Genomic DNA, 101707 nt, shown 5'->3' with positions numbered 1-101707 from the left:
TATGTCTGTTTTAATAATTCTGAGATTACAGACTTATAAAGGTAAAAAACTTTACATTTTATATAACTTCTCATTTCTATTGAAATTAACATTATTTCAACCAGACATAGATAGTCTCTTGGCTAGCTATTTCTTAAAATTTACATTAACAATATACGCTTAAGAATTTACTTCAAATACTAGCTGTCGCCTGCAACTCCGTCCGCACCTAATTAAAAAAAAGCTTAATTAGAAGCCTATTTGTTTGTCCAGACTGTGTTCTAAATCTATACTAAATTTCATCGAGGTCCATGAAGTCGTTCTGGTGATACCTTGTAACATCCATCTATCTAAATATTCGCATTTATTATATTAGTAAGATTGTTATATTTTTGGGATAGTCTAATGTTAAGTTATACAACGTCCATGGATATCTGCAACATCAGAGAAACTGCAGATGCGTTACCAAAAAACGGCATCAATTGTATGTGTGCAGCATGTGTGTCTAATCAAAAGAATTAATCCACATCTATAGTACCAGTGGCATTAAATATAATACCCAGAACATATTACTATCACTAGCATAAATTTAAATACGATACCTAAAAGTGTTCCCAACATTCAGAAAAGATAAGTTAGTAGTTTTAAAACAATAAATATAATGTTAAATGTCGCCGCTTATCGAACATCGAAATGAAAAAAAAAGTTACCTGTTTAATGTGCGCATTTACAATTGTTAGTGTTCACCAATATGACATTTACTTTTATTCATTTAAGATTTATACCGACACACTTATTACAATACCTCGTTAGCCTTAAGATACATACTTGTCGGACTATACCATAGTCGTCATAAGATCCTTGTCTATGAGGATCCTTGAGGATCTTATGGCAAGTTTTTGATATTGACAGGGGAGTCTATAAATTTTTAAGGTAATCAGTGAACAAAAATAACCTAGCTATTACAGAAATTTACCAATGTTAAATATAAAAACAATATGAACAACAACACTACTCTACATCTGTACCAAATTTCATCAAGATCCGTTTCCGTAACAGACCATAGATAAATAGGTAGCAACTCCTTGCTGTCAAGTTAATATTTTATATAAATATAATAGATTATATACATTTACTTTTATCTTGTATCGGTTTTGCAAAATTAATATTTGTGGTCCCCTAAAAGATGTCTGGTTTGATAAATATAAACAGTTATTGTTAAAAAAATATAGTAAATGATCGCAATGTTTAGTTTCTAAAGGCGATTATTCATAATTTTGTAATAAAGTTCTCTCAAGTTATTTATTCTATTTTTATATATAATAAAATATTTCTGTATTCAAACATGTTACATGAAACAACTACTTTTCTGACATCTATCTATATCTTTATATATATAAAAGAAAGTCGTGTTAGTTACACTATTTATAACTCAAGAACGGCTGAATCGATTTGACTGAAAATTGGTGGGCAGGTAGCTTAGAACCAGGAAACGGAAATAGGATAATTTTTACCCCGTTTTCTTTTTTTTTCCGCGCGGACGGAGTCGCGGGTATCAGCTAGTATAAGTTAAATTTAAAATTAACATCATCAATAATCTAGTAGTTTAAATATTTAACTTAAACTATAAAAAGGATTAGAGACTATTTCTTGCATATAAGATTCTACGTAACCTATTTTTATAAATAACAAAACTAGTATTTTGGTAGCACCTATCTATTTCATATTGTTATAACATTTTAATAGGCACATCGGAGCTTATCAATGGGCAGGGCATCGCGTGAGGACCGCGTCTGAGCCTCAATTTACTTATTTAGTCTGATTAGTTTCACGGAACCAAATCCGTCCGGTGGCTGTACTATAGAACATGGGTGCAGTGGAGTTGCTATTATCGTTTTATATTTTAAATGAAACAGTTGGCAATACAGTTTTTTAATCTTTTTTTCCAAACAAATGACAAACTTAATTATGATGGTGTGTACACATTTTAGAAGCAGATTTTATAATTTATAAGTAGGGATATATCCGAAAAGTACTCCAAGTACAACAATAAAAGTTGTGTACTTAGATAAAAGCTTTTGTATGGCAAAAATTTAAAAGTTCGTAAATCCAACACAGAACTCAATTAGTGTAATAATCGTCCCAAGGAGGTGTTAAAATTAATACTAGGTAAAAAAACATTCAACTTTTATAGGCTTAAAAAGAAAATACCGAGTTGCAAAAACAACTGTAACGTCTCTACACCTTTATTATAGAACTCTGTCCGTACAATATTTGGGTCTCTCATTACTGTGTCAATGGAAGATTAGGGATAAATCTAATTTTTCCACAATGAAAAAAAGAAACAAACCATTGAAATGATAAGTGTGTTTTTTACCGTCGCCCGCCTAGCCCGGGACACAATTACGATGCCGCGGGACTGAATGAAATTAGGCATTGTAAAAAATAACCAACCTGTCGATGTTGGAATACGAATTTCTTGTGTTCTTTAAACGATTACAATACCCCTAATAATAATATGCAGCCGCGTTTGATTGACAGCTCTCCGTAAAAGCAACGTTTGTGGCGCCGAAGCATTTAAAAAAATTCGGACAATCTCCCGATTTGAAATTCGAATCGATTCGAATTAGCCGACGATTATCGTTGAAAATTTGCTACGTAGCATATGTTCGAATTATAAAATTCGAATTTGTTGTCGATTATTTCATTTTAATAATTTTACCCGTTAACAAAAATATTTCTCGGACATCATAGTGGCCAACTATATCTTCAATGTAAATAAAAAAAAAGTTTTCATTCGATTAAGGTAAAGACAAATAAGATTATCACTTGTCTATCACTATTTGTATTTTATTTGTTTTTAACTGAACGTTTTAAGCAATGCGCTACTACAAAAGTGTGTATTGATTTTAAAAGCTCGTGGCTTGGTAAGCTTTATCCGCAATGAAATACCAAGAGAGAAATTCGAGTTCTCCCTAATAGATGGCGTTAAATAACATTTTAATAAAAGGTTACTTTCAACGAGTTTATTATAGACTAGCCGTCACCTGCGACAACGTTCACGAGAAATTAAAAAAATATTAAATAGTCTATGTGTTCTTTCAGACTATGTCTACGTTCCGGAGACCATCTAAACTTCCGCATTTATATTAGTAAGATTATTAATTCTGTCACAGAAAAGGTTATAAAACAAACAAAATTAAACACTTAAACACTGTGTTTTAAAACAAAGTTTCAATTTAAAAAATTTGTTATTTTAATTAACCTATTATTCAGACAAATAAAAGCTTATAAAAAGGATGCAATGTCTATAATTTTATCCATTTTATTGAAGTTAACAGATTATCGGTTTAAAATAATGAAAAATAAAATAGCAAATTTATATCCTTATCTATCTATATAAATAAAAGAAAGTTGTGTTAGTTACACTATTTATAACTCAAGAACGGCTGAATCGATTTGACTGAAAGTTAGTGGGGAGATAGCTTAGAACTAGGAGACGGACATAGGAACTTTTTTATCTTGTGTGCATTTTTTTTATTCCGCGCGGACGAAGTCGCGGGTAAAAGCTAGTTTTAAATATTTTACAGCGAAATACCTGTTATTGTTTATTCCGCATGTTTTTTCTTTTATAGATCTTCAACGATAAACTTGATGATTCATCCTAGTAATGGAAGTAAAAGCCGGTAAACAACAACAGGGTCGTATATTATAGAAGTATAACTGTACGTTGGTAATAACGAAGGAATATTTATAAATGTTTTGAGTCCAAATTAATTCCACGTGTCTTAATCCACACCTGCAACTAATAACTTAAATTCTTAAACGTAAAAGTCCTTGAATTGTTATTATCTTGAAATAAACAACAACACAACTCACCCCCTTTAATCCAGAGAGGTAGGCAGATTACGGACTTCCATTTGGCGCGCTTCTGACATACCTCTCTTCTTCCACATTCGAATTATTCCCTATTTTACTAATGATTATAAATGCGAAAATTTATATAGATGGATGGATGTTTCTTAGAAGGTATCTCCGTAACTGCTCAACGGATCTTGATGAAATTTGCCACAGATGTAGAACATAGTTTGGAAGAATACATAGCGGTGATTACTAACCTTTTCCATCCCAATAGTAAAAGGCGTGAAGAATATTGTAAATAAACTAAATAAAATTACAGTTCGCGCACAATTTTCATCTTTAAATTACCCATTTTATTACTTACTCTAAGTTATGATTCAATTAATTTAAAAACATAACGAAGTAAAGTATTTTTTTCAGTAAATGCGGCTTCATACGCTAACTAGAAATAATTTTTATGCCACATTATAACAATAAAGCAAAAAAATAATGCCGCTTTTATGGACACTTGTCCCTAAAAATTTTACTACGGACCTTCCGTCATAAGTCATAGGAGGTAGCGATTTTTTTATTTTTACATAATTCAGATCTGTTTTAAACTCGCGCTTGTATAATAAAAATTACACATCACATATACTTTAAGTTTCGTTTGTATTAAGTAGACCTATTTCTTGTGTTGTTTTATGTGTGTCTAAATTTCTTACCCCATATAGGTAAAAAGAGTTATGAAAAAGAATAAAGTAAAACTCTTTATACATTGGCATTCCCTCAGAGACGGAGACGGCTCATAAGAGGTTATCTTGAATATTAACGTCATACAAAGTACATAATTGTTTTGTATCTTACTCACAATTATAACTAACTATTTAGACATAAGCGAGACAGTCGCGTGCTACTTTTAACTTGTACCAACTCCACAATCAGAGTAGACATTTGTAAAATGCGTGAGTTTCGGCAATTCGTTTGTGATTTACCGCCGGGGATGTCTCTGCAGGTAGGAGGGGGCGGTCGTAAATCATAAAGCTTTATAGTTGCACTAGTTGTGTACCCTGTCTTCGCTTACCATCTGTATAACTGTGATCTGTATAAGTAAGTAAATAATAAAATTATGTTTTAATTCAAATCATCGTTTTGACAAAGATTCAAAACTTTATTATTATATTCAGGATTTATTATTGTTGACTTCAATAAACATACTGGTTTGAAATTTGTATTAATAGCGTTATTAAAAAATATATTTTATAAATTTTATAATGATATGTCATTAAAATTAATAAAATTATCAATCTACGTATAAAATATTTCTATGTCTCCGTTAATGAGTGACGGTGGTCACAGTCACTCTCTTGATGAACAAGTAAAGCATTTGATTGTTTTTTAAATTAGATATTCATGCAATCTTACTATTATTATAAATGCGAATATTTAGATTGATGTTTGTTTGAAGGTATCTCCAGAACGGCTGAACGGATCTCGATAATATTTGGCATACATGTAGAACATAGTCTGGAAGAACACATAGGCTACTTATTATGTTTTTTTTATTCCAGTCGCGGATGTAGTCGCGGGCGACAGCTAATATCTAAATAAATATTTATGTAATCACACTGTAAAGGTTAGTCCACATCACAGGAGACCGAAGAGCTGGCAGCTACCTCGGACAAAGAATTAGTCTAGCCATTCAAAGGGGGAACGCTGCCAGTATCTTCGGAACCTTGCCTAAAGGGACACCTTTTAATGACATATTTTAGTTTTTATGTATTATATTTAAATTAAATCCGTGATTTAATTTAAATGTAATACATAAAAACACTTTTAAACACTTTTAAAATCCATGAACAGAGTAAATTTTCCAGTAAATCTATTTTGGGAGAACTCTAATAGGTTTCTCTGGTACTTTATCTTGCATAATAAATTATGAAAACATGTTAAAAAAACTACCTAATTATTATTATTTATACCTAGTTAAAAAAAATAATGTGGTCCAAATATTGTTATAACTTTATTTATTGTTCTAAGGTTTCTCGAATAAATAATGTGTAATTAAAAGGTTTCTTTGTTGCTATAGAAAACAAACACGTAACTTGATGTCAATTAAAACAAAAAAGGTCATCAGATTAAGTTGAAATAATAATTGTCGACGCAAGTTTATTAATGTTGTAAAAACATTAAAAAATAACTATACGAACTAAATAACAAACTGTTCGAATTTCAGGCACATTTAATTCATATTTAACAAGGTTTTTTTGTTTATATTACATAAACAAAAAAAAAAAAAAACAATTAATGTAAAAAATTGAAAAAAATTGTATTTCTGTTATTTTTTTCAAAAGATTTTTGTGGATTTTTTATTTTTTTTACAAGTAAATCCTCATAACTATATTCTTTACACCTGTATAAAAAATATCGCTTTCTCTATCTCTTAAGGGAGAATGAAAGAGTTAGCGATATGTTCCTGTACGAGTGTTACGGCAGTGGGAACTCACTGTAAGGTTGAATCATCTATGCGTCTAGACAAGGAAAAGTGTGACAAAGATAGTGGAGTAATACCTGATAACGTAAGAAGAAATTTAATTACAAATACTGTTGTTATTTGCAATGTTTAATAAAATGTCAAATAGGGGAAGATCTGGAATATGTGATAAGATTGTTCTTAAAAGTGAAGGAAAACATGGTAATGCAATCTACAGATATCTGCGAGGAGATTCAAAGATACGTGTGAAAGCGACCAATCCATACTGGGCCAGCGATGCTGAGTGTGATCCAGTCTCCAATATAGACAAGAATCGTGTCCCTCGATAGAAAAGGTGCTGACCAGAGATAGAATTTAGTAGCTATGACTAGTATCACTTGACTACAAATCATCATCATCATCATCATCAACCTGCCCTTATCCCTATGGAGGGTCGGCACAGTATACATCTCTATCAGCCGTCATATCTGAATTTACCCCTTTCTTACGCATATCCTCTTTCACACAATCCATCCATACTTTCTTTGGTCTTTCTCTACCTTTATAGCCATCCACATTCAATCTCATTACTTTTTTGTTTATATGATTAACATCCCTCCGCATAACATGTCCAAACTTGACTACAAATCGAATCTGCAAAATTTTATAATTGCTTTTTTTACAATAGTAGAAAGAATAATTGAAATAATTTTGTGAGCTTATTTATTTAAGACTTCTACATATTTGCTCGAATTAAATTACAAAATCATTGAAATAAATTGTTTTGTTGTTGGATATTACACTTTCATGGTTTCTATAATGTATACGTAGTCTTAAAACCTAAGTACGCAAACCGCAACGCGCTTATAAAATTATAATTAACCAGTTCGCTAACCATAAACTTGTAAAGGGTCTTAAAAGGTACCCCTCTATCATGAACGTACACAAAGGCGTCGCTAAACTATGTAGGCCCTTTTCCCTTGTTACCGAAAAAAAATGAAAATATTTACAAAAGCGGGGGAAGTCGCCTGTCTATTTGGGTCGACGGTTGAGGGGAAAATGCGAAAACTCGCCCTCTAGCGGCAGCCATCTTGTGACGTCATTGCAATCGTAGAGGGACGGATTCGGACAAAGGAATTTTTATACAGACTTACTTGATTAGATGATTATTATAAAACTTTGATTACTCAAACTACGTTAAATTTGAAAATACTTCTCTTGTTACACGTTGTCGAGTTTAAAAAGCGTTATGGATGAACCAACGATTTGTTAATTGGATGATACGTAGGTTCATAAATAGATAAGGCACTTATAGTTTTTAAAACTGTTTCTTTTTTAAAGTTAACACTATTTCGCAGTAACAATTAATTTTTATCGAACCTAACAATGTTTCAGTTTCATAAAAAATATCTTATTACGATGATAATCATTCGGCGAGCACGGTGGTAAGTTATCATTAGCATATAATTCCATTAAAATATGTTTAATAATTGAAAGCGATGTTTTCTTGTCGACGTCAATGTTGCAACTGACATTTTAGAAGTTACTCTCGAAACAAAAGCGAAACGAACAAAAATAAAATTGTACGTATCGACAAAAAACGCAAAAGAAATCGCTTCGGAATTGTTTTGAAAAATAAAAATGAACGTCAGTCAATACGTCCCAGTGCGCTTTGAAGACGGCGGAGCGTTGCTATTGGGTGGTTAAGAATTGAGGGCGTGTCGTTCTCAAGCGCCGCCTATCTCCGTTAGGGGTCTTTGTGATCACGCCGCCAAACCACATCGGGCGCTCGCCGGCGGCGCCACGCGTGCTCTTTACCACCCTAACCTCGAAATTTAAACACGTGAATAAAAAATCCAGGAACCGATCGCGAATTTACCGGACAGGTGTTCTGCAAGCCAAGATACAATTGACGTCAGTGAACTAGCTAGTGCGAAATTGGGTGCAGATACTAAAACGAAATTTAATAACAGTGGTATTCCAGTTGTTTGTGGTGTAGGCTGCATGAAAGACGGTGTAATCGATAACGCTGTGACCTCTGTTGCTAGTAGAGCGTGAACTCAAGACTTAACTGAAACATTATAGCGCGATATATAAATCAAATGATATGTGCATATGACAATTTGTGAACATTGAAAAAATTAACGAAATCTTCCAATTGGAATTTCCCAATCAAATTTAAAACTAAGTAACGCTCAACGAATGCTTCCAAAATTGGTTAAAAGCGATTTTTTTATGAAACAATCTGACAGCAAAAAGGAATATTCATTGAATTAAATAAGGTATTTGGAAAGATCAGTTCAATAATTTGACATGTAATTTTTAGAATGAAATGATAAATATTTTAGGACAATTTGATTGAGAGGTAACTTTAGTTAACGGCTTATTTTAGCAGAAAATATCTTTGTCTAAAACAAAGGTCGTAGATTAACCGGCGGAAGTATTTACCGCTCATATAACAATTATTCAACAAACGTCAATATCGAGGTCACAACGAGCATAGTTTCTAAATGAATATTCAGTTCTCGTATTGAATTATGTTTTATTAATCTTTTGTTCTAATTTAACATTAATACGTTTTGTGCAATTTATTATTCTCTCGTCTTAAATTCTATGAAATCTGTAAAGTGACTTTCCTTATATTACAATGAAAGTTAAAGCCCGTATTAAATTAAATGCATAAACAAGAAACAAAGCAATTACAGAAAGTAAATCAGATGTAGGTAGTGATTTAAATGAGATAGATTCAGAAGTGAATAATAAAGTATAATATAAAGAACTAATTGAACTAGAAAGTGATAAAACATTGACTAAAGCGGCAGTTTAACATTTGTAGATAAATGTGTGTTGAATACAATCGATGCAGAAGTGTGTTGTTAAGTAGATGTTAAAGAACTGTATGTACCGATAAATCTCGCATGGGACCTATTATTCGTGACGGGTGTATCATCCGAGTGGTGAATAGCATATGGGTTATTCTTGAGTATCGTGCCGGGTGAAGCGCGGCCGTCGCCCCTGGCGCCGCGAGCCGTCAAGATAGCCACAGAGTCGAAGCTGGCAGTGTGCGGCGGCTGGGGGCAGGCTGGCTACGCACTCGAGGGCTGCGTGGACCCCGGTCTGCTCCGGCCTCCGCAGCCGCACTCAAACCAACTCGGCACCGTGTACGCGACCAAGAGGAGAAGGAGGAATGGAAAGAGGTATGTGCAATTAAACATTGATTGATGTGTAGGTACTACGTACTATATTACCTGCACCTTGTCATAGTAATTACGGGGAGGCTGAAAACCAGCTCGGCCTTTAGTGACAAGCTGAAGGCAGCATCAGCTGAGCCTCTTCCCATTAGCCAAGAACTACTTGTACTTTGTGTCATTTGTTTTTTTTTTTTTTTGGTTAATAATCTGTATTTTTTATCTAACATCAAAGAAATTAATGTTAATAAATATACCTAATCTATGATTTTTTTCCATAAGAAAATTTTTGGTGCTGATCATAACGTTAAGACTGGGATTTTTCTTTCTTTCTTTGTTTCAAATTATGCAATATTTAAAGAACTTAGGAGAAGTAAATCGGTTTGCGAGACCAAGATAAAATTGTCTTCTTCTTTATTTTGAATTTTATTAGTTGAATTATTTATTAATTTAGACATAAAATTTAAACTTCCAAGAATTCAATATACCAGATTCTAGTGTAACTGTTAATTGGACAATGTTGTTTGTGTTATCTAGTTCTTTATTCGTAGTCGCTAGAATACCGTTTCTTGCTGAAACAAGGTTCTGAATGCTGTATTAATTAAACTTACCAAACGATAGAATTTAACAACTGCTATAAGAAAACTTCAAGTCTTTGGTTTATAAAAACATGCTTGTAATCCTTAACTCATTGTATCTGCTTTGAAATTTATTCGACCGTGAATTTTACGCTTTCTCAATACAAAAAACATTGACTATGCATTAAAGTTTAAATATTTATATACAGTTTTAATCTTCATATGATTGGGTTTACGGCAATAACTTTATAACTTCGATGTAAATAACTTCATAACTTCGACGTAAATAATCGTATCCCACTATTTTGCACAATGTTTAATGTTTTTTGAATCGACTTAATGAGTACTTATAACTATTTAGTGAGTGTCTTTGTTAAATTAAAAAGAAAAAAGTTAAGATTTTGGTAGTCTATGGTATGTTGATTTTGTTTGCGACTTAAACAATCTTAAAATGTTATTATTTGTTCAGTTTAAGATACCAACATTCGCTTATAAATGTTTTTTAACCTTTTGAATTTGGAAGGACATTAACCTCGGGCAAGTAATTTCTCTGTTATTCAAGTTACTATAAGTTGATAAAAGTGTGCCAAAACCATAACAAAATTACCCATGAATTATATTTTATTACTTATCAAGGCACTTGACTTAAGATTTTAAATATATTTAACTGTGTGAAAAATTTAATAGTTAAACTGTTCACAAATAAAATCTACCAATTAAAGTACGAAAAAAAAAAATCAAGAATCGTAACAAATTGATTTACTATAAATACGAAATCATAAAAACATCCCGTATGATTGACATCGTTGTAATAGAAATATCAACCTTAAAATTATCAATTTTAGGTGTATTTCAGCTTGTTTCAATATCTGGTGTTTATTGAACGAAGATATTTAGATACTGAAAGAGTTTAATTTCATTGTTCAAGTGAAAATTGTAGTTCCATTATTCCTTACAAGAAATATTATTGGTAAAAGAAAACATCGTTATAAACAGCTTATTGGAAATTAATTAAATCTATTTCGCACCTTATATTCAAAACAAAACATCGGTCAAACTTACAAGTGTATACCGTAAGGTTTTATAAAATTTTTGTGTTAAAAAAACCGTATTTATTAATTAAAATTGTACTAGTTATATATCGATTGGGCCTCAAGTTATTGCATAGTTTATTTTCAATACCGAATCGAATCTGTTTTTAATATACGACAGTAAAGGAACACGCGCGTTGCCATACGATGTCATGTTCAGTATTTTATAGCTTAGTTGTAAAGAGCGTACAAAATGGCGCATTCAAAAATTAGTCGCGGCCTATTATATTGATTCGATTAGTAATTTATGGGGTGAGTAATGGGCGTTGTATCGATACAGTTGAATCGATTCTTGCCGTGAACGTACGACCGTGCGTCGATTATTGCTAATCGAGTGATAATCGAGTAACGGATCAAGACAACTTCACGGATGCGGATACGTCTCTATTCAGCGGAAATATTGCTGGCAATTTATTAATTTGAATAATGCTTCTTTAGAACGATTTAAAAAAAATATAAAATAAAGGATTTATACACATGCATTCATTAATATAACATTTAGAAATAAACACTTAAGGACACATTCAGAACACATTTTTTGGATTTTCTTAAAACAGACGGTTTAAACTTTTAACTTAGTGTCCGGTTCTTTAGGTTTTATCTAAGCCCTGTCGTACGCAAGGCTACGTAAGTCTTCGACACTAATATTGTATCCTTGCGTCGCGAGTATCGCGTTGAGCACGCTTGTAAAAACGTTTTGTAAAAACGTTGAATCGTTGACGCGAGTCGTCGATTCGGTTAATACAGGCATAGTAACTACATGTCAACTGTCTAGATTTGCTCCGCCATCTTGAAAATCGCAGCGACTTTTTCCACGACGTGTACTTACCAAACACATTGAAAGCTACTGGTTTTGTCGACGAAAAGACAAAATGTCAGCGTCACTCGCTGTTCACGATCCTTTTTGACATTGTACTGTGTAAGTCGTTTACGTTACCTTGCGTCATGGCGCCTTAAAGACAATAAGATCTAGATCATACGACTAATCTGTTCGAAATGTCAACAAAAATAGTTGAATGTATCTTATTGTTCTGATAAACTTCGACTATTTACGAGTAACTAATTACTGACTAACATACATTTGTGGCTTTTTACGTGGTGGCATTTTCAAACCTTTTTTACTATAAATTTAAAGAATAAAAAAACATTTTTGCATTAAAATAACATACGTTAATATTAATTTTTCTTTAAATTAATGTGACCTTGAACAACGAAACTTTTCTTATTTTATATACAGTATGTTAATGCATTATATGTTGGATTTATATTGGACTTAGATTTATTAATTATAATCAATTTTATATGTTAAAACATTTCAATTAAGAGCTTCTTTTTTATTTTAATACACCTTGTATCTGTGTAAATGTATATAAAAGGTTAATTTAAATTGTTTTTATGTGTTTTTCTGGAGATAACGCGTGTTTAAACGCCTACAGTAGCGCTTATGTTGATTTATTTTAACGAAGATATGATAGTGAAGGTGTTCTTAAGTGTTTTGAGAGAACAAGTTTCTTTACAGAGTTATTTGGAATTATCTTTTAAACATTCAAAATAGGTATCTCTATAAATGAGAACATAATTTTAAATGGTCAAAGGTTAAAGAATATTAGATTATTCCATCCAGAATTAGTTTCAGCATTTTAAATCTATATATATAAAAGAAAGTCGTGTTAGTTACACTATTTATAACTCAAGAACGGCTGAATCGATTTGACTGAAAATTGGTGGGCAGGTAGCTTAGAACCAGGAAACGGACATAGGATAATTTTTACCCCCTTTTCTATTATTTTATTCCGCGCGGACGGAGTCGCGGGAAAAAGCTAGTCTTATATATAAAATTCTCGAGTCACAATGTTAGTAACCATACTCCTCCGAAACGGCTTGGCCGATTTTTATGAACTTTTATGTGCATTTTCAATAGGTCTGAGAATCGGCTACTTTCTATTTTTCATACCCCTGTTAAGTTTTTTAACTGCACGCAGACGGAATCGCGGGCGCAGCTGGTATTTTATAAATACATCAATTGTCATAAATTAAAAATTACTAGTAGTAGTATTTTTTTAAGATATCTGTTGTTTCCTTCTTTGCGTGGAAAAAAGATCACACTTGGAACCCTGTGTATATATAAAAAATGTATTTTCGATTTTTTAACTTTTTGACATTGCCGAAATACTGGCAATATGATATCCACAGTTTTCGCTGAAAAAAAAAAACAGTGAAAAGAACATGTTTAGAGCAGTAATGCTTAGTACTGGATACTCGCGGGATAATAAGTCTAGTGATAATTTCTAAAACAATCCACTCAAACATTGGACAGCCGTTGACGTGTTCAAACGGCCATGCGACTGTGGACTGGGGTGTGTAATTTTTTCGCCCAGCTACCATAAGACACCTTAATTACCATCGGACCCCACCGGCATCACTCGGCAGATGGGAGATAAGCAACTGCTGTGGCATATGCTGTAACGTACATTTTAATTATTATTTTTTTAATTTTAGAATTACTGATTATACAAATAAAAAGAATATTTCACTGATAAATTCAACCGTTAAGTGGTCACTAAGGGGGACACTTAGTTAAGATTTTTGTATGAGAAATCTAAGGTCAAGATTTAAAGACTTTCCTATAAAAGACGAAAGTCACTTCATGAGTTATTATTTACATAATTTTAACATAGTTGCCGTAAACTTAAATTAAGTGACTGTTTAAGTGACCATTAAATCTATGAGTAAATGAAACTGAGAGTCTTTAAAAAATAAATAAAATAAAACTGATCTGAGAACTTTGTAGCGTTTAAGTCTTTTCTACTAGTACTCGTAGGAAAAGTTTATTAAAATCTGTTTTAATTTAACAAAAAAAGAAATACGTTAAGAATTATTATTATTTATTTATAATATAATTATAATGTTGAATGTCTCTGGATATATTAATATAGGAATCGCGAATTCAGACACGGTAGCTTATAAAGAAGGTTGCGATGTACGCACGCGTCGGCATTCCCACCTGCTTCGCAGATGGTCTGTACTGACTGATTGCAGTTTTACTTATAACTGTACGATTCTAAATATCCACTTATTCTTGTTATCTTTAACTTTAAAAACGTGAGTTTTTACCGCCAAAATGTATGTGCCAAAACACATTTCTCTATCTAAATTTTAAAAGAATATAAATATAAAAATTTCGATTGATTTATATATCTGTGGAACTCAGGGGAAGAAAACTAATTGAATGGCACTTCAAACATCAAAATCCGTTCCGAAAGAAGTTTGACATACACGCATACAGTCCAGTCAATCGGTTTAAAAATTAATGTAAGTTTTTCAAAATTTATGAGAGAGATGACAAGTTATTAATGTTATATTTTACAGCAGTAAAACATACTGTAAGTAATTGATAACCTATTAGATTTATAAACAGTGAGTTTATACTGGATCACAGTGTACAGCCCGTCAGTACATAATGATGGTTCAGCCGATCATTTGATAGCAATTCATGTAACTATCAGCTACTTCTCGCTAGGTAAATTACTCTTAACCCCGACGCTTATATTTAACTGGAGACTACCCATTGATTGGTGCTTGAGATTGGATAATATCAGCTATTGAACATTACTTTGTAGAACGTTTAAATCTTTTTTACCGAGAAAAATTAAATCCCGACTGACTCAAGTGGATTATGTTTGTTACACGTTTGTATGTAGGTTTGTATTAGAATTTATTGTGATTGTCTGTTAATTAAATGACTATATCGATTGTGACGAAAAAGGTATTGAATGGTTTGAAGTGATTCGGTTTGTATTCTTCCAGTGAGTGTCATAGAGGTACCATCAGGTTTTTGATACTTTTAATTAATAATATTACCAGTAAATAACGAGCAAACAAGTAAATAAAAAGCGTCGGTTGCTAAGGGGTTAAGTCAAGTCTTGCAATCTGCAGTTCCTGGGTTCAAATCATGTATCAATGTGTTTTTCGTTTTACATATGTACATTTATCCGACGTTCTTACGGTGAAGGAAAACATCGTGATGCAACCTTGATATATCTGAGAAGAAATTTAAAGATATATGTGAAGTCAACCAACTCGCACTGGGCCAACGTAGTTGATTATGGCCTAGTCACCCCTAACTTGGGGAGGCTCCGAGCCCCTCAGTGGGGACGTATAGTGAACTGATGATGAAGTAAATAACTCCTTTGCCACATTCGAGTATAAAAATACTCAAAACAGAATTATTACTTAATAATTTTATCACAAGCTTAATTCAAGACTTGTTTTTTATGCGGTAGACACCTTCTTGTATTTAAAAGGCTTCAAGTCGTTTCACGCCAAAGATTAAACTGCGGTATTTAATATACCGCTAATAATTAGACCTCATTAATGATCGTGGTTAGCAATTGTATGGGTGACCGGTTGAGCGGTATTCAGTTTGAAAGGACCCACCTTTAGCACCTCTGACATTCCAAAACAATTTATCACATAACTAGTTGTCGCCCGATACTCCGTCCGCATGGAATTAAAAAAAAAAAACTTAAATAGCCTATGTGTTCTTCCAGACTATGTTCTACAGCTATGCCGAATTTCATCAAGATCCATTGAGCCATACCCTAGATACCTTCAAACAAACAAACATCCATCCATCCATCTAATTATTCACATTTAAAATAATAATTAATAATATTACCATGTGGCGTATGAAATTGACTACCATTATTCCGATAGTCGTATGGTGAATGGACAGATAGCGAAGAGCTTCGACCAACATCTTAAGAAGAAGCTCTAAGAAGGTCTCGCTAAGCAGTTGGATTAAGGGCCTGATACAAAAGGCAGTTATTTTAGAAACCGCGCGTATAGTGAGAATGTTCCTGTCTCTGTAGCCCTCACCACTGGTTGCTTGAGTCATGGGATTCTGAGCCGGTGGCATACTTTTTTTTTATATAATATATTTTGTTAATTTTTTATAAAATTTATTATAAAGATAATAAGGTAATAAATGAATATGTTGATAATAATAATAATATTTCAAATACTAATTACATTTAGAATATTTGTAACCTTTTATACTTTGTCAGAACTGAAAAAAAAAAACCGAAAAAATTGACATTATTTTTTTCTACACAATCCAAATATTCTGGGCATTACTCATATTTAGAGATGTCTTTTACAATGTAAAGATTTTGATTTGTAACAGACACATAGAATCAGTCAGTCTAGAATGAGAGATTTTTAAACGAGATGTGGGAAAACAAGCGTCAAACCGATGTGTTCACAACTCCCACAGATATCCGCAACACTAGTGATACTAAAGATGTGTAAACGTATTAAGCAAAATCCGTATTTATTTCCTTATATTAAATATAAAAGTGGTTAATTATTTATCATCTTTCTACTAATTTTATGTGAAGCCGTTTGTTTTTAACGGATGTGATGCAATAAAAATAGTTTTCTGACAAACAGTTATAACGTCTTTTGTGTTGTTGTTCACATTTTCAACTACGTTTTATGCATTTCAATTAAGTATAACCTGAGGTGCTTCTGCCTTTTGTAATAATTGAGACAATCTATATTTTTACCTATCTATATGAATTCCACGTAACAGAGTTAATGCAAAATTATGTGCTTCGTTTGAATGGAAAAACACTAACGGAATGTTTTTTTTTTAAGTTTACTGAAAACTGAATAGATGTTACAATACTTTTTATTGTTATAATTATTCAATTCATAATTTAAATATTGTGGTATAAATATATTTGTTTTATCCTTATTGATATTATATAAGTAAAATAAATCGAACGCATTTAATTTAAAATGTTAAATTGATAATTATTTTAAAGTAAGTCTTCAGCTTTACGTCCTTTAAAAATTGCAAATAAAAAAAAGAAACCGACTTAAAAATAGTCACTTTAAAATGACATCATAATTCCTTTTCCTTAAGTATAAATGTTAATTTTAATCTGTTATTAGTTAAATATTCGATCATAAACATAGGTAAATCCAAAAATATAGACAGTTCTTGGCGTTACCTTTTATTGATATATTAAAACACCTGGGCATAATCGTTTAATGTATACCATCTTTTAAATGTAAACAAGTAATTGTCACAACGTATACAATGTAAGGTAAATGGTATACTGAGCTGAACTAAAAACCTAATGCAATTCACACGAGGGCAGAGCTATAGTTGGTGCAGTAGCTAGATAGCGTAGTAACTATTTGAACACACTTTGTACAGAAGGCAATATAAATCTTCGAAACCCGGCGACTTAAAACGCTAAGCGACTTACGTATTCTAATGATATAGAGGTTACAATATAACGCAATGTTGACATATCTATCTGTTATCGCCAAAGACAATCGCAAACTGTTTGTTAAGAACGTTGTTAGAAAATTCACTATAATTTTCGAGATGGTAGAGCAAATCTATACAGTTGATATTATGTCACTATGCCTATTCTCACAGAATAGACTAGTCGCGTTAACTATACAACGTTGTGTGCACAGAGCATGCGCAACGCGATTCTAGCGTTGCAATCATAAAATTTTAGTTTCAACAATTTACATTACCTTGTGTACGAAGAGCTTTACAGTTTAAACAATAGCAATACTGTACTATACACTGCCCTGCGTCATTGTTCTGTCCTCGTATGAAACTAGAGCTTGATTGACAAGGCATGCGACATCGCAGCTCTTTAGTTTTTATTATCTTACTAGCTTTTACCCGCGACTGCGTCCGCGCGGAATAAAAAAAAAATTGAAAAAAGGGGTAAAATTATCCTATGTCCGTTTCCTGGTTCTAAGCTACCTGCCCACCAATTTTCAGTCAAATCGATTCAGCCGTTCTTGTGTTATAAATAGTGTAACTAACACGACTTTCTTTTATATATATAGATTGTGACATTATACGAACATTTATAGGAGGTGGTTGTTATCAAAGAAGGTGTAGGCGTAATATTGCCTTTTAATATAGTAGTTTTTGATAATTAAGCGCGTGTAAGGAGAATTTCATGTCTAAATAGAGTTGTTTTAAAGAAGTAATTTATGAAAAAAAGTCTTATACTTTGTAACCACAAGTAAGATGTACTTTAAAATAAGGAGTGCATAGTTTTTAAATGTGAATCAAATAGTTTTTCTTTTGTTAGCGTAAAAACGTTAATACTAAGTCGTTAAATTTAGAAAATTAGGCAAATTAGTTATTTTAATTACTTTTATTTAAGGACTAGCCATTGCTCGCAACATTATCTACCTAAATAAAAAAATAAGCTAAGTTACTACAACATGCATCAGTTAGCTTCCATAAAAGTCCCGGTACAATTGGTCCAGCTGTTTCGGAGATTATCTGAAACAAACTCGGATTTGCGTACAGATAGACTGACGGACAACAATTTTAAAAATTGATTTTTCGTTATAACGAACTCGAATACATTATGTGCATGACATGTTATATATTAGATATTAGCTGTCGCCGCGCAGAATTAAAAAAAATAGGTAGCCTATGTGTTCTTCCAGATTGTGTTCCACATTCGTTGACCCATTACGGAGACACCTTCTAACATCTATTCATCTAAACTTTTGCATTTATAATATTAGTAAGATTGTAAACACTTTTATTATATGCATACATTAATTCGCGATTATATTTAAGTTACTCTGTCGGTTTTATTTTGAATTGTGCATCCCAAATAATCGATTTTGAAGAGTAACGTGTTCCATTTCTATTTTACAACCAGTTGTGTGAATTCAATTTGATGTTTAATTATAAACTGTAAAACATTCCAACTTAAGGATGCGTCCTAACCTCAAGTTCCTATCAAAGCAGGTGCAAATTTCTTCTTTAATTTACTAAAATAAGACAACTAATTAGCGCTCCAACTCATTACAAGTTTAATACTAATTAAATGGCACGAAACATAACTGTTGCTTTCTTGACAAATTAAACATGTGTACATGTGCACAATAATGCCCTTCGTACACAAAGCTAAGTAAATCTTCGATACCCGGCGATTTTAGTGGCTAAGCAACGTATTACAAAGTCATAGAAGCTCGCTCGCTGTTTATCAATAACGTTGTGAGAAAAGTCGCTGCGATTTACAAGATGGTGGATCAAATTAGTACCTTAATAGTTAACCTTATGTAAATTCGTTTTAGCCGACCGAATAGATGACTGTCGTCAACGATTTAAGGTTGTGTGTATGGAGCGCGCAATACGATACTACGAAAATTTAAGTTGTTTGTGTACGAAGGGCCTAAGCGTTTAATTCTACTGCAGCGATACTTGTTATAAATATTGTTGTCTCAGTTTTGTTAAAGTGAATAAAAGGGATGGCAACACATTAATACAAGCGTCAGTCAGTGAAGTACAATAATATTGCAAATTATATGTGAGTGAAGTAAATTTTTGAATTTATCAGCCTTTAAAATTAAAAAAAAAACAATGAGTTATACTTTGTAAGTGTAACCCGTCTGGTTGGATATTTATCTCTTAAAAAAGTCAAACAATATGACCACTAGATGTCATAATGGAAATTATAAATACCGGGAAAATTACTCTTTTGTGGAAAAAAAAATTTCCACATTCTAAAGATCTGGCAAATTTTCAGCAACAAAATATTGTTAGTTAACTTTTCTGTATAACTTTGTAGTGGAATGAACGGCGTATTTTTCTTCAAGGTATTTTTACCCATCCAGCTCTGGTATTTGAAGATTAATAGGATTAGCGAGGAAATAAATCACAAGAATCTATTTTATTTTTCTAAATGAAATGCGGCTAACGGAATTCAATAATAATTCATTTGGAATTATGTTGTGGTTTTCAAAAGATAGAGTTTTTAATAGATTTATTTAGAAAACCTGAAATACCGATTATAAAGCAAAAGGTCTTGTGAAAGTGTCTACTAGGAATAAAAAAAAAACTAAATGAATTGCCTATGTATTCTTCCAGAGCATAGCCTAAAAGAAACATCTAAGTCAAATTTAAACGAGATCCATGCATACGTTCTGGAGATATGTTCTATTAAACATCCATCCATCCATCCATACATCTAATTATTCCCATTTATACTGTTAGTAAGATAATGAAAACAATTGTGAATGTAATCTTAAGGATCGATTATAGGGTTCGGATGTATTTCTGAGCGGATTAAATGCTTACTCTAAAAAGAACTATGGCAATTTTCACCAAGTACGGCATTAATCCGTTCACGCTTCGTTGTACTTTGGCAGTTGTTGAGAATGGCAACGAAGGAGTATTCTTACGGTTGTTGACTCCGCAGTTGTTTAGTTTTTTTTTCAACAAATAAGGGCAACAAACATACAAAACTATATTATACTATTGTAACATGATTATTACATGCGATACAATGTTGGTATTTTTGAATAATGAAGAAAAGAACACAGGAAATGAAAGATGGGAAATTTCTTTTATTAGTTATCTTTGCTTAATGATTAACTTACATTTAATGTGAAGTAATAATTAACCATCTGTTTGGATTTCAATTAATGTACAATGTTGCACTTTATTCGTGTGAACTTTCTTAGTAAGATTCTGTAATTGAAAAAGAGCTAATGCTCGTAAACCAACGAAGCAGAGCTTTTAAATTTTTTTTGAGACACTTTACCCCTTCTCACTTTTTTCATCTTAAATTAATTACATATTACATAATTTAAAAAAGTCTATAACATGCCTACGTGCATCAGCTACCTTCCCGTCAAAGTCCCGTCAAAATCGGTCCAACGGTTCCGAAGATTAGCCATAACAAACGCGGCCTTGCGGACAGACAGACAGTAAACATTTAAAAAATTGATTTTTCGTTGTCAACGCAAACTTATCATGTATACGAAATATATTTTGGAGTTTATCAATGAAAACAAACAATCAAATCTTTCCTAATTAATATATTAGTATATATTTGCATTAGTATCGAAGTTCTTGGTAATATATTTTTCTAAGAAGACAGAAAAAAATAATAGAAAAGTTTTCATAATGCATTATAATGTTAAAAATGAAATAGACCGGTGAATACAACTCAGAGAGTTAATTGCACAGACAACCCCTCTCTATACCGTTATATAAGACGTTTATGGTAATCTTAGACTAAGCGGTACTTAGGGGGCCAGTTCTACCACTCGTCATTCTTTGTAAGTAATTATAGAAAGTTATATGCAAGGGATGAACGGCTTATGAATTAAATGAAAAAAAAACTGTTTATTGAACACAATAAAGGTTAACCGTGGGTTTCTGAGACCAAAATCTCCATTTAAAACATATCGTTATCTCTGTTTTGCATGTTTATGTTTTACAAGCTTTTACCCGTGACTCCGTCCGCGCGGAACAAAAAATAGAAAACGGGGTAAAAATTATCCTATGTCCGTTTCCTGGTTCTAAGCTACCTGCCCACCAATTTTCAGTCAAATCGATTCAGCCGTTGAGTTATAAATAGTGTAACTAACACGACTTTCTTTTATATATATAGATTTGGTGATTTCCTAGGCAATGCCTCTATCTTAACACATTCAATGCTGTAAAATAATTGTCACGTCATTAAAGTAAACTCGCGAGTCGGTGTCATTGTACGTGTTAAAGGGTTGATACTTATTATGTGTAAGTTATGCGTTTAAGTTTATCAAGTACGTTAAAGCATACACCTGTTTGATACATCTGCTGTTAATGCATTTTGAGTATTAAATATACAGTCAGGACTATCCGCGGTATTCCACTTAAAGTAAAATTGTCTTGTTCCTTGCAATAAGATAAACTCCACCCCTTTTACAAAATAACCAATTAGGTAGCAGTGAGTGTGCAACCGATAACATAATCATAAAAAGAAATTATACGTAAAGTAAAAAAAAGTCAAGGTGGAATACCGCCAGTTTCCCTGATAGTACTCACTTCACTATATTTATAAAGTTTACGTACGATATAGCATAAAACGTTTTGTTGATGAAATGTGTGATTGTTTCGACATGATAGTTTAATCCGGGTATTTTCCAATAAAATACTATTTGCCACATTCTTCTACGATCACTGGCAACCTTACTTACTTTTGCGTCATTAATTTCCTTTGTAATTCGATCAATTCAAGCGTAATAAAAACGAAAGACCGTAGTAGGGGCAAAAGAAAACACCAATTATTTGTCGTGTTGTAAAATTGCAATAAATTGTCGTGGATTCGTGGACATGTAACTGTTTCTAAAAAAAAAAATATAATTAACAATGTTGTATCGTAGAAAGTCTGATTCCGTTGTGAATCCGTGTTTATGCTAATGGGGTGAGCAGAGCATGTAAAGATTAATTTTCTTCGTATACACGTCATCAATTGACAGTTACACCATTTCTATAATTGTGGTTAGTGGCTGTGCGTTATAATTTTACTTATTTCGTGCGACGTATAATCGTATAAATCTTTATTCACGTGTCTTATTTGTCTAGCATGTTATGGTTGAACAAAATAAGACATTGTGGCCCGCAACAAGAATAATTAATACTCAAGTGTGATAGAATTTTAATATGTTTAAACTTATATTTATATTTGTGACCTACATTCTTAAGAAAAACATTACAATTTTAAGACTTAATTTAATTACGAGATGTCTGCGACTCCGTCCGCGCGGAATTAAAAAAAGTACTAAATAGCCTTTGTGTTCATCCATCCATCCATCCATCCATCCATCCATCCATCTAAACTTTCCCATTTATAATGTTAGTAAGGTAGATGTCACCCGCTACTCCGTCCGCATGGAATTAAAGAATGTTTAGTAGTCTATGTGTTCTCCAGACAATGTTCTAGAGCTGTGTCAAATTTCATAAAGATCCGTTGAGCCGTTCAGAGATACGTACTAACAAAAATCCATCTATGTTAACTTTCGCATTAATGATATGAGTAAGATTTGCAATAGATTATTTATTTATTAGAAACTAGCTTTTACCCGCGAATCCGTCCGCGCGGAATAAAAAAAATGCACACAAGAAAAAAAGTTCCTATGTCCGTCTTATAGATCTAAGCTACCTCCCCATCAATTTTCAGCTAAATCAGTTCGACCGATCTTGAGTTATAAATAGTATAACTAACACGACTTTCTTTTATATATATACTAGCTTTTACCCGCGACTCCGTCCGCGCGGAATAAAAATAAATAGAAAACGGGGTAAAAATTATCCTATGTCTGTTTCCTGGTTCTAAGCTACCTGCCCACCAATTTTCAGTCAAATAGATTCAGCAGTTCTTGAGTTATAAATAGTGTAACTAACACGACTTTCTTTTATACATATAGATTTTATTGTAGATATAGATATTGTATACGCTATACTTTATGTTTACACAATTTTCTTGTTCTACGAATCGACATTGACTGATTATCTCAGACGATCTTCCCATGGAAAAAGAAAAAGATGATCTAACGATATCCCATTAATGTTTGTGTTGTTACTGTTTCATTACTATCCACGAAATAATCGCGATACTTCTATTATTAACAATTTCTTTGCACTGCTTTCTAATTTCCGATCTTTAGGATTATCAACAGTACAATCGAAATTGAGTTGTATTCTATTTGTTTTTCGGTTCATTTTCAATTGCATTGACTTGATCACTTACACCGTTAGATATAAGATGTCTGTAATACACATTAATCATACGAAACTAAATTGTTTAGTAGCAATTGTTAAGTACAATGCAATTTGGTTTTACTGTCTTTGTAATACAGTTGAATTTAGCGTGTGATCTGCTTCGTTTTAAGGCAAGCGCACACTGACATGTAGAGATTGACATTTAAACGCCAAAATGGAAGTGAAAGGCTGAGAAGGCGATATTTTTTTGATTAAAATTGGAAAATAATTGCGTCTCCCACGAGGTTGCGATGGTTCACGTAACTGTCGGTTTGTTTTTTCGGTTCTAATCGTTTAGTTCTCGGTTGGAACTGGTTATTTCCGGTTATTTTAGTAAATCTAAACGCACTTTACTGTGTCTATTTCTCCCAGCACTTATGATATCACAATTTTTCTTACTGTAATTGTAGTAAGAAATAAGAACATTTAAATTCAGTCAGTCTTTGATATAAAATAAATAAATAAGTAAAATAAAAAAATAAACTTTATTGTTTTTCCCCTATGGGGGGCATAGGGGAAAAACAATAAAGTTTTTTTTTTCACACAGGCACACGCACAGATCACAAATATACAACTGTATTTAAACAGATTACAAGTAAATTTTACGAAGTGGGTTTGATTTTAATTAATTATGATACATTGAAATTTGCAGTTTGATGAATGTTACTATAGGACTTTGCTGTTAAAGTTACAGTACAAATTAAAACATTTCTGATAATGTTTTCCAAAATTCATCAGTCAACATATTAGTTCTAAGAGCTCGGTGACCTCCCAATCCGGTAATAATAATGAAGTAACAGCCGAGCCGAGGCTCCTGAGGGAGCCCTCGAGCCTAGTTACTCTTAAACGTGGTTTAGGCTAAGCGCTATCTGCGACCGGCTACCTCAAGCCCAGTGAAACTGTAAATGCCTCCACAAGGCAAACAGTGACTACTCAGTCACAAAAAAGCATTTTAGATTAGATAATTATGACTGAAAGAAAATGTAGCAAACGTACGTTTCAATATTGGCTCCTTAATACTTTTAATCTATGTAGAATTTATAAAATTTATAATCTATTTTAACAGATGTCGGATCCATTTTACGATCTAACAGAAAACCTATAAACAAATATCATTGTCATCCCTTTTACACGCTTTAAAACAACGAGACAAGAATATATTTTTTACAGGTGCTTTAATATTAACCATGGTTAGTATCGGGGCAAGTGAAGCCACTGCCAGGTTGCATTTAATACCTTTGTCGAATTACGAAAATTTACCGCCAATTTTAACTGCGCTCCTGACATTTGTTGCAAACGCATTCGCAACATCTGCCTCTATAATCAGTTGAATTAAAATTATTTTTAAAATTACATCTGAACATGGGTGGCCAGTACTATTATAACTGCTATTAGAAAAAAAACTATTTAAATTAGCTCATTCAAACATTCTGATATAATAGCCAATTATTTATTAAAAAGAAAAATATTTATAATGCATTTTACTGCGCAAATTAGGCAGCACTACAGAAATGGAAATAACGAGGTCTGACGTGTCAAAAGTAAAAAACTTTAAGCCCCCTATACACACAAGGCAGCATAAGTCTTCGAATTCGGAGATTAAAGTCACTAAGCGACTTACGTCGCGTCGCTTGCATTTCTGTCTGTCATTGAAAATGACAGTCGTTCTCAACATGTTTGACAAAGTCTGCAATTTTCAAGTTGGTGGAGCAAATATATACAGTTGATATGAAAACCGGAGTATTTATAAATATTACATTGACATATGTTTTAGATACTAGTGTTTATGATATTTTTAATTAAGTTTTATTTTATCAAGATTACCTTTTAATGTTCACTGATATTTGTATGCATGATGACGTGGCCATTCGTTGCATATATGTGTGGGTGTATGTGTACGTGTGTGCGTAGACAATGATAGTAATTACGTAATGATAAGTCATTTAAACGTTGCCCGCGGTGCGGGTGAAGCGAGCTTAATATGAGAGTACCGACAGCAACACAATTCGATTTTATTCCAATATTAAATTTCTAATTTAATTAAATATTCATATAAAAACAGACTGTATTGCTGTCAAATATCACTTATACTTAAGAAATAAATTAAGTTTAAAATTGATATCTTGCTTAGTAAGAACAGTTTTAAATATTAAATTGAGTAAAATTACGAAATATTCGTAAACTAAAATGTGAATTGATTAACAAAAGTTTTAATTAAACGCTTAAAAATATTACATACTAAATATGTTAAATAATGCAGAAAGCTGCAAAAAAATAAACGTTTTTTTTAATATCGGCAATGTAAACAATGGTAAAATTACAAATGTTAATTTTATTTTTGAACACCTTTCTCGTTTTCCCTTTATTAGGTAAATGTTGACAGGGTTCTTGTCGAAACTAAAGTTTATTTTAAATTTATTTCTTTCGTATGTCCGACTTAATTGTATTATTTAAGACTTCGTAGATGTTAAACTGTCATACTGATTAATTGACGGTTCTTTTGACGTCGAATTCACAGGACATGCTTTTAAATGTTACAATGTATGGAGATAACTTCTTTGTAGTTAAATTAAATTGATGACTGCTTTCAAACTAAATGGTCTAGGATTCAATCGTTGTTATAATTCTAAAGATTAAATCACAGTATTTTAAAAAAATATATCTTTTGTAAATTTTACTTTATAGTTTGTCTAATATGTGCATACATTTATAAAATTACCTCAATTAATGATGCATTTAATTTGAATAAAAAAAGAGAATAGCATTCGAAAATAATAACGAATAATAACTGCTATTTAATATTAAAAAAAAAACAACACTATAATTTTCTTGCTGACCGTACGTATAGATTTCGTGGAACAAATTCCGAAACATTTGTTTGATGCGGTATAATAAGAGTCAATTATGAAAAACTTACATCTGTACAAATTTGTATAACTTTAAATGCAACAAATAATATTTTCTACATTGTTACTGTTATAATGAGATGTTTCTAATCGTGATCGTTTAAGAAGTGTTTATATTAATTACATCATAAAGATATGTTAATTTATATCTTAGAATTATAATTATACTAGCTGTCGCCGGTAAGAGCGTCGGTGGTTCAGGGGTTAAGCACTTGACTTGCAATCTGCAAGTCCTTGGTTCGAATCCCGCCATGTACCAATGTGTTTTTCGATTTTCGATTTACATATGTACATTTATCCGACGTTCTTACGGTGAAGGAAAACATCGTGATGCAACCAGCACATATCTGAGAAGTAATTCAATGTTATGTGTGAAGTCAACCAACCCGCACTTGGCCAGCGTGGTTGACTATGGCCTAGTCACCCCTAACTTGGGGTAGGCTCCGAGCCCCTCGGTGGGGACGTATAGTGAGCTGATGATAGCTGTCGCCCGCGACACCGTCCCCGCGGTATAAAACACTTAATAAGTAGCCTATGTGTTCCTTCAGAATATGTTTTACATCTGTGCGAAATTTCATCAATATCCGTTGAACAGTTTCGGAGATGCCTTCTAACAGACCATCCATCCAATAAGATGTCTCACTATTTAGAGTATAATAATTTGCATTATTTTTGACTTAATTGAATATTGGGGGAGGTAAGAGCGGACATATTTGGACAATAACATATTGCTGTTTCAGTTTTCTCCATACTTAATGAGAGGGATGCTAATATGCTTTTCTAAATCTGTTTTGAATACCTAGTAATAGTTAATGATTTCACTAATTTAAACCAACCATTTGTATCTCATTCAAGGTTTAAATGGGTTGTTTTATCAATAAAAAAACTTTTAAATAAATCCAACCGTAGCGAAGAAAACTATTACATTATCACATACTAAAATTGTATCGTCTCGGTTGAAATAACTTTGAAAGTAATTAAAAAAAAAACTCAACTCGTTTGATTGCCCGACTGAATGACTGGGTTCTGGGAATGCCGGCCTCTTTGTCCAATGAAACTGATTCGAGGGAATTGTTTAAGCTGCCATAACGTATACGAAGCGATATCCCAGTTTGTTAAAAGTTCTACATAATGTTCATCTGGGTTCGAATTTAAATAATTTCAAAAATGTTTATAATAAATCAATTATAGAACGGACATCAGAAACATTTCACATATCATAGGAAAACATCCAAATTAGCACACAAGAACGTCAAATTAGTCTTGTTACTTTATAATAACAAGTCGTAGAATACAGACGAGCTGTCATGTCTATTTATTCTGTAAGCTACGCACTCACTTTCAATTAAAAAAAAAAAAACAAGTTTTATTACTTGATTATCACTCTGGAAGACTAAGATTAAATTACTGATAATCGGTATTGACTTGACACAATGACTTGAAATTACTTTAGTATACGTAAATAGGGTTGTCAATTGCGAAATAACACACCCTCGTCAAAACAATCCCTTAAATCAAAGCATTATGGTATTAAATGATAATACGATGTAATATATACTTGACGAATTCGACTTCGGTGTCAGTAGGATGGAGGGTGATTGTATGTAAACGTATGTAACCACAAACTAACTGCTGTTTTGCATGGTTGCATAAAAAAGCGACAATAGCCTAATGGTTACTAGTATGGACATCACATGATCGTAGGGTTCTATTCCTATATATAAAAGCTTCCGGGTTATTATGAAAATTATAAAACATCTTAATAAATGTCTATAGTATTTTTTAGTTACTAGTTACTAGCCGTCGCCCGCGACTCCGTCCGCGCGGAATTAAAAAAAACATAATAAGTAGCCTATGTGTTCTTCCAGACTATGTTCTACATCTGTGCCAAATTTCATCATGATCCGTTTAGCCATTCCGGAGATACCTTCAAACAAACATCCATCCATCTAAACATTCGCATTTATAATATTAGTAAGATAAGAATGAAGATTGTTAAAAATAATTACATCACAGCTATATGCGTTTATTAAATTAAAAAAGGAACAAAAACATGTGGAACCAAATATCAGCAAACTCGTTACTCTTCGTATTGGCGCCTTCAGTTTATTTAATTGGATAAGTATTGTACCTGTTATCTCCCCATTCTCTTATCTCTGCGTAGGACAGCGACGGGGATAGAGTCGATTACTTTTAATTTTTTTAATAATAAATTACAATATTGAAGTTTGTTTTTATTTTAAAAATAAAATCTTCGACATTAAAACATTGATAATCTAATAATGTCAATTATTTCATAAATTCGTTGCTTCAATAATTATGCTTAAACACATACTAAAGATTGATAAAAATTATTAAGTTATCCACATAAAATTTTTTTGTAATTTTCCTGGAGAAATAATCACTTTCTCGTTTAATAAAATTTACAAATTGTTCTTTTTTATAAATGTTTAAAAATATATGATAGTGTTAAGTATTTTAAATTTTATAAAGGGTCTATTCTATACTCGTCGTTATTCCGTGGCTACGTAGAGCGTATTGCGCGGTGGCGGCCCTTGACGTATGGTGAAAGAATTTAAAGATAGAGGATGTTATGTCGTTTTGTTACTAGCTACTGCAGGTGAATGACGTCAGGAATCAGACTTCGCACTACAGAACTCTACAGAAGTTAAGGTATTAATTTACTTGGAGCATGTTAATCTGTTTCTTAAATATTTTGTTTGTTGATAATTTCATCAAATCTTGCGTGATAGAGTCAGCAGAAACAATTGCAAATATTGCTTCTTGAATGTGTCGACTCTATAAATGACGACAGCTACATAGATTAAAATCCTTAAATTAGACATCGAAGATGCATCCGATGAATTTAAAATCCAATTGCGTTTCTGTTCTCATTTTAGCCTTCTTCATTTGTTACTGAACGTAACTATGTGATGTTGATACTAAGATCAAATGAAGCGTAAATAAGAAACAAAAATTGAAACAAAACTTTGTGGTAGACATTTAGAAAAAGATGTTGCACTTTTCCACCTGACCGTACTAACCGCGAATTCGCAGCCGTTCGTCCCATAACGAGGTCCAATGCGATTTGACGTAAAGATGTTAAATGTTTAATGATATGGAAAACACTTTGGTTTAGTAACCTTATACTATCCACTGTACATCACACGTGCTTCTACGAATTTGAATTTTAAAACTAAAGCAATAAGCATTAATTTCTTTTGACGAATATTACATACATTATGTTATGATATTGTCAACTTTACACTGTTGTTTTTTAGGGTTAAATTCGTTTGAAATTCGGGTAACGTTTAAACAAAAGGAGTATGCCACTGTTTAGTGTCAGCTTACGAATGAACTGAGTTTCGATGTCCGAAATTCGTTTTTCGGTTGAATGACTCTTAATATTCGGGGAACACGTTGCGCTAAATGTCAAAATATAAGTTAAAAAAATACGCATAGATATTTTGATTTAGATGTCTAATGAAAAAGAAATAGTTAGGAATACAATTTATGTCGGATGGAATTAGGCTTTTTATAACAACTGAGGCATAATGACGCGGGAATATATAAATTAATCAAAGAAATATTTAATTACGAAATAAATTTGCAATATTAATAATAAATAAATAAAACAAACCAATATTTAATCAATCTTTCTTAAGCTCTTTTTCTCTTTTTTTTCAATAAAAAACTTAAAGTCGTTTTTAAAATAATAAACTTCATATGCCCATCGGTTTATCAACTTATTCATCTATCAAAAGAATAGTAAAAATCTTGTATAGTACATTTAATAAGATGTCATTGGTATTTAAAAACATAAAAAAAACAATCTGATAAAAAGTAAGAGATTTTAAGAAATTAATTTTTTAAAATTTAGTTGAGCAAATCCTTCCAAATTAAAACAAAAGAGCAAAACAATTGACATAATAAAATGATATACGAGCAATATGGTAAGTGTCGGGGACCCCAAGGTCCGTGGTTCTGTGCCCCCCATTGCGTTCATACCCCACTATTGATAATTGAGATATATATCACTGAACAAGACAGTTAGGTACAGGAGAAAAAAATATTATGCTCTAACGATTTTATACAAATAAGTAAACTGTCTGCTTTTATGTTTGTTCTTTGTAATATGTATTATAAAAAAAAATATTCTACACAATTATTCTTTGATTTAAGGATCGCAAACTAAAAAAAAGTTCCTATTATTTAGTGCAATTAACCAACGACCAAAGAAACAAGATAATTGAATCAGAATTGTAAAGTTATCTATAAACTTCAGGGGTCCTAGTACGAAAATTTGCGAGAATGAATTCGTGACGTCTTCGACAAAAATTGACAAAATCTTTATGAGGTTTGCCTTTTTGCTTTACACCCGACGGGGGGCGCTGTACAAATCTAATACAAATTTTATCACTGACGCTATGAACACTTTTTTCCTGTTAGGCCTACAGTGCTTGTTTACTGAAGGTGTCGTAGTTAAAACACACGGTTTGCATTACTTTCACTTAATTTTTTAAAAAAAGTTATAATACAAGACTAAAATACACGGAAGCTAAGATGTTTCATCCTGTAGATATAAAAAATTAGCGAAATTTTCAATACAATAGGGAACAAAGGGTATGTTAATCGATAATTTCTTGATGAAACCGTCCATTACAGTTTTGAACGACCTTAAGGCATCCTAAACCCGAACATTACAGGCCACAACCAGCAATGAATTATGCAAATTTCTGCCGAGCATCGAACAAGCTACCATTAGTTACAATACGCGTTACACTGAGCTGCATAGTTATTATACTTAACCCCAGTTTGAAGGTTATTTTGAAGTCAATACTAATGTCCCTATTAAAATAAGAAATTGAAAAAAACCTATATAGAGTTCGAATTAAAAATCATTAAGGACTCAATATTTCAGAATATTTCTTTGCAATCCTTTTATAAACATTTTAAAATGCATGTACACATTTGTTTTAACTAGATCTAGTTCTAAATCAGTCTCCCAAATGTATTATACCTAAGTAATTTTATTTAATTATACCATTATTCTTTGTATTGATCGACTAAGTGCTTTAGGTTATGAACCTTTCGTTGCCCTCTTCAATGCATTGTAGACATAACGTGTATTTAATATTCACTGTACGTTTAGCGTGTTGTCACTTCTACAGCATTCATATAAAAACATAGGACCTTATCATAAAAACTAAGACAGTGTTTCAAATAAATTTAAGCACACGTCAAAACCTTTATACCGCGACTCTAATGCCCGGCGTGAATTTTTGACAAATCATGGTTAGTGAAACATCCGAGATGCGATCTTTACCAATTAATAATGAGGTATTTATACCGAAAGCATTGTGGTGTAACATATTTTTGGTAAAACTTAAAACCACGTTTACGTCCATAATGTCAATCAGCGGCGGTCAAAGAGTTAAACACCGTGTTTAATTAAAAAAATGTCTAACTATATTTTTTGGAGTATTACAGATATTGTTCTTTCTCTTTCTACCAGAACATTTGGTATTGTATGTATTTTTTGATATAATGTTTCGTCAATGAAAAGCCCCTTGTAGATATAGTTTAGGTGACGGCCTAGTCCGGCAGCCTCCGACCTCACCCAACCGAAATGCCATCTCGACGTCAGCACGTGAAAGCATCGTCACGCGAACATTCGCGCCATGATTAAAAATCAGCGAGCATCACGCTATCCATTGACACAGCGTGTTATCAGAGCCCGTACGTCGCGTGACGCGAGCACGTGGTCACGTCTAGTTACGTAAACACGCGAACTGGAGGCACGCGAGCGACCGCACGCAGAACATGCGTAGCCCAAGTTGAAATGAACTCGGGACGTTTGTACGGGATTTGCATGACGTGGTCTACGCTATCGTGCGTTTTACGTTGCCTCGGGCGGAAGTTTGCGTAACTCAGGGGTAACTACTTGAGGTTTATGTGCGCCTGGTACTTCTGGCCTGACCTTAAATCGTGTGTGTTAGGATGTTAGTACGTAGTATTTACTGTATTACGTAACCACGTGTGCCTTCTTTGTCTTTATCCAAAATGCTATCTAATATACAGGCTTATGGTGACCTGCAAAATAATCAATGAATTTTTTTTATTAACTAACAAAGTCTTTAGGACATTGCCCCGTGCGTTTGCGGTGTCTGAGTTCAAATCTTAAGTATAAATCGCCGTCAAAAGCCGATTCCGAGTAAACACTTAACAGCCATTGAAGTATTCTGAAAGAGAGTTAATTAGTCTGATTGTCTGCGGTGCAATGAAGCCAAGGCTCCAAGTTATCATTATTTGAATTTGTTGCTTTAAAGTTCTATGTATAAATAAGTACTAAAAATGGTAAGTCGATGTTTTCGCAAATAACAGATGACGATAAGCGTCACGTTTTGTGCTGTTTCGTTACACGAGTGAGAAAGAAAATATAACGTATGACTAAGTAAAAAGAGATGGTTGTTGCTAACATTTTATTATTGTATTTCTTTTCAGTCGTTACAAAAATTATTTTTTGATAGATATATTTTAAGTTTCAGAATACAAACATTAATTTATCAAGATACAAGACCAGCAAGAAAGTATTTAAAAGCGTCAATGCTAATGGTTTACGGTCACGTTACGTCTCGTCAGCTGGCCGGGCCGGGGTTCGAAGCCGAGATCGCTGGATAATGAAGGGTGTTCACCCTATAATGCTTTTGTTACAAAGCTTCTAAATAAAGATGTTAACTTTTTTTTTCGTCTAGAAGTTCTTGATATCTAATATTTAATCTTAATGCATTTTATGTTATTAAAGCAAATATAATAAAATAGTAACATTATTCTGTTCTTATATTTTTAAGGCGTCATTTTATTGTTAGCTCTTGTTACATTTTAGTGCATCTAATACTTATTGTTTGTAATAGTTAAAGTTTCTTCTAACTCTGTATTTGGATTGATTTTAATTAAAACATGCATCTTACCAGTGCAAACGATTGGAAAATAATTTATAATAACGGTAAAAAACTCGCAAAAAAATAATTAAAAAAAAACACAGTTAGAAATGCAAAAAACTTTGATTATAGTTATATAACTATAATAAACTATAATAAAATATAACTATAATATAACTATAATAAAAGTTTTTTGCATTTCTAACTGTGTTTTTTTTTAATTATTTTTTTGCGAGTTTTTTACCGTTATTATAAATTATTTTCCAATCGTTTGCACTGGTAAGATGCATGTTTTAATTAAAATCAATCCAAATACAGAGTTAGAAGAAACTTTAACTATTACAAACAATAAGTATTAGATGCACTAAAATGTAACAAGAGCTAACAATAAAATGACGCCTTAAAAATATAAGAACAGAATAATGTTACTATTTTATTATATTTGCTCCAAGTTTTAAAAAGAATGCAAAAGAAATACATAGTTACGCTTAACTCCGTTAGGTAAAGGAAAATCGATCCAACATTCTGAAATAGAAAACTAGCGTAATTGGGGAAAAGGGTAGGTCTGAAGGGGACACGAGATACCCGAAGTAAACCACGCCCCTTTTCTTCTGAGGGAATCCGGGGGTGGCACAGAATTGGGGGTTCGGTATTAGTATATACTACAGTATTTATTGTCTGTCTAGGTATTCACAACCCGCTAGTTTTTTCGGCAAAACTGTAGTTTGTGGCAATCACAAACCATCTTACCAATCTTACTAAGGTATATATACACATACATATTTTATTTTACTAATATAATAAATGTGAAAGTTTGGATGTATGGATAAACGGATTAGTTAGAAGGTATCTTCAGAAAGGCTGCATGGATCTGAATAATATGTTGTATAGATATAGTTAGAATATTATCTGAAAGAACACAGGCTGCTTAACAAAATTTTAATTAATGCCATGCGGACGAAGTCACGGACTAAAGCTATATATCGTGTTATATCTTACTTATATTATAAATGCGTAAGTTTAGTATCTTTAGAACGGTTAAACGGAACACATAGGCTACTAATTAATTTTTTTTTAGATTTCTGCACAGATGAAGTCGTGGGCAAGAACTAGTAAGTTGTAAATTATTGTTACCGTCTCCCGGGAAACAAAAGTCGTTATTAATATTATTAAAATTCTCGCAATCCTGACATACCTCTCTCGCTTCTTCTATGTCTACATAAAAATACTTGTTCATTACATGTACAACTGTGACGAACAGCAGTGCGAATATGTTATATCTCAAATAATTGAGAATTATAGTTTAATATAAGATAGAACAAACTAAAATGAACTTGAAAAAACTTGTAGTTAATATTAAATATTTATAATCAATCCACAAACTGTAAACGGAGTAGGAACGCTTCGTGCGTGGTCCCCTACCTTGCCCTTTATGACCCTCGCCGAATAAAATTTTCACCGGCACACGTGATGTGAGGATAATTAGTGGTCACGCAACCCTTCGGCCATTCAGTAGGGCAGGCTAGATACAATTGTGGATCAATACACAATGCCAATTTGCACTCGCCGATACAAAATAAAGGCACATTTCCACTAAATTTTAGTAATTATAGTACTACAATTGTCAGACTTTAATAAATCTCGAATCGAAAAACTAAATTCTCAACTAAAAGGCGACTATTGCTTGGAAAAACGTTGACAATTGTATAAGGAATAGTATTTGAAATAGATGTGATGTTATGAAACATAGTAAAATTAACATATATGTTTTGTTATCACAGTAATTAAATTACAATGAAAACGAAGACCACAGATTCATTATTAGACCTTAGTTGTAGTTACAATATGTGTAATATTATGTGCCTGAATCCTAAATGTTTCCCACCCATTTGTTGTAAAGAAGGGATGTGAATGAAAGATAGATTTAGCAGTGGAAGGAGAAATATCCTCTTTCTGTGATCCTCTGTCAAATAAAAGTAGGCAATACATCTGCAATGCGGATGTCTATAGGCATTTGTCGCTTTGCTATTTTTTGTCGAATTTAGGTGACCGCTTATTTGCCAACTATTATATAAATGTAAAGTAGCATTTCAAATAATAATTAAAATTTTGAAGAAAAATATTAAATAATTTCAGTTGTATGTAACCGTGTACCTTTGTGGAACCACACCTTTAGTTCTGAGTCAGTTTGTTTCTAGAATCTGCAAGTTAATTTAATACGAATATGACATTTGAAAATGGAATATTACTTTTTATTTTGAACAGCCAGTTATGACTCAGTCCTATTATGGTTATCGCTTGAACCACTAATAAGAGCTTATTAGTTTTTAATCCACTTGAATAGTTAGAAATAAGCAAGTGGATGAGAAATAATTTATTTCTAGTGATTTCTTTTAAACAATAATTAACTGCTAACCATATTTCTTAAATTTTTACATGACAATGGCACGAACTATCTACGATTGAAAATTAAAAAAAGTAACAAAGCTCTTGTCAACCCAACTTCTTTGTTACTACAATAAATTAATTAACGGATTAGTTCCCTGGATTGTCAGGGCTGAATTTAATGGATATTTTCACACAAACACAATTGTATGCTTCGCAAAAAGTGTCGATAGTGTGAATCTCGCAGAATACGATTCCTAAGATCAGATAAGGGTGCGTTCACACAAACCGAGGAGAAGAGCATAGCAGATTTTTTGTCTCAAATATAATTGAGCTTTACACGATAGAAACACGATTTAATTTTACAAGCGTAAAAGACAAAATTAAATCTTGTTTCAATCGTGTAAACCTCAATTTGATTTGCGATAAAAAATCTGTTCTTTTCTCCGCTCTGGTCTATGTAAATGTATCCTTACTTTCTGCTGTAAACGGTTCGTTATACGAACGTGTGGTAGTGATCTAATTAAATCTCATACTTTTTATTAAAGATTACAAGTGCCATTACAAGTATTTGCTTTATAGCAGTGAATCTATTATTAAATCTGTATTCTGTATACTCTTGGCGTAAAACTAATAATTTTTGACCTACTTAGTATTTGACAGAAATCCAATTTATATTCGAATACTGTAAAGTCTTAACAATAAGGCTGCGTGCATGTGATAAGCGAGGCGGCGCGACGAGCGGAGCGAGATAGTACTTTTATGTACATCGCCCAGCCCTACCCGCGACATAACTTCTACAGAAACTAGAAATCAGTATACTTTTCGATTATAAACCCCTAAATACTCCAGTTTAAAGGCAGTATGAGCGAATGTGGTCCTATTTAATATGACAAAATAAGCCTTACATATAATATCTTAAACACTTCTGGTTTTCTATTCTATGTATTCTAACTTTCACGGTATTAAAAATACAATATTAACTACAACATAGACTTAAGTCCCACACCGATATTAACATAGTTGACGGCGTACTTTTTCACATTAATTAGTATATTAATTATGCAAATTTGTATGCGAATCCACAATGCTTTATTGCGTTTAATCGGATCCAGATCGTTAGTTCGATAGCGTTTGTAATTTAAGTCATAAGCTTGCAGCGGTTAACTTTATAACACCATTAATTGTTTAGTTAAGTCGAAAAATAAACTTTTGTTTCAATTCAAATTACTTTTCATTGAAATTTTAATATTAATTTATATGTAATCCTTGAATTTTCAAGCTGTGAGTACTCCAATAATCTAGAAAAAAACTAAATAAAAACTAAACCAGTAAAAAGGTAAATTTTTTAGGAACAGTAATATAACTTGAAGACTTTAAGTAAATCGCGACTAAAACAGATTAATTTATTTGTAAATTTCGTTAAATTAATTTAATCTATTACTATAACAATGATCACATAAACAAACACCTTAACTGGAACAATTTTATATGTAAAAAAAGTGTTATTTATTTGCCGTATCGCACATGATAAAGTAAATATTCTCTTGTACTTTCATTCAAAAAATATAAATTGTAATTATAAATAATGGTAAATTCTTGTAAAACTGTGTCGTGTCTATTAATCGCTTTCGCTTATCCATTACGGCAAAGGTAAATTGTTGTTTGGCCATTCTATGGCTGGTTATTACTGCAGCGTTGGGGTGGATTTAGTACAATGTTTAAGTTGATTCCTGGAGCGGGTAGTTACGCTGACAAGCGATTTAATGATTCGACTTTGATTAACTGCCAATGGGGACGGAAATTTATTTCTACGTAAATGTTGAAATGCTAGTTTTAATTTTTGAATTGGTTAAATGAACGTTAAATTCCATTGCCGAAACTCTGGTTACTAAATATATTATTTTAAGAATTATTGATAGAGTATCAGAGTGCAAAGAGACGTTGATTTTTTTATATTTGTTATGTCTCCAGTAAGTACGTAACTTTAAATTTTATTTAGTGTTTAGAACGAAAAAATTTTCCTTAATCTTAATAATGAAACAAATACAGCTTTAGTAATATATTTAATTGAACTATACTCCATATGATTAATCTATTATAATACGATTAAGCCAAAGACTTTTTTTTAAGACACTTAGAAATTTAAAGATTGTCGGCCAATCGTAATGTATTATATCCGATAGTTAATCTTAACAACCAAATCGTTGAAGACTCGGTATCTAATTAAGAAAAGGTTTGGTGAGATAAAAACCTGCAAAAGTTACGAGATGATACCAGACTTGTATAAATAAGACTGTCAATTAAAGAAGCTAATACTAACGATTTTAAATTACCTTTAACCTTATTGAATAAAAATTTGCTTTTAATTTTGCCTGCGATTTAATCTGTGCGGAATAAAAAAATCTTAGTAAGTGACCTATGTATTCTTGCAGATTGTGTTATACACCTGTGCCAAATTTCATCGAGATCCGTTTAGCTATTTTGGAGATACGTAGTAAAAAACAACTTTCGCATTTATAATATTAGTGTAGCAAAGTATGACTGGCTTTACGTTTTTGATTGTGATTTTAAAATTTAAAACTTAAGTTTAAGTTGAGATTGTCTCTGGTGGAATCATCTTTAAATAGGTATGTGCAAAATAGACAAAACAATCTAAACAACACCATAGATGAGTTTCTGTATTCATTAAGCCATAGTTTATTGAACACATCAGAAAAAAACAATGAATTATTTTATACAATCAATACGCCAATTTTAGTTATGATCATGTTGACCTCAATAGGAATTCTCCGTTGATTCCTTACTGTTAATTCTAGGACGTACGTTTTTTTTTTCGAGCATTTTAAAACAAAGGTATTATGCTGTTTATTGTAGAACTTGGAACAACTGTGTCAGCAATTAAAATGATTAGGTGTTGAGGTGGGGCTCCACTATAAGCGGTATTCATTTGTTTTGAAGTAAGCTATGTTAATATAATTAACGCAGATATGTGTTTTTATATTTTTTTAATTACTGTTTACTTCTATAATTATAACTGATCAAGAAGCTTGGAGTCAAACTCTACATTATTTTAAAAAGTCAAACTTCAACGCCATCTATTAACCACTAAAGGAAATCAATTTAAGAGCATGTATCAAGAAAGGGAGAGAAAAGTCATTCACAAATTAAGGATACGTCATAATAATGCATTTAATCCAAATCTTTTCATATAAAAAATGAAGTTCTAGATACGCCTGACTTAAATTATATTGTCTTCCAATTCCTCAACGTTTTCCGCTACAACTATGACCATAACTGAACATTGCGGCGATTATGAATTATGTAAATTACAAATGTTGAACCAGCTAAGAGGTGGTTGAGGCGATTTTATACAAAAAAATACACAACCTCCTTGCACCGCCTGCACTTATTAAAATAATTGGACTGTTTCTGTTATCTGCTTTTGTTAGTTGGTGTTTGTGGCCGGTGAAATTAAATGTTTTTGGCGCTACGCCATTGCGTTGTTTTTACCCAGACTGCATTTAAACTAATATATACATTTTAATAGTAGTGTTTGAATGTTTTTTTTTTTACAAAACAATGCAATTGCCATTTAAAGTGAACATACTATAAATCTTGCTAATATTATAAATGCGAATGTTTAGATAGATGGATGTTTGTTTGAAGGTATCTCTGGAACGGCTCAACGGAATTTCATGAAGTTTGGCATCAATGTAGAGGATAGTCTAGAAGAACACATAGGCTACTACACGGAATCGCGGGCGACAGCTAGTAGTTGTATAATGTTGACATAAATTCAATTCATTTTTAAAATACAACTGCAAAATCATCTGCACAGAAATGTAAAGTCATCTTTGTTTTTTCACTGAAAACGAAAGACAAAAGCAATACGTTTTTGGTAGTGAAAATCACAACGTACATAACAGTTTTGAAATCGCCTTTAGTAACTGCACCACGATTATTTCAACGATCTGCAGTCAGTTTTAATTGTATTGAATTAAGTAGATTTATTGACGTTAGAAGCCTTTACGTTGCTGTAATTAGAATAGAATTACGAATTAGATATCGCGTGGTTTATCCAATAAAAGAAGTAAGCCTTTGAACTGTGGCTGGTACAAATAACCAGGGAATAATACTAATCAAACCCTACGAGAACAAAGCCTGGTAAGCTCGTGCACCCACCTTAATTCAATCAGTGAGGTTTGCTAATCGAATAAGCCGTATTTAACTCTGGTAAAGGGTTGAACACATGCCAGAGAACCGTTCAAACTGTAGCGTTTGAAACGCTTGTAAAACGTTACAATTTTAACTTACAGTTATCATTGGAATTATTCTTTACTTGCAGAATTGGAATTTATTTTATCGTATTATATTATTTATGTAATAGTTATTACAAATTTCAACTACGTACTTCTTTTTTTGACTCCACAATTACACTTACCTAATAAATTTTAAACTATAAATATGCTTGGTAAAATATTTTACAAATACGCGTAGATTCTTGCTTTAAATAATCGTAGTGAACATTTCCATTATAACAAAACAATTTCAGTTCTCATTGTTTTTAATGTTGCGTTTAAAACGCTGCGTTTTTTACAGTGTGTACTCTCCTTAATAAAACAAAATGCATTCCCCGCCTGCCGCTACCAATAGGTTTTCATTTAATAAACCCTTTTATTGGTTTAACTGGGATTTACTTAGCTTAAACGTTGACTTGATTAGCTATTTGCGGTTAGCGAACTCTACTTTTATCAATTAAAATACAGTTTACTAGGTTATCCAATCAATATAGTACACACAGCAGTATTTAGTTTTGTTCGTCAAAAAAGACTTCTGCTATTGAATAAAATTCTTACGGGTTTTTTAACATTCTTTAAATTGTTATACTAATATAAGTGTTAATTTATCTTGATTTATTCTTCAATTAATTTTATAAGTATTCCAAAAATTACTCTTATTTTCAGTTCAACCATATGACCTGTACTCAAATTTATGTTTTGACGAATCAGTTGTTTTGTTTGGGTTAGCGTAAAAACATATTTTGCGTAATTATTTTTGAAATTTATAACCAATTCTTATGTTGTATTAATTAATTTCTTAAGATGTTTTTACAATCTAAGTGTTGTATTGTTGTTTACAATTTAAGTCAATTGTATGACTAAAAGTTTTTATCTCACTGTTAATCTAAATCATAGACTTGCTTCGTATAACCTTAGTCAATAAAATACTAAAGGTATTTAGGAAAATTCTTATAATTTCAGAAGTGTTGGAAGAACACATGTATATTCCGATCACAATATTATACTGTATTTCTGGGATTCGCAAGGTAAACACATTTCTAAACGGAATCAGAGAGTTGAAATCGAAGTTCAGCTAAGACTCGCCATTTTCAAATAAAACCGGATGTAACATGGGAATACTGAACTTTATTGGAGCGTGACTGTCTTTAGCTATCGAAATTCATATAAAATTTTGGTAAAATTTGTCCTTTTTTACCTTAAACATCAAACCAACCGATACGCAAGTACCGAGAGAATTTTTCGCGATAAAATTTTGCATTTTGTCACCTTTACAATAGCAATTTATATCACAGAAAGAGTTCAACGCAATTTATAGGCATACGAGACAATATACTTGACATTGCGTAGGTCTCCATGGCTGGCGAAGAGGCGTGGTCGCTCTAAAACCTAGAGAACTATACTTCGTATTGTAATCATAGTATTAGATGGATTTAAATTAAATTACTTTAATGTAGTAGTGTTAGAAGAAAGTTGGTCGATCGCCAATCAGTCATCGCGATCCGCCGCGTCCGAGCCTCTTTATCCCCCATTCGCGCCTTCCCGGCTGCCGGCACAAACGCATCTGGTATCTCTAAACTGAACGATGTCCATATAATCACAGACACGCCTTCACTAATAGTATAACACACGGGATTATCCAACAATCTCGTTACCAGCCACTCCTACAATGGTCGTTCGTGGATTATTTGATGTTGAATTGCTTATTTATTGGTGTTACCATGGATACGCGCGAGCGGGAACGCCCAGTAATTCCATAAGTCTTAGCATATAGAAATAAGTAGGTAATTCCACAATGTCCGCGTTTCGCGGCTCCATTTTTATGAGCACCGTGAAGAGAATTTCCTTTCGAGATTTTCCCCGTACATTGTACAATTTACTCTCTTTTATTGATATCAAAATATGTTATACATACGTGTAATTTAGCGTAGAAAGGAAAAAGGTCAATAAAAGTTCGCGCGCCATAGAAAAGTGTGTTCTTCGGAACGTCCACTTCAGTTGTAAATGTGTAGGTATTTGTATAATTTGAATGTAAATTGTAATATAATTATAAATCTAAATTTAGAACCAATCCCAGCATAGACTGCATAATTAGAAATCGTTGTATTAGAGCGTACAAAATTTGAACGCAAGCGCTCAGATCTGACGCCGCGTTCGGAAGTGCAATTGAAGAAAATCCAACAAACGCAATTACATACAATGTAACACCTACTGTGAGTTGTGAAATAAATGAGAAAATAGTTAAGAATATTTTTTACATTCATTAAGTATCTTAGTTTTTGAAAAGTGTTGAAAAATATATTAATTTAATCGGATTATTTTGTAATTGGCTATATTTGAAACTTAACATATTGGTACATTGGGAGGCTGTACATTTTAGGTGAGATTATCATTTAGAGTATTTTGTTTTCTTTTTAATTTGTCAGACAAATGAAAGTTATTTATGTTGCAATTTTTACATCTAAACCAAATCATTAACAAGGTAATTGAAAACAATAGAACTTTGTATTATTAAGCAATAGAACTGCGGTAGAAATATCAAATGTTTATTAATTATAGGTCACGGAGGCGTGCGCTTTTTGGTTGTTTTTCTACCGATTTAGTTTTCAATCATTAAGTCTTTTTATTTATCAATATCCTTGACGTATTTTCGTAAAATGGAGCGGTTGCTAGAATACCGATGGTTTCTAGACTTCTATGTTGTTTGCAGTATTTTTTTTAAATAAATAATAAGTAATAGTTAATGAATTGAACATTGTCTTTACTTTAAAGATTTGAATATGTTTTTGGAAGTGTTGATATTTATTTTTGTAATTGTTTATCAATATTTTGCTTCAATTTTTGGATCCAGCTGCATAGATTTGTTTTGAAATTAATACTTCAAATTTTATTTACGTAGGAAATGTTACTTATTTAATACTTATATACATAACGTTTTGAAAATAACAATGAAGTTGTGATGTATTCAAAGATGTCGCAAAAATACAAGTCATTGTTCATGCTTTTGATCTTTTATGCAGAGCTTGCATGGAGGAAGAAGAAACGGCATTGCATATTATACAACACTGCCGGGCAGTGTCCGACTACACGGTCAAATACCTCGGTCCACCGAGGTCGCCGCCAGAGATCACCAGCAACATTAAGGGACTGCTGGGCTGGCTGGGCTGGCTGGAGTAACCTACAGCCTGCCTTCACGCAAAATACGCGCTTGTCGTGGAGTTGCGGAAAACTGAGCCCCTACTACTACTGCTACTCATGCTTTTAATGTTTTTAATTTAAGACTTTAATCGTTAAGAAGAAACTTTCTACTATAAAAGCGATTGTCATTTAAAAGCAAAAATATAGGGTTATTTTAAAAAGAAAAGAACTTTCTCAATTGACTTATAGTTACATTGTAAAGTGGCCAGTATTGGAGAAAAGAGGAGTGAGATGGAAATTGCTTTAAGGCATCGTTTTAACCAAAAGCAAGAAGTTGAAGTACGTAACTGTTTCTATTGCGTTATTCCTAGTTAAGGATTTTATTTAGTAAGTTTTACACACAAATTATATGGTAGAGAAATATTTGAAAATCGTGGATCATTATAGTAAAAGCTTTCTTGTAATAAGACAAAAAAATGAGGTTAAAACATTTAGTCAAATTAATAAACCGTGCGATGTAGAAAATTTGCATCGTCTTATGAAAAACGATGGGTCCACTGAAGCGGAATGATCTCGCTAAATTCCGAGAATTTTAATATTAAGGAACCTGTTCACTAGTTTTGTGTGAACCAAATTATTTCACTGCTGTAACTTGTGTAACATACCGTTGTATTTGTTTTTTTTAAAAAGGGAATGAGCGCGATGTCACTATTTTTTATACAAGTATCTTTTAATATACGAATATTTTTTACTTTGACATTGAATTGGTCTTGACGACGTAAATTTTTGAGAATTATGTTGCCTAAAACATAATTAAAAGAACTATTAAATAAACGAGATTCCTTTTACGATCGGGCTTTTCTACCACCTGACATTTCGATGCAGTTGTAACAGTCATGGTCGTGATTTGACTGATTTGATGGTCTAGGTTAGGATAAATGTTTATATCGGTCTACTTTTAAAAGGCCGAATTATAGGAATGATAGTTTTATGAACTTTATAATTATTATGTTTTTTTTAAGTGTGTCATCGTACTACATTAGTGGGTGGGTCTTATCCAAAAAAAATTCCCTTAAAAGAAAAAAAAAACTCCATACCAATAAAAAAGATTATAACATTATTGTGTAGTCCCCTTTATTGATCCAAATATCAAGTTTCACTGTTTGAACTACTGTATTGCCCCGGCTGCGCGCAGGTCCGGCGTGCGCCGCTTTTTTTGTATCTCCAATTCTGTTCGAGCGTAAAGGAATGTTTTGTGCGCCGCGGACGAGTGTTATTTTATTTTGTGCCAATTGAGAGTATCTAATTAATGGCATTCCATATTATTTAACTTTAACAATATTTAACAATCCTAATTTTGTAGTTTTTAATTGTTTCAGTTGCTTGAAAATTTTTAATTCTAAACGTCAGAAATATATTTTATTTATTTTTAGTAAGTTTGGTTAAACGTCTTACAATAAATGCATAATTTTTAATTGTGATATTTTGTTTGTGTTTCTCAGATATCTATCTATATATATAAAAGAAAGTCGTGTTAGTTACACTATTTATAACTCAAGAACGGCTGAATCGATTTGACTGAAAATTGGTGGGCAGGTAGCTTAGAACCAGGAAAAGGACATAGGATAATTTTTACCCAGTTTTCTATTTTATATTCCGCGCGGACGGAGTCGCGGGCAAAAGCTAGTTTATGATAAATCAATTGCAACTGCAATAGTCAGACCATCCTTATGGAATAATAATTGTTAAAGATAGAGATAGTTAATAATGTCTTTGAATAATGTTCTCGCATTTGTTCATCTACTATCTCTGTATAAAACGTATTGTTATTTCTGTTTTGTCAATGATAATGACAGGGATGACGATATGTTTCGTACATAGATTTAGGTCTTAACCAGCGACCAATTTAATAATGAATACATTGTTAAATGGAAATGTCTCAGCGTAGTTTATGTCTTCATTTGGAAGCGTATACTTTCTTACTCCGTTGCGTTGTCTTTAGTTGCGGAGATTCGTACAAAAACTGTTGCCTCGCTCGAGCGGTCTCTGACCGTATCAAATGATCTCTCTAATTAGTCATATATCAGTGATCACTGCCCAGCCCTCGCACTGTACTCTTCTATTTTAATGTTGTGATGCGTTTTTGTTAAGTTTTTTTCTGTGACGTCAACAAACTCGCTTACAGTTAACTGGATGGTAAATGATAGGTGAAGTATTTCCTTGAATTCAACTGTTATTCTTTGATGTTTGCATAAATGTGATTACAGTACTACTATTTGAAGAGAAGACTGTGAGTTTAAATACAATAGCTAACATTTTCTTTACCACTTTTCTAATTTACTATATCCTGAGATATAATTAAGCTGTAAGTAATTAGTAACATATGTACGTAATTCCTTAATTTTTGTTTAAAAAAAAAGTAATTTTAATTCAATTGGATAATATAAATTATTTGTTACATTAAAGGACCTTGTGTTCAACTATTTAAACATACCACTGGACCTTTACAGTATTCTGTTCCAATCCATTAGTGTAAGCAAAATCGCACGGCGATTTAAGTTAACCCCTCCAATGCTGCGGTACTTAAAGTGTATTAGACACGCGCGTGCGGTCGCCGGATCCATTGTCCCATCCGCTGGAGGGTTGCAGCGGTAAATGTATTGGATTTACCTGACCCGACCGAGCTCTGACGGTTTTAAATGGTACCCCATTCCCGTTGTAATTTGAGTTGCCAATCAAATAATTGGAACCTAAAGTATTACTTATTTTATTATCGCTGATTTCAACGTACCATTGTATTTAAAGAATACTTCGAAGCAGTAACTATGTGATTATCTCTCAAAGCAGATAGTTAAAAAATCTACAAACACTAATTTTCATAACTTTTTTAAACCAACTAAATACGAAAAACAATTATTAGCCAATTTAAATAAAATTATTAGATACTAGGTGTCGCCCGCGACTCCGTCTGCGCGGTATGAAAAAAACATAATAAGTAGCATATGTGTTCTTCCAGACTATGTTGTACACCTGTGCCGAATTCATCAAGATCTGTTCAGCCGTTCCGGAGATACCATCAAACAAACATACATCCGTCCATCTACACAGACGCATTTATAATATTAGTAAGATAAAGTATGAGGTCAATCTATGGCCATACTTTAAATATTCTTATAACTAGTAAAATAAACTTTCACCCGACTAACAAAATGATAAAAAAGTTAACGGAATTGTTTTTCACCAGAGATCGGTCTCTATTAAAATTATATTAAGCTCGCTCGGGGCCTACGCGTAATGAACATGCTTATAATAACAGTTACTATTTCTTTTGCATACATACTTAAATTAAATCTGTTACAATATTACTGATAAAACTATCATAAACAAAGAGAAGGAATAGATTAAATTAGAAGAATATCACGAAACTTTAGTAAAGTTAATTTCGCTTTATTTAAGTCATAAATCTTTCGTGCTCTTTCCCGAAAATAGTAATTTAGTTTTCAATTTATAATGTTATATTTCAATTAAATGTTATAATATTTGCACGGATACTTCTACACAACACACTAAGTATATACGTCATAGATACTTCTTTACGGATTTTCACGCCCAACCCTAAACATCGCCATACCTATTACAACCCTCGTATCAATGTTGCGGTACAAAGCGGGGGCCCTTTGTATTTTGACAGGAGTTAACGTTAGGGTGACGTCTATACTCTCACAATACCTGCTCACAATGCGCCCATGTCCATTGTCTGCGGGGCGCCTGTCCTTTGTTATTTGCACGGTTAAATCGGTACAAGTGATCATGATACTTGTGTTGTCTGTTATTTATAGTATCTATTCCGTTTAATCGTAGTATGGTAGCAATAATAATAAATACGAATTACTTTTCGTACAGAGTTGGATTCGAGGAAAGCGAAATGTAGGCTGAAGAATATCCTAGATAAAGAACTAACGTGAGTGGTGGAAGTTCAACCGTTCTCTATTCAGAACCGTTAATGGTTGCCGATCTTCGAAAGAAGATGGCGCGTTAATGTGATGAAAATTATTAGAATATTTTTGGCTGAAAAGCTCAAAGATAACTGAATAAATTTAAGAGTATACAATTATGAAAAGACTGTTAAGTGGAACTTGAATTGAGCCTCCAGGACCTCACTTGATAGTCTTTTTAACTGTGGTGGAGCCATCTAAGTCGTAAAATTGATGTAGTTTTGCTCTACCGCTATTAATGGCGGGACTTAGGTATACAATGTACCTACATATATACTGGTATATTTTAAAAATTAACCGAATGATCATGCATTACTCTTCACTATAGAAGTAAATGCTTCTAGTTATATCGCAAACAACGGCCGGCGAGCAATTTGTGGACAATTGGAGTGATTTGCAGTAATCATTTGTTACAACAGTTATTTCAACTTTGTGCCATTTACAATACACATGACCTGTGTTTGCTCACAGAAACTAGTGAAACATTAATTTACCTGCAAATTTCGTTAGCAAATTGTAGTTTTCATTTGCTTATAGTGATTATTTTTTAATCTATAGTAAGTTTAACATGATGTCCGCCACATTAACATTGATCAGTAAAAAAATTATGTTGTATTTTTTTTCAGCAAGAGCTAACGCAAAGTAGGACATCGCAATATAACATAGGTTCATTCGGATTCTTATCTGAAACAAGTACTAAACAATGAACAAAATAATATCACAAAAAAAAGTATATAAAACATTTAAAAATTAATCATAGAAAGTCAGAATTAGCTCTGGTCACTGGCATAAAATTAATAAAAAGCAATAGAAAAAAAACATGATTTCTAAGACGACATGTATGATGCGGTCCGTCAACGTAAACATTGAAAGAAACATAAAATGTAAAACGAGTGAAGGCAACTCAAGCATTACCGCTACGATTTAATGTCAATCAGTAAGTAAAAAAAACTCAGGCGCAATGTAAAGGAGAAAAATAGCTTGAATAATAAATAATAGATTTTCTTTATACGTACAAGGAAATATTGCAATAATAGTAAAATTTTCACTTCAACTGATGTTATTTGACCACCAATTTTTTCAACAACTATTGAATAAATAACAGATATGGAGAAAGTTGAAGAAGATAAAGAGACAACTAGCGACATTAAAGGATTCAAGGTTATTTCAACACAATTTAATAGGCAAGTCTCTTTATGAGATTACAGAAAGACTTGATCCACAACAGAATTCCAATACAGTACATGAAATACAGTGGCGATTGCTCGCAGATTCAACTACTGATGTAATTAAAGTATCCTAGGTTAAACGAGTCACAATCAGATCTTGAACAAGTCCATTAGAAGACAGCAGAGTATAAAAAGATTGACTAGTTACTTTTCTATGAATATTATTGCAATGCTTCTAACTGCCGAGGATATTTATTGAAATAATCTTAGTAACATAATCACCATCATGAATAAAAACTCTTCCCATATGTGAGGCCTTGACTGGAATAGAAGTATGCGAGAAAAATCGACGGAAAACGGCCATTCTAACGAAGGCTGTACGCAATGAAGCGAAAATGCTTATGATATTGGCATACTTAATTTTACTTGGCACACATATGCAGCCGACTATAAACATGATTTATGTACGCAGACAAAAAACAACTTTACGTAGCATAATTTTAAGTTGTTTTTTTCTTTGTAAAACAATGTGTTCTAACGATCATTTGTTTCTAACAATATGGAAAATTATGTTAAATTCAATATTTGCTGTCGAATTATTTTGAATTTAATTTTTATGATGTTGAAGTTAAATTTGCTTTGTATTATTATTGTACATAATGTTCATTGTTCTCTCAGATTTTCTTCTTTGTATTCGATTATTTAATTACACAGCGAAGGTTGAGATGCAATTGTTTTTTTTTTTTTTGCAGCAATACTCAGAGTACTACGAATGATAAATAAATTGATTGCTAGAGCTTTATTGAATTATAATAATGACCTTAACATAAAAATTAAATAAGCGAAAAATTTATAACCGTTGTTTTATAAGAACAAAATCTCTCTGTAAACATATCGTCATCCCTGGAATTATCCAATGAATTAAATACACTCAAACACCCGCAAAGCGTCGGTGGCTCAGCAGAGTGTCTGTGGCTCAGGGCTAAAGTACTTGACTTGTAATCTACAGGTTCAACGTTCGAATCCCGCCATGTTCTAATATGTTTTTCAATTTACATGTGGACTTTAGGAAAACATCATGATGCAACCTGCACATACACGAAGAAATTGACTGGCCCAGCATGGTTGACTATGGCCTAAACACCTAACTTAGGGTAGGCTCCGTGCCTCTCAGTGGAGACATATAGTGAGCTAATGATACCCGAAAAGGTTCTATTTGTCATACTTTTATATCAAGTTTTTGCCTTGTATGTGCTTTATGTGAATGTGCTAAATGTTTTTCTCTCTTCCTTTCTTTCTTTCAAAGAATGTTTCCTTCCTAACATTCTAAAAAAGCGACAATTTTTTTAATTTCCTTTCAACCTTTCAATTGAGTTCGTGTGAGGCCCTAAACTTTGTAGTTCGTAGCCAAAAACAAAAGACGACCTTAACCCATCGGTCAATGACCTTCCTAATGCACTTATAATTATACCATATGACGGACAGACTTGTAAACACAGTCCCTATGACGCAAGCTAAACTATTTCCTACGTAGTTTTTTGTTAATGTTTTTTTTTTCTCGTAGAGGAAAGATGGAGATAGCCTACAGCCAAATATTCATGTAAATTACCTTACATTATAAAGTAATATTTATGGTACTGTTAAATTTGTTGTCCAACTGCTAGGAACATTTAGAGTAGTGAGGCAGTCGGTTAAGAAAAAAGTCGTCGAAGGAGATCAGCGTTTTAATTCATCCATAAACAGTCGATTTCTGTAAGCATCAAACGTATCGTATGTACGGATACAATCGAATTGCAAATATTTTTTGACAACCGTCTAGAACTCTACAGATTATACATTGTACAGATTCTAAGATGTATTATGAAATCTATATCTATATATATAAAAGAAAGTCGTGTTAGTTACACCATTTATAACTCAAGAACGGCTGAATCGATTTGATTGAAAATTGATGGGGAGGTAGCTTAGAACTAGGAGACGGACATAGGATAATTTTTACCCCGTTTTCTATTTTTTATTCCGCGCGGACGGAGTCGCGGGTAAAAGCTAGTCCATCTTAATTTTGAATAGACTAGGCAGTAGTAATCTAGTACTAGCTTGTAACAATACCGTGACCGATGCAAGCTCGCATATCATTCAGCAACACGTTACTGGGGCCCTTGACTGTTCGTGACACAGGGCCTTTAGCCTACGGAAGGTGTAGTAAAGATTTCGTTTTCGTTGGATGCGTGACAGCGCGCTCGCATGACTGCACGACACCCATTCACTCACCGTCTGTGCCCTGGTCATTCACTCGTTCACTCTTTTAATTGGACGCGTCTATTTAACTTATGTTATCGTTCATCCCAATCTTATTGATTTGTTTAAAATCTATACTCACTTCTAAGCTATCGAGTTGAGGTGACAAAAGGTTATAAAGCATTTCGACTAATGATTTTCCGGAAAGAACCAAATTTAAGAGATATCTTCACAATATGGTACTTTACATCTAATATATAAAATTCTCGTGTCACAGTTTTCGTCACCGTACTCCTCCGAAACGGCTTGACCGATTCTCATGAAATTTTATGAGCATATTCAATAGGTCTGAGAATCGGACAACATCTATTTTTCATTTTTTTTTAACTGCGCGCGGACGGAGTCGCGGGCGACAGCTAGTAATATGTAAAAATGTATAAAAACCCTTTCTTTATTTATACCATTACGTGTAACAAGATATATGAGTAGTAAGTATAAAATTATATGCATTTACGGTTTCTTAATTGTGATTTCATCTAAGGAATTTAAAATAAAACAGTAAGATGTATTTTAATTGACAAGACAGTAGATAGTGTAAGCGGCTTAAATTATAACTATCTCTTTGATTTTTAAAGAAAGTAATAAAATGCAAAGTGCATAAACCGTTAAAGTTTCTACGCAAGAAATATGTTAGAAATTCTTTGTACGACTTTATTTTAAAGATATTACAAGAAATCATTTATAGAGCGGACAGATGAAGTATTTACGTAGTTGTGTCCAGAGGACTTATCACGAATATTATCACGAATTAAAATCGCCATCGTATTTTCATCGTCAATTATATCAAAATTAGTATGAGATTTTTAGTGTACTTTACGCCTGATAGGGGGCGTTACACAAATTTTAATACAAATTTTGCCGTTGATGATCCATGGCAATTGTCACTAATATTTGTGCTAGGCCCACTGGTGGATAAAAGTGAAACTAAACAGCACATAAGCGTCCTCTAGATGTAAAAAATTCCTACAAAAACATTGTTGGACAGTTGCAGTCTTTTGTATAATTTCTTAAGCCTTACTATATCCCCTAAACATGATAACGGTAAAAAAATGTTCTAAAACTTTTTATTTAATGTTTATAAATCAAAAGCACGATTAAGTCGGTCCGATTAAATGTTCGTTAGAGTTGGGACAAATTACACTTAACTATGAGAATCAGCTGCTCCTTGCGCTACGTTTGTTTCGATTCAGTTAATAGCAACGCTTTGTATTCGTTCACAACACTATTTCTATTGTTTATGTTACTAGCTGACGCTCGCGACTCCGTCCACACGTAATTAAAAATAAACCTAATTAGTAGCCTATGTATTCTTCCAAATTGTATTCTAGATCTATACCAAATTTCAGCAAGATTCACGCAACCGTTCACGCAACCTTCTAACAAATATCTATCCATCCAAACATTCATCTAAAATATTGGCATTTATAATATTAGTAAGATTTACGACGATACCATCAATACTTAATTGGTGTTGCGGAATAACCATTAGCATATGTCATCTGTTAATACTAAAGCACGGCGCGTTTGTTCCATTCTACTTTATAAATAACCACTCGTTTCAAATAAAAATATGCGTATCCTTAATCTATCAAAAATCGCTAGAAAAGTACAGACTATTTGCCTATAGAAAAGCTACATATGTTACTCTATTACGTGATTGCTTGCACATTCCTTTTTGAAACGCAATCTTATTTTTAGTTATACTTATCCTGAAAGAAATTAAGACACACGTTTGAATCTCGAGCAATTAAAAAAAAAACAATTGAAACCGAATAAAACGGTTGTGGACTATTTAATAACACGTATAACAGTTACAAATCGTTAATTAAGGCGATTTCGATACGCTTTTCAATTGTGACACGTAAAGAACGAGTTATTTCAAATGGAATCGAATCTAGAACCATTTTATTTAATTTTAAAAACTGAACATTTTTTAACAGTTGTGTTTCCATTTGACGCGTTATTAATCAAAGCGGAGACAATCAGATATATTGCAAAATTAAATTAAAACTTTCGAATACTAGTGGTATTGTCACGTAGTGTGGTTGAGTCAGCAATAGCGGTTGTAGGAATAACCCGCTCGCTCGAGCCGAGGCTCTTGAGGGAGCTTCGAGCCTAGTTACTCTTAAACAAGGTTTAGGCTAAGCGCCATCTGCGCCCAGCTATCTCAAGCCGCTACCAAATGCCCCTTCAAGGCAAATAGTGACTACTCAGTCACAAAAATACAGGCATGAAGGGGAAGTAATTCAATTTAATAATTCACAGTGGTAGGTAGATCCCTCAACAACAATATTTGTTGGGCCGGGTCGACCGGTGAAATACCACGACCATACAGAAGACAGGCACGAAGTGGAAGCAATTCTGCGTTTCGTCTCATGAGTGTGGTGCCGGAGGCCTAATTTTAGTCCTCTTTCCCTTCCCACCCTTTTCTTATTAGGAAAGGAAGGATGGGAAGGGGAAGTGGATTTGGCGGAAGACGCACAGGAAGGAGAAATAACCTCTTTCTGTGCGTTTCCATCTACGTTGATAGGCAATACATCTGCATTTGCGGATGTCTACGGGCTATGTCTATGCTATGGCTATGGCTAGGGGATGTATAAGAACATTTATTTAATGCAATGATCTATATATTATCTGCACGTCATTAGCTATGCCGCTTCATAGACATCGATTATAACTTAATCGAGTTACGATTTATAGAAATAATCGGTCATTGATTTATTCGATTACCAACATCATATTTTAATTTCGTATTTTGAACCTTAAACATATGTAGTAAGGGTGTAATTCACAATGTTAAGTTTATCATGTATGGATACAAATTGTTGCGGGCTATCAAAGGCCGTGGTACTTTTGATATCCCACCTCTGAATAAATCAACAAAAACGGCGGGCGGCAATGAGTAATGCCCGAATGTAATGCAGTCATTTCGAACAGAGACTACATGGAGTCGACTAATAAGTTTTATTTATTTTATTGTACAAATTGTACTATGTACAAATATTAATTTGTGAGATAACATTGCTGATACTTTCCAAAAAACATGGTGTCGTATCTCTTATTTAACATATGTCTTTGTGTATCTATTTTGGCAATAAAAACTCGTGGTAAATGTTCTATCATTAAGCTACATGACATTTTTATATACTTTCTTTATACTCTTTAATTTACTTATAAGTCGTATATAATATTTATAATTCCGATGGGTTTGCTATATCTATTATTTAGCCGTAAATTAACAAATATTTATAATAAATAATAAATCTCAAAACTATATTACTCCAAAATAAATAGTTATAATCGACTCTATGACATCTAACGTCTACATTACTAATTTAAAAGTAACCTATGGCAGAGACGTGTAGTACAAATTAAGTAAAACAAATACGTTATTTTGTTTGCTTCACTTGTAATTTAATGTGAACAAATGTTAATCAAATGGATTACATTAGAAAAGCGTCTATATCAGTAAGAAATTATTTAAGATTTTTTTATTTCTCTTTGTTTATTCATGTCTATCGTACTAAATTAAGTTAAAAAGATATTAACTTACGCAATTAAAATATTTTGAATAGCTTCTCTGTAATCATTAAAAAAATAAGCAAATTACAGAAAACAATTGTCATTTGTTTCAAAAACAACATTTAAAAAGTCTAATTCGAACATTTTAATAACAACTTCGTTAAATGTAAAATTGAAGTTAGGAGCTTACAAAGCAATTACTTGAGATGTGCACAGAGTAACTAACATTCAGATCAGTCATACAAGTTACTAGTGACATCGAGTTAGGAACAGTAGCTGGTCTAACGAGTGTTCAGTCACGCAAGCTTGTTTGCATAACTTGAGGATAAAGCTCAAGCGCTGAGCTTTTTCGGCTTCTAAAGCTCACCGTGATAATGTCGCTTGTTCTGGTGTGAAACTAACGGTTACACTTTTTTACTTGATAAAATTTCTAAATTTTTTTTTCGCACATTTCCACAACAGATATTATGTAACAATTTATTTTTAACGTTTTACAATTTGCTTTTGAAAATGAATTTTTGCTACTGAGAAGGTGGCAAACCAGCTAGCGGCTTAGTTTCGCTAAAGTAACTTTCAAAAAATAACTAAGACACGCGTTGTTTTTTGTACCTTTTTCTAACCTTTGTTAAACACAGAAGGAGACAGACTGAGAAAAGGTATTGATTCCCACATTACTCCAACATGTGTAGAATATGACGCATCCTACAAAGACTTACAAATATAAATGTACTCTTCAAAAATTCTCAGTACAAATTACTAAAGTTACAGTTCAAATTGTAAGGACGAAATCACGAGCTTAGAAACTTAGGTATATTTCTTTTGTTCCAGTATCAAGCCCCCATCAAAGGACGGTGTCACGAAGAGCAATCCGAGCAAGCGGCACCGCGAGCGACTCAACGCGGAGCTGGACACGCTCGCATCGCTGCTACCATTCGAGCAGAACATCCTCAGCAAGTTGGATCGCCTCTCCATCCTACGCCTTTCAGTCAGCTATTTGCGCACCAAGAGCTACTTCCAAGGTACGTGGGATACTATTTAATTTCCCTTTACTGTAGGGTCTTCTACAATATGAACTTATCCGGTGTGTAGAGCAGGAGAGCAAGTAAAGAAAGATTTAAAATTTGTATAACGTCTGACGAGACCAAACGAAATATAAAGTAAATCATGACTAGACGTTTGTTTGCTGCTGACATTCGATTTGTTTTTGTAGTTTTGTTTCTAATGTCCGCTCTATAAATCATTAATTGTAGTGCTATAGTCCACTATAAAATCTTTTAAACAATGTTTAGACAATGTGATTCACAAATCATTACATTACATGGGTATAAATTCTGAAGCTATTTAACATATCATAGAGATGGCTGACTAGAAACAAAGCAGCCAAATATTATAATTAAATTAAAAGTCTATTAAAGGTCAAACGTGCTACTACAGTTACGCAAGAAAGCATGAATTAAATAATTCAACTAATCAAACGCTAATTTATCAAAGCGAGATATCGAGTTTAGAATCGATCCCGCATACCGATTGTATTCGATTACTTATAAATGTGTTTCACGACACGTATTTAATGTTGTCTGAATATTTTATAGCGCTCTACGCCACGTATTAATAAATGCGCTCGCCTCTCGACGAGATCTCGATTCCGCGGAACGTAATCGATATTATTCCGAATCGATGTTTGCGATTGCTTGGATATACCTTTTTGTTAAGGTTATGACAGCTTGAAGAACTACTGTTTTTATGATGTTATTCTTTTGTTATTCAAAATTACCAATAGCATCATATCGGCAGATGAAATTATTTATCGTTTTAAGTTTGTGTTTATTTGGTTTAACCCAAAATAAACGTAAAAAATAAGAAAATTTGCTCAACTAGAACTTTTGTCAATTGCACCTGTTAAAATCATGGTCGAAATCGTCGCTTGCGATCAGTACAAGAGTTCTCTCATAGTTTTTTCTTAAATTTTAGCATAAAATATTTTATGACGTAAAATTCTTGGCAATTTACGGCTAATAAATAACGTTCAGACGTATAACGAATATTAATTAACCTCTACATTTAAAAGAACAAAATAATCGTGTTCAAATAGTGTAACACCGTACATATTGATAAAAGTAAAATAAAGTTGTACCTAGGTAACTATTATTAAGTAAATTTTTTAACTTAAATTTATAAGCTATATACGTAAATACCATTATCTGACTCTACAATATTATAATTTAACTAATATTATAAATGCGAAAGAAATGTAGATGATAGTTTGGAAGAACATATATGCTACTTATTAAGTTTTTTTTTTTAATTTGGCGAGGACGGAGTCGCGACCGACTGCTTGTTTTATATAACAGTAAAAATGGATCTTATTTTGCCAGTTACTGGTTCTGAAGACTTTTGAACCAAAAATCCTTAAGCACGTTCGAATAACTTAACTATAACTTTAATAAATAAGGGTATATTGTACTTTGCTATCATTAATAATACTACTAAAACGTAAGTTATCTACGTCTTTATCAGTCAGATAAAGAGATTTATTGCTATTCAATAAAAATTAAAGAAATCAAAGATAGCACGAAGCGATTAAAAAAAGATGTATAACCAGCTGACGGTAAAACAAATCAATACAAGATACACCTACGGTAATTGGGCGCGTAAATCCAACTCACAAAAAGTAAATACCCACTTTGCATACGTCGGCTACCAATATATACATATATCACTTAGTGAGTTATTAATGCCCTTTATAATTTTATTCTGAACGAGTTCAGAATATAAAAATCAGTGGGGGGCTATTGCTATATGGTTTATTGTACAGTCGGCCACTTAACGTATTGGCGACGTGAATTGTAACTCACTTATCTGTCCGAGAGTACAGTCGCGTGGAATACTTGTATGAATTGATGAGTCACTTTTGTTTAATTATTTTTACTTTGTCGTAACTTTGAATCTACCAAGCGTAACCGTGTCATGAGGTAATCGTTTAGATATACGACTTTGAAATACAAAAATTCTCCGTTCATCTTTTGTTTTATTATTATCCTAAGGTTTTTTGCACTGGCATTATTAATGAATGTTAATTGATGTTTTGTAATTATCATTTTTCCATTGTTCTTGGGATGTACGCCGATTGATTACATGTACCTACTTCGTATTGATTGTTAGTGTTGATTGGGTCGATGAGTGTCGGTTCCCATTACCACACGTTTTGTGTGCCAAGGTTAACTAATTTGAAATTATAATCACCAACACAATTACTGACTTAAATTTGTTTACAATAGTTTAACCCTTAAAAAAGTCGTCTTCTAAAGTGTTTCTGTCTGTAGTTTATTTGGCTACATTTTCATTTTTGATTTCTTAACACTTTTCTCACTGACTGTACAATCAAAAATATCGATAATTCTAAGTAAATCGATTGTTGAAGCATCGATTACAGCGCACTCGATGCGCGGGGATATGCGCCGCGGGACACTGGCCGCATAGGAACTTACCAAAAGATATAACTTTGAATACTTCGCGGTTTACCGGTAGCTTTATAATTTATTGTCCGGGTGTTTCAAAGGAATTTGTTCGCAAAATTGTTCTCAGGTCACACTGTTGTGTGCAATGTTTTAATTTACTCTACCACTAGAAAAATTTCACTCACACAAATAAATTTATTTTTTGATTTCTAAAACGTATTGTGATATAGTTATTTTCTTTTTTACTTAAGCAATTATAGACTTTAATTTCTTCTGTTACCTGCAATAATTTACCGAACGGATCTACGCAATCATTTAGCTTGTATTTCTACTCAAATATCCAACGAAGGTATCACCGGAACGGAATAACGGATCTTGATAGAATTTAGCACAGATGTAGAACATAGACTAAAAGAACACATAAGCTATATATTATGTTTTTTAATTCCGCGCAGACGGAATCTTGGACGACATCTGGTATTACATAAACTTATATATTTAGTCAGATTAATACATAGCTGTAAACTTTTCCATTCGCGTCATTGCCCGGGTTTCGGATTGCCATCAATAAATCTAAGTTAAGGCGGCGAATTAGCATGGGATCGATACGAGGCAAGTCTTCCGGGCCGTGCTTAGCCGCGGCTGGTACCAGAGCGGTGTGGGGTGAAAAGAGGGAGAGGGCTGTTGTTTGCTTTGCCCAACTAACGTATAGATACGTTGATATTTTGAGTAATAAAAAATTCATACCATATACCCCTGTTTAGGGAGTTGTGCGCATTCCATTTTCATTGTTGTTAGATTGTATCGTTCGAATTATTCAAGACTAGCTGTCGCCCGCGATTACGTCCGCGCTGAATTAAAAAAAAAAACTTAATGAGTAGCCTATGTGTTCCTCCAGACTATTTGCTACATCTGTGCCAAATTTCATCAAGATCCTTTGAGCCGTTCTGAATATATCTTTCAACAAACATCCATCCATCTAAACTTTCACATTTATAATATTAGTAATATTAGAATGAAATATAGAAACGAAAACTTTTGCCTAACTTGTGTTGTTTTTTTTTTAAATTAATTAAAAGTGAATTGTTACACTTTTAAATTTAAATAAACATCTATGGAATTCTAAATTAAAATTGTAAGGAGTGGTTCCCGGATTGCCACTCTGATATCTGTCACCATCACATTCGGACGTGTTTCGAACTCTGCTGTTGTGTTTGTTTTGTTCAAAAAACAAATACATAAAATTAAGTTACTTATCGTTGGTTTCTAATACCAAAATCTTTAGCTAAATCAAATCAATAACAATATTTTGGTGTCAGAAACCCCACGATTAGCCGTAGTTTTACTGTTTATCCCCATGTCATGTTAATTGTAACAAAGAAAAGAAAATTTGAAATAGTAAATAATAAAAAAAATTGAGTCATTTTCCCCCTGTTATGAAAAACAAATTAAAAGCTAATTTGGCTTATGGCATGAGTCAGGTTGTCCGCCTCGACGAATATATAATTGAATCTGATAAACAAGTAAAGTTAAAACACCTTTTAACTTTCTGCGAGTTCATATTCATGATAGGATTTTGTTTTTAGGAATCCTTTCATATTTAAAATAATTACACTAGTTGTCGCCCGCAACTTCGTCCGCACGGAATTAAAAAAAAAACTTAATAAGTAGCCTATGTGTTCTTCTACATCTGCGCAAAATTTCATCAAGATCCATTGAGCCGTTCCGAAGATACCTTCAAACAAAAATCCATCCATCTAAGCACTCGCATCTATAATATTAGTAAGATAAAGCATTAATTAGCATAGACTATTTAAATAAATTTCAAGCACTAAATTATATTAAGCAAAAGAATCCATTGAGCCTTCTCCTCAAAACCCATCAAAATATTTTGACTCCAGACCAGGCCTTCTGAGTTAGTAAAGCAAACCCAGAAGACATTAATAGCCTTCGGTTTGATCAGATTAATTTTTTCATATTGTCACATATAATTCAATACATGTTTAACTATAACATAAATTTTTTTAACAATATTTAGCTGTCTATATAGATTGAAATCTTCAATTGTAATTTTACGATGTCACATAAAAAAATCTTACTAATATTATAAATGCGAATGTTTAGATGGATGGATGTTTGTTTGAAAATATATCCGTAACGGCTCAGCGGATCTTAATGAAATTTGGCACAGATGTAGAACATAGTCTGGAAGAATACATAGGCTACTTATTAAGTTTTTTTTTAATGCTGCGCGGACGTAGTCACGGGCGACGCTATTATATTTATATACTGAACCCTGGCTTATTCATGTCTACATTTTCCACCCTCTTTGGATTAATTTTCTGATTCAGTGACTTTAATAATGTTAAGAAACTTACACGTAATTTTAATTACAATATATTTTATATTTTAATCTTTCAAATCAATAATGAATCCATTAATTATAAGTGACGTTTAAGTAACTTTCTACTTAACTTGATATTAAGAAAAGTTTCTAGATTTTTATAATTATGTTATCTAGATGTAATATTAACAACTTCTAAAGTAATATAAAGATTTAAGATTAGTTTGTGAACGAGTAAAAGTGAAATTCGAATCACGTAATTATGTTTTTGATATTTTTTGTTAAAAGAAAATTTCCTCTAAAGAATTTTAAGAAAGAAATTGCGTATTATTTTTGTTATACATCTTTACTTAACTTAATTGGTTATATTATTATCTATGTCGCAAATTTTAACAATAATTTTAAAAAAAATAGATTAAAAATATCATTGGCCACTCTAATTAATTTCAATATACGTGAGATTTTTCATAAATAGAACAAAAAAGCTTTAATTATTTACTTGTCATTCCATGACGAGCAATTTTTGTATTATTTCTGTGTAAAAGCTCGATACTGTAAGCTTCTATTCGCACGGGCGCTTTTTTTAACGCCGCGTTAGGTTAAGTTAGTTAACTCGGAGTTGTCAGTTTTCGAGTGATGAACGTTTTAAATTCACTATTCCTTCTCCCAGTGCTAAAAATGAAACTCTGAGAGATGTATAAACGTTACAGTATAGCACGTTAATGCATTTCTTCTATTTGAATTAATTATCGCGCGTTAAAAAAGCGCCCGTGCAAACGGGGGCTACAAGTTTTTTCTCGTAGGTGTACACTATGATGGATTACTAGCCTTATCAGAGTCGATTGTATTTCATAAAACAGTCCGCGCTTGGAAAAAAAAATCTAATTTGTCACATTGAAAGCTTGGCTTTATCGCCTACCGGCGTAATTGTTTTCGAAAACCAAATAAAAAAAAACTCCGGATCTGATAATGGAATTAATTTCTCGGGAAAGTCGCATGAGGCGGTAATTTATAAATAATTTAGCCCGTTTTTTAAACATATTTTAACTTCGATTTAAACACATTAATTTTACGGGGGAATATTTAATTATGCATAACATTATTTTGTTTAATTTTATGATCAACTCTATTTTATTAGTAACTCTAAGACAAGGTAAGGTATAAAATTACATTTCCCTTATTTAAAAGTAGAGTTTTACTAACATGTAAAATATTTTACTTCGTATTTATCAATATTTTCGATCATATTTATGATATTACAAGTTACGATAAAAAGTTTAGTAGACTTCCTTTAACTCTTTATAAAGTATTAGCAGTTGGCCGCCACTACTCACGGAATTAAAAAATAAAACTAGTTATTAATATAACCTATATCAACCGAGGATAGTGTAGCTATCCAACAGTGAAAGACTTTTTCTAATCGATTCAGTAATTTCGGAGTCTATTCAATGCAAAAAAACAAACCAACATTTCCGCTTTACAATATTAATATAGTTTTCAACAGAGTCTCTTGAGATTTTATGATAAAATTAGTCCGAAATCAAAGACTTGTTATAAGTAAGATGACACTTTAAGTTTAAGAAGTCAGTACGGCACGTAAAATTAATAAACGTGGTCTTAAGTAGGGCTGAAGTGTGGCTCTAGCAATTATCGCCACATTCGAGTACGCCCACGTAATTTTATATTAAATCGCGCTTGAAACCGGTACGAACCGGTTAACGAGCAAAGGTAAAACAGCCCGTAAACTTAGCGCGATAAAGGACCGCTCACACGATTACGTACGCATGTATAGACACGGCCTAGGGCGGTATACAGGGTGTTGAAGTTTTAAGACGGTATTAAGTGACACATTAGTTTCGCTCGGATCGATTCACTCTCTATAGGAATAATTGCGATTTTTAATAAATAAGGTTTAGAAGAGAAATAATAGTATGTTGTGTAATGCTGCACTACTTTACTTTATAAAAAAAAAAACAATTTCTTTTTATTTTAACCCATTGTACTAACTACATTGGTATTTGTCAAAGTTATTAGTTTTCTAATAAAAGCAATTGAAAAAATATAAAATCATATTTTATCATTATATTAAATAACTATTTAAAAGTTAAAACAATAATTAAGTAACTGTTTCAGGACTTTTTTTATTTTACTTATTAAAAAATTACCCCAAAAACATGCTTTATAACATTGGGCGGGTAACGAATCCGCCCGCCGTAAGCTTTTCATTTATCTATATATATAAAAGAAAGTTGTGTTAGTTACACCATTTATAACTCAAGAACGGCTGAATTGATGTGACTGAAAATTGGTGGGCAAGTAGCTTAGAACCAGGAAAAGGACATAGGATAATTTTTACCCCGTTTTCTTTTTTTTTTTTTGTTCCACGCGGACGGAGTCGCGGGTAAAAGCTAGTAAATTATAAATACGCTATTGTTAACATAACTAGTCCAAGGCGGCCGCTTCGAGTATTCCTTAGCCTTTTTCCCTTAAATATATATTACTTTGTTAAAAAACATAAGCTACTTTTTAATATAGTATATAGAGAGTATATAGACAAAGGTTTAAAATTTATATATGTGTTCAACTAAATTCTGAAAATATACTTCTGGGTTAACCTCAATAATCTTATCTTCTAGTTATACCTTCAAGAATTTTATCAGTTACATTCCGTTTATAAACGACGTAAGATCCTTCAAGAAGCGAGCCTATTTCTTTCTCAAAGGCCGGCAAGGCATCTGCAGTTCCTCTGGTGCTGCAGATATCCATGGGCGTCGATGACGCCGCTCATTTGCCGCCTTCCCTTATAATAAAAATTTTGAGCTAGTATTGGTAGTAAAACTTATGTACATTTATATAAATAGAAACAGAAGACAGTATCATGCAATAATATAAATTGCATAAAACTGTCTTCAAGAAAGAAGCTATAACAATAAATAGCTGCTTCCATAATGAAAAATCATAGACGTAAACTGCATATCGTAAAAATATCCTTTTCAAACTTCGCGTCCAATGGGGTGCGCATAAAAAAGCTACCCTTAAAGAAGGGGAGCATTATGTACCGGGCAAATTACGTAGGGTAGTTTGTAAAATTCGCCGGCTCCTCGGTAAGGGGCGCAGGGTGGAAGGGGGTGGCAACAATCCTTAATGGCGGAATCGCGTGACAGAATTTCGGCAGTGACCCGACTTAGCCCGTGAAAGTGAAAATATTTATACAGAGCTGCTATAGAGCTGCATTAACTGCATTTGAATATTTGTTTTCTAGTAATTCTACTTCACTGGAAATGTACAATCATAAACAATTTAACGAAATAACTACATTCACTATGCATGAGGTTTCTGTAGCGCAGCGGTTATTCAAATCTGCTTTCTAAAGCAACTTTAAATCTGGTTTTGAGTTCGAAATCTAACCAATAAAATGAATTCCCAAAATGTCATTTTTTATTACATCAAGTGGACATTAACTAGTAAGTATTGAAAATTAAAATATTGTATACAGATTTTAATGAATTATTTATCATCAATTAATTACTTTAATGCATAATTTCAAATATCAGAAACTTTTTATTGGCGTAATATCATCTCTATGTGATGTCTTACTAGGTGCGCTATGTCTATCTCTAAGGAAAATTTTATTATAACCAAATCGTGAACAATATTTTCGTACAGAACTTGTTTGTGTACTAACATTTATAAGAATCAAAATATTGTGTACACATTCAGTACTTGTTAAATAAGAATGTGCATGAACGCATCAGAGCTCTCATAGAAAAATATTAACTATTTTTTACTTTTTGAAACTTATATAATTTCCTTACTTTTACTTACTTTTTTTTTTCAATTAAACCAAGTCCATCAGACCAAGAGGTAATGAAAGTCGTAAAAACTTTATTATAGTAATTATTTTTTTTTAACTTAGGAAAAGCCGCTGCTCCTTCGGATTAAGCAATAACAGACCCAGCCCTAGGGCGCTGGCTTGACATAATATTTTTATTAGGACATATTAATGTAATTTACGTCCGACAGAGTTTAATGAGTTTATGTTAATTAGACTGAAAAGTACACCATGTATGCTTGCCCTAATTAATTATGATGTACTGGTGTTACAATTTAACAGCAATAAATAGCCCTTATATACTGAAATTTAAACTAAAAAAAATCCTAATGCAAATTTTAACCAAAATAACTCCAAGGTGTTAATTTTTTCGCATGTATGTATCCACCACCTGAAGCATAAACGACTTACCCGATTTTAACGAGTGATGTATTCTTCATCCGAGTGTCAGGTGTTTTTTCTTTGTTTTTTTTTATTGAGTAGTAGTCGTATTTTCGTTTTGTACTTCACCAATAGGGGTCGGTGGCTCAGGCGTTAAGCACTTGACTTGCAATCTGCAGGTCCTGGGTTCGAATCAAGCCATGTACCAAGGTGTTTTTCGATTTTCGATTTACATATGTACATTTATCCGACGTTCTTACGGTGAAGGAAAACATCGTGATACAACCTGCACATATCTGACAAGAAATACGAGTATGTGTGAAGTCAACCAACCCGCACTTTGCCCGCGGTTGACTATGGCCTAGTCACCCCTAACTTGGGGTAGGCTGCGAGCCCCTCAGTGGGGATGTATAGTGAGCTGATGATGATGATGATGATGATGACTTCACCAATCATGTTTTTCTAAGACCAAAATCCCCGGTTAAAACATTATTATCTCTATTTTGTTTCAGAAACTAACGGTGAGTTATAAAAATTATTGATAAATAAAAATAACTTCATTCCACAACATTAATTATATATTTTATATACATGTAATTAAGGTTGTGCATTTTCCTAGTATCGGTATGGCATTGTATAAAGCATGCCATTACTTATGTAGGATTTATGGTAATCATAGAAACCATAATAATAACTTCGCCGGTTGATTTGATTAGATTTCTGCTACAAATTAATTTATTAAAGTAAATGTTACATCATTTTTTAATCAAATCATTTCATTTAGATTAGTTACAGTAATTAATGAATATAAAGTTTCGTTTAAATGGTTATTTGCTAGAAGACCTTTAGTAGATGAATTTCGTAAAGTCCTTCCTTAATACTCGCCTAAATAAATCCAGAAATCTGTATGCAACATTTCAAGGTTACACTCAGTAGTTTAGGCTTTAGGTTAACTCTTTTATATATAGACTAGTGATCGCCCGTGACTTCGTCAGCGCAGGATAAATTAACAGTAGCCTATAATGCCCGCATGCATCAGCTATCTTCCCAGCAAAGTTCCGTAAAACTGTTCCAGATTTATCAGTAACAAACGCGTCTTTTTTCTCTAAATTACATACAGACATTCCATTTTTATAAATATGTATATATTTAGATTAATATTTAGTTTTATACTCAACAAAGATGTTGCCTAAGAACTACAAGTTATCAAACAGGTGCTTAGTGGTCGTAAACTTAATTAGTGTTTAAACTTAAAGTTATAAATTGAGCTGTAACAGTCTCTAACGGGTTCAATATTAATTAAACGATAGAAATATGCAATTAAAACAATTAACGTTGAATTTATAAACAAGATTTATCAATAGATATGAGTTATATTAGATTATTAATATAACGACATTTTCACGCCTTTAGTGTCATTTATACAATCTATTAAATTAAAATTATGATAAATTTATTTTCATTTAATAAACGCCTTTAAGAGTAATGTAAATAACTTAACTAGCTAATTAACTAAGTTAGAGCGTAGCATCTTTCTAGCACATCACAACTTAAAATCAGGCAGAAGTGTGGTAAAGCGCAAAAACAAAAATTTTATTAACTCAAGTAGACTTAGTACCGTAAAATCTGACACGGTTGGAAACCATTTTACAAGATTTTCTTCAGTTTCACCGGTCCCAATGTTAGTTATCAAATCTTGCTTAGTTTGAACCACTTTCCAGTTACTACTGGATCAGTAAATTGCGCTGAAATTGAAACAAACATGTGTAAATCGCGTAATAACACAATATCATGACATATTGCTGATATTATTACATATCTGAAAGTTGACCATATAATCTTAAGAAACATCGTAAGTTGTCTGTTGTTATCATTCCAAGTAAACAAATAAAATCTGGTTACTCCCATAGTCAAAACTTTTTTTTAATTCTCCTTAACCGCAATAAGAGTACCGATCATATAACTATGCTCCACACAATCAATTAATGAAGGAAAACATGTGAAAAGCAATTTATCTGATGATATCTATGTATGGCAGTGGGCCGTCACGCTCTATACTCAGCTGATGATGAAGTTAACAGCCGTGAGACATCCAATGAAAGTACTTTACTTTCTTGTTTAATGTAAAAGGTAAGCAGGGATAAACATTTGGTATGGTTAAGATAGAACACCAATTTGTAATAGTTTGGTTCGAAGCAAATTATAACAGTGAAAGTTGAAACAAAAAGGAAATAATCTTACTTAATATTATAAATGCGAATGTTTGTATATGGATGGATATTTGTTAGAAGGTATATCGTAGAAGATAGTCTGTAAGAATACGTATGGGCTATTAATTAATAGCGTAATTACGTTTGTTTTTTAATTCCTTCTGGACGGAGTCGCGGGCAACAACTAGTCTAAGGTGAAATGTTAAAAAATTGCGTTAACTTTTCTTTAATGTTTGTAAAAATTAAATAACTATTTGTATCTATAAATTCAAATGCATTGTTTACCAACGCTTTGTAAATTATCTTACTAATATTATAAATGCGTATTTTTGGATGGATGTATAATAGAAAGTATTTGCAGAACGGCTTAACGCATCTCGATAAAATGTGGCATGTAAAATATAGGCTAAAAGAACACATAGGCTACTATTGTTTTATTTATTTACTGTAAACACGGTCGCAGGTGACAGCTAGTTATTAATAATTAATCTTATTCCGAATTGACTAAGAATTAATCTTTCACGAATGTAATTGTAACGCATATGTACTTACCTAGGCATAAATAACTACAGTTAGTTACTGCAGTAAATAACTTACAGTAAACTGAATTACGCAATAGCTCGTATATTATAAAAGATGAGTAATTGGGGATTCGTTTCAAGAAGATAAGCACTTTTTATGGAAAAGAATTATTAAACAAATGCTATTTTTACAGCCACTAAAAAGTGCATTATAATTGTGTAATTATCGGGCAAACAGCATCGCTCGCATAGCATTTTCTCTTAAGCCGAGTCTTGCATGCTTTCTAACATAATTACCGTATGCCGGCCAAGTTATGCCAGATGTATCCATCCGATCGTCCAAGAAAAAAAAATCGAAAGTCGACTACGAGAAAAACACATACATACCACGATTGTCAATCGTATTCCAACAATTAAGTTAGATGTATGATTTATTACGAGGTTTTCCGCAAGGTACACGTTTGGGTTCGAGATTTTTTTTACATAAAAGAGAAACCTTATTTGGCTAAAACAGCGAAAAGACCAATGCTCGTAGACGTCTACAACAAGTTCGAAGAATGTCGATGCGTCATATATTTAAATTTAATAGAGGATATTCTTACATATAGAGAACATTTCCAAATTCTATAATTCCTTTCCGTGGTTAAATCAAGTTCCCCTTCCCATAGTATATTAAAAAAGGGTGGAAAAGTGCAGAAGGCTCGAATTGGCCTCTAATTTTAAATATATATTGTGTTCACTAATTGATTTAAAAACTAATTTATAATTCTATATGTATACGGAACGGTGAACTAAATCGACTTATAAGGAGCTAAAGTGATATACAGCGAGATATATGGACGGGTTCGCGAGGCGTGCGCGGGCGCAGTCGATCACAATCGCATTCAAATGAGCTGCGCCCGAATTTATGACTCCCTCGGCGGATGAGTGAGACGTACGTCCAGCCATAGAGTTATGCGGAATATTAGAACTGGCAATAATATTAACACTTCTTTCAAAAATTATTTAACTGAGAAGATTTATAAAGTAAAAAATACAGCAAGTTTTCAAAATTACAAATCTTCATGTTAACAGAACCCGACTTAAATAATACATGAACTGGTCAATAATGTATTATTAATATTTTTAAAACCCATAAACAGATTTTCAAGTCCACAAATTAAATTTGGTGTAATTTGATTTTAAGCATTGTCACTTCTGTTAGAATAACAAGTCTACGTAACTCACCGTATTTCACATTAAACTGATTATCGTAACGCAGGTAGCGTTACGACAGAAAGTTTAAATAATCAGTAACGCATAAAGTGTGCATTCGATTTTCTATGATTCGCTTATTACTTAAGAAACTTAAAAAAAATATACAAAGATTTTTTTTATCAGAGCAATATTAGATCCGGGTAATGCAACAACTCTTGTTGCAACAAGTGTTAATTTCTACGTTTTAACATTATGGAAGTATTAGTAAAGGTCATGGCAGAATAGCTACCTTACGTCTTTTTGCAAAAGGGGATAACATTAGAATATTAATAAAGATAATTATAATTGCACCTGTAAGTTATCAACTAAACGTTATTCAAAAACAAATCAATGATTAAGAAAAAAAAAACAAAGCGGGAAAACAAAAACAAAAGAAAGGTGTATCGCAGTAAAACAAGCGCAAGTCTTCGGAGTCACGACCGCGGTCAGACACGCTTCGATATTGGTGACAAAATGTTTTTACGCCTCGACTCCCGCCACCGGCTTGTTTTATTACCTTTGTTTTGTTTTAATACCTTTACTTTGTTTTAACTTTATGGAGTTTTAATTAAGTTTTAATTTTATCTCACGGCTCCCGTTGTTTAATTGAGTGGATTTTTCGTTTGAAATCCGGACGATCGGACTTGAGAGAAATATTGCTTGTATAAAAATACGAACGGATTGTTGCTCGGTTTAAATTAAAATGAGAGGGAATCAGTTTAGGAATTCGGAAACTCGTTAATTGGTATATACATTTGATGATAACAATGTAAAGATGCAATGTTTTGATACCGTACAAAATTAAAAAAGGTACACAAGTTGCCAGAGGAATAATTAATTTGTGATGCGCCTGATGGAAATGTCATAATTTTTTAGAACCACATTATGTCGTGCAAAGAGTAAGTAACATTTTCGTTTAGTTACTAAATTGTTTTTAAAAACTATAAGGTAGTTACGGTTTAAAGATCAACTATTCTATGTTGAAAGTCAACAAGCAATAACTCTTGTAAACTATAAATTTCGAGAGAAACGAAAGGTGTACGTTAATCTGAATTATGTATTCGAAATGTTGGAAAACATTAACATTCCTGTTAAAGTTTAACTCCAAATTTACTGTGTCACCTCTCTCATGTACTTTAATCAAATTATCGATAACTTTTTCCTTTTTTTTTCGTAATTATTATCATAATAATACAATTTTGATACTAATTAGGAAGTTGGAAACAAAATGTCGCATTTATAATTCCATATACAAAATAATATTGTAAACGCATCTTGTTCGTGGAGTATCCTCATATTTCTTTCTTAATAGTGATAGGTACGCGATTATTGCCAATTTGAAGATAGTCTTTTGTAACATGCATTAACTAAATGTCTTTAATTAAGTTAAATTTAAAGACATATTAAGTATATTTTTCCCAATTCACTACAAAGTAAATAATTTAGTCAACGTGGGAGGTGCAATATTTTCGAAAACTTATTTAGCTTAGATATATTTGTTTATAGTGATGTGCTATGAATAATGTCGATAATTGTAATATAATTTATATTTTCCTTTTTGTGTACACGTAACTATTTTTCCGTTGTGTTTTGCACGCTTTATGCATTCGTATTTAACATGTTTATTACTCTTATAATTACAGTATAAATTAATGTTGCCACTAAGAACATAATCGTGTTCGCTTCTTTGTGAAACTGCACAAAAATGCACAAACTTTTATGCCTATTGTAATTATCAATCGGTTAAAATTAACAAGCGTTTCTAATAGTCGATGCGTATATATCATAAAAGTGAAAATATATTTCTAGTATTGTGTTTTTATTAGTATATGTCACGCATGGAGACAAGATTCCACAATATACCAGACGGAAGTGATTGTTACAATCGGTCAATTGGTCTATTACTTGGAATCAACATCCCTTTTAATTGTTTTTTCAAAATATTAGGGGTATTTAGCGATAGCACTAAGCAAATGTACCAGATATTAAAGACAATGTGCATTTAAAATTTGCTGTATTTAGAAGTGAGTTCAACAGATTAAAATTTAAAATTAAAAATATAAGAAGAGATGTGACATTTTTTAAGTCATTGCTTTATCAAATTCGAGAATGATATTTCAACAAGAATTAATAATTAGCCCACAGTTACTAAAATTTGTTGTAACTGAAGCCTCTGTTATTTCTAACCACAAGCGAAACATGTTACTTTATTAAATAGTCTTTGACACGTATTGATTGTCAATTATATCGATAAACGTCGTATCGATTATTAATTTTGCGGTCAACACTAATAAAGGCGTTTGTCAACATATACTTGATCTCATGTATAATTATTTTGTTCAACACCACGTCAATATACTAAACTAAAGTAAGTTAGATACGACTGCTAAAACTATGAACTTAAAACAAATATTTCTAATTCCAACTAACGGACGCCCGCGACTTGATCAGCGCAGGTTCAAAAAATTAGCCTATATAGTATGCCAGCGTGCATCAACTACCTTCCCGTCCAAGCCAAACTTGAACGAATGTGGCCTTGCGGACAGACATACAGACAGACAAAAAAAAATGGTATTTTGTTATTAGCTACGTAAATACTTCATGTATATATATGTCGGTACATTATATACTTTACTTTCAATATAGGCAATGCCAAGTGCCAGCTTACCGAAAACATTATTTTTCGTTAACGACACCTAATTAGATGTCAGACATCGCAAAAGCCAGCTGCAAGGCGGGTACTTTAAATAATGGCGAAATTTAAAAAAGCGAAGGAACTCAAAGAATAATTAAAATTAGCAATTAGGATTGCATTCAACACCGGGCGTCGTAAAATGACGTTGATGACTGCAACCGGTTTGCACCGGAAGTAACCGGATCTTTGTCAGTACTAAAATGGTTACGGACACTCATTTTAATAAACTGCATTAATAATTACGAAACAAAAATTATGTAGAGAAATTTTTGACTCTTTCGATCTCTCTATGCGCTATTACTCTATGGTGGATAACAATTAAACACTGATTTATTATCGATATTAATCCATGGTCATATCTATTTTCATGCCTTTTTCTTTCTTCAATTTCTATCCTAAGTAAAGTTTGCAGAAATAATCATTCTAATATTATAAATGCGAATGTTTAGATGGATGGATGTTTGTTTGAAGGTATCTCCGGAACGGTCCAACGGATCTTTATGAAATTTGGCACAGTAGTAGAACATAGTCTGGAAGAACACATAGGCTACTTATTAAGTTTCATTTTAATTCCGCGCAGACGAAGTCCCAGGCGACAGCTAGTTAATTTCATGAAAATTAAATCTTGTCAAAGTCGTAGCTGAGTATGGTTCATAGTAGACATAAAACAAGTACAATCAGCGGGACGTGCAACGAACGTTGCAAGCCCAGAGCGTTGCGGACAATTTACGAGGCGTACGGGCAATCAATGAGCGAGATATTTTGACGTTCCATTACACCGGCCGACATCTTCATACCTCGCTGCGGGTTATTTATGTTGACTGTACCTAGGGGCAGCGGAGGTCCGGACCTTGTTTGTGATCTCCTTTTGTTTATTTGTTTTTCTAAGATCATTATGCATTATTTTATGCTGTGGAAATCAACATGCATATTATAGGTGTTCTTGCTCTTTACTTACGATACGTAAGAAATATGGAATGATCGTCTTATTACTACGAAATAAGGAACAAACTTCAGGTGGACTTCATGTGGCAACGTCTAATCGATAACGATTTGGGCGTATTATTTTTCATCGTTAAACCGTTTCTATAAAACACTTACCATCGTTCACCAAATACCTGAAACACAATGAGTAGCAAAACAATCGTAACGCTATCGTGAGATCATTAAGCCATTAAAGCGCGTAATTAACGCGGTTCAGGACCGCTGGCTGCGGAATCGCAGCGACATCGCGCCGAAGAAATTGCACCTGCACGCGCCATTATCAATTACAATCGTTAAATCGATTAAAATCGTAATTGATCGAGCGCACGACTGAATTTTGGGGTTCCGTACGTGATCTTATGTTTACAAGAAATAAGCAAACCGATTGACGTTTTAAAATTTATAGTTGAACTAGTTCTCGCTCGCAAATCTGTCCTTAAAGAATAAAAACTTTATAAGTGTCCTGTACCATGTATTCTTCCAGACGATCTACATTTATGTCAAGATCGGTTGAGCTGTTCCGGAGATACCTTCAAACATCCATCCATCCATCCATCCAAACATTGACATTTATAGTAAGACTAGCTGGCGCCCGCGACTGAATATGCTCATAAAATTTCATGAGAATCGGTCAAGCCGTTTCGGAGGAGTACGGTGACGAAAACTGTGACACCAGAATTTTATATATTAGATTAACCAATACGCTGGTATTGACAAGATTTGCTCACTTCCTTACTTTGATTTTAGGAATCGATAGCTATTCCTATGAGAATAACGGTCTCTGAGAGCAATTACAAGATGATTAAGTGTGGAAATATACTTTTATTATTGAAAGCAGAAAACGTAGACTTTTTGAAAGACTGTGAAAAATGACAGACGGCAAATATATTTTTGTTTATCCCTGCAGCCATCTATTGCGATATATACATATATTGTTAGGGTTTAAGGACTGAATAACTCATCCTAGAACCTATAAAAGTAGAACATGTTTCTTCCTCAATAGTTGTTATATACTAAAGAAGTCATTAATACTACAGAACCCTATTATTCTGTTCTTGATAGAAAAATTTCCTACATGTATAAATGGAAATCGGATTTGTACAATCTATGTTAATAGACGAAAGTTACAAATAAGCGTATCATAATAAAAGTGTATAAATTAATCTTTCTCTATGCCCTCGTTCTTAATGGGCATTGATTGGAAATTATTGCTTGAAGATTTTGCAAACAAGAATTGGCTTAAGGCAATACGATTCAGGGTTCTTCAAGAAGCGAGCATACTATTTCCTTAAAGGACGGCAACGCATCTGCAGTTCCTCTATTTCTAATGTGTGTCGTCGATCATCTCAGTGTTGCCGCTGCTCGATTTCTCCCTTCTCTTAAAAAAATTAAAAGCGTAAGGAAAAAACAAGGTCAGTGAGGGTATCAAGTACTTAACACGAAGAATATTCTAATAATTACTGGGTTGTTGAACTTTTGTTGGTTGCATGGGTCTCTATTTAGTTCGAGGAAAGAAGTTATACAGGACATGTACAATAACTTATGATAGAGTGGAAATCTAACATAACTTCATGTGATGTAAGCCCCAACCATTATCTCTACTTCCTTCATCATCATCATGAGCTCACTATGCATCCCAACTGAGGGGTTCGGACCCTACCCTATGTTAGGGATAACTAGGCCATGGTCTTCGACGTTAATCGAAGTTGGCGTTACATACATATCTTTTAATTTCTTCCCAAATATGTGCAGATAGCATAAATTTCGAAAATTCGAACTCGAGAATTGGAGATTGTAAGTCAAGTGTTTAACCCTTGAGCCACTATCCTTCTGGTATTAATTAAATGTAATTAAGAAATAATCGTATAAACTCGTTTTAGCCTTCGTACTTGGAAGGCACATCACGTTCCTAAATGACGATTTAAAAGAAAATCAACTACATATAAATAAAACAGCAAACAAGAGCAACGCTACCCGATACATTGACAAAGAGCATTTAAAAGGTCCGCGGTGGTTTGGAAAAAAGGGACAAAAAAATATACGAAGTGCTACCTCGTGCTGCAGGAGTACATCAGATAGAGAATGGTTTTAATTGAGCTACACCAGTGTTTCTGATTTATGAGATGGCACCGCCAAAAGTTATTTTCATTTCGCGCCTGACGCTTGTGACATACGGCACAAATTTTTAGGTAATAAATGTGAACCTTTTTAAAAATGAATTAAATAAAATTCTGGCTGAATAAAAAAAAATACTATAAGGGTTCCGTTTTTTCTTTTTTATTTATGAGCATAAGTCAAACTAAATTATGATAACACACTAACGCCCTCGTGTTAGTGTCAAAAAAGTATCACAAGACCTTTATTGTACCATAGCTGTGTTGTGATTTTTTCTTTTATATAATTTTCTATGTAGTATTTGCAGACAGAACTAACCGAGGTAGCACTGCCTCTCTTACCTGCCAAGATAAACTAGTCGCAGTATAACTCAAATGTTCTGCTTGCAATCCTTGAAGTCCGTATGTATATGTCCAAAGATCTTCACAGCTGATACAAGCCTGGCATCCAGTCTCCTTAACAGTTTGTTTTATGTTTCATTTTAACCCACGGCCGGAGTATTGCCCCATCTTGATTGAATTTTCATCACCTAAGGCGCGTGATCGTGCATCATAACATCGATTCCTATTTATTTTGCGATATTAAAATCGATTTGGAATATTTTTATTCATTATCGCGTCATTGAGAATACAATAAAACACGAAGTCCAATAAAAACTTAGAGCCAAATAAAAACGAAAATGTTTTCACGAAGGAATATGTATAAAATAATTATTACTTACAATTACTTTTACAAATAACTTAGTTGAACTTAATTTCTACATATGCATGCACTACTGCATCCGTGTAAATAATTCACCGCGCAGTAGTAAGCAGATGTTTTCGTTTATTTTCAACTAGCTTTTACCCGCGACTCCGTCCGCGCGGAATAAAAAATAATAGAAAACGGGGTAAAAATTATCCTATGTCCGTTTCCTGGTTCTAAGCTACCTGCCCACCAATTTTCAGTCAAATCGATTCAGCCGTTCCTGAGTTATAAATAGTGTAACTAACACGACTTTCTTTTATATACATATATAGATTTACCGAGTAAATTTAAAGCTAATGTATAAGTGCAATCAGGGTAGAAAATCTTCCATCAGTTTTCAAATTCATTCCTTTATCAAATCGTTGACACCTTTGAAAATAAAATTTAAAAGTTAGTAGACATCTAAAAAATAGAATAGTTGGATTTAACGGAGATAAATCTCTTACTATAGGCAAGGGATCTGCAATTGCTGATGTCTAAGGGAAGTAGTTGCTGGCCACTTGCTTGTTTACCACCTTATACTATTTAAAAAAAATACTATGTCCTTTACCTTTTAAATACTATGTCAACAAGGCTCAATATTATATCCAACTATAATCTCGTTCTCAAATACGTTCTATTAATTGAATACGGGTGTCAATATCTAAGGATAAGACGAAAGTTGCTTGCACTAAGGTGCAAGCAACTTTCGTCTTTAAAGTTATTAATGTTATTTACCTAGACTGTGTTGGATCGTAAAATTTGCAGTAATACTATTCCACTGTATTGTAATGTCTTGACGTTAATGTTTTTGTGAACTTTAACACGTTAGCTGCGAGGCCATTTTGGCGGAACTTTCAGCCAGTGCGTTTGAGGTCTGTTCGTGGCAAAGTTGAACTTTTTTCCAGTGCTATTGAGGCCTCTCCTGCCTCACAAAATTATGTTTTCGAAAAACATTTTTAAAAAGTCCAAATTAGACGATATTTGCTTGAAACTTCACTCTTATGAACTTAAATATGTGCATAATATGAATCTAGCTTCGCCTGGAGTTAGGACGTTTCGTTAATGAATAAAGTAAAATTAAAAATTTGTCATCGGTTCTGCCTCAAATCGCACTGAAAGGAAGGTCAATTAATGCCTCGACTAGTGATGGGATTAAAAGAGAGTTGTAGTTACGATAAATGTTTATTGAGTATTAATCACTGAAAATGTTTTTCATTAAAACATGGTAAACAAAAAGATTTGTCACACTGGACACAAAAAGTCACAATTTTTTTAGTTTTCTTAGCAGCTTGCGTGCCATTCAATGTCAATCTTAATTTTTCGTAGCAACCTACGCAGCGCTTTCTTTGACCACCTCTTTGGAACAAATTATCAGCACACCTGCCGATAGGAAATCTTGAAATAAAATATATATTTTAGATCTCTTGTGTGTGTGTGTGCGTGCGTGTGTGTGTGTGTGTGTGTTTGTGCGTGCGCGTGTGGCTGCGTGTGTGTTTGTGTGTGTACTTATCCGTTCATCGATTTTAGGCATATATGGTACAAATTATGCCCTAGCGCGTAGTTATTTTACTATACCTGAAAGGAAAGGAAATTTCCTTTTTTTTTAATTTGAGTTTTGTTGTTTATTTTGGATTTCGTAAGTGTTTTTGCGTTTACTTCTTTTTTTTTACTCACAAGTGTGTTGAAAAACATCGTATGAGGGAGCATGATGATTGTTGGTCGCTCGGTTTTCTTGTAGAGGTCGCCTTTGAACAATGCCACCTCGCACGCAATAATCAACTTTGCTACCTAGTAGCATAACATACTAATATATGTCTTGTTTGCGTTTACGTTACCGCGTAGTACATATGTGAGAGTGTGGGTCTGTGTGTATGTATGTATGTACCTAGTCTTACTAATTTCAGTATAGCAGCCGTGGCCACCGAAGAAACAACTCGAACTTTCCAAAAGAAGATAAGACTTCCTACTATTAAGGAATCTGGAATTGTAAACCAGAAATATAAATATAACATTAAAATATATGAGTAATAGGTACATCAAGTCCCATGCTGCAGCATTAGCAAAACAATCCACACTTAAAAAAGGGCAAAATTGCAAAGGGGATTTTGTTATTGAAATATTGGATTTTAGTCATGGTGTGACGAGAGCAAGCTTTTGCTCTCGTCTCAGCGAATAATCAGCAAAAACATTCAACGTTCTCTGTACAAAAACGATGATCAGCACACAATGGTAAAAATTGCCACTATGGACTAAACTTCGAATGGAACTGTGACTTGCTTAAAATAACAGTGAAGAATAATCCACAACTGAGCACACATTTTAAGGCAACACCCATGTGCAAAACAAAATAATGATGATAATTGAGTATTGTTAGTGGTGAATGTGCGTGCGTGCGTGCGTGCGAATATTATATTAAGTATAAGACGTATTAATCGTGCTATTTAAGTAGAATTAGTTAATAGTAGCTTGGCTATTAGCGTTGTGTTTCTGGCTCGTAAATACATTCTGTGTCCGATTTATGCACTTTTGGTTCATCATAGACACAGGCCACCCCCTTAAAATTCAAAGTTGCAGTAATTTAGGTTTTGTATGGTATAAGTAAAATTTTTACCGAGGTCAACATAGTTTCTCATAACTCCAATAAACATTTTCAAATAAGTCAGATGAGTACTTCATCTGACTTATTTGGTATTATTGGTTTAAAACGTTAAGGATTTTAAAATAAAGTTCTACGCTCAATCTTTAATAAATCCTGCCAAAACGTCCTCGAAACTCGAAACGTTATCGAAACTTTCCACAACACTAAGCTAGGATGCGCGGCGCCCGCGCCGCCCGCGCTTCGTGCAGTGCGGCCATGAGGCCTACAAATTTTGAGATAGATTTGACCTCAATCCGCACTAGGCGTAATTAATTTCTTTTCAGTGCGTTTGGGGCCTGTAGGACCTCATTTTTATCTAATTACGCCATTGGGCTAGATATCGCAAGAGAAACATTTCTATATATTTGACTCTGTCGTACTCATAGAAATACTGATCTAGTAGCCTCCCGCACAGAGCGAAAGAACCCGATTTTGACTGCCGCACCAGCGAGAAGTCACGCTTTGGGCCTGTTCTGCCTCAATCCGCAGTTAACGTGTTAACATGAAAAAGTTGGTAGACAGCAATAAACAGCTTGTCTAATTTCTGTTTTGTTATTTGCAAACATGTTTGTAGAGACATAAAATTTTGTCAACGAACTTACTCGTATATTATTCATATAGTTATTTAAACAAAACAAAAAAAACAATTATGAGTGTGGCAGATTCTGATCATACTTTGGTAGGTTATTCTGAGATCATCAGAGAAAATGGGAAGGAAGAGGGAAAAGTTTGCACGGTAACAAAGTTCTTGTGATTGTGCAGAAGTTATTTTAACATTGACATTAAGTCGTACTAGTTTAATATATTCAAAGAAAATTCTAATTAGTAGGGTCAATATATCTTAGAGCTAAACAAAATGTGTGTCCTTATTTAAAAAAAAAACATAAAGCATCCGTACAAAGGTTTAACTTGTGTTAACGATTCTCTTTTTGTTTGGCCGAGGCGTGACCCGACTCAGACTTCTGTGGATCGCGCTCGGCTTACACTGATATATAATCCTTATTTTAAAAATATTGTTGTGAAGTTTTTTAGGTTAGTTAAAGTAATATTTATCTCCAAAAATAATAAGATCAATGAATGATTAAATCGTGTAAAAATCATAAATAACGAATTAAAATAAAACGTAATAGGTAACACATGTGTTCTTCCAGACTATATTTTACACCTGTGCCATATTCTATTAAGATCCGTTGAGCCGTCCCGGAGATACCTTCAAACAAACATCCATCCATTCATCCATCCATCTAAACATTCGCATCTTCTATCTATATGTATATAAGAAAGTCGTGTTAGTTACACCATTTATAACTCAAGTTCGGTCGAACTGATTTGACTGAAAATTGGTGGGCAGGTAGCTTAGAACCAGGAATAGGACATAGGATAATTTTTACCCCGTTTTCTATTTTTTTTTATTCCGCGCGGACGGAGTCGCGGGAAAAAGCTAGTACTATATACAAGTAAGATTATTTTTAGTATTAATGTAAACCAAGCGTGTAGTACGAACGGTGTGAAATCAGCAATGTGATAAGCTAACGACCGTTTCTTCAGCGGGATTCCTCTCGTCCGCGCGGTATCAATTAAATGGACCGCAGCAATCTCGCCGCGAATATCCCAACGTTCGACTTTTTTAATTAATGTCTTTTTAAAACATTCACCCGCTATACGTGCGCTAGTCTGACGCCTAATCAAAAGTAAACCAGTTGCACTCAATATTACGAATGTAATGAGCAAGTCACTTGGTGTTTGGATCAGTGAGTATAGGTAGTTGTGTGTTATTTAATAGTAAATGTCTACACCAGTGTATGTATGTATAAAGGAAAGCATTATGCTTTTGATAATTCCCGGGAGGTAGATTTTTAATAGAATTATATGTCTTCTTTCTTTCTGAATAAAAATTATAAACGTTAAATTCAAGTTTAGTACAAACATAGTACAAAATCTTGTTTATTTTTTTTTTAATAAAACAGAGTATAGAACTACAAACAATATATAATTGATTTTTTCAAATAACAATTTCTTCAATAAATACTACTATTAATATCAATACACACATCCGCACTCTATGACAGTGTCGCGTATCGAGTGAGCCAATCTTGCGATTAGCGCGGTCGCTTGTGACGTTCCGTTGCACGCAGCCGCCGCGAAGTGTCATAAGTCGAAGTTGACTCACGACAGTTGTTACTACTTCTTTGATAATCGAAACGTACGGACATAGTATACTTTCCGTATAAGAACTCAGTAAACTTGCATTTGGTAAACTACACTTTCTTCCTTCCTTTATTTATTTGAACCAATATATTCGCATCGGAACAAATATTTTGTTTTATAAAATAGATATTATAGCTTTTACTTGTATGACCTGTAATTTATATATTACCAATAAAATTGTAATTGTAATTGTAATTGTATAGATCTATTAAATAGTAGCACTAAGCTAAATTAGTTATGTTATAATAACTTCGAAATAAAGGCTTAACTTAAGTTAAAATTTAGTATCGTATCAAATTGTTTGTTAAAGAGGTCAATATACCCAACGGTACTCGTTCATGATAAAGACTCGAGAGACCAATATGCCCTTTTAAAATATTCCGAGCGTTTACAAAATTGTAATTTTAAATTTAGAATAAAGGATCCTATAACTCTCGTGGATTCCCACAGGGAGCGTTGACAGGCAATGATTTAAAACCTCTTTGCTCCTTAATTATTACGAATCTTGAAAATATTTACATCTCTCTCTAACCTTTGTATTTGTGATGCGTAGAAATGTTGCTATCTCACCGGATAGAGCTACGAAGTGTATAGAGACATCTTTTACCGCTGATTTATTAAGCATCGACGAGAAATGTTATCGATAATGTTTGCTTTAGGAATTAGTGGTTACTACAGAACGGATACCGATTTATGTCCTCGAGTTAATTTGATATGGTAATCACAAATTTATTTTATAATTTACAAGTCCAATATGTAACACAATGCGAGGTTTGGTTGTATTTTAAGATAGAGAAATATTTTGTTTACTTTATTGTATTTTTGTGTTAATTTAACCTATGTAATTTGAGTATACGTTTTTAATTTTTCCTTTTCTTCAGGTTATTTAAAGTTATGATAATTGTAATTGCCACTTTGAGACCATGTTGCATTCTTGTTTGGTCACAATCGCATTTCTTGTACCTATTACACATTTTCATTGCTTTTCGATGCACCTTCAAACCATTTAAACATTGTCTTAAAATTATATTATCATTCCAGTTTCTTTTACAAATTATAGTCCAGTTATCATAAATTCCTCTTTAAGTTAAACTTAATTAACACTTAATTAATTAATTTTATTTGTTTTGAGGATACTATGCGTATAAATAGTGAGGCCCCGTACCTTAAGGGGACAGTTTATCACCTCTGGCACTCAGGCAATAAAAATTATTAATTAATAATTTCAAGGTTAAACACGTGTTTTAACACTTTAACCGCCGCTAATTGATAACTGACCACAACGTGGTTTATGTTTCACCATAAATATGTACCACCACAATGCTTTCGGTATAAGTACTTCATTATTTATTGGTAAAGATCGCATTTTGCAAGCCTACGCATACTAATGTTTCAATAACCATGATGTATCAAAACTTCGCGCCGGGAGCTAAAGTCACAGTATAAAAGGGTTGACGTATGTTTAAACTAAACCGTATTTGAAACATTGTCTAAGTTTTTTATGGTAAAGCCCTTAGTACTTTTCTTACCGTGGGGATGAGGATATGTTACATCCACAGACTTTGGTCACAAAAACCCACGGTTAGTTGGATAAATAACGAAAGTTATACCTAAAGACGGTTATTTTTTCTTTGGGCGGCGCTATGCCGCCCTCTCGTTCCCCCTAATATATTTTTGGGTCAGGGTCTCGGGGTACGGGGTGTCTATTCCTTTATTACTTAAAAACTTTAAAATTGAACTAAAAAAATCTTACATCTATATCACATTAGTTTCACTTCTAATTCTATGTTAAAACAATAAAACGTTAAAAATGTTAAAATAATTGTTAACAGGAAACTTTTAATAATTAACAGGAAAGATTGAATAAGCTACATACTTTAAAGTGTGGTCTAAAATTCTAAAAAAAATGTAGTCGAATAGATAACCTCCTTCTTTTTGAAGTCGGCTAATAAACTCTAATATTGAAGAGTCAAGGTTTTTGACCCCTAGACATCTGTCATTGTGTTTAAAGCATTCAAATACATCTTTAATTGGTCATAGGGTTGGTAACATTAGTTTTTTTCACCGTTGGCCGGGCACAGGTCACGGTGATCTACCCCGGTGTTGCCCCACGTGCCATATTGTAAAACGGTTGCCTCGGACAGATGTTCGCCCCAAAATAAGCTTTTAATTGCCCCAGGTGAGTTATGCTTTGTTTTGTTTTCGGTCGGTTTACGAGCTGCAATTTTAACACATTTATTTGTGCCGAATATAATCTATTTTATTTAATTGCGTGTTAAAGATTCAACTTTTTGGAATTGCGTGTAATGACGAAAGTTTTAAGATATTTTTTTGGCAACCATATGAACCTTGTGTGCATACCAGAAAGTAAGCAAGTTAATACTCTTTACTTTGACATGCTTGGTGAAAGGTTACGATGTGATCAGTTACAGTTCTTGCTTGTTGGTCTCTTTATTATATTAAAATAATTCTAGACTCAGTTTTGTCATGTATACTATAGTGTAGTCAATAATATAACAATGTATTTATGTTACATTGTTTTTCGTTTTAAATAAAATTAATTAGTATAAGGTGAAGTTATAACTAAGGTAAGATTGTAACTAGAGTGTCGTGACTGGTGACTATTAAATGAGCAATCAGTTGGAGCGACTTGAGGACCATTATCGACTTTTGTACCCACCTTCTAACTTAACCTTTGTTATTGTTACTATTGTCACTGATAGACCAATAAACCTTTTAGAACCTTTCTTATGATTATTTCATAAAATCATTAATCGTTGGTTTCTGAGACCAAAATATCTATATACAACATCGTCATCCCTGTCATTATCTTTGGAGAAACAAAGATAACAACATATTTAAAGGGGGTTTTTGGTTTCAACTCACGGTAAATCCATCGAACTCCGTACATTGGCAGGGTAATAAGCAGTGATGTTTTGTACCTATTTGATTTTAGCCATTTTCGCGCTGGCGTAAGTGGTGGTGAGGACTGGAACTAATATTAGAGTTAGAATTAACTGTCAGTTTCATCAACAGGTAAAAACGGAAAAAATATTTCATTTCTGTCATGATAACGACCAATCCAAATAATAGAGTTCAGTGTTTAAACCTCATCGTCAGTTTCCAGTGTTGATGCACTTGTTCGAAAACATTTTTTTATCTCACTGTGGATTTCGATTGCACTGATATATATTATTATCTCTCACATTGTCTTTGAATAAAACAGAGACCACTTTACGCAAACTACATGAACAAAAACCTATAACGAAAGTAAAAACTTGAGAGGTGTCAAGGGACACCCGGATGGAACGAAGTTCCTTTCAATAAATTAGTGAAGGAACCAATGTTTATTCTAGGAATAAAAAACTTAAGTCTTCACGTCGTTGCCATGGTTACTATAGCAAAAAGTGTCGTGACAACTTTTCGTAAGAATTTTTTCCGTCTAGCCCCCTTTCACAACGCGCGATAAGGAACTTCGTTCCAAAAGTCTTTTATTTTAAACAAACTAGAAAGAACTCTCATCAGTCTGTTTTTTTTTTCTTTGAATGTTATTATTCATTACAAAAATTACATTTTTCAAGAAAATATTGTGAACATGGTAACACTGTTTTAAATCTGATTTGCATAAACATTGTAATAAAGGAGTTTCATAAATGTGTCACAAGAAAAAAAAAACACGCGACCACTAGAAAAATTAACTATTAGATTTATAATGCAAGTGGAGAACATTACCTGACATGTTGAGCTTGAAACATGGAATGAAGTAGGTTAGGTAGTAGAGGTAGGAGTCCTCAAAATGAATAAAATAATCAACTTTGTTTTTAATCTTCATGTGATTTGTTTATTGATAGGTATTTATGTCAATTTAAAAAAAAAACAAATTAAATGAAAAGACTTTGAAAATCAAAAACATGTTTAGACTACATGTATCACTATTTAAACATATACATGGGTTTTTATATAATAATAGGTAATTTCGGGCAACAGCTGCTCATTGACATCCGCAATTGCAGATGCGTTGCTTTCCCTTAACAAATGAAGGAGGAGGACAGAAAGAAAGATTATATTTCCCGTTACTGTGCATCCCCTCCTCTATCAAATTCCCTATCCCTACTATCTTTTCCTTAGAAGGAAAGGGTGGGAAGAGAAAGATGACTTAAATAAGGCCTGCGGCACGGACACTCGATAGACTAAAGGGGTATTACCTCCACTTCACGCCTATCTTCTGTGAGCTCGTGGTACTTATTGCGTCGGCCGAGCCAACTAATCCAGAGCAAACTGTTTGCTGGCGTTTACCACTGTTAAACAGTCTTTACAAATATACCTATAGGTTTTCCAAGGAGAAGAGAGAATGTCTTTCGGAACAGCGTGATTAAAATTTGTCTTTTGGATTTTTATTATAACACCAGTTGCATGACTAACTTTTCAGTCGCTTTGATTCGTCATTAAAAATAATTATAAGTAATTAGTTAAGATGCGTGTGGTAAGTAAAAGGGAAAGTCGTCATAATAACTGCATTGTTTATTTCCACTTAAAGCGTCCATATACGGACCAAAATGTGCAGTCCGTGACAGCGTTAAGCGATCGGCATGCGCCGTTTGTTTGATGCCTTTTATTTAATAAGAACATTGAGGAAGTTATCGCTACTGATTGCGTAGTGCCTCGTGTATGTGAGATCTTATTGAATCGTGCTTAAATCTTTCCATCAGTTACAAATTTATAATAATGATATGATACGATTAAACAAAAATTATCAAGTAAGTAAAAATACATATAAATAGCCTGATATTAGAGAAATTGTCATATTCAATATAAAAGTAGAAAATAAAAAAAAAAACAATTCATCCTCGATAGTCGGCGACATAATGGCGATCATACGAGTGATAAGCCCACCTCACCTCCGATTAGTGAGGTATCTCACCACGTTATCGATTAATCTTTCCGATTACAGACCGGCACTATCCCGATCTTCGAAACTTGCAAAACAATAAATCGAACTTCTATAAATAAATAATAGATGGCACTGTAAATAAAAATTGAAGATTCGAAGACGATAACCAGTTGAAATATATCGACACCTGTTCACATTTACAGATAGTTAAGCGCATCTTTAATTGCATGTTTAAATTGCTAAAATAAAGTTATCTTTACTTTTGTACTGTCTTAAATTCCACTATTTATTGACACGTTTAATTATGATAAAAAATAATGCAAACTTGTTAAGATTCGATTGATAGGAAAGTAAATGCGACCTAAGATATGTTTAACAGATAATACGTTATTTATTTCTGTTCATTCATTATTGTTTTAAACTTCACAGGTTTCATTTTATATAACGATCATAAACAATCCTCCATATCTATATGTATAAAAGAAAGTCGTGTTAGTTACACTATTTATAACTCAAGAACGGCTGAATCGATTTGACTGAAAATTGGTGGGCAGGTAGCTTAGAACCAGGAAACGGACATAGGATAATTTTTAGCCCGTTTTCTATTTTTTATTCCGCGCGGACAGAGTCGCGGGTAAAAGGTAGTTTATATATTTTAATTTCAACAGTAGTGAACGCCAATAAATCTTAATATATTACAATTTCTTTATTTATCGCAGGCAAATAAAAGCTCTATAAGAATTTTAAAAAAATAATTGAATTCCTCTACTATAATTCTATGCTGCATTTATTATTGACCATTGGATTCCTAGCTAGATAATCGTCACTTTTTGAAGCGCGTATCGACTATCGATAATGGAATCTAGGAACGTCACTATCGGCCACATGTCGCATCACACGGCACAGTAATTGGCCACTCGGGGTGCGGGACTTTGTGACTGTTATTTTTTTTTGTTTATTTTCATATCGCGAATATTGTGTTACGATTCTGACATTGTTTGTATAAAAAATAACTATTTAATCTTACTAATGTTATAAATGCGAAAGTTTACATGGATGGATGGTTGGATATATGGATGTTTGTTTGAAGGTATCTCCGAAACGGATCTTAATGAAATTTGGCACAGATGTAAAATATAGTCTGGAAGAACATATAGGCTACTTGTTAAGTTTTTTTTAAATACCGCGCTGAAGGAGACGCAGACGACAGCTAGTATATTAATAAATATGCTATATACCTATATATATATGCAGCTAGTATATTTGTTAAAAAAAACTATTATAAAATTTATTATTTGTCACTGTGTATGAAACATAGGTTAGGAACTACCTAAATAATTATGATAACCTAAATAATTACTACAAGCTCGTGCCATTACAATTTAACTACATAATAAACATTTATATATGCAAAACGTTATGTTCTCTTAAAATATAATTTACATTTATAGACAAATTAAATTACATCTTATTGCTTTAGATTTAAAGTTTAATGTCAATTGTACAGGCAACCCTCTACACAGCTTCCCTATTCGAGATTTGATTTGTCATATTATGGAACACGCCTATTTGCAATACGTAACCATGTTTAACTTCAGTCTATTTTCTATCTTATTCCAAACCAATATAGTTTATTATTTACTAGAATAGTTCGGTTGTAGGTAAATAAATTTGCCTGCCCTTTTGATATTATCATAGTTCAGTTACGGTTGGTTTCTGAGACCAATAACTTTCTATAAAATATCTTTGACAATACAGAGATAACAATATGTTTTAAATGGAAATTTTGGTCTCAGAAACCGACGGTTAGTCAATGAGATAGATGGGTATCTTTACATAAGCGTAGGTGCGTGATATTTTTGTGAGTGTGTTTAATACAGTCTGATTTTTAACTTATATTTGACTTTTTTTTAAACTTCTTTGAAACTAATATTAGCCATCCACATTTTCCTTGTACGAATGAAAAATCGAATATTCATTTTTTTTTCAGATTCATTTTTGTTGTATCAAACACTGTATAACATGTCAAATTACTAAGCTGCATTTCAGACTAACCTGTATAATTTGTGTAGCAATTAAACATATCCGTTTCTTTGCAGTGGTCATGCACAAGGAGAAGGAAGAGATGCACGCGCATCGCCGTGACCACGTGCACTACGATCACGCCATGCCGGACGGCGAGATGTTCCTACAGGTAATCATTTGTAGAAATATTATAAACAGACATTTCTTTTTTGTTGCATTGAATAGGCTCCTAAACTACTGAACTGATTTGAAAAATTCTTTTACTGTTAAGAAGTTCATTAACCCCGGATGACGTAGGCTATGTTCATTACTAGATTATTTTTAATTCCGCGCGGATGAAGTCGCTTCTAATCTAGACTAAGAACCTGTAACAACCAGAAATGCTTAATTTTGGCAAACCCGAGATTTACACAATAGACTTAAACAGAGGTAGTAACGAACATATAAAACGAAACTCGATTATCAGTTTTGTGTACAGTATTTACTAAACCGTGTCAGGGTTATAATATGAATCCTACTAATATTATAAATGCGAACGTTTAGATGGGTAGATGGATCGATATATGTTGAAGGTATCACCAGAACGGCTCAATGAATCTTGATTAGATTTGGAACATATGTGGATCATGGTCTGGAAGAACACATAGGCTACTTATTACGTTTTGTATTGATTCCGCGCGGACAAAGTCGCGGGCGACAGATACTGGTTATAATAAAGTTAGTTATTTTTCTAAATAAAATATAAATATCAGTTGTTAGCTGTAAATAAATTCTATCATAGCTTCTGTTACAGTATTTCAAACTATTAAATTTTAGTTCGGTTCTTATCTTTTTTAGCAGCTATTACGCTGAGGCGATAAATTAAAGCGGATTGTTCTATAATAAATCAATAGCGACCGCCGAAGCCATAAATAAGTGCAGGCAACAGACCCGTACTTAATATTTCACGATTTCGACTTACCGAAAGCGCGTTTTCACTTTCTGGTACGGCACGATTTATTAAGTAATTAATTTTTTCGATTTTTTAAATATTTCATTAATATTGAATAAGCTTGCGCATGATCATGATTCCGCCTGACGTTAAGTAATGATGTGGTCGAAAGATGGTACGCAGTAGCTTAGTAAATGCTTATTCACTCTGCTCTTGAAGGTTCCCACGTCTTCATTGTCATCACTTGGACGGAAATACTGACGCCGCCAACTTGTTCCAATCCTTTGTAGTACAAAGAAAAATAGCAAATAAATGATTTTTTTAAATGTAAATAAAATGATTCTGCGTTTAAAACTTGATTACTTAAATGTGCATTATTGTTATTATCAAATTATTGACTTGAATATTGATTTCTAAGTTTAATGGCTTTAATTAGTTGGATCCTTAATCTAACTTTCTGGTAGATAGAAAATAATTCAATAAACTTAGTCATTATTTTAAATTCACAATTAAGCCTCGTTGTTTTAAATATTAACAGTTACTCTTATCGTCTGACAATGGAAACAGATTCGTTATGTCTCACGAGTAAGTCACGTCGTAAGTCAGGCGCGTGTCGCCCGCTTCTAGAGAAATTTAAACAAACATTATGAAAAAAAATATTTTAATCGATTGGCAAATCGTTTTAATTCCTACATTATATATTACGATTTGTATATTTGCATAATGTGCTACTTCCAGCTATACATAGATATATTATTGGCTAATATATGAGTACAGTCAAAGAATTCAATTCTCTTCCCACTTAAAATCAGACAGTAAAGTAAACTGTCATCAATGTTAATAATATTATAAACTAACTTTTACCCGCGACTCCGTTCGCGCGGAATAAAAAAAATGCACACAAGATAAAAAAGTTCCGATGTCCATCTCCTAGTTCTAAGCTACCTCCCCATCAATTTTCAGCTAAATTAGTTCGACCGATCTTGAGTTATAAATAGTGTAAGTAACACGACTTTCTTTTATATATATAGATGCGAAAGTTTAGATGGATGGATAGATGTTTGATACAAGCTATCTCCGGAACGGCTCAACGGTTCTTGATGAAATTTGGCACAGATGTAGAACATAGTCTGGAAGAACACATAGGTACCTAGTGGAGCTATAAATTAGAATGTTGCTATGACTCGTTTTCGACCTATAGACCGACAACAATGATAGTTCACTAGCGCCCTCCTGCCAGTGTAAAAATATCACAATATCCTTATTGTACTGTAGCTTTCATGTAATGTTTTTTCTTTCATGTCATTTTCTATTCTCATTTAAGGTTTTCAGATATCCTTGTTTGAATAAAATTATATAGGTATAGTAATCTTCAAATGACATGTCACCGACATGCCACGAAATAGACCTCCTCGACTATAGATTGTACGCGTAAATTTAAATAATCGAATCGAAAACATGTTTATTTTTTACTCTGTGTAAATGCACCAGCTGCAAATTCATACTCTTGAATATACTTTGTATTATTCATGAACATCGAAGCAAAACGTAATCTTTTAATATTAAACAATATACGTATTAAAATTCTGATTACGTTTTAAATGGTAATATTTACTATTCAAGATAGTAACTTTTTAAAAACATTCAAAGCTTTTGTTTTTTCTCTGCTTTTTATTGGTGAGATTAGATTTTACTTAAGGTAAAAAGAATCCATCAGATCCTCCGTCAAATATTCTTAAAAAAATGTCAATTTACGGTTTACTATTGTGTATTAAATTATTTTTGTCTATGTTTGCAGGCTCTCAACGGTTTTCTGATGATCCTGACTTGTGAGGGGGAGGTTTTCTTCGCGACGCACAGCATTGAAAGCTACCTTGGTTTCCATCAGGTTGGTGAACAATTTAATTTTAACTTTAATGACTAACGGCAGTTAACCCAAAGACGTTAAAAAATAAAAAAAATAATCTTAGTACAGATAAGAGTATGAGAAATCTACACTAACGCTAGTACTTAGACTAGCTACCCATAGTGACTAAGAACTAATAGTCCGTAAGCAACCTTTAAGCGTGAGTATAATAATTCAAACACAAACCGTTTAATACATCTTAAAACGTGATTACAAGCAATAATACAAAAAAGTACTATTCCTTAATTCCCAGCGTCATAAACAAACGCTTTATTCCATCTAACACGCGTGTTCCGTATTTTATCTTAATTAATTATAACATTTGGTTAAAGTAAAAAAATGACCTAATTTCCCGAATAAATGATAGCACGCGGTATTAATCAACAAAATATATGAAGCCCGGGGACGTTTTCGAAACAATCCACCCGCCGCGCTGGCACCATAAAAATATTAATTACAGCGATAAGTGTACTTAAAACGACTTTAACTTACATTAAACTACCCTCCGTTTATCGAAGGTTCTTTTTTTTATCGCGCCCTTATCGCCAAATGGAATATAACTGCTAAAAACTGCGTTCACGTTTCCAGCCAGTTATATTTTCATTGCTTTACTTTACTTTTCTTTGTTCGTTATTGTTTTGTTTATAATTTAACGAGCTAATTGGCATTCGTAATTATAACGTTCTATTTACAATTTCAAACTGGTATATTTTACAATCATATTATGCTATCTCTACTTTTAAGAGTTAATGAAAGAGACCAGTTTTACAGTGGTAGACGCCAGCAACAACTACATCTGTTGCCGAATTGGCCGGCTCGCCCGGTGAAATACCACGACCACACAGAATACAGGCGTCAAGTGGAACCATCGTCTGATGAGTGTGGTACCGGAGGACTAATTTTAGTCCTCTTTCTCTTCCCACCATTTTCTTATAAGGAAAGGATGGGAAGGGGAGGTAGATTTGATGGAGGAGGAGATGCATATCAAGGTTAAATATTCTTTTTGTGCGTCTCCTTCGTCGATTGAGGGTAGGCAACGCATCTGCAATTGCGGATGTCTATGGGCAGCGGTCGCCATTTTGGCGAAATCATGTGGCCGCTTGCTCGTTTGCCACCTTGTAATATAAAAAAAGAGAACAACAATATCACTAAGCTGTATAAATATCTTAGAATTATTAATAAGGGTATTAAACATTGTAACATCACTCTTAAGCTGTACGAGTGGCTCAAAATAACATAGCTTGTAATTTCGAATCATACAACAAAAAAATAGACGATTAAAAGATTGTAAAATAACAAAGCAATTTCAACATACAATTATGTTATTAATGATTCATGAATAAGCAAAATATAATGTTGAATAAATTTTTATAAAAAAAAAAAACATACACAAGTACTCCGATGAAACAATCGACAATAGCAAACCATATATAGATGTAATGTTTATTCTAGATTGGTTAAACTTGTCGATCTACAAGTTTCAAAGTATTAGAATTACATATCTTTCTACATAAATGTCACTATATATTGTATAAAATATCGCATGACTCTAAACAACTAATATATAAACGGCTCTTAAGAAATAAACATGGATTTAATTTAAATATAATACATAAAAACTAAAAAATTTCATTAAAAGGTGTCCCTATAGGCAAGGTTCCGAAGATAGTGGCAGCGTTCCCCCTTTGAATGGCTAGACTAATTCTTTGTCCGAGGTAGCTGCCAGCTCTTCGGTCTCCTGTGATGTCGACTAACCTTTTTGCTATTTCCTTAAAAAACCTTCTAGAGCTATGTCACTTCTACAGTCGATATCAACATAACGTCCCTTAGCTTACAACACCGCTCAATTCGAAAATTGGCGGTTATCACATTTTAATACCATTACATGAAGCTGCTCATTCGGCGTCTAACTATTCGTCACATGATAATTGAAAGGTAAAGAAATGTAGTGAAAAAGTTAAAATATAGTAAATCGACAATAACCAAAGAAATTACTAAAAAAAAAAACGATTTTTTAATAGACACTTTTTTACGTCTCCTGTAAAGTTGATAAAAATGACTTATGCGGTGTTGTTAGGTAAGGGACGATATGCAACCTATTCAATTGATATTTTAATAGACATCTGTCAGATAAAGAAAACAATTGACAATCAGAAATAATACAGGCCGTTTACATTATGCCAGTTACGGCGGAATGGCCGAACTAGCCTGAAAAGTGAAACGCCATCCAAGTTATCGGGCTTACTGGCTTCAGTGGATGTTTTTATGCCAGTTATATGTCAGCGCTGATTTCGAGCACTACTGACTTACTGACCTGGCTTAATGTAGGTAAACCAGGCATTAAAGTCAGGATTTTTGTCTTTTTTGTTTCGGTAACTAAAATTTCAGTGTTAGTGGAATGAACATTGAAACAATTAATAAAAATAAAAGTTTTAAAATACCCAAATAACTTATAGATAATAATGTCAGAAAAAGAAAATCAAGAAATAAAAAAAAAACAGTTTTTACGAATCGTAAAAATCTGCGCTTATATAAAACGTCTATCAATAATAATGCCCTACGCATAACTAATAAAGTCACAGTGAAATATAGCTATCGGAGTTAAAAACCCCCAATTTCTGCTCAAATCCAACCCCAAGCTATAAAACTTTCAGAGGAATAAAATCGTAACTGTATAAATTTTATTTTCCCCTGTTCTAAGCCGCCTTTGTTTTGTATACGACGGAATAATATAGTTACCTGAACTTTAGTTTGTCAAAGATTAAAAAAGAATCAGATATTTCTACCCTATGATATAGAACAGTGTACCTACAACATGTTTGTTATTGCTCGCGACTTAGTCAGGGTGGAATTAAAAATATGTAACCTATGTTATTCCAGCACACATCAGCTACCTTCCAGTAAAAGTCCGTTAAAATCGTTCCAGTACATTCTGAGATTACCCGAAACAAACTCGAATTTACAGACACTTCACTTAATATTAAGACACTGCAATTTTTATAAGATTATATATAATTTAAATAACTTAAAGATTTCACGCGTTTTCGATGGCTTTTTTCAAAAGCCTTTCAAGGCTGGCCAATGCTACATATTGTTAGAAAAATGTACCTTATGTTTATAGCCTAATTAAAAATAAAATTCACATATTTTTAAATAATACACGATGCAGCATTTATTGTCAACAAACTCTCGATTCTTCTTGAAAGTTTTCAAAATGAATATAAATACTTTAAGATAATATCTACAAGCTATTCCTTGTTTAATACCTAATAGCGCCTCTCTTGTTAGTCTACCTTTGTCAGTCACCGCAGGGGTGAGTAGCGATTAAACAAATCGATTTGGAAATCATTAAATCGAGCCGGGCCACTCGCCACTTCCTGACAGACGCACGGCACGCGCCCGATCACCGATACGTAAGGGACCGTACAGATGCTACGTTTTCATTGTGTACACACTATAGACAATAATAATGTTCTAAGACATCAGGGATACTCTTAATGGTTAATTAATCTTACTAATATTATAAATGCGAAAGTTTATATGGATGGATGGATGTTTGTTTGAAGGTATCTCCGAATCGACTCAACGGATCTTGATGAAATTTAGGACAGATGTAGAACATAGTCTGGAAGAACACATCGTCTACTTATTAAGTTTTTTTTTTAATTCCGCGCGGACGGAGTTGCGGGCGATAGCTAGTTACAAATATTTTTTTTATCTGATTCGATTAACGATGACAGCTATATGGCTTAGTCGACTCATATTAAAAATAGAACCCAAAAGCGACAAGAAGAGTATGTAACTAAATGATGTGTAATTTTTAGTATAACATATCAATAGTCAATCAATATGGATTTAATTTTAAAGGATTAAAAGATAAATACTACAATTACCATATTAAACTAAATTCACCGCAACTCCCTTAAATTAAAAAGTAACAAACTATACACATTATGGAATCATAAACTAGATCGATACCAGTGCCACCTGGTGTTGAGCTTTCAGACTACACGTTTGGGGTCTGCTAAATAAGTAAAAAGTCATAAACAGAGGGGTAATATAATGGATTTGTCCGCGGTGCTCATTGACCATTAATTTTAATGCCCAGCTTGAGTTTTAAAGGTCGTTATGGTTTGTTCCTGTTTTTTAACATCAAATGAACGTATGTATCTCAAAGCTGTGATTCTGGTTGATTTTGATTATATTGTCTCTATAATTTTAAGAAATATTCTTGAAAATATGTTTCACACTATGATTCTTATAGTGACAAAAACATGTCTCTTAGTAAATCAAAAGTTATTGCCACGTATAAAAGTACACGAACTTTCAATAATAAAACTCAATCATATAATAAACGAATAAATAAACTTTTGCCTAAAACAATGCCACATCAACAAAACAATGTTTACTACCATAGCAACAATATTCGACCCCGGAACGCGGAGCACCAAAAGCAATTACCTAACAAATCATCCTCTGACGTTTATGCCAATGCAATATGTTTGAACCCACATCCTAACAGAACCCCATTCTATCTAAGTAAAGCACACGGAATATTTTTCTATCCTTATAATTTATTTACATGACAGCTTTGTAAAACAGGGGGCCAAGTATAGCGCCCTGAGGGATCCCCATTGATTATCAATTAGTTTTGTACTTGCATCATTTGTTGTCAGCGCATTATCCGCATTATTTACTCGAGCTTTTGTAACATGGCGTGTTTAATATATCTATAAAACGATTGCAAGCGAAAACATACCTTAATTCATATGGTTAAGGTTGTTCCTAGCTATAGAGAAATCCAAAATTAACATGTCCATCTTCGTTACAGATGATTTTGTAATGATGGAGCACGAATTGATTTTTAGGGTTAGCGATGGTTTATTGATTTACGGTTGATTCATGACTTGCTCTTTTTACACTTTTCGATATTTTCCCTTCGTCTGTTAAGAACCGTTTAACTCGTTACTTTGATTTAATTGGATGTCATTAGGTTAATTATTTCCTCATTTATATTGATAAACAAATAGTTTTTACCTTTTCTATTTTTAATTCTAGTCTCCATCGCCTAGTAATATTTAAATTTCCTGTTTTCCTTTTATTACAGTCAGACATAGTCCACCAATCGGTATATGAGCTGGTGCATTCAGAAGACCGAGAGGAGTTGCAAAGGCAATTGTTATGGAATTCTTTCTTATCACCAGAATCTAGCAATCTTACCCTCCAAGATGTTCTCAGACCAGAACGAACTCATCTTCTAGAAAGAAGTTTCACCGTCCGATTTAGATGTTTACTAGACAACACCTCTGGATTTCTGGTATGTTCTACATAGAATTTTTGATAATACTATAATTATATATACGTGTTTCAATTCATTGCTTAAATATAACTGATAAATGTTAAGTTGTGTTCAAACACCATCTATATTACAGCATTACGCCACCATCTATATTAATTATTAGTATAACACCATCTATGATATTTGTTGTTGAAACTTATGGATTTATATGTACTATTGTTTTATACCGACTAGTTTCAAAAAAATTATTATTTCATTTTAAATTTGGTATATAAAACTGATATACCACAATATTTATGTCTTAACAGAGGCTCGACATTCGGGGTCGTATCAAAGTTCTCCACGGTCAAAACAAGAAGACTGAAGAGCCTCCGCTTGCTTTGTTCGCAATCTGCGCCCCGTTCGGTCCGCCTAGCCTACTAGAAATACCACAGAAAGAAGTAATGTTCAAGAGTAAACACAAACTTGACCTCTGTCTAGTCTCTATGGATCAAAGGTAAGTATAACTAAGCCAAACATTGAGGAAATGATTGTTAAGAATAATAATCTTACAATAAAGTGAAACGAAAACGTCCCAATCTATTTTATTCGTAATTTGTTACTGAAAATAAAATTCATAAATAAAGAAACGTTGTTTAGTAGTGCTCACTTTGTTAATGCAGTTTAAATTGTAGACTATATTTTAAAGATAAATCAAGAATTAAAGAAACAAAAAAAAGAAAAAAGTGTAACTTTATTAAAAAATGTTCCCATAGAATTATTTTGAGGTTAGACAAAGTTTGAAATTGTACCGTACTGATTGGGATAAAACAGCCTGTGAGCCTGCAATACCAAACAGGATACAACGTAACAGAGCGAGTGGAACGGACGAGGCATAATTTTAACTATCAATTATTTTTTTGTCTGAAACCGAATGCTCCGTACAAAATGTATAATTGTCAAATAAGAGATACGGCGTGGCCAACGCGTTTATTGATACTTTGTGATGTTATGGGTTTTTGATGCTCGAAAACGATCGACACGGACTTACACAAGGCTCAAGAATTCCAACAGATAGGACGTAATGTAACCTCCTGTTGTAGAAATTTGTCCCATCATTGATTTCAAACATTTACTATCCATATTCACACAATCCACGGAAATATTTCCGTTAATAGTGCAAACGTCCTTAAGGCAGATATGTAAATTATCAGTTGTTTATTTCAGGGGGAAAATGTTGCTGGGTTACACGGACGCCGAGCTGGCCAACATGGGCGGCTACGACCTCGTCCACTACGACGACCTTGCTTACGTGGCTAGCGCACATCAAGAGTGTAAGTATTATCTGTACCCTTAAAGCTCTACCACTTAAAAAATTTAACATTGATAACAAATATGCTAAAATTAATAAGTTGTCATAAACCAACTTAGAAATAAAGAAACAGTGAGGCTGCAAATAAAGTTGTACTCGCAGAAGTTGGTTAAAATTTTATTAACATTTCAGTGTTAAAGACTGGTGCGTCCGGGATGATCGCGTATCGTTTCCAAACCAAGGACGGTCAGTGGCAGTGGCTGCAGACGTCTTCCAGACTTGTTTACAAGAACTCTAAGCCCGATTTCGTCATCAGTACTCATCGACCGCTTATGTAAGTGAGATTTTTTTTTAATTATTCAAACTTTCGTGAGACATTATCACTAACTTATATAGAAACGGCTAAAACACTCACGTATACATATACGGATATATATCCGGTGTCGTCACCGACTAGTTTCGAGCCCTTCGGGGGCTCTTCATCAGGGGAAATAATACCAATCCCACTCACCCTGATGAAGAGCCCCCGAAGGGCTCGAAACTAGTCGGTGACGACACCGGATATATATACGTGAGTGTTTTAGCCGTTTCTATATAAGTAAGAGATTTTTTTTAATATTTTGATAGTGGAAAATGTTATTTTTCGCATACCTCAACATTAATATTTGCTCTTTACAATGGTTTTGTTCTCATTTTAGGGAGGAGGAGGGCAGAGATCTTCTAGGAAAAAGAACGATGGATTTTAAAGTGAGCTACCTCGATACTGGTCTCACGAGTCTATACTTCTCCGAAACCGAACAGCTATCGGGATGTGAGTCTACAGTTACCACACCTCCAAGAGCCGCTAGACGGTACAAGACCCAGCTCCGCGACTTCCTCTCAACTTGCAGAAATAAGCGCAGAGTTCCTTCTACTCCGGCTCCTCCTCCAGTTGACTACCTAGCTGCTGACGCTGTTGCTGCAGCGTACACTAACCTCAACGGTGCTTACACAGGCCCTTACGGAGAATATCCGCCAGCTCCCGCATTACATTACGCGCCACCTCCTCTAGATGATAGATTCTTAGCGGCGGATAACCTCTTTCACCAATATAAACCACTCCCGTACCATTATACGCCTTACGCGCCCAATGGCTTCCTAGAACCGGCGCCACCTCCCGGTTACGAGGTGGCCCCAACGTACCATAGGCCACCTTCGAGGGAGTACACATATGTTGATAGTACCGGTCGGTATATGAGTCCTGTGACTGGACAGGAGAGAAGGTCACCTAGTGTGGTGCCCGGGCCCAGTCCGGGGGGTTCTAGTGGGTCTACGGAGCAGGAGAGACTGCAACAGACTCAGCCTTCAGAGATGCCGCGGCAGACGGTGCTAATGTGGGGTGCGGGTGGCACGGCTCAGGAGGTCCCCGTGGAATACTCCCCACCGCAGGTTTGGCGCTACCACCAATCACATTACCACACCGCCGAAGCGACTCAATGAATAGATGTTAATTTTTTTATTATTTATGCAATCTCTTAATTAGTATTGAATGATAGACCTACATTTTCTTGTTTATATTTTAATAACAGATCCTCAAGACGGACGATGAGGAAGAAAAATAGTTACCATGGTCTTTAAGATACAATTACAGTACCTACAAATTATTTACAAAACTGTTAATTATATTTCAATAGAAAAAAACAAGTCAATCTTCTTGATTAAAAATTAACAATGAAACAAGAATAGTACACAGACTAATTAAATAAATGAAAATAAAATGAAACATGCAGTAAAATAAAATTTAATTATTAAAGATTCCCTCGTCGATCGCCCGTCTAGAAAGTAGGTCTTGTTAGACTAAAACAGGGTCTTTTCATTATCACGTTTGTAGATATCCTTATGTACATTTATATCGAAAATATTCAAAATAAATATCGATTTTAAAATATTATAGTCCATCTTTATAGTTAATTATTAGTATTAAATCACGCGATGCAATCACACACGTATAATAGTATTTTTTTTTGTAAATAATTCTATTTTGAATGATAATAAAAGCTTGGGCTTTGTGTTAAAATATAATCACCGAGTGTTCGCTTGAAAATGAAATGAAACGAAGCGTTCCAAATTTAAAATTTGTTTCATTTATTTTTTTAATAAGTCCATTTATTTTAACCGTTCAACAATCTAATCAAGAGTGTTCCTAAAAGGCAATGATAACAAAATTCGTGTTTAAAACAGAACAAATATTATTTGTAATGAAATTATTTATCGTTTAATTTTAAAATAATTCTTTTAAAAAGATCGCTTCGTTTTATTTTCAGTATTAAATTAAAGTTATTTATATATTATTAAGAATTTTACATATATGAAGATTTTAACATATCAGTACTTCCGTTAAGCATAAAAATTAAGTGTGACTGTCCTCATAACTTAATTCGATAGTATATACTTCGCTATATTTTTATATTTGTCTCTGTGTATTTTAATCTTATATTATTTTTAATCTGGATTTACGTAACTAAAGTCTTGTATCACAATGACCATGTAAGTCTTGAAAAAGCTACTTGAAATTTAAGTGACAAATAAAGTAAACTGTATTGTCAGGAAGTTTCATGTCTCCGTTACTTTAATTGTTAGTTATCCAAAACTTTACTTGGACATTATAAATGAGACCCTAAATACAATTAATACTTTATCTTGTGATTGTAAAATTTAAGTTTCGTTATAGTTATGGGGACAATTGCACAATACATCGCCATGCCAACGTCAGTAACTGAGCACTTTCTGTATATACACTTGCGTGCCTTTAACACATAGATCTCAGATATATATTTTAATTAAAGTATACTCTTCTGACGGTATATCCATATCTTCAGAAATCTACACTCTAATAATTTGCTAGAAAGATTTGAATGTTTGCATTGAATAGGCTGTTGATAAATTCTTTCATAGTTGGGAAGCTACACTATCCCCGGGTGACATAGGCTATATTTTTTACTAAATATTTTTTTAATTCCGCACGGGCGAAGTCGCGTGCAAATGATAGTAATTAATAATTTCGTATTTTTAATTTATCTAATGCTACTTCTAGTTTGTTACAAAGTTTTTGAAAGATTTGGTTTTGAAACCTTTCAGATCATTGATACAATGATTAAATCTTTCAGATTAATTTTACATTTTTAACTCGACTTCTATAAGAATGTAATTAATTGCCTTGTAGGTACCAAATAAGACGTATGTACTTTCAAGGAGGTCGTTTCTCCAAGAACTTAAAAACTAATCTGATGTTGTGAAACATTTAATTCAATGATATGGATTCACCGTTAAAGGATACATTTAATATCAAATGACAGTTTTTAACATGATATCCATTGTGCTACAGTGAGGCGGCGTTGGCAGGCAATCCGGAGTGCGGTACTCGCTCGCCGATTAGAAATAAGTATAGTATTAAAGAGATTGTATTGCGAATAACAATAGAGAAATGTTACAATAAAATCATCAACCTTTTTAATTACGTGATTTCTAAATGAATATAAAAATAAGAATGTTGGATTAACAATGGCAAATTGCACACACATATTAGTTCCATAAAAGTCCGTTAACATCGCGAATTCATTATCACATTAACCGTTGGTTTTTGACTTCAAAATCTCTATATAAAACATAACGTCATCCCTATCATTATCTTTGAAAAAAAAACACAGATAAAATATCTTTGAAACAATAATTTTGGTCTCAGAAACCGTAGTCGGAACTTTCGTTGTTGATCCATTAATTTTTATACAATGGTCTAAATTTTAATTTCTTTATTATTCTTCGCAATACAGATATTCAAATCGTTTTGTCTTCTCAATGTATATTCCTTAAAATTGTATTGTTCATACGGGTTGTCCGATATTCAACACATACTGCCACACCGTGGCACAATGTGGCACCTAAGGTTTTTAAGTAACTCTTCTTCCAAACATGAATACAGTAAGTGTATTGACTAAAAAAAAATTCAGTGTATTTAAAAATTTACAACATATGTAAAATTTTATAAACACCGCCAGATGACTTAAAACTTATAAAAAATAATAAATAGTAACTTATAGGCATTCATTTGGTGATCTCTCTTACGTTTAAACAGCTAGCTGTGGATTTCTGAGACCAAAAACGCCATTTTAAAATATGTTGTTATTTCCGTTTCGTCAAAAATAACGACAGGGATGACGATGTTTTATACTGATATTTTGGTCTCGGAAACCCACCGTAAATTATGTATAAAATGTTTAAATCATTGTATACTTTATCAAACTGGCGACGTAAGTTCACAATATTTAATTGCAATTCTTCTTATAATTATTGTAACACAGTTATTAAAAAAAATTATCCGATTTACTAGTTTGTAATTCGCAAAATTGTGATGTAATTTTCTATCCACAATATTCCTTTTCATAATTATAAATAATAATTATTAAAAAGTTTGCTCGAATGTAATGTAAATAAATAATTAGGGTAGAACGCTTTATTACGAATACATTTTCGTACATATTATAATGAATTATTAATAATTATTTAATTGAACATATAATTAAGATGGAAATATCAATACAACTTCTGTATTTATTTTAGCATAGTGTTATTATGTAATTAAAAGAAAATCAAATAAATTTTTCAAGCCACTGACTCCTGTTTGTTTCATTGCCACAACCAGATTTAACGAAAACTTAATTTACGCATGTAGTTACAAAGCGCCATCTATCGAAAATAAATAAAACATACATTCAGTTTCAAAAAAATAAACGCTGTACAAAAAAAATTAAAATGTATTTAAAAGATGGGAGTTATAAATTAAAAATGTTAACAATGTCAAAAATAAAAGGAGTGAAAATAAAGCCAATTTTTTTTTACAATGAAGAATCTAGTAGCGACATCTTACGGTGAATAGGTTTAATGCGATTACGTCAAGTTGGACATCACTTCCAAAAAGCCATGATAGAGGGCGTCCTACTGAAAACGATGAAATTGTTTTTGATAATAAAATTGACCAGACCAGCACGAATATTTGTAAGAACAATTTTGTTATATCGACAATTCTCATACAAATTTTGTCAATGAAGACAAGAATAAGTTCTCGCAACTATCACACAAACATATAGAGTGATAATAAATTTACTTCGATCAACGTTACATTATTATTATTCATGTATTATTGATCAATATAATAGCAAGGTTCTATTAATTGTAAACAAAACTATTTCTAATGTAAAAGTGTGTCTAAACAGGTGAATTACCAACGATGCCTATCCAAAACCGTGTTTAAGTTGCCATGACTAATTACAATGTAAACGAAATTTCACTTCTAAAGTTAAACACAACTTGATAATATTAGATGGGTTCATTTCGTTATACTAGGTCTACGTTCAACTGTAGACTACTTTAAGCTGACGACAATGGTAATAAACGAACTGCTTGCTTTTTGCTCACTGGCAATATTTTATTTTGGAACGTTTCAGTGTTTAAATAATAATACAAACTTGTCTATGATTACAGTCTTTTAAAGCTAAAAATGCTTAGATTACTACAGCTACAATTCTGATTTGTATACGTTCAAGCATTCGGGAAACTGCAGCGGAATATTTTTAGCAGA

General features: G+C 33.0%; 1 protein-coding gene across 2 annotated transcripts; it reads left to right on the top strand.

Annotated features, from left to right (window-relative positions):
* Nucleotides 1-9276: 9276 nt before the first annotated feature.
* On the top strand, nt 9277-99709 carry LOC106707920 (aryl hydrocarbon receptor). Of its 2 annotated transcripts, none has more exons than XM_045682093.1 (9): nt 9277-9489; nt 55228-55418; nt 86741-86835; nt 89396-89485; nt 94611-94820; nt 95111-95298; nt 96009-96115; nt 96286-96427; nt 96792-97738. In XM_045682093.1, the coding sequence occupies exons 3-9, from the start codon at nt 86746-86748 to the stop codon at nt 97570-97572; spliced, it is 1608 nt and encodes a 535-aa protein (XP_045538049.1). In that variant the 5' UTR covers nt 9277-9489; nt 55228-55418; nt 86741-86745; the 3' UTR covers nt 97573-97738. The 2 variants fall into 2 exon arrangements, with proteins under 2 accessions (XP_045538049.1, XP_045538048.1); XM_045682092.1 differs by lacking the exon at nt 9277-9489 and adding an exon at nt 99458-99709 and having other exon boundaries at nt 55352-55418; nt 96792-97521.
* The last annotated feature ends 1998 nt before the right edge of the window (nt 99710-101707 follow it).

This window comes from Papilio machaon, chromosome 18 (assembly GCF_912999745.1).
Source record: "Papilio machaon chromosome 18, ilPapMach1.1, whole genome shotgun sequence".
NCBI lineage: Eukaryota > Metazoa > Arthropoda > Insecta > Lepidoptera > Papilionidae > Papilio > Papilio machaon.
Note: the sequence above shows the minus strand (reverse complement) of the source record. Positions and strands in the feature narration are given on the sequence as shown.

Bases quoted from the DNA above. Each gene is read 5' to 3' on its own strand.
- LOC106707920 (XM_045682093.1), top strand. From the start codon at position 86,746: ATGCACAAGGAGAAGGAAGAGATGCACGCGCATCGCCGTGACCACGTG. The intron at 94,821-95,110 runs GTATGTTCTACA...ATGTCTTAACAG, and splicing joins ACAACACCTCTGGATTTCTG to AGGCTCGACATTCGGGGTCG. The intron at 95,299-96,008 runs GTAAGTATAACT...TGTTTATTTCAG, and splicing joins CTAGTCTCTATGGATCAAAG to GGGGAAAATGTTGCTGGGTT.